General features: G+C 40.0%; 4 protein-coding genes and 2 long non-coding RNA genes across 9 annotated transcripts; 2 read left to right on the plus strand and 4 right to left on the minus strand.

The window, feature by feature from the left end:
* Positions 1 to 18,816: 18,816 nt before the first annotated feature.
* Positions 18,817 to 29,872, minus strand: RWDD3 (RWD domain containing 3). Its single transcript, XM_042030132.1, has 4 exons — positions 29,762 to 29,872; positions 23,907 to 24,385; positions 23,080 to 23,195; positions 18,817 to 22,981 (listed from the first exon to the last, which is right to left on the minus strand). Exons 1-4 carry the CDS (start codon positions 29,844 to 29,846, stop codon positions 22,867 to 22,869), a joined length of 795 nt encoding a protein of 264 aa, XP_041886066.1. The 5' UTR covers positions 29,847 to 29,872; the 3' UTR covers positions 18,817 to 22,866.
* A 4,514-nt stretch (positions 29,873 to 34,386) lies between these two features.
* On the plus strand, positions 34,387 to 38,408 carry LOC121665636. Its single transcript, XR_006016440.1, has 2 exons — positions 34,387 to 34,601; positions 38,268 to 38,408. It is a non-coding gene; the product is annotated as an uncharacterized LOC121665636 (long non-coding RNA).
* LOC121665633 (holocytochrome c-type synthase) lies at positions 35,766 to 42,469 on the minus strand. 3 transcript variants are annotated; one of them, XM_042030133.1, is made up of 7 exons: positions 42,364 to 42,469; positions 41,797 to 41,946; positions 40,955 to 41,103; positions 40,210 to 40,358; positions 38,957 to 39,076; positions 38,323 to 38,409; positions 35,766 to 38,080 (listed from the first exon to the last, which is right to left on the minus strand). In XM_042030133.1, the coding sequence occupies exons 2-7, from the start codon at positions 41,909 to 41,911 to the stop codon at positions 37,882 to 37,884; spliced, it is 819 nt and encodes a 272-aa protein (XP_041886067.1). In that variant the 5' UTR covers positions 41,912 to 41,946; positions 42,364 to 42,469; the 3' UTR covers positions 35,766 to 37,881. The 3 variants fall into 3 exon arrangements, with proteins under 3 accessions (XP_041886067.1, XP_041886068.1, XP_041886069.1); XM_042030134.1 differs by lacking the exon at positions 42,364 to 42,469 and adding an exon at positions 42,109 to 42,211; XM_042030135.1 differs by lacking the exon at positions 42,364 to 42,469 and having other exon boundaries at positions 41,797 to 41,948.
* A 3,596-nt stretch (positions 42,470 to 46,065) lies between these two features.
* On the minus strand, positions 46,066 to 72,706 carry LOC121665634 (TLC domain-containing protein 4-B-like). 2 transcript variants are annotated; one of them, XM_042030136.1, is made up of 7 exons: positions 72,506 to 72,706; positions 67,330 to 67,495; positions 62,744 to 62,833; positions 59,837 to 59,895; positions 57,897 to 57,991; positions 55,902 to 55,975; positions 46,066 to 52,636 (listed from the first exon to the last, which is right to left on the minus strand). In XM_042030136.1, exons 2-7 carry the CDS (start codon positions 67,482 to 67,484, stop codon positions 52,321 to 52,323), a joined length of 789 nt encoding a protein of 262 aa, XP_041886070.1. In that variant the 5' UTR covers positions 67,485 to 67,495; positions 72,506 to 72,706; the 3' UTR covers positions 46,066 to 52,320. The 2 variants fall into 2 exon arrangements, with proteins under 2 accessions (XP_041886070.1, XP_041886071.1); XM_042030137.1 differs by lacking the exon at positions 72,506 to 72,706 and adding an exon at positions 72,141 to 72,284.
* A 594-nt stretch (positions 72,707 to 73,300) lies between these two features.
* Positions 73,301 to 87,335, minus strand: LOC121665637. The gene is made up of 4 exons (XR_006016441.1): positions 87,006 to 87,335; positions 80,542 to 80,707; positions 77,745 to 77,958; positions 73,301 to 74,398 (listed from the first exon to the last, which is right to left on the minus strand). It is a non-coding gene; the product is annotated as an uncharacterized LOC121665637 (long non-coding RNA).
* An 11-nt stretch (positions 87,336 to 87,346) lies between these two features.
* On the plus strand, positions 87,347 to 107,956 carry ALG14 (ALG14 UDP-N-acetylglucosaminyltransferase subunit). The gene is made up of 4 exons (XM_042030138.1): positions 87,347 to 87,531; positions 89,814 to 89,965; positions 94,586 to 94,708; positions 107,575 to 107,956. The coding sequence occupies exons 1-4, from the start codon at positions 87,399 to 87,401 to the stop codon at positions 107,803 to 107,805; spliced, it is 639 nt and encodes a 212-aa protein (XP_041886072.1). The 5' UTR covers positions 87,347 to 87,398; the 3' UTR covers positions 107,806 to 107,956.
* Positions 107,957 to 121,923: the final 13,967 nt, after the last annotated feature.

Below are 121,923 nucleotides of genomic sequence, written 5' to 3' on the forward strand. Positions count from 1 at the left end.
GATACTGCCTCACGGAAGGGAGACGCGTGAGTTATCCCCCTGCGAACACATTCCTCTCTGATTATCGCTGGGGCTGAGCGACAGTCGGCCCTTCACAGCGTACCGGCGGGTCGGGACCCAGTTTAAATCGCCGCGCTCATGCCTTGGGGCAAAAAAAAAAAAAAAAAAAAAATCCCGTGCGGGGAATTAATTAATTACAGCCCGCATGGAGGGGCTGGCGGGGGGCGGCAGGGGAGCGCCCCGCACGCCGCAGGGAGCGGGGCGAGGGGAGCGCGCAGCGGGGCGGTCGGAGCGGGGCCCGGGCCGGCCCGGCCGCGGTGCTCGAGCAGCCCCTGGCGGAGCCGGGGAGGCGCTGCCGCCGCTCCGCCCGGCCAAGGGGCAGCGCCGGCCGCCGCTCCGCCCGCACCGGCCCGCGGGTCCGGCTCCCTCAGACACGTACCGCTCCCTTCGCCGTGTGCTTCCACACCGTCTGTCTCCTTCTGGCACTCGGGGAGAGGCAAAACCAGTGGGGAATGTTCAGAAACGTCGATTCGTCTCGTTAAAATGCCGTTATCTTCACACAGGTGATTTACCAGACAAGCTGGCAATTCTACAAAAATTTCCTCTCAAAAACTTCCTCCAGTCGCGGCCTTTGCTGAGTTTAAAAGGGCACATATGACATTTGGCGTTGCATACGGACCCCAGCTTTAGGAAACGAACCCTCGTATAACGAAGACCCCGGGAGGAGCCGCGGAGTGTCAAGGGTCACCCCCGCCAGCGGCCACCTCCCCATCCCGGCTCCCAGGGGAGGCGCAGCTGCCCCCGGCTCCCCACTCCTGTCCCGCAGCAGGACGTGCGGAAAGCTCAGACTGCTCCACAGCCCCGGCCCAAACTTGGCTCTAACAAAGACTGTTGAGTTCTGCAAGGCTGAACTGTTCCTTCAGTACGCAGGAAAATGAAAGGGGCAAGATCAGACAGTTTCTGGTTACAAAAATCAGTTTGATTATGAGTTAAAAAGATCAATGAAATCAAATAAATCACTGAAGGGGGGATAAAAAGCTCCACTGTAAGTTTCTACTAAATGTCACTTTATTTGAACAAGAAAGGGAGGAATGAATGTGAGGAAAGCAAACAGTGTGAATAATCTCAGCCCTAATGATTAATAATTGCTACTTACCTGACATCCGAAGGCCTCTCGAGAGCCCTGGGGACAGAGCTCTGCAGACACTGACGGGGCTGCTGTGCAGTGACTCGAGGGGTTCATGTTAAACCCCAAGCATGGGGGCATCAGGCTCCTGCACGTGGGGTCTCTACACAATCTCTTCTACATCTTTGTAATCCACTAAACGCAGCAGTCTGGACACACTGAGCATGAAGTACAGGAGCCACCACTCAGTTCTGGGTGCCTGCTCAGGAGCTCAGGCCACTTCACCATGACACCCTGGGCCGACATAATCTCACAATGACCTCTTCATGAGGACAAACCAAACCACACCACTACCATTTCTTCTCCTAATCCTGCCTCCTTTTTACAGGCAGAGCTGTGCAAGCACAAACCCATCCATGGGTTAGGACAGCACCAGCAGCTTGTGTGCTGCCACTGAGCTGTGGGAACTGACTGCAGGAACTGCCGTACCGGTTGGAAGTCTGAGATGAAGCACATCTGCCTAAATCATAAACTCTAGCACAATGCATGACTCATTCTTGCACCTAGAAAAGGAATTGCTTTTGCTCAAGTGGCACCAGCAGCTGAATTTTACAACCAGTTTTCCAGCTTTGTTTGCTTCCTCCTATATAAAAAAGTGGGGCCCTGCATTTTTCAGACAGCTCCTGAAAGTTGTCTACTTCACTGTGCCTGCATAGTACTTAAAACACACCCCATCCTAGACTACCAATTTTTCAAAAAATAAGTGGGCAAAATCAATCTCTTAATAAAAAAAAAATCACAAAATAAAATCCCAAAAAGAAAAAAAAAAAAGGGGGGGGGAAAGGAAAAAAATACCTACCTTTAAGAGCCCCATCTGAAGTTACAAATATCTCCAGGGTAATTCAAGCACTAGGACAAGTAAGTGGGCCCAGGCTGACCTGAATAAAAGCAGGTAAATCAGCTCACAGCATTATTTTCAAGTAATTATCCAACCAGAACAAATACGAATGATTAAATTTAATCTAAACAGACTGCACTAGGCAAACAGATTCTGGACTGAGGAGTCCACAGAAAACTAAGTGTTTAAGAGCCACAACATTAGGGTGTCTACCACTGAATTTTTGAGCAATATATTTTGATCAACTCTTCTTTCTTCCCACTTCCCCTCCCACCACTTTCTCCCCCTTTTTCATATTCAGTTGTCTGAATTATCAGACAACTCAAATTGGAAGGGAGGACAGGAGTCCATCCTATCCAGCCTGTGCTTAGGACAGGGTGAGCCAGGAGACCAGACCAAGTGACTCCAGGCTTTGTCAGGTTCTTGACAACCTCCAAGGGTGGAGGCTGCACAGCCTCCCTGGACCCTCGCTGCACTGCCTCCCACCCACAATGGGGAAAGTGTCTCCAGCAGGCTGCTGGTAGGTGACCCAATCCATCCATCCATGCCCTCCCCTGGCTGAGCAAGTCCCCTTCCCTCAGCCTCCGCTTACAGGGCTCCAGCCCCAGACCAAGTTGGTGGCCCTTCACTGAAATCCACTTTAAGGATGTCTTTACTGTATAGGAGCTACAAACTTGATGGATATCTAGACAAGATCTAGCAAGTCCTGAGGAGGAGATAATCACTTTCCTCAACTTCCTGGCTTCGCTCCTGCTAAGAGAGCCCAGGATGCTATTGGCCTTCGTTTCTGCTTCACTTTTCCACAGACTTGTCTTCAGCCCATCCCAGGGGAGCCCTGGGGGTTTCTCCTTCCCCAGGGCACAACTTTGCATTTGTTGCTATTGAATTTCATGAGGTCCCTGGCAGCTCACTTCTCCAGCCTGGCTAATATTCCCTAAAGAGCAGCCCGGCCCTGGAGTATGTTGAGCAGTATCCCTCCCCAAGCTGCAGCTGGGGACATCTGCACACTTCCAAGTCACCTCCCCAAGTCACTGACCGGGATGTCAAACAGGACAGGTCCCAGAATAGACCCCTGCTACCACACTTGTGACATGCAGAGCAAGACCCATGACCCACAGCATCTGAGACCCACCCTGGGTTGATATCCTCATAGCTGTCCACCCATCCAGGTTTTAGCATCCTAATCTGGGTGCCTGCCAGCCTCCTCCTATTTACAAGTGTTTTCTCTTGTACTGATGTAACACAAAAAGAAATGTCACTGCACAAACCTCCTCCACAGGCAGTAAGCAACCCAATCACTGGAAAAGACCATTACTCAAAGACCATTACAACAAAGATTGGAGAAGTAAGAAAACCACAGGAATGTCCTACACTCGACTTTAAAGACAAGCTTGTTTATGCAGCATTGCCTTATGCCGTAAGTGCCTGAGCAATTCAAGGAGTCATTACAGAGCATAACAGATGTTTCAATACTTTACAGATATAACAAGCAAGTAAAAGCCACTCCATGCTGCTGTCACCTGCTTCAGTGCAAGCAGGGAAAATGTGAACCCCAAGCCCATTTTTTTTTCACATCATTAACTTCTTTCTTCAGTACTGCCTCTCCTCCAAGTGCCCACTGCCTGTGCCTTTCTGTCTCCCTGTGCCAAGGCCCCCATCTCCCCACTGTCCCTAGAGCCCCTATCTCAGTTTCTTCTCTCCTTTCTACTTTCACTCCTGAAGGACACAGGCAGCCAAAGTTAGTCAGGCCAAAACAGACATTTTCCATGGTAAGAGAGACCCAGGTGAGCCTCTCCTGACTCTCACCTGTCTCCTGCTGGGGCTTTGCTGCAGGTTGCCTCCAACATTTCATGGCAAACATTTTCCATTCCATTTTCCATTTCCAGCTCTCAACCTTTCTATCATATGATTTCAGTTTAAAACAGCAGGAATTTTGTACAGCTTATCTAGTACAATATGATTTTTCTGTCAGCTGCTGAAAAAAGATTGTAGATGTTAAAGCCAAAAGCCAAAATCCAGCTGTGATTCATCTCCAACCTCACCCTAGAAACTTGACCTCATCCCAGAGTTTTTCTAACTGAAACCAAAGGCTTATACACATGAACCAACATCTGTAACCTTAACACTCACCACAACACACTTTCAGCTACCATAAACAGATTTTTCTCAGCTGTGTACGGTTTTTACTGATTAACATAATACAGCTAAAATAGAAAATACTATGTAGTTTCAGCTACTGAACCTGTATTTAACAGCTGCTTTCTGCCCTGTGGGACTGCCAACGCTGCTTTTGCTCTAGGCAGATAGAGTGTGAGAAGAGTCACGTTGGCTTAGACCACCAGTGCATCCAGGCAAGGACTCTCACCACGGCCAACAGGGAAAAGGAGGAGAACACATACACCTACAGGGATATTCCCTCTGGCTATCTCTGGTCTTAGAGATAATGCCTTTATATTAATAAGAAAATATACAGGGAAGAACACCTCACTGCTGTTTCCCATTGCATTCCTGAAAAAGGGGGAGAAAGCTTCTGAAAAAAACAGTTCTTCCCCAAACTGACAGTCTGCAGTGCTCCTGTTAGAACAGCTCTTCCAGGACACCCGGAGCAAGCTCATGCCCTAAACCTAATGCATAACAGCTCTATAATGCACATGATTTATATGAATTCTACTGGATTAGGAAAGAGACAAATTATATTTCTACCGTTTTAAAACTACTCCCATATTTAGACTTTTTATATAGTTTCACAGAAGGCTCCATACTCTCGTGTTAGCTGTCTCATCTGTAGCAGGTTTTCCCATATTTTCCATTTTCCTCATGTCAGAGCAGTGGTTCCTGAACTGTAGCCCACCAAAGCAACTGATCCCCAGGGAAAGGCACACAGATCTGCATTGCCTTTGTAATGTTCAATAAAGTTTAGTGAGGAGGACACTTCATTCCTCCATCAGCCACTGCTTGCAACTTCATAGTTGCCTGTGCCGGAAAGGCAAAAAAGCTTGGGAATCACTTTCTGCTCTCCGTTCCAAAGAATAATGGTTTTATAGTGGAATTTTCCAATGAAAAAATTCATCTGATCATATAACTGATTAGGATAACTAAGAAATTCACAAAAGTATGTCTCTGCAGCAAAAGACAAAGATTCCAGAATTTTGCAAATCCTACTCACTAACTGGCCTGATCTTCTAATTTACACTGACATGTTACAATGACCTGCCTACATCTGACATTAAGCATAATTTAATGCTTGTTAATCAACAATGAGGGGAAATGTAAGCCCTGTGTTCCTTATCTAATGCTTTCCCTTTCCTCTGCTGAGAGAGTTAGAGGATTTGCCTTGTTCTGTCTATCATCTTCTTTGGTAAATACCAATCGCTGCAGTAAATCTGGTAAGCAGGCTGACTTCTGACCTCTTTGTTCATATTTGTGCCATATATAAATATGTTGCTGGCAATATTTTCTGGTGGGTTTTTTTTAACACATTAAACAGAAATGCATTATAGAATAGAACAGAAGGGAATTTCAAAGTATTGTAAATATAGGATTAGGAAACTTGCCAGCAATATCTATTGCTGACAGCTGACTTTATTAAAGTTCATCAGCATTAATTGCCTCATTGTTGAATGACTTTTGCATGTAATTATCACCAGTCTAAACACAGATTGCCTCAGGTACAGTATCTAATGTGATCATGCATTCTGAATCCTATTAAAATAGCCAAGATGTAGCAGAAATTATTCTCTCCCTACCAGTAAGGAAGTGAAAGATGCAACAGAAACAGGGGGAATTTATTTTGTTCAGCCTAAACAGTGTTATTTCTCTGTTTCATTCCAATGTTTCCAGCAATACTTTGGTGCCATGGATGCTGAAGCAAGACTTAAGAGATGCCAATTCTATACCAGTGTCATTTATCTCAAGGACAAGTGAAAATTCCTGTGCCCCACTAGAAAGACAATGCCTGAGGCATGATTGCTAAAATGGGCTTTAAACGTCATGCTATATTTTAATAGACAGAAAGATGGATACATCAATGTCTAAAATAATAATTCTTAGATTATATTTATCAGAACAATGCAAGGCTGGAATTGTAATTTGTAGAAGTCTGAGCTCCAGTACCGTGAGCTAATATCCAAGGAGAGAGGACACACAGCTCCTTCTTTGAACTTCTGTGCTGTTTTAAGATGTTTTCAAGATCTAAAGGCTCAGCATCAAATACAAGATTTCATACTTTTTTTACACCACCCTAAAATCTTCATACCATATTACTATCCCATTCCCAAACCCTACTTTCTCAATAAAAAAATAAATAACTCAATTACTATTCCCTTTCCTCAATGTACCAGCTCTTTTGAGACTGAACAGAATACACTCTACTCTTTGGAATCATTACATGCAATAGACATATGAAGGATTTTTTAAAAAAATGAAATAGAATAAAATTTTGCAATTTAGCTTGTAGATTTATTTAAATTTTTCAAAAGGATCATCTTAAAAGCTTCAATATCATCTTAGAAATGAGTTGCTCATCATAGCCAATTTTGTCAATGTCAAATACCCACCATTCTACTGCATACACCTCCTTATATGCACATCTACCTATCACCTGCCTGGGTTCTGGAGTGACTTTTCAGAGAAATTCATATTCAAGATTTTGCTTCGGCCACAGATTTAACAGAAGAGGGGTTCAAAACTATTACACAGTATTTAGAAAAACAGCATGAAAACCTGTGTTGAATGTGGACTTTCAGCAAAGAAAAAAAGATTTGACTATGGTACACAGCTTCAGAAGTTCTACAGTCTCTTTAAACGCTACTAATCTGTTCTCCATTTGATGTTGTCTGTTGTCAAGGGCTTTTGCAGTTCTCTTGTAAGAAAAGTAGCTGCAGACATAAATGCTTGAATAAAGACAAAACTTGCCACATGCTACCTTCCCTTACGCCTCCTCACATTGCTTTTTCTCTCAAGTTTATTAACATTAATAACTGGAAGCACTGATGTAGCCTTTTAGGGTATTAGACCAAACCTGTAAATTAATGCATTGGTTCATCACAATTCATTAATCAAGCCTGTGCTGGATTTAACAGACAGCAGATTATTAAAGACACCAAATTACACAGACGAAAAAACCCAGTTCCCAGAGGGTCAGCTGTAATGTGAATGGTTTTGCATAAAACCATAAACCTGCTATTAAATTAAAAACAGGAAAAAATTATGTCCATTGCTTATCTAAAGTAATTTTTTTTAAAAGGGATGCTATGCTAATTTACTTCTTAACTGGTCCTGGTTACACAGCAAAGGACTAAAGGTTAACGGCAATGGCTCCTCTGATGCTTGGTTAAGCAACTTACACTAACATATCCTGACTGAGGTGAGGAAATTAATGAAATTACTACTGTAATTCATTACTAATGGAAAATTGTCAGTGTTTTCAGCCAGCAGTTCACACAAATTTTCTGCAGACATGAAGACCTAGTACAGTGACTCATGCTCTTAGACTTGCTACTCTTATTTCAAGTCCTGGCACCATTCATCACGGCCGAACTTTATGCCATGCAATCCAGCAAAGTTGAGCAACCTTTGATCTCAGTAGCTGAGGTCTTTCTGCTTCTGTGACACAGGTTTATGAAGGAAGAAAAAATAACATGCAATTTTCAGCATCAATCTAGGGAATGCTAAAACAGAGGAGAGAGGCAGAATCACTGCAACCAGAATCCAAAGTATAACAAACAGGAAAGGTTGTAATTTTCCAACTAATGATGCCAAAAACAAACAGTGTAAATTAGTGTAAAGTTTATATATCAATTACCAATTTAAAGGACAATATGTGTAACAAATAGTGAACATACAGTTAGTGAAGAGCCTAAACAAGATTGTCCTGTTGTGCTGCGTGGTCCTGGTTTCTCTTTATATTCTTCACTATACCAAAAAACAGAACATCAGACCAAGGATAGCAAAAGTTTCCATCCTGAAAGACAGATTCATCCGTGACTACTCTAGTAGTGGTCATATACAGAGAGCAAGAACATGTTATATTCAGTGACTTTGAAATAAATAAAGTATTTAATATTACTTGACTGCATATAACAGGAAAATCCTAACAGGAACATCCTTTTATGTTAATTTATAGAACAATGTTAGTTTATAGGACATAATTTTATGGTTGTGGAGTTATGCAGGGAGGAGGATAATGAAGATAATCTTTATGTTCTTCCCATTGATTTGCTTTTCATTTGTGAGCAAGAAAGACACTGTTTCTGATGGCCATAAATGCCCAAGAGATGAGAATTGTGCAGCATGCTTCCCAAAGGAGCAGCAGGGTTACATTTATGCAAAAAAAATTGAAGTTTGAATATCAGTATGGTTTTCCCCTATGAGGAAGAGCAGAATTAAAAGTAGTAAGGAAATCCCTACCCATATAGGAACTCAACAAAGCACATCCAAAACTGCTTTGACTCTTCTGCGCATCCCACCACGTAAAACGGAAAGATCTGGCACAACGGTAGTAACATCAGCATAAGGAGAGTTTTTAATGGAAGAAGATGGCAGATTTGCTGTCACATTCTTCCCCCGCTGTGGGGAGTGGGGCTCTGTGGGTAACATGGCCAGAAAGTCCCTGTACATCACCTATTTTAAGTGATAGATGGTCTCCTCAGGAGAAGCCAGTGCGAGTAAAAACCAAAACATGGACCAGGGAAGAGACTGCTGCCCATTCCTTGCTGTTGCTCTACAAGCATCCCATCAACTGCTCACAGGGAACAAATGCTGAGACAGACAGGACCTCAGTACACTCCAACTGGTATTTCTCAGGCTAAGCTGAGTTTAAAAAATTAGCATTTCTCATAACTCAGAGCAGGGTATTATAAGAGCTCTTACTCAAACTCCAGCTAACCCTGGCATCACAGTGCACACCGGGAGCAAAGCGCTGTGTGAGAAAGTGTCTGCCCGCTTCGCTTTGAGCTGTTACTCCTGCGGATTAATACAGCAGCAGAGTTCAGAAATGCAGCCTAGAAATCGCAGGAACAGTAATGTCTTCATGGAAAAAAGATGCTCAGAATGTATTCAGTGTAAAAGTTTCCAGTTATGTTATTTAATACATAAAAATTGCCTAGACTTCTAAGCTAATTCTCACTGAAATGAGAGGAGTATTGCCTTTGCATACACATCTATAATATACTGGGAGACTACAATGTACTGCATCAAGCACAGTCCTTTTGCCAGTACCACAGGCCAAATCTTCAAACATTGCACTCATAATATCTTACACTGCAAATCAGTAACCCTTCTATCAAATTTTAAAGCATTTTAAAGCATTGTTTTATTTTTATTCTATATTAATGTTTTATTACTATTATTATTATTTTAATTTTAAAACATTTCAAAGCATTATTTTGCAAACCCCAGTCTAGCATTCAGTGGGATGGTACAACATAGTCCCATCCTTTATGCCAAGCGTCCCAAATCCCTGGGGGATTAGGGAAACACTTAGCACACATACATAACACTGCTGCAATAGCTGGACTTCTCTATATTACAAGCAGGTGAAAACAACAACTGTTTTAAGAGCAACAACAAAGCACACCTTCTTAGCACTATGGAAATTACAAAACATTAATGTTGAATGTGTTCCTTAATTATACAAAACTCTGCAAAGAATAACATGATTTAAATTTATTATTCAAATGCTTTTAATTTATAACAGATTGCTACTTCACATACAAGTATTAAATCTCTATTAGATTCATTGAGGTAATGCACTAATATGCATGACTGAGATCTTAAATTCCTAAGCAGCAATAGTGTTGGCTAGATGCAATAAGGATTACCTTAATTAAAACACTCTCCTCAGCATCTCAGAAGATTTAATCCAAATCTTTATATAGGGCACATTCATTATCTATCTCCAGTTAATAAAAATATGACCTACTTTGGTTACATTTTAGAATTTAATCTTGATTACCATTTTGTTAATAGAAATAAGATACTAAAGACTTTAAAGACAAGCCAAAAGCAATTTTGCCAGCCTAATTAAAATACTATTTAATGGCCTCAGAAGGAGCTTTATATTTATTCATAACTGTGGATGTAGACTTTTTAGAAATGTTTTTAAAATATCAAATTAAACAACAGACTCCTAAAAATATACCTAAGAATAACAAGTGAGATTTATAACCAACAAGCTTAAAGTAGAGCCTGAAGAGATTCAGAGAAGAACTCCTAAACCCCACAGGGACACTTTGGAACACACGAGCTGTTCTGATAAGCTCAACAAGACACTGCACTTCTGTGGGAGGAGGCCCATACCATGTGTCTTTGCAGAAGCAAGGCTTAAATTAATCATAACACTCCAAATGTAGCATGAAGTTACTGCTAAGTAGTAGTTTCCAAGGAGACATGATGCTTATCAAAATACTCTGATGCACTGGAGGCTGCCAGATCTAAGACAGCATCTGAATGGTTTAGTGAACTTCTTAGCAAAATGCAGCTTATTCTGCTTTAAACCAGGGATGCAGCAGGCTCAGCGAGAAGGCAAAGTTTTGTGAGAGAAGGGGGAGGACACATCCACACCATCAACCTTCTCTTGTACATACTACTGCCATATTAAACAGGATATAAGGAGTAAAGAGAGATCACAGCCAGCCAAAGCATGTGATCAGAGCACCTATGGGGCCACCACTTCTTCAGAGCCACCCACTCACCTCCATGGATTTCTCAAGCTGAAATTGTCCTTTCAGAGCATTGCTCAGCAAAATGTAACCTCCCCGCACATATCATCTTCTCCATACAGAAAGGCTGGACAAACGCATGCATCCTATGGAAGCAGCATGTCCTTCAAACCCCTACAAAGGTGTCACTTACAATATCCTAAAGCAAAGTACTTATTTTTGAAGGTAAGAATGTCAAGTGATGGCTGAATCCAAAGCCTTGTCCATTTATCACCCAACAAAAAATTTTAGCATACAGAGTTCCGCTTGAGAAAATTAATTTAGATTGGACAGCTCTAGCTATTCCTGGGTTTCATTTGTTGAAAGGTTTTGAGAGATGAAAGAACCTTGCTGATTTCAAGAGACACAATGCTTATGGCTTTCTACTGAAAGTGATTATCAATTCCTACATTGAAAACATGAAAGCATTCTGGGTGAACAATGCCACAAACCTCTCACCAGGGTTCTCACCACAAGAGGCAATTCCCAGTTTAATTAAAGTCAGTACTCACTGTTTTCTCTTGAACTCCATCATGTAGAAGCCACCTGCTCCAACAAGGGATCCAAGCAGTCAGTGGCTACACTTGGAGTTTTCAGAGGCTGGGAGACCAAGTGACATGAGTGACACTGCTCAGAGGAGGCTGCAGGGAGACAGAGAAGCCTTGCTGCAGCCTGTGGTCTCCACTCACACTTTCTGCTCTAACACACTGTGCTCTGTCTGGCACGCTCTGCTCCCCTCCCTCACACTGGTTTTAGCATCAGTTTCTAGTCCAACATCTTTTCCCTTCTCCCTTGTTTAGTATTTTGATTCTATTGCTTCTCTATTTTGTAATTCTTTGCCAGTCCCTTGTCACTAAAAAATGATAAAAAAAGCCTCTTCCCAACTCTCAAATACAGTTTCAGAAAAAAACAAGGGTAATGATGCACTTTCATAGAATCATAGAATATCCTGAGTTGGAAAGGATCCACAAGGATCAAGTCCAACTCCTGTCCCTGCACACCACCATCCCCAAGAGTCTCACCATGTGCCTCAGAGCATTGTCCAAACTCTCCTTGAACTCAGTCAGGCTTGGTGCTGTGACCACTTCCGCAGGGAGCCTGTTCCAGTGTCTGACTACCCTCTGGGTGAAGAACCTTTTCCTGATATCCAACCAACAATTTTGGATGCTGTCACTGGTCACTACAGGGAAGAGATCAGGATCTGCCCCTCTTCTTCCCCCTGTGAGGAAGTTGTAGACTGCGATGAGGTCTCACCTTAGTCTCCTCCAGGATGAACATTGATTTTGCCACGTTCAGTCCAACAGCAGTAGCTGTTGCCCAGAGCCATCTTGACTGCTAAGTGCCCATGGCCAGCAGCATCTTGTCCTGTCTCTCTGTGGGTTCCCAGCTCCACAGCCCCCCAGTGCTCCCACTGGCACACACACCCGTGGGGCTGCTCTCCGCAGCTCCCAAAGGCTGATGGCCGAACATGAGGAGTTAATTTTATAAGAGAGGCAATTTTGTAAGCCTAAAAAAAACTGATGACATTAGAAAGCTCATCGTAAATTTTACATAAAGAGGTCTTGTCTCTTTATCATGTACATAAATGTCACCCACTGGAAGACTGTTGTCACAAATGCCTCCCATGAGTGCCAGATCTGTCTGTAATATGGCATATAAGATGCTTGTTCTTCTAGCATCTGCACTTTTCAGCAATTATTAATTCCTTAAACATTTAAAACAGACCTTTTCAATTGTGCTTTCACCTCTTGAGGTCAATGCAGCAAACTCAGCTTGTGTGGCTCATAGTCTCCCTTTTAACATTCATTTTCAAAGACATATAAAACACTCAGACAAACCAAGAGTCAAAAGCAGACTCCTGAGGCTAAGATCAGTTTTTCCCCGAAAACTCTTCCATATGTTAATATGGAACCCTTTTACTAGGCTTCATGCATGAGACAAGGGATTCTAAAATATTCCTTATCTCAGGGAAAGCACAATAGTCAGGATTTTTCCCCTTTCAACTCTCAGCTATTCCTCTCCATGAGACCATAGGCTGCAAAGATGATAAGGAGAATATTCTAGCAGATCTATCCCTCTCTCTTCCTCTATTATTAAGAAATGGAAAAAATAAAAAACCCATTACTTCCAAAATGGAGGTAGGCTTTTTGTAAGATAAGCCACTCCTCCACATCATGTATTCCACCAAAGGGATTCATATTGGGCTCAGTATCTTCTAATGGTTTCATCAGTTAATATTCAATTGGTTTCAGATAGGCAAAAAGAATTTTCCTTGCACTGCACTAAATAATTTGCCTTTATATAGACTGCATAAACTACATTTCTGAAGAGGAACAACAATTATTGTTCCATTTATATAAGTGACAGATTGACAGTCGACATCCCATACTGTCTGTAGTTTTGCTGTGTAGTTGACTTTCATCATTCAGTTATTTTCTTACTGCTTACAAATGGAAAGACATTTCATGGTAAAAAGACAAAAGGATGGTGTTCTATAGCACAAAGCTCTGGAATTAAGGTCTTCCCATCCTCATGACAGCAAGATAGTCCCTTTGTCAGGGTTAGAAATGCCCATATATACAAAACCACCCATGTAAGTTGGACAGTTGATGGGATAATGTGGCATATAATGTATGTGGGGTGACAGTCAGGTATCCCCGCAGGCACTCTCAGTACCAGTTCTCATGCAGCCTAAAACCAGCTTTGATACCCACCTAACCCCTTGTGCCTGTCACAAGGTGGCCAGGAACAGCCACTGCTGCAAACAGCCTCTGCCCCCTTTGCCTGGACAGAAAGGACACTGCTTTCCTGTTTGTTCCAGCCCCAGATGCCAAAGCCACTTTCTCAGCTCTGGGGGCAGCCAGAGTGAAATCCTGCCCATCTGGCACCCCTTCAGCCAGCAGCTGCACCAACACAAACTGCAGGAGAAAGCCAGGGAGAACGCTGCTCTCAGCACGTGCCTGCTCCTGGAACAAGCAGACCTTTACTCTCTTTACAATACTCAGGTCAGTATTGGCAAGTGGAGACACTGAAGTAACACCAGGCCTGTCCTGACCACAAGCACCCTCCATGGAAAGCAGTGGCTTTACCATGCCAGATACAGTTTTCCAGGGCAATGACCCTTCATCACTGAAAACATCATAAGCCAATCACTACACCTTTAATTATAATTAATAATTAAATTATTATTAATAATCATTAGCCCTTTAATTACCCTCCTGTCTGCTTTCACTACACAAGGGGTTGTGAAACAAAATGGACCAAAGAGCAACATTAACCCATTGCACATTCCTGATTTTTACCATATTGTGTAATGATCTTCCAGAATTGCCAAAGTTTCCTATTCTCTGAAGAACTTCAGTCTTCATTTTATCAGTGGAACATCCACCTTTCTTACTTTGGCTCCAAACATAACGAGTACCTGTTAAGGAAGTTTCCCTCTCTGGCCATCCAGGAGCCATTCCTGCAGTCCCTCTCGCACCACCGGAGCTGGGCCTGAGGCCCTTCCCAGCTGCACATCCCACACTCGGTCACACCATGCTTCCTTACCGGCTCGAGCCCAGGTGTCCCACGGCAGAGCCTCAGACGTCCTGTTCTGAAAATAATTCAATCGTCATGCAATAACTAAATAACAAAGTAACAGCTGGAGCTGGTGCCTCTGAGGAAGGACCCCGAACAAAGGAGCGACGGGGCTTTTATCCCCTCACAGCCCAAGGGCGGGAAAGTCTGGGTTCCTGCCGTATCCCCGAGTGTCCGGTCCCCAACTGTGCCACAGGTCAAGGGCCCTTTGTGCTGCCAAGTGTCGCCAGTTCAGGCCCTGGGGCTTGGGCTCACCCAGAGCTCACCCTGCAGCTGCTCTCAGAGCTCCCTGCACTGAATGTATTCCTCAGCATACCTTTGGAACAACTCTCATCATGTTTGACCTTGAGGGGCAACCTGAGGTTTACTGCAGATTATTTGTTCATATACTCGTTCTTGCTCAAATGTTTCAGCACATTCCAGCACGCCCTCTGGCTTTAACAGGAAAAAAAAAAAGGACAAAACAAAACCAAACCAAAAACCATCCCTCACCTGTGCAGACAACAATCTCTCAAATACATGTGCACAACCTAAGAGCTATCACTTCAGGTTGCCACAAGCTGTATTTTACCATGAAAGTAATCTTTTCCCAGACTGTTCTGGGGTTTGCTTGTGTTTGGTTTTGAAACTTACAAATGAGGCCTACAAATTTGTTAGAAGTTCTGTTACCCCTTCACGGTATTCCAGAAGTATATCCCTTTTCTTTCTGCTGTCAGAAAGTTGGCATAAATAGAAACTCTTGCTGCTGGCTAAGAATAAAAAATTAAATCCTTATTGCTATTTAGAAAATTCTGACCCCCCTTGCTGCTAATCCCAAGGGTCCCACAAAATACTGAATAACAGGACTTATATTCACAATTTTCTGCTGTAGTTTATTCCACAGCAGTTGGAATTTTCTAACACTTGTTGCATTGCTTTAATGATTTGCTGTTAATAAGAAATTTTTAGGGAGCTGTAAGCCATTCCTACTTCAGATCCATAAGAAACCTAACAGTTAAAACTTCTCTTAGAACTCTCTCACATTCTACCTAAAGCAGGAAAAATTTTGCTGATAAACAATTATCCACAACTCATTTGTTTCAACTTAGCAATTAATTTCTAGAAAAAAATCCATAATTAGATGAGCAAGAATCAATTTTTTCCCCTTTTTTTCATTCCAAGGATTAGCTTTTCATTGTCCCAGCTGCCAAAAACTATCCAGCTTTCAAAAACCAGTGTTCTCCAGTACTGAACAGCTTCACCCTCTACAGTCACCACCTCCCTTTGGGACTGATTACACAACTTCTATTTTGTTATCTTTTCCAATAGATTTGATCAGTTAAATAAGAGCCAGTACCAGAGCTCCTGTGGCTATTACTAACAGTGTTACACAGTGAGTAGCCCAGCTTTCATGGCTGTTGAAAAGCTGAGACCCTAAAAATTGTTAGCATGCTGCCTGTGCTTCCAAGCTTTACCTTTAGCTGTCCCCAGTCTTCCAGCACAAAAAGCTCTTTAGTGCCAGCATCAGGTACTACTGTGTGGAAATACCTGTTCTCCTCTGCTAAGCATTAACATCATCTTCTGCCAGAGCTCAGACAGATGGTAACTCTGGACCACTGAGGGGACATGTCTTTATTCCCACGCTGCTTTATGACTCTTCCTCGTCTGACAGATCTTTTTTTTCACAGCTCCAATATGTAAATTAACAGCTTCTCCTGAGATTTTATCTCTGTTCCTTTATTTGTTTTAAAAATTATTCCCCTGCTTCTTCAAAATTAGTCTGAAGGAAACCTGTAGCATCTTTTAGTAATTAGTATTGTAAGAAGTAAAGAACAGAATTCATAGCAAGCAACTGCTATCTCCTTTCCTGCAGCTGCTTTCAAAATAAAAATTAAAAAATAAAAGGGGAGGAAAAATAAAGAAATCTGGTGCAATGCTGGAACAGAAGATACACATACTGTGCCAAGCACTGTACAGCTCAGAAACTGTGACTGACACCCTCACATCCAGCTGAGTTTACAGCATTTGGCTCCTTGTCAATACAAAGGTAACCCTGAAGTTCTCCTTTGCCACATGAGTACCTCAGAAACATGATTTTCTGGATTTCTTGTAGTTATTCCAGTGGAGTGTTTTCTTTCCCTCCTGTTTTTGTTCTTATTAGATATGCCTTGTCTAATTCATACTTAAAAGCTGTTTCTTAATTGCATTGCAAATCCTTGATCCAGAATAGGTTTGCAGTACTTCAATCTTGTCATGCCACTGACCACCATTATCACCCAAAATGATCTTTGAAATTGATGTGGAACTGAAATAGATCAACTTCTCAAGACACTAGACGCTATTTTAGCAAGGACCATCTAACATCTCCATACCAGGTGTCTATAGTATCAATGCAGAAAAAGTCTTGTAAAAATTAAACACTTACCTGAATTCTCCGATTCCACAAATAAGCAGAATTTTTTTTCCCCAAAAGCGATTTGTCAACCCCCTTAGCCCTTGCTTTCCAGAATGCCCAAATTTTGTAGAAAATCTGGTCCTGGGAGCTGCTAGTCACCTCTTCCATCAATGTTCCCAATCGCTCGGAGCCATGACAGCCTGGTTTCCAAATGATGAGACTTTTGGAGTTTGTTGCCTCAACAAAGTCTCTGTCATTCCTGGGTCATCTGAGGACACTTTCTAAGAATTGCATTAATTCCTTCATGGACAGCCTACAGCTCTTGAGTAAGGTTTGTCATTCCTATACTCATGAAAACTTCCACTACTTGCTCTCAGTTCTACATGCCGCTTCTGCTAAAAAGAGAAATGACAATGAAGCTGCATATTTATTTCAGACATTTCTACTTGAAGCTTGGATACAGTAGCAACTTCTTTAGTAGCTCATACTCCCGAATTTCTTTCCAGAGAGAAATCAACGCAAACACCCCCTCCTTCTGGCTTCTCTGAGAGCCACATCACCAGTGTTTTTATTGCTGTCTGTCCCTTTCTAACACCTCCACTTCCACCAAATAAAAACCAGCCTCTGGCACAGCTCAATTCATACAGCTCAGCTTCTGTTCAGCATCTCACGTGGACAGTGTTCTCACAAGTAAGTCAGTTATTTTACTTCAAAAAAGAAGTGCATTTTATCGTATCTTGACTGAAAGGTAGTCGTAGCACCATCTCCTATAAAAATGTACCCTGCCTCTGTATACCACTACAGATGAGTGACTGACCAGAGACCAGCAAAATCATTTTCCGTTGGTCTTTTTCCAAAGTACAACTGAAAACCAGAATTTACCACCTTCAGTCTTAAAACTGTGGCACTGATTTTGCTGTGCAGTGTTCCCAGTGACTATCAAAAGTGTAAACTTCAGCATATTACCCTCCATGACATTAACATAAAAGGAGTACCAGAGAGCTTTCCTGATGTAAAGGTTGGATCAAGCAACAGCCAACCATTCACCTTCTGCATTGGTGGAATTCACTCCCTCGATTCTTTACACAAAGTTCAAGAAATATCCAGCTAATCCCTTCAGTGGAGCAGTTAGATGTTGTCAAAAGTGGTCCCATAAAGGCCTGGAGAGCACCCTGCCTCCACCCAGCTGGCATCAAGATCTGATATAACACACTGGCTTGACTTGTCAAGTTCAGCTCCAGAAAACTCTGATCATTTGACAGCTTCCCATAGCCGCAGGAATGTAAAAGGTGACAATAGGAAAAGCAGCAGAAAAGTAGAGTTATTGTTCTCATGCAGAGACCTTTTGTAACAAGTTTCATCCTAAAATAATGCTTTGCATTCAAGGTGTAATAGATAACAATGTATACATATAAAGAATCATAGATATTTACAATGGGAAATACTAATAAAATGTTGACCCAAATTCCACGATCAGCTATGTTCTAAAATAGGATACAAACAGATTACTGGTATCACATTATGAAACACAAAGAAAATTTAAAAGTGCAGCAGTTGCTACCTTATTAGCATAAAATTAAAGCATCTGAGTGCATAATTAACTCAAAACATTAAGGGATTCATTTTTAGAGTCCAAAGAATTCCTTAAATTAATGTATTTTAGGCAAATTTTTCTGTCACCCTGAAGAGTTCTCTTCACTGAAGGTTAATACTTTGAAGTTAGACAACATAAACTAATATAAAAGCCAATACATGAACATAGCACAGAACAACAGCTGCAAAATGCTATCAGCATATTTATATTCCAAGTTCCGTTTATGTCTATAATTAAGAATATAAGCAATCATAACTCTTGCATAAGATAACAAAAAATTAAGTATACATACAAAATACAAAACCGTAACAGAGTGCTGCATGTGTTACACACAAAAAGACAGGATGATAATGCTTAGTACTACTGTAAGATATATTAAAGTTGATTCCAGAAATTGCACTATTTCATAATATAAGCAATTTCAGTCTCAAACTCTGGCAGAAACACAGTGAGTGCAACATTTCATCATCTTATTTCAAATGTACTATAGCATGATTAGGTTCATATTTTCACAGATACAGCTGAAAAAATCAAGGGACACTAGGCTTTAAATCATCCATATGCAGGGTTTATTAAACTATTTTTAAAAGAAACAACATAAACAAAGTATTTTTTCCACTATGAAGTTTCTTAAGGCTCATTACAGTACTTCTGCATATAATTCATACTAATCTCAGTGGGTTTGGTGGGTCATTCACATCAGAAGTAAGAGACAAATGATCTTATTATAGGAAAATGAGATGTAACTACAAAACCACAAAAATCAGCCTTATTCACAAAACAACCAAATCTACTTTCAGTTATTTTTAATTTATTATGTCAAGGATTTTCATATATGACTTCCTACAGTGTCTTCTCCTCCCTCTAACACCAAATAACAAATTCGGGAGTAGAGGGGGAGGAATTAATGAGACTGAATAAGTATGAAAAACAGGTAAATCCCTAATACTGATGTCCCCCATTTTTTCCCTTCTCTGGATCTTTCTTGTTTCCTTAACCCATTTTTTCTTTTGTTCACACTTAATAAGCCAAGGTATTCAAAAAGACCAATCAAACCTCAGTTTTGTCCTAAAAAACTTGATTCTTCAAGTTGTCAGTCCTATGGCAACATCTTTCCTTTTAGCCTGATTTTTAAAGGAAACTATGGTTATACATCTGTGCTGTCCGTACAGAAGTAAGCGTTATTTACACTACAAAGTCTTCCTAGAACTTTTGAATTTAAGTCACTTCAATTAAAATGAGAGATTAACAAGCTGAAAGAAACCAAGTACCTACAACTTTGATGAAAAAGTTAACAGGTGGGAAAATGCTATTCATATTTTAAAGATTTATGCAAGCAATAATCAATTTACACACAATCAATACCAGGCACTGGGAAAGCCACCTGGGAGAACACCATCAGGAATGTATCTCTGGCAGGGAAGGCTTCATGTGTGCTATAGCTTAGAAACTAGCAAGGCCACAGGAAACAAGGCTTTACTAACCATGCTGTTTGAAGAACTATTTATAACACAATATCTACAAGAAAGCTAGCTTCTAATTTGTTAAATCATCTTTAATTTGTGGATTTCTTCTTCCTTTCAACTGAATTGTCAGATTCTGATAGTTACATACACTTCACTAACATTTTAGACACTGATATGCATTTTTTCTCCCTGCATCTTATTCTTCTGTATCTGTGCATTTTGTTCTTGTGTGTGCTTCGATTCCCTTGGAAGGCAGAACATGCACCACAGGACCCATTTTGATGACTTTTGTGCCCCAGAGGCTTGTAGGCTAGCTCATCTCTTTTTACAATGAATGCAAACAAACCATCAGTTAACAGACAGCTGCAACATCCTTCCAAAAGAACAGCCTTTAAAAATATTGTTTACTTGTCTGAACAGAAGATATCCTCCTACCCTTCAAAGTAAGTGACTGTTTGATAGGGAGGAAAAGCACTTGCTTTAACAGAATCAGATTGACATCAGTTTTCATGTACTCTGCTGTCTGAACAGTACCAAGGTGATCAGATTTGTAATTCTCCTGAAGCACATCAAACCGAGCTAAAAAACTGTAGTCCTTTCCTACATTGAACTTGTGGATTTGTCCACTGTAAGCTAGTGAATAACAAATCCAACTATGGTAAAAATCCATTGTATAAAATGCATTTTCCAACTCCTGAAACACAGAAATCATCTAGCTTCTTACAACAACTTCATTTTGGCAGGATGATGAGTAAATGATCAGGAGAGAGCTGCAACTTACCCAACTGGCACTTTTTCTTTTTAGTTGGCTGTTGCAGAATGCCAGCTCTGACCAAATAGTTGACTAAGAAGGCATCAGGCAATAAAACTCAAAAAAATATATGGGTTTATATTCAAGTGCAACTGGCAATCACTGATGGCCACAAATGGCTTTTCTAGTAGGCAGGAAAACTTTAGTAAGTCTGCATCTAATCTTGCAAGAAAGATGATCACAACAACTTACGCCTCAATTATTTTTGAAGTCACATGCAATTTGAGATCACATGAGTAGGTATGCCATTCAACCCGATTCCTAAAATCAGTGGATTTACAATGCATCTGGCAAAATCTGACAACATTTAGTTTTGCAGAGAGATACTGATTATGTTTTCTTATGCTGTACATGCATAGGCCTTTTCTTGAGTTTGATACTTGTCAGATCTGTCACACAGTATGAGGAGAGAGCCTCTGAAGCTTTTCAAAACTTTATACTGCACTGACACACAATTTTTCAACAGATATTTTACCTGAGAACAGTTTGATTCTGGAAACTGTAATTTAAAATACATGTTATTTTAATATTTTAAAGATACTTGTGTTTTGTTCTTCCTTATAAAAGCAAGAATTCATCTTCACATACACTTAAAATGATAGAAAATTAGATTTCCTGTCTCTCAGGAAGCCATTTCAAAATAATATAGAACAGATTTGTAAAACCTGTTCAACCCAGTCTGTTTTCTACTGTGCCTGAAGTATTGTACTGATAAACATGAAAGACTCATTAAGAAGAACTTTGCTACTATCTCATTAAATTAGCATCAGTCCCTAAAATAGCATGCAGCATACATATTTTAGACACTCTTTATTAGGAAAATTACCAAACTTCTGAAAAACTTCAGAAACTTTCAAACAATCTACAACCCTTTATGCATCTGTTATCTCAAACAGTGAAACATAAAATCTTCCCAGTCTGCTTTAGTTGCTTACCTAGAATATACAAAGAAAGAGGTATGATCTCATGGTCTGAGTATGAAACAGGAAATCAGATCCTACATAATGATTAGCCAAACTGCACTTTCGGAACTAAACAAATTGCACTGGTCTTCCCCCAGCAGAATGGAAATAAATTAGTTTATACTGAATTGATCAAATCTGTTTAATTAACACAGAATACATGAGACATTTGGCTTCTGGGATTGAGTTTTAGAGAGCAGTAAAGCACATGTTTAGCTACATGCTAAAACCAACTGAAGTAGCAAATGGCAGTGCTAAGTTACTAAGAAACTCATGACTGCAAGATTTTTATTGCTAGATAATTTATCTAGTCTTGCTACAGAATGGCTTCAGGTAAAATAAAAATCAAGGGATACACATTAATAATCCTAAGAAATAAGTATCCAATTCTCCCTAGGTAAACAGAACTTGCACAACTTGCACAATTTATAAAATTATGCATGTAATTGGTAACACTATACAGATGTAAAACACAGACTACTGATAAAAAAAGAATATGTAAGTTGGTCAAGGCCAGTGACCAATTCAAAAAACCCAAACAAACCTTGACAGAAGTCTTGAAAGACAGAAGACTGAAGTCTGCATATAAACTGCTCCAACAGTTTAATTGAATCAAGATATCTAAAGCTGCACAGACAGTAAAACCAGATAAAGTGTAAAAAGACATCTGTAAACTATCAAAGAAAATATTACAATTGGCTTTAACTCAGCTTTTAATCAATTTAAATCCTCCATGTGGGTGTTTTTATGCATTTTAAAATAAAAACTAATATTCAAAAAGACACTTCTAAGTTTTTTCAGGCCCCAAGTGACATGAGCTTTTTCTTCAAATCAACCATCTAGCATTTACAGTCAATTAAATGGAGAGAATGAAAAATTAGCAGATGAACTCTTAAGGGATATTAAGTGTATGCTGTCCTCACGTATTCAAATCTGTGTTTGCTATGTTTCTTTATAGAAATATCTTCATATAATCTTACAAAGCAAAATTAATCATGCTTTCCAGCAGGCCATTATCAATAAACTCTACCATGAGAAGGAACAAAACATTGAAAAACAGGGACTGCAAAACAGAGTCTGACTAGAAGACTATGTTTTTAACATTATTTCTTCCCAATCTCTCATGCTTGCCATGCAATTATCACAATCAACGTCACATTGGTTGGAAAAAGCTATTAATACATAAATGCCAAAAAATTATCAGTTCTTAATGTGCCCCCTTCTTGCAAAAGGATGACTACTACTGGTATTTTTTGCAGAAATGCTTCAACATTGTTTGCCACAAGTCCTTTCATCTTCCATCAGCATCTGCAGTCAACTACTGCTTTGGTCAAAGGTCCAGTGTTTTCTTTTAATTTTATTTAAAGAGAGGAGGGACAAACTCAGAGAAAAGAGTTTTAAGTCCTGCAGCTTCAAATTCCTTTTGTAGCTCCTCCAGTGCTGAATATTCTTTGATTTCGAATGTCTGAAACCTACATTGTGAAAGAGAAAGACATGAATATACCTAGATTTGTCAGAATGTAATTATCAATTCTGTTACTTTTCTATCCACAACAGTACTAAATTATACCTTTTATGCTGTGACTGTATTTCTGTCTCACACAGTACACTCATCATTTTCTCTTTGCATTTCTTTCCACCTGAGTCCACATCTACCTTAGAAGTTTTCTGAAGAATCAAGTACTCCTAAAAGACAAAAAAATCCCAAAATATTACATGCCACCTAGTATTTTCAAAGTTTAGTAAAATAAAAAAGCCCATTGAAAACGTAGACTTTTTTTCAGAACATAGCAATCAAACTTTGAAAGTGCCCATCCCAAAAAGTGGATGACTGCTTCTATTAATCAGTTTTAAGTTAAGTGCATGCCTAACTGATTTAGAGAACATGATTAGAAAAGCCAAAACATTCTCCTCCAACATCACCACCAAAACCAACCTAATGCAATGGGAGGTCAAATATACAGGCAAAAATTTCAAAGCCCAGGCATGCAGTAGCAGCACCATGTGGTTTTAAGTCAAGGAAAGAGACAGTTAGCAATGAGTTAGAAATATGTCTGTTATTAACTTCTCACCAAAAATTTTTCAACTTTCTGGGGCATTTGGGAAATACAGGAAACTGAATCTAGGCATATTAAGGTCAGGGAAAAAAGGGATACAGGGTATAATTACAGTGGGAAGCAATGCAATACAGGCCACAGGTGTACAGGTATCACTGTAGACAGAACAGAATACCTTCATTTTTTTAAATACAGAATAAAGTTGCTGGGCCTTCCTACTCTGATAATGATCAATTTGTTTCCAAAATAGTTAATCTTAGAAAAACACACACAAAATATTCAGACATGGAGGTTTTAGTGGTAAATCAATAGAACTAGTCAACATTCATTGCTCCTGCACCTTAATGCTGCTCCTGTCACCCTGAAGAAGAATCAATATTATCTTGCCCATGAACATCAGTCTTCCAGTCAGCCTTAGATTTGAAGCCCATTTTTCCACAGTTTTCACATATTTTGCCTTTGCTCTCATGTGATCTAAATGCAAAAGGAGCATCCAGATACCATCTTCTGTTCCTTTTGACAAAGCAGTTTTTTCATTGCAAACTGTTGCTGATTGCTTAATGACATCTTTAAGATGCTGCTGTACCCAAAGAATCAGATCATGCACCATGGGTTCAGAAAGATGCTTCTTTGCTTGTTCAAGTAATTTATCTTTCACGTCCATGCATTGGGCCCTTGTAAGCTGGTCTGAGTTAACAGAAATATCCGGTAGAGTTGATGGGTAATTGACTGGTAAATGAAATAACAGCTTTAAAACTACATCTGTATCCAACACTTCTTTCACACTGATTTGAATTCTAAATGAGATTCCATGTGTTTCTGGAAAATATTAAAAAAAAATAAACATTAATAGTTTGCTTGAAGTTGAAATACATATATATCACTAAATCATGTTATTTTCTTTAACAATTCAACACAAATAACTGCCATTTCCTCTAAAATAAAAGGAGGTGATTTTTTTTGCAGGGTGGGGGCTTGCAACCAATGGCTCAAGCTATACCTGCAGGGAATCCTGAAATGAAACACTTCCGTAGCATAGTAGAAAGAAAGTTATTAACACATTCTAAAAAGCATTCACACCTTTTGGTTCTTTCAAAGTCTAGACAAGCCAGTAATAAAGAATTGTCTCTCTCAAACACATAACTGAGCTTCTACAACTCAACAGCAAAAGCAAGGACAACTGAAAATAGAGACTCTGCTGGATGGACTCAGCACTGCTCTAAGTTTGCTCCTAAAGAAATCTGTAAGACTTCTAACACCAATACTAATGCAAGGCAAACAGACTTGCACGGGGTATTTTTTAAGACAATCATTCAAAAGCAGTTCCACACTTAGGAGAGACTTGGAAAGAAAAAAGTCAGATTCTTTGTCCCCTACAACTTGCAGAAAAAATATGCTTAAATCTTTTCTGCCAACTCCTCTACAACAGTTGCACTGACATAAGGAAAACATCTCTGTTAGACACCTGACCCTAGATACCACATATATAAATATGCATGTACTCATATTAATGTATGTTTATATATCTTCATATCTGCTCAAAATATGTTGCAGGTCTACTTAAGAAAAGAATTATTTTCAGAGTGAAAAGGATACACACAGTATGCAGCAGGAAAAGCTAAAGACAACATCATCCTGATAAATCATAAAATCAAAGGTGCTTAATATGAAAGTTATGTACAGTCATTCATGAAATAAAACCTTCTTAACTGAAAGTGTCACACAAAAACAATACAAAACTTGACAAAGTGAAAAGCGGGGACAAAGACCTAACCTACTTTTGCTCCTCTGCCATGAAGTAAGAGTGTATCAATCAGATAAAAGATGATCTTCTTCAGATGTTCTCTGCTTCACCACTTTGATGCATTCTAAACACTTCACCCCTTTTCTTTCAAAAATTGCTAAAATGTCAGGTTGATTCACTCTATGAGGGCAGGAGAAGCCAGATTTGAAAGGCAGATTAGAGCAGAGCTGAGTTTCAGAGCAGGTCTTTTGAAGTGACTTGTGCTCTTCCCCCCCGTACCTTACCTTACCTTCCTTTACACGGCAGTCAGTTGAATTATGTTTGATTAGTATTGCTGATCCCACTAACCAACCTCTCACAGTGCCCTCTATGATTTTATATTTCAAATCTACTAAAAAAGTGGAAGAACCTAAAAGTGACTTGGACAGACAGAAGTACTTTAGAGAGCTATCCACGGGCTTGTTTCCAAACCTCCTTCCTGGGTCATACAAAGAACTCTCAAGGTCAGAGAAGCCACAAAGTAAAATCAGAAAACCCTCCAAGCCCAATAATCAAATCTAGCAGTACCATGAAGACCACCACCTTCAAACATCTACATCACTACCTAAGACTCAAATCCAGTGGTGAAAGCAGTAGATGCAGATCCATTGAATCCAATGAAATCACACCCAACCATGCCTGTCCTTATGGGCACCATATGTTAAAAGAGTCGCTTCCTGTCAACAGGAGTTTGTCTTCAATCCTCCAAGACCCTATCAAAGGCTCCAGACTACTTTTAGGGCAAATGCATTCCTCAGAAAAACACCAGCCTTGGAAGAGACCCTTGCAAGTGGTCAGTAGCTACAGAGGAGGACCTCAAACCTTCCCATTTCAATCTCTGTCTTCTGCTGTCCTGACAAATGTCTCCTCCTGGGCCCCAGCAGCGGTAGCTCCTCTGCCATTACGCCAGGCTCAGCACACATAACCACAGACACGGGCAGAAAAGCCTGTCCTGTGCATCCCGGGGCTGCAGTCACCCCTCTGGCCACCACAGAGGTGTCTGCACACACAAGCATTGCACCAGACAAAGTGCTGCTACCCCATGCCCTTTCAGCTGCCCCCTCTCAGGGCAGCCCCACCAGGTACACAGCCAGCTGGCATCTGGCTGAACGGGATTAGCATTATTGTACTTCTCCCCATGAATCACTTTATTTTAAACTATGTCATCAAGAGATTTTAAAATGCACAGCCTATACAAATTGAAAAATACTACTCTATTGCCAGCTTAATTACAGTGACAGAAAAACATGTTACCTTTCTGATAATCCTCCTAAGATTTTTCCACTAGCTTGTCACAACAGATCTCACCACAGCTCAGAAGTAACAGAGGGATAGAGAGGCCAACCCTGCCCCTTTGACAAGAGCCTCCTGCTGCAGTGATCTTATCTTAAGCCTGCAAAAATCTCACACCTTTCCTTGTGATGAACTAATCTGAAGGAAGCAAAACAGCCTCGCATCCCAAGGTGTATCACCCTGAGCCATCGGGTAAAGCCCAGCCGTGCTCATTTACATCTGCTTCAGACTTACTTTTAAAAAGAAGAATCAGTTCAAAACCTTTGCAGGGCTACAGCATCTAAAGTTTATTTAAACCTTGCAGCATCCCTTTTCTGCACCAGCGCTGCAGACACTGGCAGAACAAAGAGCAAACCACCGGCGCCCTGCGCAACCTGGCTCCAAAGAAATATTTCCTTTGTTTGCACATGCTACAAGGGCCGAGTTGTCTTCACAGCAACACAGCAATTATTTCTGAAATAAAAGGTTGGGTATGACTGTTCCGCTGGCATTTAATGTGCTAATCAGACTAAACTCAATACATTTTAACTCGTTTTCCCCCATAGCTGCATGCTTATCAGTATATTTAGCTCTAGCATACTTCAGATTTTTTCTTATGTTCCATGTCAACCAGACAGATATCCCCCTCCTCTCCTGCCCAAAGGCATTTTATGCAACACATGCAGTCTATTTTTAAATTCAGAAAATGGCACCTACTAACGTACAAGCTTAGAATATCTAAATATACTTTTATAGCAAGCTTGGTGAACAGACCAAAAGAGAACAGATTAACAACTAAATTACGGATTTCTATCTGTAACACTAATCTTTGCAAATAGATATGTAAGGTAAAAAAGATATGCTATAATTAGTTTATTTAAATTCATCCACACATTGGTTTTGATAAAAACACATTTTGCATTCTGAATACTTCACTGCTGAATTCCAAAAAGCCAAAGTTTTTACCATACCAAGAGACCTGTAAAAGCATTCTCTTACATTCCTCAACACCATGAATCCCCAATGGCCTGCTTTTTGATCCCATGGATCTACACACAAATTACTCTTAATGTCTTAGAGATTGTATAACATAACAGTCTTCCTGGAAGTTATGTCTGTGCACCATTTGTCAATGACAATTTACATGGTTTGAAGAGATAAAGGAAATGTAAGCTAATGACTGAAGCGAAAGTTAATTGTATACTAGAGGATTCTGCAATTCCAACAAGTAAATTCCAAGAGGATGAAAAATACCAATAATCATTGTTGTAAAGAATCTTTTCAATTCCAGCAGAAAACTATGTAAATCAATCAAATATACCCGATCCTAACGTATCATGAACACAGCGTGGTTAAAGGCCCTCCAAGGTCACATAACATTAATATAAATAAAATAGCCTGTTCCTATTGTGCACTTGTGACACCTCATTTTATGTACAGAAAGGTTTCCAAACCTCTTACATTCTGGCAACTTATAAACACAAAATCATTTTTCCATATATGAAGCACAGAGAAGAATGTGCCTATATTTCTCAACAGATTTGGAGGAACAGACGTGTATATGCAATGTTCAGATACGCTCACATTTTTTAAAATTAACATCTGATAAGCCTGGATACTGTTTTTTTAAACTATGCCCAAAATTAACATTCTTGAACTTTTTCACTCAAAAATAAAGCTCAGTTGAAACATTTCATCAATCATATTTTAAAGATACAACCCTACATACCAATTTTTTTTAAAAAAAGGCAGAATAGCATGCCTGCACTGGAGCAGGCGGTGCATCATGCATATTGAGATACAAAACTCTGGTTTTAGATTACTGTGATTAATTGTGCTCCCTGCAGACACTAATGTCTTCATCCAACCTCTCCCCTCAAGCACAGTCACCTACAACAGGAACAACTGCCCAGGACAATATCCAGATATTCTGAATATCTCCAGTGAGGGAGACTGCACAGGCTCTCTTGGCAACCTCCAGCACTCAGTTACCTGCACAGTAAAAACGTGTTTCCTTATCAATCCCAGTTCTTTAGGGCTCGATACATACATGTGCAGACAAAATCTGACACCAGACCACTACATCCATCTTTAGCAGCATTCCCCAGGACTTCACTGCAGTCCAACCAGCAGGAAGCTCTCCCTGTCCATCACTCTGCTGGGGAGCAGCCCTCTGCAACAGCTCCCAGGACACTGGGGACCTGTGATACAGAATATAGGCATATTCTGTGTGCATATGTGCATGTGTATCTCTCCCCAACAAATACATAAGAGTTGTCACATCTGTGGTAGGCACTAAGCAAAATTTACTAATTGTCTGGATCTGAATAGGCACCAACACTTGCATATCCAGCCTGACAGCAGCTGCTATTATACACTGGAACTATTGAGATTCATTCTCCCTTGCTGAAGGGGCATCTTCACAGCAGTGTACAGTGCAGACTGATAAAAACCATCTCTTAATACTACGTTCTGATCAGTGGCCACCAAGACTGTTGCAAAAACCATGGAGGCGTCCAGGCTTCCAACATTCCTTGCCTACATCATCCAGCAGATGATGGGGGCAAGTACTACCAACCTGATCATTCCACCTACAGCAGACACATCAGCCTCGGTACCCCGTAAAAACTACAGCCGTACACATCTTGCTGAAGCAGGAGAACATCTGGCACGTCACAGTGCCCCGGTGGTCACCTTACCCCAGAAAAATACAGAGATGACCCAACGCTTCTCATGCACTGCAACAGCTGTACTCCTAGTCAGTCTTACCGGATAAATACCTCGTCTTCTTAACGCGTACAAGATTCACGTGCTTGTTTACCTAGAGGGCAGCCAGCCCATTCTCAGGCTGCCCCTCGCTTGCCCCCAGGGCGTGCAAGGGCCCTGAGAAGGTCCCTAACTATAACCGAGCAGGGCCCGCTGGGCTCCGTGTCCCAAGCGAGGCCGGCGGCACAGACACGCGGCGGGGCAGGGACACGCGACAAGCGGCAGCAGCGAGGGACCGAGCCCGTGCTGCCCCGGGGGCCGAGCCCCGCCGTGAGCGGCCACGGAGCGCTTCCTCCCGAGGCTCTGCCGGGCCGAGCCGCCGCGCGGGGTAGCGGGAGAGCCCGGGCTGCGGGCAGAGAGCGCGGCCGCGTCACCTGAGGCCGCCAGCACCTCGCAGGCGCCCGGCTCGCAGTAGATGGCGGCGAGCGCCGACAGCTCCTCCCGCGCCAGCTCCGACATGGCCGCCAGCGCGCCGCAGCGCCCCCTGCCGGCCGCGGGGCCCGCACCATGGCCGCCAGGGGGCGCCGCCGCGCCGGCCCGCGCCACAGGGAGGAGAACAAAATGGCTGCTCTACGGCGGCTGGGGCCCGCGCTCTGTCCCTCTGTCTGTCCCTGTCCCCAGGAGCCCGCGCCCTGTCCCTCCCTCCATCCGTCCGGCCCTGTCCCGAGGAGCCCGCGCCCTGTCTCTTTGTCCCTCCCTCCCTCCGCCCCTGTCCCGAGGAGCCCGCGCCCTGTCCCTCTGTCCCTGCCCCGGGGTGCGGAGCGTTGTGCGACGATCTGACCCATGGTGAGGAAGAGCCGGCTCGGCCTCGGGCTGCACACGACCCACGGAGTTGCATTCGCACACACCCCTGCACAAAGAGTTACTAGAATATAAAATTATGTTTCTTACAATCAACTACTGTGACTTCGCAATCCTGTTACAAGCGCTCATACCGAGGTTGTGCACTGCCAACAGTACAATTAACTCCCAGGCAAAATCATTCCGTATCTTCTGTTATTACAAAAATCACTTTAAAAAGCAAGGGCTGGGGGGTTACTACTTTTCAGGAGATTATATCCTGCTACTTTTAAGCCCCTAACTTGTGTTGAAATAACAAGAACTATGAGGGGGCTTAGCAGGGGAGGAGGGAGATGCTGGGAGAGAGCAGCACTACACTTGGCAGCTGTCAGAGAGAAGGCTGTGGTGGAAATTGGCCTTAGAAGTGTCTCCATTCTATTATTAAGAACTTCCTTGCCCCGGTCTTTCCTCCTTCTCCTCTGCTACTTTGCATATTCCATTTTACATGTTTAAATAAAAAAGTCGATGTAAATGTCTTGAATTGACACTATCACTAGACATGGAGGTCCCTATGAATAAGTTACTGCACTCTGACATTTGGAAGTCATCAAACGAGACAGTATAATGTCAGCTTGATATTTTTCACTCTATGAAAAGATCAGCTTCATGTCAAAGATCTAAATTCCATCTTAATGTAATAATTTTTCTTGTATTCACAGACAACTGAAAATGCTAAATATTTAAATTTGAAACGAACTTCTACAGTTACAATCTGGCCTTCAGAGTCTATTGTTATGAAATTGAAAGTCAAGATCTTATTTCCCCTCTTCCTTTTTTTTATTTCTTCAAGCATTGCAGTGTTTGATAGACTATTAGCCATATTCTCTAAATGGATAGTTTCCCATCAACATGTGGCAAATAAAGTTAAAAAAGAAAAGTCTCGCTTTTTAGAGTAAGCCTATATTAAACCAGCTCCAACATCCTGTCACAAAATGATTGTGCCACCACAATCTTCCACTTTGCCTGACAAGGCAAACAGAATGCAACCTTTCATACATAGGTAAGATTAGTCTTCCCAGTGTTATTTGCAAAAGCAGTATCCTTTGCCTTCCACTCACTATAATTACAGCCTTAATTAGGTGTTGTTTCAACAACCACCAGTGAATACATATAAAATGGTGCGTTTTGACCGGTTTTTCCCTAACCTAACAAGCAAATCAGAGGAGTAGACAGACATTTGGAAAAGAGTTAATTTGGAACATCCATCTTATTCCTTTTACCATCATTTCCATGCCAGCCCCTTTGCCATCTCATTGATCGCAGCTGCAGGCAGTCCTAAAAACACACATTCCAGAAGGCATTAAAGGACCACTAGGATGTCACTGCAGTTGCCCATTTTGCGCTCATGAGACAGACACTAATGAGGAACCCATAACCACAGCGAAGGTGATGGCGGACCAGTGCAACACAAACCACCTCCGCCTTTTGGCACTGCTGCAGGACAGCTGCAGTTCCCATATTTTCTGGTACAACAGTGCTGCCAGCTCTAATGCAGCCAAAATGGCATTCTTACCAGTCAGAACTGTTCTTACCTGAGTTAAATAGCACTGCTTTTTCAGAGGCCTGAGAAAGAAGCTACCATTTCTCTAATAACAACTGTAAGTGTTATTGCAGTGGTAGAAGTCTTAACCAAAGTGGCTTGTACAAAAATGGCAGAGAGAAACCAACAGGAAACCTGTAAAATCTCTCCAAATAAACTAAGAGGCAAAAGCTTGAAGAAAACAGAAGGATAAACAATCCCAGTAATTGTGTAAATACATGATAAAACATGGAATTATTTTTCCCCCAGTATTCTCAAGTACAGTTAGTGCAAAAGTTTTCTTTTTTCTTTTCTTATTTTCTTTTTCATTTTTCTCTGTCTTTTTTACAGTTGAAATAAACTCATTTAACAAAAAGTTTACATTGCGAATTAAAGCTGCCAAAAGTTGCATTGTTTGCTGTAAGGTTAAATTTTCATGAGATTTTGCTTTTCAATTCTTGAAAATGAGATAACAAATTCTCACTGATATATTAAAAAAAATCTCTAATTTGAGGAAAAAGCAAAGTGGAGGAAAAACCTTTTCTACTACTTTTCCATTACCTTTCTTTGTAAGTATTTTAGAAGCAAGTTTTTCATGGATTTGTGATCTAGCAGTGCTTTTTAAAGGCACTTGCATTTATCCTCCATGCATCAAACTGCTCTAAGTCAATTCCCTGAGACACTTAATCTTTTGGCAGATGGAAACTCATTTTGAAAGTGTACTAATGATCAATTAAAGCATTAGCTATCTCTGCAGACAGGAGGTTTATGGGGTCATAGTCTTCAGAAGCTGGAGGCAAGAACAGCAGCATGTTAGCAAAATAGCTAAAACTTTCTGTAGTTACCACAAAATTGGCAAAACATTGGAAAACAAAAAACATGACAGGTTGATTTTTTTTGCCATATTATGTAGAAAACAAATGTAATGGTTTCTATATTATGAGAGGCACAATGGTTCAAACTGAACATCAGCAAAAGAAATGACCTAATATTTTAAATTTTCTTAATGAAGCCTAATAACTATCCCAATATTTCCAATAAATTTACATAATCCTTTGAAAATTGGATTCATTCAGACTCCAGTCAAAAATATGTACCCACTCCACAAATATGCAGACACGTATTATGAGGAGCTGCCATCGGAATCTGTGGCTCCCTGGTAAATAATGTGTCATTTCACACATGCTCAAGGCTCCACAATTAGGTTTGAAGCCAAGTACTCTGCCCAGAAGTTTCTATGCAATGTGATGTGCAAGTATTAAGACCAAATAGCTGTAACTGTCACATTCATAAAAGAATATAAGATTCTTCTTCTAGGAGGTTGACAAGCCATTTTTCCTTGAAGGAGAAGCACCTAAAAGTGATTAGCCATCTAATGCAAAAATCTAATGCTTTTTATGACATGACATGTCTAGTATGACCCCAGATTCCTAATACTAACATTGGTGAGAGAATCAATACTTACTTGATTCACTGCATAAAGATCTTTGCATGCAATTTACCTTGTACAAACATAGACTAATAAAGAGAACATATTTTCTTTCAGTGAGAATAAAAATGCATGAAGTTGCCCACTAAAAATTTGTAAAAAGCTAGCAACCCTGTGCATTTTTAAAAAGAACATATGTAAAAATACTTGTGGGTAGGGAAGAGTATGATACTGAGGACATAAGCACATCTAGCATCAAGTAGTATAGCCTATCCTCAAAACGTTCAGCTTCCACATCAAGTACATTGACTTGTGGAACCTTACTACATGGATCCTCCTCCAGGTGTAAGCAAAGGGAGACAGAGAATTAGCATGCCATTCAATTTAGTAAGTGTTGGGAACAGATGTCTTTGAAATGTGATGATTCTGAAAAAGGCATTTCTACCCTCTATAAAAACCAAACTTCAGTAGGAGTCCAAATATTAGGCAGTGCTTCTTAGTCTACCAGTTCATTTTTAGCTGCTGAGCTACAGCAATGTGCCTGTGCCTCCATCTTTTGCGATTAGGCACATTAACTACTCTTCCCCCACACTTTGATACAGGAGTGGAACAAACACAATGGGAGTGCATAGGATGACAGACTATTTATGACTACTTTCAGAGCACTGAGAGGTCCTTTGCCACACTCACACCTTTTGAAAGTAGAACAGTATTCATCAGCGCATTTGAGACTTCAAATTTACAGAGCACATTAAAGTCCTGATGGTGAATACATTATGTAAACACTAGACAGCATTTCACACTAAACTAGCATGCCTCTTTCACCTCATAATTCAAAAGTGGTAATTCAGAACATTTTGCTTTGGGAGTAGAAAGTAGCAATAATCAAGAAGGGACACAACTATCTTCTTACACCAACACAGTCTCCTTCTTTTACAGCAAAGCAGGACAGAAAATTTTAAGGCTTAGCTTAAAATTCTTAGAGGAATTGAAGCTAGGACCATCAGCATAGTATGAAAGGAAGGAGCAAAGGTGTTTCTAGGGCACAGGGGAAAGAAAAATAAATGAACAGGAGAGCTACAGCTCCCCCTTCCAAACTGCCTGCAAAGGCAAAATGTTGCAGGCTCAACAGACGTCAGGAACTCCAGGCATCCCAGGAAGATAAGCCTCTGAATTACTCCCCAATTACAGAGCACTCGCGTTGGCCAGATCCTCACAGGACAAACTGCAGAAGAGCAGAGAGCTGGTCCATCGTGACTGAGCAGGGAGGGTGTTGGAGGCAGAGCACCCAGTCTGGTGCCCGTGTAGTGCAGCAGTGCCAGGCACCCCAGTGCAGGGGAGCCACTGCAGCCTGAAGCAATGCCAACAGCAAGTAGACAAAACCCATACCTGAACGCAGAATGGCTTCCTGCTCCAGGAAATAAAGGTCAGTACCATTCCTGACAGCATGTGACAGCATGTGCATGACCCAAGGCCTAATTACAGTTGGAAGTGTTATGCTGGAGTCCTTTTCCACCAGTCCCAGAGTGCAGTTTCTGGGCACTGCAACATCCTTCAGAACACGTCTCCAGGGCAGGCCAGGAGGGCACCCCTAACTTGTTTCGGCTACAAGAGTCAAACACCATAGGTCAAGCAGGGCTTTGGCAGAGTAAAGCAGAACACGGGTGAACTTTAGATATCTAAATACAGAACTAATTTTAGAAGCAGCCTTTTTTTAGCGACTGTCTGCATTTTCCCTTTGGAATGTGTACAAGGTTAACCTTGGTTTGAGATGTTGGGTTCCAAAATTCTGTTTCAGCCTGACCGGGACTGGGAACCTGATGTCACTGCAGAATTCCCTGAAAGGGCTGGATCAGGGTACTTCTTCACTTTCTTGGGCTCCATGAACTCTCCATACCTTCCTATACTTACAAAGAAAGGATATAAATGTATTTATTTACGCGTATACACAGATTTTTTTAATATAGCCTGAACAATAGCTTTTCAGTTAAAACATCCTTCCTAAGGATTAAAAAAAAAAATCAATTAAAATCACTGTTTTTCAAATTTACATTGGAATTATAATAATTCTGACATCCATACATCATGCATCAAGAAACCCAAGCCTAAAGAAGAAAACTCCATTCACTTCCTTAAGTCTTACTGCTTGTAGAAATTAGTTATTTTCATTTACTCTTTTTTTTAAATTTCCTTGCATTCCTCTCAAGTTAGCCAGACTCAGGATGAATGTATTTTTTGTCATAATATGTAATATTACATAATATGTAATATTACATAATATGTAATATTACATAATATGTAATAATATGTAATATGCTCTTATTCTCAGAACTGCTCTTTTAAGTTAGCAAACATCTGAATTTAGTTCCTTGGGTTTTGGTTCTATATTCACCTGAAAAATGAGTAAGTATATATTCAAAGATGTGACAATACTTAAGTTGTAGTAATATACAATAATACCTAGTAACGATATCAAATATATCCTCCATAGCAAGATTGTAGTTGCAACAGACTATAATCTCATATGACACATGCAGAAGCTCATCTTAATAATTCTTACAGCTAAAAGTATGATCACCAAATACCAAAGTTAAGAAAAGTATATTTATTTGATTCTCCTTTTAGTTGGATGACAAAGTAGTACATTTCATTAACAGTAGCACAGAAAAGAACAATTTTGAATCTGTGGAAGATGGAACGTAACAGGAGATAGTAAACACATGAAGTGGCTTGTGACAGTTTCCCCAGATTTGGCAGCAATTCCAATTTCCATAATGCTCTCCACATCATACTGCTGAAATCAACAAAGCAAACTCGTGCTTTTGAAGCTTCTGAAGTACTCCCTACAGTGGTGTAGCCTTTCCGTATTTAGTTATGAGAGATACAGAATCCTCAGTGTATCAAGCTGCCAAATGCATAAACCAACAGCTACAAAAAAAATCCCAAAAACAACCCACCACCCCAAAAAGAGTGCTCCTCAATCTTTACTGTTAGAACAGAGCAGTTCCTTCATTGTCAGATATGCTTCATACAAACTCACTTTTCATTTATATCATCCATACAGTGCCTACTCAGATGGAATTTTTTTCTTCTGTTTATCATGCATATATCTATATCTGAATCACTGAAGGTGAAAAAGGAATAAGCAAAGTGGATATGGGCAAGAGCATGGTTTTCCTCTTAGGATTCTGCATAATATTTATTTCTACCTTGCACAATAGTTGCCTCTGAAGTAGGAACTATTTGTGACCATTAGAATTCTGAAGTAGGAAAGCTTCCCTGACTAGTTTTTCCCTAAATGGGAAATGACTTTCCTGAAACATTGAGAGGAACTTCCCATTAAAAAAAAAAAAAAAAAAAAAAAAAAAAAAAAAGCTTCCAATGTCAGTTAAATATAGGCCACTTTCAGAAAATGAAATGTACAGCTAGTTCCCCGTTAAGGCTGGGGAGTTTCAAGAAGGCAGCTTCCCCTATCTGAGAAGCTACAATGTAATAATGTCTTACTCCTTTCCATTCTCAAGTGTTTTGCACAGCACCCGAAACTTAATGAGTTGTGCAAACTTAAAGCTATTACAGTGGAAGACTTAAAAGAGAAAAGTTAGTTTTCCTTACTAAGCACAAACAATAATCAAATCTTTACACGGTGCATCGCTCCTAGAAAACACTCCAATCAACCGTGGCACTTTTCATACCCTTTTAGCCCAGTTATATACACATCTGGAATATACCTCACTATACTCACATGTGTGACTGTGTAGTCACTCCCCCTTGTGCAATTCCTCATGATATAAAAACCCAAGCTGTAATATCATTAACACAGCCAGGATGCTGAATACAGATGCACTGCAGGAGGTTCTTTAAATAAGGCTTAGCTCTGTCCTGAATTCATTACATGACACACATTAAGGACATAAAAATACTAAAATAATGCATTTTCTTACATCAGAAAACCACCTTCAAATTCAATATTAAATATTCAAATAAATAGCCATTAAATATCAATTTTTTGTCCTTTTAAAAATGCTGTTTTAAAAGTAACACTCATTTCCTGCTTCTAACGTGTTCTTCTGCTCAAAGATAAATTGCAGATTAAGGCAGGAGTATATTCTCCTTTTCTACATAACATACCTTTAAAATACTCATACTACACTACACCTCCTTTAACTGATTAACTGAAGTTTTCTGAGGAAGTATGTATTTGAATAGGTAAAATGGGAAAACAAATACATGGTTCTACAGTGTAAATAAAACATGTAATTTGAAAGAGTCCAGATCTTTTACCCTTTATTCATCATGGAGGTATCCAAATACTTTAATTATGTGAAATAATTTATGAAATTTCCAGTTTTCACTAAGTAATACTCAGAACTCCAGTCAGAATCAGAATAGTAATGTATTTGGAGCAGCACTCAAGTCATTAAATGAAAAGAAGGCGAGCTTACGCAGAATCTGAGACAAAGTAAGAAAGGCTTCCCAGTTTTTAAGAAAATTAAGATACATGTTTTTGCCACTGTAACTTTATTATTCCATTTGAAACACCACATCACATTGGTGTACTTAACAAGAGATTTTCCCACCCCCAAAGAACAGTGGTGATGATGAAAGCAATGACAGCTGCAGTGAACTTCTCTCTCAAGTCCTGATATTCACATGTCCCTTGTCTAGGAGGAAAGTGGTTACTGTTTGAGTACACACCACAGGAGCAGTTAGGAAGTCCAGCGCCACCAGGCCACCTTCACTCTGTCCCAGACGGCCGAGAGCGAGTCCAGCGCAGGGCGCACATCCAGGATGGTGAACTGGTAGTTCTTGTCCACTGCCCCGCCATCATAGTAATCGATAACATAGCGCACTTCCTTCCCACAGCGGTCCACTATCCAGTCATGCCGATCAAAAGGCAGCTCGTACCTGGAAAGGACAGGTAACAAGCCATGGAGATATTTTAATGGATGTTATGAACCTGGGAGAAGGAGTGAAGCCCAATTCAAAGTTTATTTGTCTGTAAGATCCCATAAGTACTGCTATTTTCTGGCAATTCTAACTTGCAATACCAGTTCTGAAACATCTTTAAATTAATTCTACACCATGGTTTCAGACACACGTCTCTAGCCTCCCATCTCACTGGAAGACCTTCTTTCCTGCCCACGTACCCCATCCATGAACGTATTCTGGCTCTTGGTGAGTACTCCTTTGCTTTGCCTCCAAACCGCATCAGTGACGGCCCACATGGACATTCCCTGTGCACACAGTTAAAAAGGAAAATAGTTTTTACCTTTTAAAATAGTCTTATTTTCGGTGATTAAACCACTATGGTAATTTATTTTAGTAACATAGAAACTGAGCAGAAGAAAAAGCAACAGTAAAAAATTAATTACACATGATATAAACCAACTTTTTTTTCTTTCTTTAAAGGTTTGAAAAGCCACCCAGTTTCTGCCAGCACTTACTGCTGGTACAATAAAGTATCTCGGATATGCTCCACACCATTGTTCTAATTTGTCAACAAGGCAGTTCTCTGCAAATCTAATCCACAGATTTAATAGATTAAAGAACAGAAAATCATAATCCAAACTACTGTGTAACAATGATCATGAAATTTCAGAGAAAAATATATAATACCAAATGCTTAACTAGTCTGTGTCTTGTAGGAACAGGGACTATGCTGACCTAAACAAAAAGTGACAGTTTGCTTTACGACAGTCATGCTAATCTAAGTTTACAACTCATATCTTTGTCATAACATAATGACAAATATTCCATATGCAACATTTCATGTGTACGTACATAGCATGTAGAGCTTCCCACTTCAAAATCTCCTTCCAAGCTTGCTCATTATTTTGGTTATGAATCTTAATAATGTTGGTCATGTCTTCACTTGTTATGTCATCGTCTTTCCACCTCCACCTAAAAAATAAGAAGTTGAAAACAGTTTATAAACATTACAACGTAACTACTCCACCTTCCTCAGTTTATCTGAGGAACTTTTGAATTGAGATTTAAGGTTGTATGCCAGACACAAGACAAGTATGCAAACTTCTGGCTCATCTGCTTAAGCATCTTGAGAATCACTTCATTTTCTGTGCAGAAGCGTAGTTATCCAACTTATCATCAGAGAGATCCACAAATCCTACATAGCTAAATTAACAGCTTAACTGGATCAGAAAGTTATCAGAGTGTGCAAACATCACCACATCCACAGTTTTCATAAAAATACTTAGGAAAAATCCCACTTGTATTCCTAATGCACGGAAGTCCTGTATTCAATACATTTTGCAAACACTTAGAAACACTTTTCATCTCTCTTGACACTGCACTGTGACTGTATGTGTGCTTCCTTTACAACTGGCATAACATTTAACACACTTCAATGTTTACAGGACCAAAACCTGTATGTTCATACAGGCTGCTCACGTCATACTGTGTTATGAACCATATCAACACACAGAACAAAGAATTAACTTGCTCCTAAAGTAAACCACCTGTAAAGTTCACCTGTTCGAGAATGACAAACAAATCATTACAAAAGAATGAGGAAACACAGCACAGGAGGGTTTTTAGACCACAGGAGACATTAATCATTCAGTTATTTCTTGTCTACGCTAAATTCCTGTAAATACAGAAAATATCTACTTGCAAATTTCCCCATTTTCAGCAATTCTGCAAAGTTAGATGCTCTCACATAGAACTTCTGCTGTCATTTTATATGATTAGTGTGAAACCAACTGAGTTTGAAAGCTGACAATCATGGAAACTTTGTCTATGACTGTGCATGGACTTTAAAGATAATTTTCTGAGCCAGTAGCAGTTGCTTGACGTTCCTTACTATCTTCCTGATCACTAGAAGACACATGGCCTTTGAGACCAACTCACCCTTTAAAAGAAAGAGGTTTATAAAAATAGTATTTTTTAAAAGAGCTACTTTATTATTTACTGGCTAAAATCCACAAACTCTCAAAAAATAATGAACAATAACTAATGATACTAGTTCATGAATTCCAGGCTCATAGACACCATCTGATAATTCACAGTGTATTTACCCTTTTCTTAGCATAGCATTCCAGAACATTTGCTCTGAAGGGTAGACCCATTTCTTGTCAGAATGTGCTCTAGGAATAGAAGATTCTTCTCTAACAGTTGACAGTGGAAATGGTTGACCTGGGGATGGCTGCTGATTGGGAGGAGGCATCTAGAGAACAAGGAGAATCAACAACAAATTAGAGTATTAACATTTTTTTAAGTTACAGTGTTCAAGAAAAATCAAAGCATAATCAGTCAGCTCCTACAAAGATCAAGAAGTTCAGCCTTTATTTAAATCCACTGAAATTATCTTTTTTTGCAGCAGAAGTCTCTGCTCAAGTTTGTCATCAGAAGACTAAAGGAATGCTTTCTGCCTCAACTTCAACTTTCAAAAGAGCAATGCTTTTTGTAAATCAGAGGAAATCCTGGAGAGACACTAATCAGAACTCAACCATACTGCTATTACGCAGAACCTAAAATGCACTAATGTATCATAAAAAACATATATGGAACTAGTAAGTAGAGAGCAAGAGATATTTAAAAACTGGAAAACCACCAGCGATGCAAATTTTAATACAATGTTAAATAAGATGTAATTTGTTTTGAAATAAAAATTTTCACACAAAAGGAGAAAAAGCAGCATTTAAAAAAAAAAAGTTACTTCCCAGAGTTTCCAGCTTACATTGTAACACTATTTACATTTCCAGGTATAATACTTCAGAAGAAACAAGACTAAAGAAAACATGTGAAATAAGCAAAAGTTACCATATTGCTGGGATCTATGTCATCTTTCACTTGAGAAGCACCAGACTTCACAGGACATGCTACAAACTCATAAGCTCTTTCTTGATGTGCAGGAACATCATCTGTATTCTCAGTTCTATGATCAGCAGTCTTCATGTGCATTGGACAACCTTAAATACAAGAGTAGTATACATTCTGCTACCAGATGAAAACTCTAAGACGTGAAATGGAAAAGTTCACTGAAGGCTCACATAAATGCAAATGGCTATTTCACTCTTTCTTCTGAGCTTTTCAACAGTTTTAACTGTTCTCTTTCCTGCGTCTCAGGACCCAAAATCATTATAAGATCTGAGTTTCCTGTGTAGTCTTTGAATATTCATTTCCTACCCCATGCTGGCCCCAATACTGAATTGTTTGTACTTAAGATTTCCTCAGGGGAGCTAACCCAGTGCGTTGACTAAGTCAACGGGAAGAGCTGATGTCCTTCTCCAGGCATTCATCTCACCACCCTTCTGCAGCCCTTTTCCAGATGCACGGGTTTTAGTGACAACCAGTCAAGCAGTCACCATCTCTGTAGGGGTTCCCTGACCCTCTGTGGTGTACCGCACCACAGAACAGATTTATATGGCCCCTGTGAAATGGGACAACTGGGGGTAACCCACAGGTTCTATAGCAAGCACCTCCTGTCTCTCCAAACAAAGCAGCTTACACAGCATTCTGGTGAACAAGTGACTCTTCCTAAAGAAAGGTTACTTGAGAACGAAAAACTGAAGTTTATTTGAAGAATTTCTCCCCTACCCCCAAAATTTTTCAGTCTGGTTTCCATGTAGAGTTTAATTCATTTAGGTTTCAAGAATGATTACCGCTCATTTTTTCCTGATGCATGGGACATTCTGACGGCGGAGACGCCGTGTGATATTGCCTGGATGCATTCGGTGACTGCTCTGCAGCAGCCGGGGAGGATGCGGACAAACCCATGGCCTCTGCACACCGGGCCTTTTTAGATCAAGTTTCTGAAGAAAAAGAAAGCAAACATTCGTAACACAAATCTACACTGGTTATTTATTAAGATGAACGGCAAGTGCAGATACAGTGCTGCACCACAATTAAAAAATTAACTGAAAAATCGATTTAAGTAACAAGCTTCTAGCCCAAACAGAAACCCAAGCGCCTACCAGGGCTGCCCCGAGCTCCTCCCCAGCCGCTCCTCACGGTCACTGGCGGGGGCTGTGCCCGCACACCCCGTGAAGGGCAGCGGCTCCCGCCGGAGCGCCCCGGCCCCCGCCGTGACCGACCCGCAAGGTCAGGGCAGGCCCGCCCCTCTGCGCGGCCCGGCGGCGCCCCCGCCTCAGCGCCCGCCCCCAGCGCCGCGGCCCCCGGAGCTGCCGCTGCCCCATCGCACTCCGCATCCTCCTCCTCCTCCTCCTCACCTCGCCCGGCCCGGCCCGGCCCGCGCCTCCGCGGCGGCCCCAAGCTCCTCGCGAGAACGCGGCTCCGCTGCACGCCTGCGCCCGCCGGCGAGGGGCGGGCACGGGACCGGGCCCCGCCCGCCCCGGGGCTGCGGCCTCGCCCGGTGCGCAGGTGCCGAGGTCTCGCAGCGCGGGGGAGCCGGAGGGGAGCAGCGCCGGGGACAGGAGCTGGGGCTACGCTTGCCAGCGACAGCGAGCTGTGCGAACCGAGGCTCGCGGTAAGCCCGGGCAGCTGCGCTAGCGAGAGCTACGTGTGCTTGTACCTCGTGCTGTGGGCTTGTTTGCGAAATCGTTATCCCTTGTAAATAATTGTTTAAGTGTAGAAGGGACTCACAACGTACTAGCAGCACGCATCGTTACCGTAAAGGTGTATCCTTTTTAGTATTAAACTTGCAGAGATAGTAAGGTTCTTTAAGATTATTTTTGAACATCAACTAACCAAGAAAAGTATCACTTCTCTTTTAAGATGTCCTAAGAATATTGCCTTATTTCCAAGCCAGAAGATGCAGTTTAACTATATGTGTGAAATACCGTGCATGACGCACAGAAGATGGAGCTCACTGTGCATCAGAGCATGGAATACTGCCTTCATCCCATCCCTTTTTGACCAACAAGTGATAAGACCTGGCTACGTAGTAACCACTGTAACAGTAGGTACAAACCCCACCGGACTATTTCAATGTTCATCCCACCACATGGACTCTCAAGGGGCTGTCGAATACAAAAAGCAGGTGGGGAGACGAGGAACATTCATTATAAATGTATAACAGTTAGAATTGATCAAAAAACAACCATAGCTTTTTCCCCAAATATTCTATTTCATTGCAACAATTAAGAATAAAACTAAAGTAGACAGGAATTTAGTCTTCAAGTGATACAGTTACTACAGTAGCTTAGGATGAAGAAAAATCAAATTCAAATCTGAAAGAAGGGTGCACATAAATACAGAAATGAGTGATTCTCTCCCATTTCTTTCAAAAAAAAAATCACAAAGATTTAAAAAGACAAATTCTAAACCACACTGAAATAGTTCTAAGCAGCAGTATTTCAAAATATATAACTACCTGAATTTAAAAAACTTTTATATATTCCTCTCAAGAGTGCTTTTAAGATAATTTTCACATCCCATCTTTCAAAGTAGGATCTTTCTTATTAACAAGGACATTGCCATTCAGTGTGAACATGAAATAAAAATACAAGTATAAAGCAATATCAAATATTCATCCTTTCAGTCATTTTTGCCCTTTTATAGTCCTGATTACTTAAGAGGAAGTTGTTTTCTACCCTTTCTGCATGCAGAAATTATTACCATATTGAGAACCTTAAGACAGAAATGTAGCATCATGTCAGTAACTGAATCTCTACTATATGCCCTAGAAAACATTCTGATTGCCTCCATCATTTCCCAATTTAGGCATATTTGGCCTTTCTGTAGTATCTAAGACTACACTCACAGTAACTCCTGTGTAAGCAGCACTAAACAATCATTTTAAGTCTTCACTTGCTACACATACAGAACCACAGAACAGTTTGGGTTAGAGGAGACCTTAAAGATCCTCTTCTGCCAACCCCTCTGCCATAGGCAGGGACACCTTCCCCGACACCAGATAGCTCAAAGCCTCATCCAAGCTGGCCTTGAACAGGGGCATCTACAGCTCCTCTGGGCAACCTGTACCACAGGTATCACAGGGAAATATTTCTTCCTAACATCCAATCTAAACCTGTCCTCTTTCAGATTAAAGCCACTCCCTCTTATCCTATCACTACTTGCCTCTGTAAAAAGTCCTTCTCCAGCTCTCTTGTATCCCCTTTACATACTGGAAGGGGCTCTAAGGTGTCCCCAGACCCTTCTCTTCTCCAGGCTGAACAACCACAAGTCACCTATCCTATCTTCACTTAACAATACTGTTTAATAAGATCCTCCCACAGAGCAACTGAAATCTCTGCTTCTAAGTATTTCAAGTCAGTGGCAGAAGGACTCTACGGTAAAATAGATTTTCTCTCTCTGATGTTCTCAAATGGAAAATTGGTTCTCCTCTTTCCTCTCAAAGTACATAATACTGTAGATGTCAGTGTGCCATCTCCCTGCTTTCCGCCATCACGCTCCACCAGAAGCAACAACTGCACTGTGAGCCATTGTATACATAATCGTTTTCACCCTCTGCTAGATACGCCAAGTAGCAAATATTTTTTATGCAATATAAAGCACTTTTTACAAAGAAGACCAAGGTCCCAATCTCAATGAAGCACACGGTCTACCCTTAGGTATATTGCCCTGTGAACTCCAGAAAAGCAGAGCAAAAGATACCACAGTAGCCCACCATCTAAAAAATTACAGATATCCATTGCGAAGATTAAATAATTTTTTTCTTTAAATCTTAGTACAAAATTACCACACCAATACAAGGAGTGAAACAAAAGTTTTCAGCAAGAACATGAAGACTAATAAAAAAAATCCTGGGGAGAAAATGAAAAGCAACTTTGCACCTGAGTATGACAAAGAAGTGGATATACAAAATACTTCCTATATCCTACATCTTAGGGAGAGATAATGTTTCTCATGCTTTAAGCAAGACTTGTTGAATGCATCAGTTTAAGAATGGCTCACTGAAAGGCATCCCTTGCTCCCAGCCATGCTCAGCCCTTCCTTTCCACCACTCAGTGTTAAAAGCTGCCTAGTGCCAATACAAAAGCCTCTTACCAAGCCCCATTGTCCTTCCTCAAGCAGTTGGAAATCTGACCTATATAGCATCTGACCCCAAAGAATGTCTGTTTCCAGAAATTCCCACTCACTTTCTAGCAGACCAACTAGTTAATGAGTAGTTTACTACACTAGCAGTGTAAAATTAGTACCCTAAGTATATAATTTACAAATGCAACCAAATACCCTTCAAAAGATGAGAGGAAAAAAAGTAAAAACACTGGACTGCTTTATGTTTTCTTCTAGTAACTTAACCATTGCATAACACAAAAGAAAACACAAAGAAACATGAGTAATTCCTGTGCTTGGAAGCCAGTGGTTAAGATATAAAACAGCAGCAATCTCTAAGGATGCTCAAAGAAACCTCTGGGCTTTACCACACAATTCATGCTTCCATGCATACGTTGACTGCACATATAGAACCTAGGAACTGCCATACTGAGGAACTGAATTGCTCATCTTAGTGTTCAGTAAGGGAGTGTGTAGTGCATCACATTTATACTGCACTGACAATAGCAGCTCTTTATCCTTAGAGCCTTCAGACAACTGTCCAGCCTATGCCCTGACACATGTGGTATTACAAGAGAGTAATACATTATATATATATATATATATATATAAAATATATATATATAATATAATGATACTATCCAATCCAAAAGTTCTTCCCCAATACACAACAAAAACTTAAACTGTAAGTTACATTCCTGGCCCCACTGATGTCCTACACAGAATTTCAGCATTGAAAAGTTCACCCACCTGAGCAACAGTGTGGCTCAGACCTCATACATTCATCTTCACCTTCTTTAAAATAAATAAGATACAGCATGGAATCTCAAGATACCATGAAAGCCAGTTGTTTCAGAATTGAACCCCGCAAAAATTGTTCTTTCATGATGCACTCATTATAGGTACATAAGCTCTTGTCATATTAAGAAAGAAAAATTCACAAAATAAGAAACTGTGTTCCTTTTCTTTATTATGAAGTACCAATACCTTGCATACAACATGCAATTTATTGCTTATTGACATTATTGCATATATCAAAGGGAAAAAAATCAGCCAATATCATTTTATGCAAGCTCCTAAACTGTTCAAACAAAATACAGAAATGCTTTACAATATCACTGAAATGCTAACAAATAATTCAGATTTTTTTCTTATAATAAAAAGTATATTTAAACCTATAATACTTAATCATTCACCTTACTATGACAGATTACTTTTATCACCAATCTTCAGAATCGTTATATTGCATTTTTAAGTTCTTGCGCCATGATAAGGATTGCTACTACAATCAGGTCACGTTACTAGTTGAATTTAATAATGTGATCCTGACATTTTGTGACAGTATTAGAATTTACTGCAAACCAGATTGTCAAGATTTACCAGAAATCAGTCTAGCAGGATCTACAGTTTTCATCCTTGCTCTGCACATCAGTTAGATAAACTCATCAAGTTTCTTCTTAGACAGAAGATTATATAAACGTTTTTGAATTACAGGCTCCATTACTTATGCCTAACTTGTAACTCATTTGTTCCAAACAGGTTTTGTAATTTGATTTTATAACAGGTTAGCTGTGCTTATTCTACATATATAGGTGTCTGCCAATATTGAAGAAAACACTGGTAAATGCATGCTAGAAGCAAATCCAGGATATTTGGATGTGTGCATATTAAGTGTGCAAATTATATAGCCGAGCTCATGATTAGCCCTTTTCCTCCCTTCCCCCTATGATTTGATGGATTTTTCTTGTGAAACTGGAATAGGATTACTATAAACAAAACCACATTGCATTTAAAATTTTGTATTCGGTATTACAGCTTAGTATAAATATTTAAATGTTGCTTTCAAACTTAGCAAATTTTTAAAAATACCAAAATTTTAAAACTTAGAAGACAATTTACATGCAACGTGTTCCATCTGGGTGCAGATTCTCATATACTTAAATACTTCTAGGCTCGTAAAAGCATGTCCTGTCCACAAGACAAGTACAATGTTTGACATCCCACACATAGATTAAAAATAAAGATACAATACAGAATATTTTATTTGCTCTTATATTTTCAATTTCAGTAAGTAGGAAGTTATAAATAGCACACTGAATCATTATATGGTTGATACCAAGCCATGCTGAACTCTTCATACTTTACTCTCTTAAAGACACTTCTTTTACTTACAAGAAGGTTAAAAATGTATATACTTCATAATAAACAGATGCCCTCTCAGTGCAGGACATCACACAATGAAACTGTTCTCAGAAGAAATTTTGCCAAAATATTTCTTATACCAAACAATAAAATTTATTCTCCATAGCTACCTTCCATTCTTCACTGAACTATAAAGTGCTTGGTTATTATAAATAGAACAAGAATGTCAAAGGAGGTAGCTAGTAGAAATTTTTAATGGATAAGAAACCTTACCAAGTGTTACCATCTAAAAGTATGACTTGATGCTTAATCCCAGATCCCTAAACAACCCAGGCAGCACATATTTCATCTTCTCTGCCATAAAAACAACTTTCAGGTTGCTTTCAGAAAATCCTAAGACCTTCACCTGTCTAACAGAGATTTTATCCAGGTTTGGATTAATGTTAAAAGTTCATAAATATTATCACTATTTCCATTTGACTGCTATCAATCAGAATATCAGCAATGCTTGCTGATAGTACTGTTCTTTTTCTGGCTGTATTCCATAAGACAGAGAAATTTGACCAGGAGCAAACTTCCCCTCGTGAAGTTCCTTGTAGCTAGATAATGCTGTTGTACAGTAGGCTATTAAAAATATCAAAGGGGCTTGTGATACTTTTCAAAGTGTTCTACACTTGCACTTTTTCATCTGAAAATTCTAGTCCCTTTCTGTTTGCTTTACCGATGGTTTTCAGCAGCAGCCAACACCACACCAGACCCTAAACTGGAGTAATTGTAAAGCAGCCCTTTATTTTCCTCTGAATGGCTCAGCAGAAGCATCACAAAATTTTTCAAACTTCTCTATTAAATGGTCTTTTACAGAAAGCTTGTACGTACATATGCTTAAACACACACAAGGCCATGAGAAAAAGTCCTCTTCATACAGTAATCAACAACTGGTATTCCATTTTATACAGCTTGAAAATTTTAAAGAATAAAGTTTCATTTTCCATTGCCAACAGAGACACAGAAACACCTAAACCTTTCTGCTACGTATCAGTCTGCTGTTGTCCCAGCTACAGCAGTAGGAAGACATCTGGATCTCTGTGTGTGTACTCAAAACCTCCTCCTCCTCTCCTCTTTAAGCCTGCCTGAATGCATGTCTTGGGGTGACTTTATGATGTGTATCCCATGTCGCTGGCCTATGCCCAGGAATTAACTTTGTGCCTTTCTATGCCTCTAAACTGATGCATTTGCTCACTCATGTAAGCTTTTATCCTTAGGGTAACGTTAGTTCTGCAATATAAGTAATCTTCTCCCACAATATTTTAAGTAAAGTAATTCTCTTCCAAACACTGTAACTAATTTACCTTTTTAAAAACTTTAGTACAAAATTTGGAATTGTTAAGAATTTATATGTTGTCAGCTCTCCTCATTTTCCTGTGCATATATTTCATTATTAAATTGATTGTTTTTTATGCAATTAAGTTATTAAATTACTGAGCTCAGTCAAGATAGCAAGTACTTACAGAGGTAGAGTAGGCTTCAGAGATGTAATTCTTACCACTGAAGAATTCACACAAATAACCCATACAGCATCTCGTTTTGTGAGACTTTCCACTGAAATCCACTGAAACACTCACTGAGAAAATGAGTATTTGAAGTATAATTCCTCTCTGCAAGTACTGATTCCACAAATCAGTTACAGAAAGCCTGACCTACCCTTCTCCTGTAGAGTTCTGAATGTGGTATTTACTCATCTTTTGATGAAAAATTAAAGCCATAAAAAAGGGTTAACTTGCATTTCTACATACAGCCTAACGGGTACAAATAGTCTCTCCCGTGATCAGCGAGCTAATTTTATGTCACCTGGTATTGAAGAATGGAAAAGAAAAGATAAACAGCAGTTTTTACAAGAGTCACTCCTTCCATTTGATATGCCTACAGAAAAGACACCTTTTTGGTGACATGCCAAGAGTCTGCTTTTAGAATGCATCTGTTAAAAATAGAAGTTTTAAGCCACTAATAAGATATTACATTCAAAAGCATTTGTTACAATGCTAATTATCATGCATTTACTTTTTTGCATAAAAAAGCAAAGACACAAGCTTACAACATTAAATTTCATTATTTCACCACATTTTTAAAATTAATAAAGTGCAATTAAAAATGGGTTCCTCAGCTATCTAATTTGCTGTATTATAAGCTTTTAATGGCAGGTAAAAAGTGCCCTATATACTACTGTATTCAGTACATCACAACTTTGCTGCCTGTTTACTAAAGTCTTTGCTGAAACCACAACTGTTAATAGTTTTTTCATAAGAAAATTTTCTTCTGATGCATCAGGACATAACTGTAATAACTTTTTAAAAAATGATAAAATTTGAAGCTAATGCATTGCAAAATAAAATTTTAATTACACTAATTTTGTGCCGCAATCCAAAATACTAGGTGTTCTGAAAGAATTTGTCCTACTGCTCTTCAATTCTGGACTGTTGGCCAAAGTGTAGTATGCAGAGTTTTGGATTGTTTTTTGTTTCTAAATCTAGTTTTAACATTAATTTAACATTTTATTATAGCTTGACTTTTTTTTTTTTCCCCTATCAAACACAAGTCTATCTAGAAGTGGAAGAAGTAGACCATTTTAATGAATGGCCTCTACTGAGACCAAAATATTTAAAATACTGAAATATTAAAATCAATGCTAAGAAATTATAAATTTCAGATACTTTTCATGAGTTATCACCCCAAGAGTTTCTCCAAATCATCTCCTCAATTTTCTCATCCTACTTCCCTAAAAAGAAAAGCAGACTTCTGCTTTCAAGCATAATTCTCCAAAATGCTTGAATTTATTCAATTTATTTTAGAAAAGAACAAGCTATTACAAAATTATTAAATCGCAGGGATCTAGTGATTTAAAAAGCAAAGAAAAGAGTATTTCATATCCATCTTTAAATCATAAAGATGATAAAAACACAGCCTTTTCACAATTTTGCATTAGGTACACTGAAATCACATTTTAAAAGATACCAGGTTCTGCAAATTAGCATAAAAGAGAGTCTATTTCTTGGAGCAAAGCAAGTCACAGGATCAACTCTCACAGACTGTGGATTTACTGGTACCCAAACGAGGCACTGTGCTCACTCAGATCATACAGCTCAACAGATTAATTGCTAACTCTCCCAAGGCATAAGTAGATTTTTTTGTCTGTAGGCCTGTGAAGTACTAATAATCACAGGGTCCAAAAAACACAAGTACTAACAATCCTTGCTATCTCCCTTAAAAAGGCAGGATTGGGAAACTGTTTTAGAAAAAAAGCCTGCCCAGCTGAGCAATGGAGCTAGGCTGTTAAAAGTGCATCTTACACAAGTCCAAACAATACTCCCTGACAGCATTTTAACTGAGAAACTAAACTCATTGCAGCTGCCTTGGTAAAAAGGCATTTCAGCCTATGCATTCCTCTTGGGTCTTACATCCAGCTTCTGTAAGCGGGGAACGCTGAGTCCCTCACCAGGGAGGACAGCACGGGGCACTCACACCTCTGACTAGGGAGGGGAGAGCTCACATCACCCAGCTTTGTCAGCTGGAGCAGGACTAGTCACCCAACACAGGGCAAATATGCTATCTTTCTCTTTGAAAAGAAATTGCTTTAACAGATTGCTACAATAATTGGGATGTGCGCTAAAGTCTCAGTGAAAACAGACACTTTTAGCAAACCTACACCAAGGAAAAAAAACAGAAGTTAATCAGTCCCAATTCCAGTTAAAAGAAGTGAAACAAAACAAATTTACACTTAAATATAGCTCTCAAAATTATTTTAAATAAAACAGAACTCAGAATTTCCTCGAATTGTATTATAATTGAGATTTTAGACTATTCCTAGATGGCAGGATTCCTCTCTGATGACCTCCAAGCCTTCAAGTTCACAGAAGGAGGAACTGAGTACCTATTGACAAATGTGTGGTATAAAAAAAATATGTGTCTACAGAGGTCAACTGTTCCTTCTGCAGAATTACCATACAGCTTTAGAGGAGTTTGGCACAGTTGATACAAGAGCGTTTTTAGTCAACACCTCAGATTTCTGACTTGATTAACAAGGAAAATGTGACCAAAATTCTGAACACTTCGTATCAAATAGGTCATTTCTGTGATAAAAGAAAAAGGTATTACTGAAAGTTACACATCACATATACAGAAGATTTTTATTTCTTTGCTATTAAACTTTGAATCCAAATAGCCAATGGTTAAAAATACTCTGAGAAGAACTGCAGCCCTTCTCAAAGGTAGTAGCAGCAAAGGAAAAAGCGCTTCAGTAAGAATTATGCCATTTCCACGCATCATCTACCATATTAACTTACAAAAAAAGTTCCATGGGGAATTTAGATGTACTATTGCATGTAACCTAGCACAGCAAATGGTAATCCTTCCCATCAAAATGGGAAATCTAACAACTTTTAAGAAATCATATGATCTTATAATACAGCATTTTAGATAAAATTATTTCATAAATTTCCCAAAATGGTTTGCATTCATATAAGGCAGAAAAAAAAGCAGTAAAAGACTTCACAGAATCAAAGCCAAATTTTTAGCTTTTCTTGCAAAAATTAAAAAGTTGTCAAGAATGAAATCTTGATTGTTATTCCTAGAAGAAACCATAGAAATGTGCCTGGAAAATTGCACCATAATCAGGAGTTTGGGGAATTTTTCATTTTCTAAAAAAACAGATACGTCAGTATTCACTGGATTTATAAAACATTTTAATCAGAGAAACCTGAGAAAAACACTTTGAACACACTGGTGGACAATAAGCAAGTAATCAGTCTCCTCCTTTCTAATTTCTGATGCTTGCAACTGCTTAGATCAGGCATGTGGAACTCATCTGTGTGAGCTTTTGCTTCTATTCCTCACTGGACAGGATCCGCAAAGCGTGGCCCTGGGTGTGCAGGCAGTGTGGCTAGGGAAAGAGTAAGATCAGTACAGAGGTAATACCTTGTTTCCATAATAGGAGCATTCCATGGCAGAAATGTGCACTGTTTCAGTGAACCCAAAATATTTTCATAGCAGAAATTTCATTTTATGTATGATTTCTAGGCAGATTTTCCATTTCTATGAGTTTTCGCTTCGTCCTGTCCAATAAGACAAATGACCTTGTAGCATCCTTTTGCAATTTTGACCATCCACATCACATTCATAATATCCAAGACAACACTTGAGATAATCCAGGCGCTCTGGGCTGCAAATCCTAATCTCTGGAAACCTTCTGTTCCAAATGAAGAAATTACATGGCTGTAATATACAGGCATGACGGCAATCCTCACCACGAAGAACACAACTGTCATCAGCACACCATTGATGATGTTGGCCTTTGAAGATCTGGGATATCCCAGTACTTCAAAAAACCACCTGCAAAAGAAGTGTTCACAAATACCAGGCAGACTTGAAGCCATCTCATTAAAACTTATTCTATGTCATGTTTCTTTTTAATTCATCATTTATTAATTCTTTCTACCTTTATTATTTCTAAATTATTGCACTGTGTCTTGGCTTAGTTAAAAATTCTTCTGCTTAGCTGCACTTTTTACCCACCACTTAAGCTGTGTATGATATCCAGTATATTGCAGAATAACACACAGAATATCCTGATATGAATTGTAAACCAGTTGACAACCAATGTGCATTTCAGTGACTATTGTGTAATATACATTCATAAAATTATCTTTTAAAATCATAAAGACATATTTATTACTTGCTATTATAGTTCATACCAACAGCAGCTAAAATTCTCTTTGTTTCACTGAAAGCAATTCTAAAATTGCATTTCGATTTGGTAATCCAGGTGGAGCTCTAATTTCTCATAATTGGGATTTTCTGACTGCTTCTGTTCAGCCCAAAACCAGAACATTTTCAGAACCAGACATTGTAAGCTCTTGATCATATCACATCTTGGAATATTATGCAATTAAAAAGATAAATCTCCCTCTCCATCTACTACTGGGTCATAAATGGGTTTTAAAAAAGAATTCTTGCAAATTTATTCCTCAGTAGCCAGGCATAATTTATCTATTGCCTAGCACACAGAACCCGAGGGTTGAAAAAGGAACAACAGACTCCTCTAATCCTTTGTTATTCACACTTAAACCAGAATAAACACAAGTAAAATTTGTGCAGCAATGGCAGGCAGAACGAGAGCAAAACAACTTAATGAGGGATGGGGAAAAGAATGAAATAATCTGGTTTTTTCCAGTAAGATACAAGGCTAAAATTATTTAACAAAAAACAGTTCTAAAACTGGTTTTAAAAGTAATGTTTAATTTAATTACCTACAGATTACAACCCAGGTAATTATAAATACACTAAAAAGATTTGCCAGACATCCAGTTCTAACAGAAATATTCCAGAAATTCATTAAGCATGCAATTAGGACAACTAAAATACAGGCACTCGAGGTGGCAGTCCAGCTCAGAAGCAGGATGCCTCACCACAGAAACACTTACTGGCATGATGAAGAGAAAAACCTGATATGTTTGGTCAGACTTTTACAATCAAAGCCTTTGCTTTCAATGATATATACAATGCAGAAAAAAAGTAATGTAAAAAATGGTTTTCAAACATACTGCAATATGCCAGTATAGGTAATTGGACATCTAGCAACTTCCTTCTCCCAGCAAATTAAAAAAAAAAAAAAAAAAAAAAAAGTCTGTAAATAACAGTTACCATTACAGTTTTACCCACACAGTTCAGAATTAATTATATAAATGCTGATACTAACATTAAATGATCTAAATGCTTGGCATGGAGACAACCTCCAATTAGAGAACCCTAACAACACAGACAGGAAATACACAGACAGTTCTGAGATTAGAATATCTTTTTATATTTTAATAAGAGCTCTTTTGGTAGTACTAAGAATGCAAACAAGAAACATAACGTAAGTCGTTATCATTATCCACTTCTTACTGTCTTAAGGGTCTGATTCACTTCAAATGTAATGGAAAAAAAAATCATGCACTAATGAGATGACATCCCTTAGTGCAAGGGACTTTATTATCTCCTGCAGCAATTTCTGCTTTTCTGAGAGAGTGTTAAATGTCAGTATTCAAAGACCCATAATCTCACCATAGGCATTTTGAAAGTATAACATAAATTACTTTTAAGAGCCAGATGTACCACAATACCTCCTAACGCCACAGTCCAAAAGGTAAGCGTCAGTGTAGGAACCCACAGGAACCCAGCATGACATCCTATTTTGGTAGAAGCTGGGACAACAGCCAGTCACTAGGGCATGAGTATCAATATAAAACCTTTTTTCTTCATTAAGTCTGAAGGAGCGTTTATTTAGTCTTTAGTTTCTCTGCACACAGAGCACAGGCTACGACACTGTAATCTACTCCTCAGCTACACTGGGGCAGAGGAGAGCAGCCTTTGGAGAGCTCCATAATCTCACCCTCTCCTCCTGTATGTTTGAGTTTACCAAACTAATGTTCAAAAGGGATCTCAGCACAATCTTTTTTATTCGTAAGAGCTCTGAGGAATGCTACAGTGTCATAAAACACTTCAGAGATTACAATCACAATGCAGTAATGGGCAATAGCCTGTCTGCAGGAGGAATACAGTTTCTATTTGCCTTATCCTTTCTCTAACAGACATCTGGAAAAGAAAACAGATGCCACACATGCATCAGTAAAGCAGGAATGCACTCCAAAAAGCATGGGTAAGAAAAAGGCATCTGATACACTGAAAGTTCTCATCCTACATTGCAAAAAATTGGAGGAAGAGGAGAAGACTGCAGCACTGCTCTGTACCAAAGCCCCTCACCTGAGGTGAAGCCTTTCTGGGCAAATTCCTATCCCCAGCTGCGTCCTGGTGGCTACAGAGTAAAGAGAGAGGCCACCCTCCCCACAGCACCATGAAACTCCAATGACAGCCTTCCCCTTGCTGCAATGTGTGGCATTATCATCCTCCTTGTCTGATACAGCAGCAAATCAGGTAGAAACACTTGAACCAGCAGCCAGGGCAGGCTCTGACTCTGCAGGAAAAGCTTCTGCCCCTTTGTTCTCTAATCACAGGTGTGAAGACTTACTATTTAAGATATATTTAAGTGCTCAAAATACAGAAGTATTTTTGAAAGCAAATAAAGAATATACATTCATATTATTCTAGACATTCATATGCATATATTAATATTGATCCACATGTGTGGGATATTGGAAAATAGACTTCCAAGTTATACAGGGCAATGCAATTCCATTCTAGGATCCTGATGACAATATTATCTTGCTTCTTTTCCTGGTCCACGATACCAAGAAAAAACATCCATACTGAAGATGGCTTCATTATAAAAATTATATTAGTATACAAAAGTTAGTAAACAATATTTTATTTGTGAACTTTTTTGTTTGGCATTTTCATAAAAATCTGGCATTTCATAAAAAACCTGGCCTAACCTAAAAAGGAGGTCAGGGATGAATACATTAGTTACACTGTTGCAGCTATAGCAGCAAAATGTTTTCATAGCAAAAAAGACTTTCATATAGTAATCCTTAGTTCAATATATATAAATTCCCTCTCAGCAGACATACAACAACTATAAAAAGACTTCCTAAGTGACAGAAATAATAATGCAGATTGAATTTTAAAAGAACTATGGAAAAACTCCCTGACCACTTACCGCTGATTGACAAAAGGAGTGGAGAACTCTGCAAGCAGACGGAAGTTTCCAAAGTAAGCCAGGAGACCTTTGCTCTGGTTAGCAAAACAAAACAGACATACAAGAATCAACAATGTAGATGTGAAATTGTCATCGAGTCTCTAAGTGTACACAGAATGATACATTAACTTCTTCAATCAAACTGAGTTTGCCAGCTGAGGCCACCTTTCTTGCACTTTCAAAAGAAGGTTTATCACAAAAGCTGCAATTGTCCTTCAGGTATTTCCAATCAGTAGCTTCTTACTTCAAATAAATCTTTATAAGACCTACAGTTAAACGGCCATGGAAAGCTAACTAGAGAAGACCTGCACAAGTAGTCATAGATTATTAATTATCATCATAGTATTACTGTCTAAAAGAATTATAAGTATTTTTGACTTTTCGATGTTTAAACAAGCCCAAAGAGAAACACTGTATCCTGAAGAAAAATCTCCCTGCATTGTTTTAGGACCATATTTCGCGAAAGCGAAGACGAATTCTCAGCTCTTATATGACAGCAGGAAGGGCACGTGAAGCCCTTTCTTCCCTCCTGCAGAGGGCAGGGGCGGCCCTTTCCAGCAGCTCTGCCAGGTCCCTGCCGTGCCCGTGGGCCGGAAGCCGGGCACAGCTCCTCCCTGTGCCACATTCACACCACACCCCTCCAGCTGAGCCCTTTCCTCCAAGTGACACAGCACAGCCTTGGATCTGCCTTATCAGTTGGTTGTGCTGGAAACAGTATCCACTTACACAATGGCTGGGTAAACAGCAGTTTGCAGATGTAGAGATAAAAAGGTCGGGGGGTTTTAATTTCCATAGGTTTCCTGATCAACCTATGGAGTGTGTGTCATGATTCTTCCTTCCCCCATCAAGCAAGCAAATACCCACAACTTCAAGCTTCTCATGTCAGTTTGCACTACACCAAACAGAAAATCTGTGTGTTTAACCAAATTCTTTCCTATCCTCAAAAGTCAATTTGGAAATAACTTACTTAGGAATAACTTTCTCTGAAGACAACAGACTGGGAGCAACACACTGATATCCATGGGCAGAGCTATATCCACATAGTAATAAATGCTTCAGAAGAAGTTCACACTAACACTGTGCTTTCTGTTTCCTCCAGAAACAACTAATGAATTTTCTGTAACGGGGATTAGCCTTGGTAGTGGTATTTTCATTTATCTAATATTCAGCTCTAATTCACTTTCATCCATTATAATATTAATAGATGTAATTATCTTCAACCAGAAACAGAGTATTTACTTGTCAGTGTACTTCAGCCCCTTTAAACAATTACATGGGAAATCTGACAGTAATCTGGCATCTCAACACTTTTAATATTATAAGCCTGGGATTCACACAGTAGGCAGGGAAAACATCATTATGGTTGGAAAAGACCTTCAAGATTGAGTCCAATAATTAACTGTGCTCACCACTAAAGCATATCCCCAAGTGCCACATCCACACCCCTTTCAAACTTCCAGGATGGTGATTCCACCGCTTCCCTGGACACTTGCCTGACCACCCTTTCAGTGTAGAAATTCTCCTACTATCCAAACTAAACCTCCCTCGCACAACTGTGGCCATTTCCCCTCATCCTCTCACTTGTTACCTGGGAGACAGAAGCAGAACATAAGCACTTGAAACCATTTCCTTCTAACTTTCCAACTAAATATTCAAGCTTGTGGTTTTATTTAAAACCCTTTTCTATAACCACATGAAAAGCTCTTCTGTCAAAGTCTCTTTACAGCAAACACTGAGAAAAGTTTTTAAGTTCAATGAAGTTACACATTTTTGTTGGAGTGTAACATTGAAAAGGCATGCCCTTACCATAAATAACCGATAAAAATATTTAAAAATAATGATTCGAAGTATAAATATGCCTCTCATTAATTTTTTTTCAACATTAAGCAAATAAGGTCTATAAAAGCCATGTCTGTAATCTCATCTGCTTATGTTACAAGAAAATACAGCACTTACCAGTACAAAATAGTAAGCATACAGAGCTGCCAAGTGATGTATTACAAAAAATTTGTCACCAATTGCTTTCCAGTAGTAAATAATAAGCAACAGATCTACAAGAGAGCAGAAATAACTATAAAGAACAATTTATTATACAACCATTGACCTCAGAAGAGTTTTTCTAAGTTCTAGAGATATACCAAGATATGGCATCAGTAGAAACCCTCTGAATTAATGATCTCTGAAGAGAACATTTTTATCCTAAAGACTTTACTTCAGTCAAACCATTAAGCAGCAGTATTCTCCCAACAATTTCCACAAATGGTTACTTTCCACATCACTGGAACTACAGATGCAATAACCTTAGCCAAAGTATTTTGGAAGGAAAAGGTGGATCCTGAATCTCATAGTGACTTTTCACACTTATGACCCCAAAAATCTGGAACAAATGACAAAAAAAAAAGGCAGGAGGGTCTCCAGGGGGCATAGCAAGCATACAAATACGTGCAACAAATGCTACTATAGAGAACCTCTGAATCAAAAAGTAATTATACCAGTAAATAGGGAACCATTTACCAAAAATATTTTGCAAGAGGCATTTGGAGTAAGAATCATATTGGTTTTATTTAATCCAAATTTTCCAGTTACTTCAAAAATGACATGGCAGACCCAAGTTAGTGTTATAAAGAAAGCTTTAACATAAAACAAAGCAAGACGAACAACAACAACAAAAACTTTCTTCTCCCATGATGGTCTGAGAATTCAGAAGATTTTCTTTTCTGTACTGGAACAAGCAATTTCTGTCCCTACTTCCTGCAAATGAGTACTTTGGACTGGAATATTATTGACCAAGGTTCCAAATCGAAGACTTTACCCCTGTGCCTTGATCTCTTTTATATTCGCTATCCTCAGGCAGGGCTCTACATCATCTGACATAGCTGCTTCACTTCCTATTAATAATTAAACATCAACTATATAGGGAAGTGAGAGAGAATGAGTGGCCAGGTTGAGATGCCTGTTCAAAGGCATTCATTAATTCATAATGAAACTTTAATGTATAATTATTCAAAAATAGATACTGATTAATTTTAACATGGCAGATGAAGCTATGAAAAAAAACAGACACTTAAACTACTGCACAGTTTAACTGAGTATGCTGATCACCAGATTATCACTTCCACTGGGCTGAGAAATCTAGTGTGAGATAACCAAGTCCATGGCCCAGTCTCTAACCAGAGACTTCATCCTAACATGAGAAGTTTTCACTGAAAATAGTCCAAGTCACAAGTTTTTGCTTTGATAAGCCAGTATTATCCCCACACAACAAAAAAGAAAGCTCCAATCCATTTTTTGTAGCAACATTCCCATGCCAGTGTTAGTTGACAGCAAAACTAAGAACATAAAACATATGGAGGAATAAATAACATACCAAGTAAATAATATTAAATTACCATGTTTCATACATGAATAAATTTTGACTTAAATGAGACTAAAAGATGGGCAGGCAGGATCCTATGGTATCATTTGCCTCAGCTTGTATCGAGGGTTACTAAAATTCTTCTGCCAGCATTCTGAGGTCACAGGAAGAAACTCATGATAGAAGAGTTAGGAGTTGTAGGCACTGTGAAGAGAGTGAAGGGCACTGCTCTAACACCTTCTCAATTGGCCAAGGGACAAAACTGAGCTGGAGCTGGTGGTTGCACATCAAACCATCACAAAGCCACACAGTGGCATTTCCTCAGTGCTTGAGGAGATAGTCCATCTTTCATATCCACTAGCAAGATCCTGTGATTTCCCCACAACCCACAAATCCATTAGTGATTTGAAAAGCCACAGTAGAAATTGTATTGTGTGCACATATCACATCTTCACCATAGTGGCTCAGTATAAACATACAGGTATAGTGACTCAATAGAAATAAACAGGTTGTGCATGTTATATACATGTTGCATAATTACCAGAAATGAGGTAGCCTGTGGTAATAGCAATATTCAGCTTCACAATTGAAGGGTCACCCCTGCAAAGATACCAAAAATACATAGTTACAGCCTAATTTACAAAAGACATACACATCTCAAACACAATGCCCATCAGAACACATTATCCTTGGCTCATCAGTAAGGTATTATGCAATCTAGTTAAGAAGGGTTCTAATCATAAAAGTGGATTCCTTTCCCACCCAGATAAAAGATATCTACTAACCACCCTCATCACGATCAACCCCTGCCTTGGCATAGAGACTGCCCCAAGAGCCTTGCTAGAGACTTGAACTGACACCCAGCAAGCACTCTGAGCTGGCTTCTCAGGAAACTGAGGATAAAAAAGAACAGTGCAGTCAGTGCCTCTTAGCCCTTTAACTGACACTCTGTGTCTCCATTTTTGTCTTCTGCCAGTGCTAAAACTTTGGTAAGGATGATAAAAATATCTTGCTCAGCTGGTGCTTTTTATATTCATTTATAGGGATAAACAGAGCAGAAGGACACAGGAAAAGAATTATTTGCCAGTTCTTTGGAGCCAAAGAACCTTTGAGCAGAAATGCTTTTCAGAGTAGTTTCCACACCTTCTATCCCTTCCCTTTTGGTGCCAAATATTCAGCAGGCAAAGCTCTTGGTAGCACACACAACTTCAGTTTCTACAGAATGTTCAACAAACCCAAACTTGTGAATACAGCTCAAGAAAGGGAAGCATCCACATTACAGCAAGCAATGTTTGTTCTTCCCTCCACTGTCCTCTGTGCACTCCAACTTTGAGGAGTTTGGTAAGCAAGTCTTTTATCCTTGGCATAAGGATTGGAACTTAATTTTTTAATTAAATTGTGCAACTAATCTAGCTATGTTTTGTGTAAATATGAATTGAGCTTCAAGTGACAGGTCAACAGATTCATAAAATGTGGACTGCTCAAGACAAGCTGTGAAAGTAAGCCTTGCTCTAAACCTTTCCAGAAAAAAGGAACCTAACTGTGCTTACAGCCAACTCCAATACAAAATCTGCCTCAGCCAGAACACAGTAAAATGCTATTACTTAACTATTTTTTCTTAATCCTGTTGGAATTGAGCAGTGGAAGAGATTTCCTGTATTATTACAATCTGATCACTAAATTCTAAGGCTTTCTTAGTGTCTAAAACTAACTGTTTCCCTCAGTGAGAGGATAGTTTACAGGAAAATAGGACTCACGAAGCCAGAATTCTGCTGCTAGGTGAAGAAAAATCATTACCAGGAGAGTTTGGAGCTTACTCCATCTATTAAGACTGGCCACAGAGGCTCTTTTAACTACTGCTTGAAATAGGAACATTTTTCCATGGTTTCAAAACCTGATTTCATGAGCTACATAGGTTGTGGGCTGAGTGCTTCTTTAGGTTTAGACATAGAGCATAAACAGATGTGTTCTCATAACGTTAGCAGAAACTCTTTACATAGAGCCCTCATGTTAGAGCTCCCAGCTGCAGCAGCATCATAACTAAACTTTTAAGTGGTCCCAACACAGTTCAGCACATCACCACCAAGATTAAGCCTGTGCTCAAGAGCCTTCATATTCTCCAGAGAACATGCTAAGGACTGAGTATATGAAATTGATTCCGTGATAATGGTAGACATGACTTAACTGGATGGGACAGGGAATGGTTCACTTTCCTTCTTTTTTTCCCCCCAGAGAATGGTCACTTTGCAACAAACCTTCTCTAGGCTTTCTAAACCAACACTTCAACAGCATATATGGCTGCACTGTCCATCTGTCACACCCCTTCAAGAGGAGTCCATGTTAGAATCCCAAATTAACTTCAATAAATGGAAAACTCAGAATTTAGTCTAAAATCTTCCAGATTTCTTGATCTATCTCCTTGAATAGAAAGTGCAATGGAATTAATGGGCCCTGATGTTTGCAGGCCAGTTTTGATGCAAGCAAGAGTGTGGAATGACAAACAGGGAGTGACTTGAATAAGCAAATGGGAAGAGCTCTCTGGTGATTGCTAAGGAGGTATGTGTGGCAAACATGCACAAGCAGATAGAACAAATGAAAGCCCACATGACTGACTTTTTTCCAACTTCTTTGCAGATAGAGTCATATAAAATGCTAATCAAACACCAAACTTGAAAAACTGTAATGACTGTGAACAGTAATAAGAAAGAGCTTGTTCTCCTACGAAGCTACAACTTAATCCACTTATTTACATCTTCTCCCTCTCCTTATCTGATCTCTACCACCTCCACATTTTCTACCGTGTGATCCTCACCACCACAAAAACAATTTCTACACCATCTATGTTAGCTAGTCTCTAATACATACAGAAAAAAAGGAAAAGTTTTATGAGAAGTCCTAGACCATCAAAAAATGTATACATACACAACACTGATGCTTCTCTGGAGCTTACTGTCCAGCTTACTGCTCCAGTCTTTGTTATGGTCTACTGTATCTATTTTCAGGCATTACCTGACAGTAATACCACATTTTCTCTGCACTGAGCCCAAACCCTTTGCAGGGTTCAATGGAGAACTTTCACACAGATAGACACTATCCAGATCTGCTACAGCTTTTCAATTTCACTTTTAAATGATTACTGTAAATAGCAGAGTTTCAGTCATACTGACTTAGTTACAGTTTACTCTTTAGCAATTTTATATGCTATTTCAAATCAATTGCTTGTATTTTATCTATTCCACTTCACAGAGACACACTGAAGACATTAATACTCACAAAATAATTATCAAATTTTCACATAGTACAGACATAAAAATGAACACATCACAACTGCATATTTTAATGGAAAATGAAACAATCATTCAGTACTTAATACATTGCAGGATTTTTTTTTCTTCTCAATTATGTTATTTTTACTGTGTAAACACAACATATATGTAACATGCCTTACCAGATACGGTCAGCATTAACAGCATCATCGTACAATAAAATATATAGGCAAAACCCTCCAACCACCAAGGCGTGGAACGTGGACACTGTCCTGAAAAAGAGATCACAGTCACAAGGAGGTACTGCCATTCACAACTCCCCCTGCTTAAGGCAGGATGTTTCCAAAGGCATTCTCGACTGCACCCAGATACTTCTGTGGAAGACAATCATCTGTTCTCTATGCTACATCTGATCACTTACACAATGACAGGTGAGAAAAACAGTCAAAAAGAAGGACTCTTAAAATGGGGTGGGTCTCGTGATATTAGATACAAAATAGAGTCTATTATATCTTAATATAAAATATTAAGATATAATAAACTGAGATCCAAATTTTCCTCTAATTATTCCATATATTAATGAATCCTTAAATACAGTATGACATCTAGTTCTCTAACAAATGTTTTCTGTATTGTCCTATTTGCTGGAAAATTTGTATGCTTTTCATACTCAGATTAGCCCAAGAGTCCTGCAACAGCAGGTTTCTCCTTTCAGGCACCAAATTAAAAGACCCATAATAAATCTAGTTTGGGTTTGGAAAGTGGCATTAAATGAAAAACCCTAAATTTCAGATAGAATTTCTAGTGCATTTGAAGTAGATTCTGGTTTTCAAAGAGAAAACTTGTATAACAAAAGGTTGTAGCTGAGTATGTGAGGTATAAGAGCTACAGGTTTATATCAATTAGTAGCTCACAGCTTTGTATCGGACAAGAAAAGTATAAAATCAAACTCACAGTAATCAAGGTTGCCTTGTCCCTACCTGGGTATTGGACACTTTTTTCCCCTGAAGACAACAGTCTCCAGTATACAGGCTGCATGCACAGTGTAGATAGACTCTGCATGTTAACAAGCATTTACTTATAGAGAAATACCTATTTACAGAAGCCCCAGCAGGGTTTCTGCCAGCACACAGGCCAGGGCCACTCCTGCCCTATTGAGTCCACATGTATTCTTGGAAGGTAGAACAATGCAACAGGCATGAGTCCAAAATGTGTAACCTTCCTCCTCTAGCCATGGATTTAACACTGCTATAAGCTGCATCTAATACTGTGTAACTACTGTCTGCTTTCCCACTTTCCAAGTGTAACTAGAAAGAAAAAAAATGATGTGAAAAAATATCCATACTGAATCACGGATACTGTTTGAAAGATGAGAACTAAGTTCAATGCTGTGTGATTGGAAACACTTCACACCATATTCACAGCACCAACAATATGCACACAAATGTACAGATGCTGTATTCTTGTCTTTGTACATATTGAATACATGTATTTGGAAGTCATTAATAATTTAAATGTCCTTAAGACACTCTCAGGAGTCTAAGCTCTACCATGCAAGATTTGAAGAAAACATCTTACTTCCTACAGAAGACTTTGCAAAGAAAGAGAAAGTTATAATCCCTACTCCATTTATATTGTTATCTATTGGCAATATGGAAGATTCTGTAACTTTTCATAAAGGAGACTGTATTTACAATTTTTTTCAAGAGTGTCCCTCTGCTATTTTCAGCAGCATTTTCAACAGTGTTCTAGAAAATGAATGATTAGTATAATATGAGTAGTCAAAAGCTGGATGAGAAAAATTAATAACCATTATAGCACAGGCTGCCCTCCTGCTCTCTCTTCTTTTAACAAAGACAGAAAATTTAATTATCAGAATTTTAATGATAATTAATAGTTTAATTAAAAGGTCTACTCTCGCAACACAGGATTTAAAAGGATAGGAACTTTTCTTTCTTCTTGAAAACAAAGTACAGCATGCAGTACTAGTGTCTGAGAAATACCTGGAATTTTTGAACTTGAGGAGAAGATAATGCTGCAAGAAGGAAAATTTGTCCTAAAATACAGCTCATTAGTTTACAGTTGCAATTTGTCTCTGAAGAGGCTGTTTATCTGAACCTTAGTGTTTAGAATACAAGCTATACACAAGTAGAGCACTTGAAGGGAGTGAAATAAAAATTAAAAAAAAAAAGAAAAAGAAAAGAAAAAGCAACAGATTTCCTCCTTAACTCTGGACTTTGAAGCTTCTCCGTAGAAGACAAGGCAGAAGGGAAATAGTACAACAGTCCATTTTAATATGGAATCTAGGTCAAGCTATCAAGCTCTGTACATTTCCTTGAAATTTTTGTCAAAGTTTACATCCTTTAACCCCTCATTAAGCTGCAAACAAAAAAAGTTGCACTGCTAAGCTGCAGATTTGCTCCTTTATTATTGAGTATACATATTTTTTTAAAAACTAATTAATAGCAGCACAAGCATGTATTATAGGAGAGATGACAGGAATATATGCACAACAACTTGAAGAGTTGGGACAAAATATAGCTTTTAACTCACTTTGAGTGTCTGCATACTTTAGATGCCAGAAGCAATTACTTTATTGGTTCATAATTCTTGGAAGGTCAGAATGAACAAACTGACAGCATGGAAAATACAGTCAAGAGCTGCAGCTCAAATGCTTGATTACAAAGCCCTCCAAACTGTAACAATATATTTTCAATGCTACAGCTCATTTCAGGCAGATGCCCTCTTCCAGACCCAGCTGAGCTGATAAAAATGCATAACCATCCTCTGTGCCAGTTTCCTTAGCACTGCCAACAGAATCATTTGTGTGTGCACTCCCTGCACCAGTTCAATATAGGACAAAATAGCAACCATCTACTTTTAAATAATTTAAATTAAACCAAAGGATTTTACTGGGACATAGTAACTGTCTCCACCTGCAGAGGTCTGCAGAATAAATACATACTCGTCTACGTTCTCTGAACTTGCAAGATACTCCTTGAGGTATCTCTTCATTTTGGTGAAATACTGGAGTGACAGGGCAGTTTGACAGAGCACTGTGTTTGGTTAGCAGAGCTGAAGTAACACAAGCACAGCTAGCCTTTCTTTCCCTTCATGCCCTCCTCAGTTATAACATCCACAAGATGTTGATGAACCATGCTTTGTGTTTCATGCCTTCTAACTCCAGAACTGGATGAAGCCTGGGATCATGACCCATATGTGTCCTAACATCCACATCCTGCTATTAACCCCTAGGTAAAGAAAAATGTGCAAAGAGGAAAAAAAGGACATAGTCTGGGGTACTGTATCAAGTTGAGCAGTTAAACACCTTACTAGAAAGTAGCCCAGAGATTATGGAGCAGCTTATTTCCAGCACACTTGTGATGTGTAAAACAATTCATGTTATTATGCAAAGCACTACACCAGCATAGCGCTACCAGGCATGGGGTAAGTTCTCATAAAGCCTATTACGCAATTCAAGGGCCATTTGATGTGGCTTACAGACAATAGTTCAGCTTCAAATGGAAACAGTTTAGTTTACTTTCCCTGTCTGCCTCTATTGTTAATTGTAACAGAGAGATAAACCTAAGGTGCAGTGATACTGTGAACTGGCATCCTACACAGTTGTTCTGGCAGATAGGTAATTATTCGAAGATGGAACTGAAATCAAAATGGTGCCTTTAAGAACACTGCAAGTGGACATTTGCCAAATGGAAGGGCAAGGCTATTTGAGTTGTTAATGCTGCCTAGAACAATGGAAACCACTTTAGAAGTATCCACCAGATACTAAACAGCACTGAGGAAGAATCGCTTTAAATTAGGGGAACACCTGAAAAAATATTTTAAGGCTGTAATAGGCTACTCAAAGTCATACTGTACCAATTAATTCCAACTGGAGAACCTTGTGTACTATACAGACCCTTTCAGAGTAGTATGTTGCAAATAAAACCTCATTCATCATCCCATTTTCAATTACTATCTTAGGCTTCCTTTACGGCTTAAAAGATTGACTGGGCCAAACAAGTTTCTAAAAGTCCTGTATCTGAAGAGACAAGTGTAATGCAGGTAGATCCATCCCACTGATGGAAGTGCAGAAACACAAAGGGAGTGAGGAATGTTTTTGGACTGAGTTTCCACAACTCCTTCCTGCACGTGCACCCTGTGTCTGCTACAGCTTTCCCCTCCTCCTCCTCTTGCAGTCTCGTTCCCCAACACCACACACATGTACCTGACTCTCTTCAATACTGCACCAAAGCTTCATTAAATTCCTTGGAAAACATTAACTTATATAAAGCAGTTTATAGTGTAGTAACACCAAGAGAACAGAGAGCAAATTGTTTTGCTCCCAAAAGCATGACCAGAGATACACTGGGATTTAGAATAAATTGCAATAATTTTGATTTTCATATATGTTTGAAAAGGAATTTTATATGAATTTTATATCTCTTCTCTTTACTAGAAGCATCACAGAGCATCCCTTCAGCTTATTACCTCTCACCAGTCACTGTTTTCTTTTTTTACTCCCCTTCACTTGGGCATCACTGTCTAAAAAAGCATTTAATGTACGAGTGTTTGTAATGCTGTGTTTCCATGAAAGGGCCTCAACCTTTCACATGCATAATTTGTTCAGTGCCTGGAGCCAGCCATCTGATCTTAACAGATATTTAACTAATAGGGCTTTCTGCAGTCTTACACATACACACACAGATGGTTCAGGTGTCCATGATTTCAGGTAGGTCAGTAGCTGCTGTTGTTTTGAACATCCTACCTTGAATTCCATTCGATCTTCCTTTTTTGGCTGAGATTGTTAAAACCAGGTGTTATTCGTGTTGACACCCAAGAACTTAAAACATGGAACAGGAGCTGAAATACAGTAAAACTGGCCACAGTAATGCCAATAGTCGGGTTGCTGAAGTAAGCCATTGTTCTTCAGCCTGTGAAGAGAAGCAGAAGGTAGTTTCACTCTGTTCTCCATTTAACTATTTTAAGCAGACACAGAAAGTGTTTTTGACACCAAACTTGTCAACAGAAATATTATTCACTAAAAGTTTCTACCTGTTCAATATTTCTACTTAAGTATTAACAGTATGAAGTAGGCCCAAACATTTAAAATAAAAGTTGCATTTTGGTTTTGTTTTTAACATTTGCGTATTATACATTTTTGTGGCCTAAAATTGCATATGTTTTATCTACACAGAAAGGGCAGTGGAGACCACTGACCAGCGCAACCACCAGCTCTGAAGCCTTCACTCCTGTCCCAAGAAGCTCTAAAGTTAAAACTTGTTTCATTATTGCCAGATTGACTGCTGCCAACACAATTTTAAAGTGCAACAATGAAATCTGCTAAGCATAGAAGAGAGGTTTTTGGGTCAGCTCAGAAAAGCAATATCCTCACTGCAGCTCTGTTTGCACACTTCCAGAGGCAGTAGTTCCCAATTCACACTGTGTTCACAGTTGAGAGCTTGTCCTTGTGATAGTCTGCAGGCTCTCACATTTGAGCTTTTTTCCTTCACAAAACTCCAAACTTCGCACAATTTCACACACACTGAAAGGCTTCCTATCATCACAGCTGATTGGCTTTTCAGTTGCTGGTTGTTCAGCTATTTCATGAGGTCTAAATACCAAAACAATTCCAAACATAAGTGTCAGTCTCTAAATGCTTCAGCCATTTCTTCTGAGTCACCAGTATTTGCAACATTGAATGATATTTTCCCAGAAGCCACAAACTTCTGACATACATCTCCAATTTGACAGTGAAGTGGTTTATACTCCAAGACTGGCAAAAGTAACAAATTCAAAAAAATGTCAATTTATATTACATTGAACAGAAAAGGGGGAAAAAAGCCAAATGGCTTCATTTCAAATATTTAAATATTTTTTTTAATATCTGTAAAAACCTGCTGTCGCTTATTTTAGTTTTATTTAAGAAAATATCTAAAAATAAAATGAAGATTTATAGCATAGCATAATTTGATGTTACTACAGAAACCTAATGGTCAACAAAAGTGATCCATTATATAATACATTTATGTCCACCTTTATTTCACATGCATTACAGATTGACTGAACATGCCTTAGATTTTCGCAACTCTATCTGCATTGCTGATGGTAAGAAACTTGAACTTCAGGAGAAAAAAATTGAAAAAAAGTCCACCATAATAACAAAATAACAACTTTTTAAAAAATTAAGTACACTGTTCTCACTTTGGGGTGTAAATGGTGAGTATATTGAAATACATATATCAGAAAAAATATACTTTCATCTTCAAAGATTTAGAAACAGAAGGTTCAATGGTCTCAAATTTCTCCCCCTCAACCTCTTTCTTTTCTATTTATTCTCCCCAGAACTGAAGTTAATAAAACTTCCTCTGACTAGTACCCACAGAGCTACATGTATAAAAACAGAATGCAGGACAAGTAAGAGCAGAATTTACTGAGTGAAACCTGCCTCTATCATCTGGATTTCAAGTGCTTACTTCAGACCAGCTTTAATTCTGTCCTAGGGACTCCACAGCTCTTGGAACATATTGGATGTGCTCCTAGGGCCTATCTTCCTGCCCAGTTGAACCCAAAAGGAATCCAGCTTGCATGCTCTGGGACAGCTACGCAACACAAATCAAAGGGGGTGACCAGATGATACAGTTTGTAAGTGCATTTTTAATCCAAACTAAAATCTTCATGTACACACGCTGCAGTGCATTGTATCACAATTGATTCCAGTTGTTTTCTGATGACCTGTTCTAATGCAGCAGCATATAAACCCTGCATACTTTTTAATGTTACTCTATCAACACCTCCAATTTCAATTACTATCCTGAATATTCACTGTTCTTGATTCTCTACATATTTCTCCCTTTGCCTCCACTGACCAAGAAGATACAAAATACAAACCAAACTTTATACCTTTTTCACATAGTTTAAAGTACCAGAGACAATGGGTGTTAGGCTAAATTTTCTAAAAGCTTACCATTTAAAGAATAAAACAATCAATTTAGTATCTACCAATTTAAAGCCGCTGAGAAGCACTGCACAGTGTCCAATTCCAGATTCTACCCCCAGGGACAAAACTTTGTTATTACGTTATCTCATTTGTAGCAACCAAGTCTTCTCTTGGACCACGTAAGGAAAAAAAACTCGGTTTAATTAACGAAGGAAGCTGAAATCCAGGTTAAGTACAATTCTCTTCAGAAAAATGGCAAAACCACTGAGCATCAATCACACCTACTTCATCCTTTTGATAAAATACAGCAATTCTCATGATGCTACATTTTATTCATCTGCAGTGACTGCACTAATACCTCTGAGTTTCAAAGACATTGACATAATCTCTTGGACAAGAGAAAACCATGCTTTGTTTTGTTTCCTTAGTACCAGAAGATTTTATTAGATAAGTAATGCTTCAGCATTTGACAGGTGTTCATTTTAGTACAGATTATGGAATTAAACAAACCTTCCAACCATCCCTTGAAAGAAATGCATTAGAAGACTAATCTTTCTCTTAAGGAGCCTGTGGAGGGAATTAATTTTTAAAAAAGGTACTTGCATGGAAAGCGTATGATCTGACTTTCAGCAAATGCAGAACCATGAGGTCCACAAAGGAGAAACCAATGATAGTTTTAGAGATGAAGAGAGGCAGAGAAGAAATTAATCACTAAGCCTCTGTGGTTGGTGTCACAGACACTCAAGTTTTTGCAAGTCTGATTTCATATATGCTTATCAAGATGCTGTTTAAGTATATTAACTACCAAGTGCAGAATAATTTCATGTTTTACTTCAGCAATTAAGAGCGTCATATTTTAATTCAATTCAAGGACCAGCTGTAAATATAGCATTTCACATGTGACGGAAAAACAGTTCAGCTATAAACACTTTATCATATCTGTAGGTTATTTTCTCATATCTCTAGGTTGTTTTCAACTGTATCCTGTTTAACATGAAAATTAACTGTTGTTTACCAGATATTCTTTCCATTTACAAGAAAAATTATGTGCGTTGCTGAACCTAAACGGTTTGTTGCATTGTGCTTGTTGACTTAAAACAAGCACAATAAGCTTCTGATTACAAATTTCTTTGACAGAGGCCAAAGTCAGTAAGTCAGGCAGCTTCAAATACACTGTGGGGTTTTTTCCAAGTATCTTCTTGTAGCTGTACAGCAAAGTCTGATCAAGATACAGAACTTCGTGGATTATGCATGAGCAGACACTTTATCACCCAAACTGCATAGTCATTGATTACTGTTCTGTCAGCTGATACAGGGTTTGAGTTAATGGGAGGCTGGGTGGGGAGGAGGTTTAGTGTAACTACTTTGTAATTCAGGAAAAACAGTACTGTGTACAGGTTGGTTCTTCACCATTAGTATTTGCCTTGCTTACTCGAAATTACTGTCTTAACCATTAAGTTAACTACATACGATCAGAACTTCACTCTTGCAGCTTTTCAATGTAGTCTTTAGGTAAATAAATATTACCAAATATTTGAAACTAACATTTTTCAGCAAGGTATTGCTTACATGCCTAGTGTGATTTCAAACTACTCTATTGACCCAGTAACTCTGGAAAGGCTAATAACAAAGGGTTTTTCATCATACTCCACAAGAGCTAAAAATACGTTGGTTTTCATTTGCTATTAACAAATATGCAGTGGTTTTCCTGCAATTCTGTTTCTACTTGAAATTTAGAAGAAAAAACTCAACAATATTAAGATGCAACATCCATTCATCCCAATATGAAAACACTATGAACTCCTGATAGAAACAAGTTGGCACTTAATGAAAGAGTATAAAGGAGCAGAAGAGTTATCAAGTGTTGTACCATCAAAAGCATTTAGCATTTATGTTCTCCTCATCTTACTGTTTCCCCATCAATTTTTCACATCACAAAAATAAGAAATGTAGCAGTATAGCCACAAGACATGGTAAGAAGGTGCAGTGGAAGGTTTAAGGCCCACAGCCCTTACTTTGCTCGAGACCGGATTTCAAGATGAGTTGGATCAATTTCCAAACAAGATTACACCGTAAAGCTGATAGTGATACCAGGACATCGCATGAAGTACTGTGCTCTCCTGATCCGCTTAAAACTGAAAGCCAAATCCAATAGCTGTAAAACTTGTCACACCTATGTGCAGAGAGCAACATTGGACTACTGACTGTTTGCACATTTGATAATAAGCCCAGTAATAAAACATCTGCAGTGCTGGAGCTTTGCTGTGCACTTGGTTCTGAATGGTAGTTCCTATTATTGATATCTTACTCACCTCAGTAAGCAGCGTTAAGGAGAACCGCAACAAAATTCAAGCTACTCACACTTAAGCCATTCCCTTTTCTATTTAAGGCTATTCACACCCTAAACTCCACTCAGCTTTCTGCTCTTAGAACACCAAAGAAACCAGCAGATACGGTACGCTTTTCATAAAGACAGGGTAGCCAACGTGAGGTGCCCGCTGATACCATTTACCGAATTTCCTCAAACCCCGCAAGCAGTCTGGAGTTGCAAAGCCCTGAGAGGGAACCCGCAAGACTTGGTGGGCGCGGAGGGCCCCCAGGCTGACCCCGAGGGGCGCTGCCCCCGAGCCGGGCATTACCTCGCCGTCCCGGTCACTCGCGGCGCCCGCCGTTTGCACCGACCCGAGCGGCCGCCGGGCGGGCGGGCAGGAGCGCGGAGGCAGCGGGCAGGAGCGGGCAGAAACGCGCACCCGCCGCGCTCGTTCCGGCCGCGGGCAGGCGCTGCCGCGGCGGAGGGAGGAGGCGGCCCCGCGCAGCCCTGCGCTGTCAGCGCGCCCCGCGCCGCCGGCTGCGGCCCTCGGTCCCCGGGGACGGCCCCGCGCCGAGGGAGGGAACGGACCGCTCCGCGCAGCCCCGCGGGGCGGGGGAAAGCGGCCGCGCCGCCCCCGCCCCGCCAGCCCCGGCCTCTCAGCGCCCCACCGCCCTGATTCCCCACCCGCCGCACCTGGGAGCGGGGCTACGGGGGCTGCGGCGCCGCCTCCTCCTCCTCCATGCCTTCCCCGCGGTGTCGGGGACGGGACAGCCCTTCCTGGGCGCAGGATGCTCCGGCGGGGATCGGGTTACGGCAGCCGTAGCCTTAAAGGGGCCGAGCCGCCGCCGCCACCTGCCGCCGGGCTCCGCTCGCCGCCTCCGAGGGGACGCGGCTTCCCCGGACCCTCCCTCCCTCCCTCCCGCCCGCCCGCCCCGTGCTGGCGGCCGCCGCCCCCTCTCCGCCGCCGCCCCCTCTCCGCCGCCGCCCCCGCCAAGGGCCGCGCAGAGCGGGGCTCGCTAGCCCACGGAAATCGCCCGGGAGCATTCCGCAGCTCCTCAGCGCGACCCGGACTCAGCCGCGGTGACAGCGCACGGCCGGGACCGCCCGCGCGGGCAGCGAGCCCCGCCGGCCACCCCGGCTGCCACCGCCGCCCCTGCGAGCTGCCACCATGGGCTCACGGGGCCCTGAGCGCTGCTGACTGTACATGGTGTTCGTGTTGGGGCAGGAAAATGGCCAGTCAGGCATAGCACCTCACCTTCCAACAACATTTTAGTCAGTGTCTTTCAAATACACAGCCCGGTTGTCTGAAATGTGTCACGGGAAAAATGCTGATGTGACCACTCGTGCCTTAGGAATGCATTTATGCACTCCTTGGGAGCACTGTACAGCACAGAGTACTGCCAAAACATGCTCTTTTCTAAATTCAGTGCAGTGATTTATAACAAATTATTTTTTTATTTTACATTTTTGAGCTGTTGTGTTGAAAAACAGAAGCAAAATTACATTGACAAAATTAAATATGATAGACAGACATAGTCTTTCACCAACTAGAAAATTTAATGGTCATGACTGCTCCTCTTGGCATCCTTCTGCTATCACCCACATCTTATACCCCCTCAACTTTACATTTCCATTAATGATTTGTGATCTTTCAGATCAATATATTAAAAATTCTCCTCTAACAAAATAATGATGAAGGTATTAATATATATGCCACCCTATAGATTAAGGTGCAGCTGACGAGTCATCTACCCCACTAGGTACATTGATCTCTCTTGAGAGACATCTCCCATTGCAGGAATGCTCTGGCTTAAGCCTGAACAGAAACTGATGTTGGCTTGCCTTAATGTGCCAATCTGCAGAACGCAGAAACCCAGGTGCTGATTAAGGAGGCATTGAGCCACTCCTGATGCAGAAGTGGGAACCTGTGGGAGGTGGGCAGGGCATACCACCAGCATCTCTAACTGTTTCCAGCCAGTTTGGCTTAATCCATTGCTGGACATGAACCAACTACGAGGTGCTTGTGTAAACATCAGAACTACTGAAGTTTGATTTCGTGTGGACTTGTGTCTTATGATTGACTACCTTTTGCATTGATTTTTGTTAACAAAATCTCACATGACTTCCTCAGACAAGTGAAAGGGATCCCATTCCTGCTTCCAATCTCCTTCCATTTCAAAAACAGATGGACAAATAAAGACAGCAATACCATTTCAACACAATCTCTTAGTGAAATTAAGATTAAAACCTCGTATTTTAGTCTGATGTCATATCATTTTATTCCTGATATAAATGAATATTTCAACCTATTTTCTACTACATCTGCAATTTTTAGTGAATCAGAACAGCCACTAAATCCTAAGAAGTCCATGGTAACCACTTTCAAGATGACATAAACCATAAAAATTCCATGAGAATTTTTTCTTCATTAATTTACTTTCCAAAGAACAGCCCTCAATTTTGTTTAATACAATATCAGTGACTTTGAAGCTTCTTTACACATACTCCTTGCTCTTCTAAGTTGTAATAGCTGTGACACCACTACTCCATATGGACAAGCACTGGACTTCTGGGGTGACAGAGGACCTGCAGTGGCAGCAAAGGCAAGAATGGTTGTCCTCAGGCGTGCAGGCACTAGCAAGGACTCTTTCCACTCATGGCTAAGAAGCAAAGGCCAAAGGCTCTGAACAACAAGCTCTGGCACATTTACTTGCTGTGTTTTAAGATGTGATTTCTCTCAACTTCCTGAGGTTGTGATCATTCTAGGAGAGTACAACAATGAAAGTAGGTATTTTTTTAACAGAGTAAAAACAGACACTTGAGAGTGGTAATGTCTTAAACTGAACGGGTAACTCTGCCAAAGACCACTTATCAGAGCTCTAAGCCTCAAAACAACCCATCACCATTATGCACTTAGAGGTTAGGAAGCATCTAGGAGAAGACAAAAACCAGACTCTCCCCAAACCTTTGTATCAGGCCTGTGTAGCACACAGCCTACCAAACAATTGCTTTGGCCCAGTGTGCTGTGTGGGTGAAAGAAACAAGTTCGACCTGCCTCGCTGCTCTCCCCTTGGCCTGCGCTCAGCACGTTGCTGAGCACGCAGCAGATCGTGACCAGAGGCAATGCCCTCTTTCAACAGCCGCATAACATGTGCTGGTTCAGAGCTGCTGACTGTAAAGCTGAGAATGGTGATGCACTGGGGATTTCTGACTAGCAACTGCTCACCACATGAGCATACAGCAGGGCACCTCTCACACTTTTGACAAAGAAAATTTGCCGATAAGAAAGAACTGGCTATGGGAAGCATGAAGGCATTGCATTAGAAGGGAGACCTATAGACCTGGTTAGATATGGCTATCATATTCAGGCTGCCTTAGATTCGTTGTCTGTCCTCTTTTCCAACCAGAATTGTTCTCTAGGGAGATTTTGAGAACTGAGTGTGTCTGGGATTCTTGGTATCTAATAATCTCATCATGTTACTGCATACATGCAGCAGTCTCACCTTGGATGTCCCATGTCCAGCAATCCCAGAGACCCTCAGAGCAAACACCATAGGCCCATATTGCATAGGCAATGTAATGCCAACAAAACTAAGGGAGTGCTCTACCACTCCTACAAAGCGTTGCATGAACATACCACACAATTACTTTGAGCATTTCCAGCAAGTCCTAGAAGTATTAGGCTTACTGTACTTTCATGATGCAACTGGTGCACCTTTTTGTGCATCAGAAATAGAGTAGCCAAAGGGTGGGATCAAGAGGCACCAGAGCAGTATCACAGCCAACTGGTTGCTGTACAGTGACCACAGTTTGGCTTTCACAACTAATACACCTCTTCCTCCCTCCCTTGTGATACGCAGCCACCACCTTCCTTCCAGCTGCTGCAAAGCACAAGCTGCCATTGCTAAATGGCAATGGTCAAGAGCTGACCTCAGTAACAACTGCAACTTCTGAAGTCAAACTTCAGAACAGATGTACAGGCAATGGGCTTGTTGCTAAGGTGGGCTGCAGAACAGAGATTTAGCAACACAAGTGTAGTGGTTTTGGTCCAAAATACTCATTACTTACTTATTTACCTTCTGTATGGCATTGAGTGGGTGTACCATATCTGTTGCCATGCACCAGCTGCAGGCAAAGTGGAATGGTGCAATGGAATGTTCAGAAAGATGGAACAACACGTTGTGTACTGCAGGGAAATCTGATTGTTGGGTGAAAACCACCTGTAATGTGGAATACCCGTGTACCACTGCTTGCTGAGTGTCACTTCCATAGCTATGCTAACCCATGACAACAAGGCAAAAAAGAACATTATATTCCACATCAACACATATGTATAGGAAAGGTAGGGAGGACAGGGAGGTATCACAGTAGCACTTGCATGTAGCAGCATAATTCTGTTGGCTTCAGCTGAATCATTTACACTATGTAAGAGAAAAATGGGGCTGTGCTTTTCATCCTTTAATTACAATAAAACTTATTGATTATATTGATGATTTTCAGCTTCATGTCAATTAGACCCATTAATTCCATAAATGAAGAACAAATTTGTATAAAATGGATGGGATTTGTTACAACAGGGTAGTAACTGGAAGGCAGCCCACCATAAGTAAGTCAAAGTCTGCAGTAATCTATCCTCAGCTAAGCTGTACACACCTGTTCCATACCCTTCTCCTTCTGGAATTACTTTCAGAGTGGCACTTCAGGTATGGCAAAAATTTTTGTCAGATGACTGTTCCCACTAAAATCTGCAAGAGGGATGTGACCATGAAAGAAAAATACTCAGTAACCCTTCCAAAGTATGCCTGTAATTTCAGAATCATGCTTTCCCAGAACTGAGCCCCCTTCTGCCAAGAATGAAGCCTTTATCATGGTTGCTGTACTAAAAAGTGAGACATAGGTGAGAAAGAAAAATACTTTTAGAGCATTTGAAAATTATTTCAGTTGTGGTTTTAAATTTACACAGGATGTAACTAACCTTTCTGTCTGAATTTACCCATTGTAGTAAGAACAGATCTTAATGAATGTTTAAAGTCTGAGCAGTTTATGAAAGAGATTATATAACATAATATTGTAGAAGCAGTGGATTGAATTCAGTGACCCAAAAATGCTTACATTTATTTCTGTCTTAGGAAGTTCCTAGGTCTACCTGTCAGCAGCAGGAGATATTCTCAGAAAATCAATTATACATGTAAGCAAAAATATAATGGAGATTAAAGAACATAGGAAAGAGCAACCACAACTCTTCCTTCACAACACTGTGAATCAAGAGTAACTTCACTGAAGCCAATGAGTTACAGTGGTGTGAGTGAGAAAAGAACCAGCTCCATTGTCTGAAAATTACTCGGACCACCCATGGAGTCCAATCACAGGAACTGCAGGCAGCTAATATTGCAGCATTTAATTCAGAAAGCCCAAGATTGAAAAGAGAAGACTGAAAAGAAAGGATCTGAATTTGGTTTTAGTAAAAAAAAAATCCTGGAAAATGGTGAATGAAAAAGAAAAAAAAAAATACTCCATTTCTAAAAAATCCTCCCCCTCCAAAAAGAATTTGCATAGACAAAAGAACAAATCTGTGTGCTCTGGGCTTTTTTTTAACACCCTGCAGGTACCCAGTTAACAGTTGCCGAGCTGTATGGCTCCCTGAAGGGAAAGTGTTATCTTGGCTTTCCTAACAGCAGACCCATTTTGTGAGTTGATGCATACTGTGCTACACCTACTCAGATGAGTGCTACAGAACGTGTGTCACACCTTTCCAGCACAGGTCACTGTAACATATCCAACCACATTTTTAGGTAGTAATATGCCGTCACTTTCCCTGCTTTAGTTCACTCCCTGTAAACACATGCTCCATTTTTCATCTGGTCAGTGAGTTTAACTTTCCCAGCTCCTGTCACCTCCCACTTGAGAGAGCACTTCTGCCAGTAGTACTTACTGTCCATAAGAGAACAAAAGCTTGTTTCTGGAAAGCTGTCTGTTCATGAACCTCTTCCTGTCCCTTCTTCAGTTTTTTTCCAGTTTTTCTGTCTTCTCCATTTATGTCTTTCATCACAGGCTGTCTCTTCCATCTATTTACACCTCACCTGCAGCATTACCCCCTCCGCTGGTATTATTGTCCTGATTATAGCTGTTCAGAAGTTACTGAGGACCTGTAAAACAGCACATTGTGAGCTTACCATGCTGCACTACAAACCACTACACTGATGCACCACGTCACCATTATAACAAGACATCAAACCACATTAAGAGAGATGTGCTGAGCATGATCCACAGAACTCACAGGAATGCCATCTCTCTTTTTCTTTTCCAGGTCATTCTGTCTCCTCTTTTACCCCTCTTCCACTTTATAATCTATTTTCCTAGCACCTTTTCCTTTTCTGTCACTTTATTTTCTTCCTCCCCACAGTTACCGTCCCCTGGATTCCTTCACTGTCTACCTCACATTCCTCCATGCATTTTCTTCCCTCTGATGTGCCTGCACAAAGGAGTATAATGAAGGCAGTACTGCAGCTTTGTTAAATGTGTCTTTGGCTCTTTAGTAAACAAAGCTGTAACTGGGTGCATCTTTAGGATCTGTAAACCAGAAAGGTCTAGAGAAAGCATTTCATCCCCAAAGGCTTAAGCCAGAGAGCTCTGAGATTTAGAAAACTTCTTGGTTCCCTAATTTCTGACATGAAGCACATCACAAACAGCAGGAGGAATCTTAAATAATACCAGATTCTTTTCTTCACATGCACATATTTCCTTTTGCTTTGTGAGTCGAGGCTCTTAGCAACAAGAGCACTGTAGAATAGGGTAGTGACTAGAATTTGATGATGTCAGAACAGCAGAAAATGGAAGAAGATGTACTTTGTAATGGCACACAATTGCAAAGAATAAAATTGGTGCCAAACAGTGCTAAAACCAAACAAAATATTTCCCAACAATTCAGCATACAGAGGGTCAGAAAGCAATCTGGGTTTTAACATTCTTAACTGGTAATTAAAATCAGCATAATTCAAGTGGAGAACAAAACAGTGCTTGTTGAGAGGAGGTATTTTGTTTTATGTGATAGCATCAGATTTTCAGGTAAAAAGGCAGAGCACGTGCTTTGGATGATGCTAAAGACGGCTTCCAAGCCTTGCTCAGCTCAGCCTAAACTCTGGCACACGCCACAGCAGCTGCACTGCATGTCACTGTGCCTCCTTCAGCACACACCACAGCATGGAAAGAATGGTTTGCAAGGATATTTTAATGGCAGATGTGTTAGCCTGAACAGGTTAAACATCTTCTTCAGACAATATAATTCCCTCTGAGTGCTTTGTCAATTTTTACAATTTTTCCAAAAACTTTCTATCACATTTAGGGATTTTTTGATCCTCTGTTGATCTGTGAAAGCCTTGAGGAAACAAGGAAGGAAAATTGCTTGATGACACAGGGAAACAATAAGACCTGGTCCACACTCACTTCAAGTATGTCTAAGTACTGTTGAAATCCATTAAAAAAAACTGAATAAGAAAGCGAGAAATGTTTTCCACATAGTTCTCAAATGCAGTACTCAATAATACTTGTAATAATTATATATTTTTCAGAGAACATGATTTAAAAATTTCTATTTCTTAAATATTAAAACTTTTTCATTTCATATTTGGGGATAGATATGAAAGTGGTGTAATACATTGTTTCAAAAGTAAATATAATTTATGTCCTAATTTTGTCAGTTTAGGAGGTCCAGAATGTACTATTCATTTCTCCTTTCTTGCTAATAATGAACTCTAGCAAAGCCCCTGCTTTTAGCACTGCTACTTGTTAATATTGTAATTCTTTTCTCGTTTTGCATTGGCACTATTACAGATTCTGACCTAGGGTTTAATTGTTAGTCTTTCTCGATATCAGGAGGTCTAGTGCTTCCCCACGCCCCCAAGGCCTTGATCTGCATGTTAATTCATACAGACATATTTCTGTTCCTCTATACAATTCTAGTTACAGGAAGGATATCATACTCTATACTGCTAACTTTGAAATCTAAGATTTAAGACAGCAGTCCTGATAAGAACATACAAAAAGACAAGAAACTACATTAAATACAGCAGTGCTAGAATTCAGAAAGAAAGCTTGCCTTTCAAATCAAGTGAGGAATTTTGTTTAGGCTTCTACTTCCAGTGACACTATTCAATACCATACGTTACTGATTAGACAAATACTGGAAAAATACCGACTATAAAACCCAAGAATACCTAAAAATAAAGAAAATACAAAAATAATCCTAATTCTATATGTGAGATAGAGATAGATAGATAGATAGATAGATAGATAGATAGATAGAGATTAAAAATGCTAAGGTGGAAGAGTTTCACCATGAAAGTGTATCATGCAAACATTAGAAGTGGATTTGAAAAGTCGTTTTGTGAATTGCACCAAATGTATTGTCTAACTGAATAAATTGCAGAAAAATTGCATTGTGATATACACAAATTAGAATATCTTGGTTGTGGGTTCTTTTTAGTGTTGCAAATTTGCTTTTATTTTGTAGTAAACACACACATTTTTCTGTAATAACTCTACTGGGACTGCTTGAAGAGCCAACATTTCAGCACCTGCTCATCTGATTTGCTGAATAAGGGACATCACACATCTGGAGTGCCTCAGGCGATGTCCTCTTTTTCTGTGTGGAAATTTTGCCCCAGTGGAAACAGGAATCTCACCACTGAAAGTGGAATCTTTACAATTCAAGGTATGTTGGAAAACTGTACCTGCACATACACGGACCAAAACATTCCAGTCCAGTGCCACGTTCTGCAGTGCCAGGTCAGGTGAGTTCCGGCCACACTGTACACCACACATATCCACTCTTCATTTGGAACAAACTTGTTTTTTCTTTTGTGTGTACAGTACTCTTTAAAGGTGATTGCAGTATACCTTAAAAACAGTTCATCAATTAAATAATAATAATAATGATAATAATGATAATCATCATCAAGACTTATACAAGCTCTTGGCTTGACTATTAGCTACTTAACAATTGCTTGTATTTACAATTGTACCAGTCCTCAAACACAAAGGTAAAATCAAAAAGACAACATATTTTTCCTTCAAAGTATTCTAAAAAGAGTATGAAATCACATGTAAGGTTTCTTTTTGGAAATTATTTCTATTATTTCTTTGTTTTAGTCAGTATTAGTAAATTGGAAGCTGACATTGGAAGGTGACACAAAACTTGTGTTTCACATGTGTGAAGCTTTTTCTTTTCAGTAATATATTAATCACAAGTCAGCAAAATAATTAATACCATAACTTAACTCTAAGCAATTGTCTCATTATCACTGTTTAACTCACAGGCACTGGAGTCGACCAACTAACTCTCTTGACACCTTAACAATGCATTAAATTCACAGTAACTAACGCAAATGGTTTATAATTTCCTAGCATTCATTAAAACTGTAATAAAGGCAAGGACATTCTTTTCTTGTACTGTCAAACAGAGACAGAACAGTGTTACACATCACCTGTGGTTGATGAAAAAAATGTGAGGGGTATCTAGTTTTAAATCTTACATTATCACATAATTAAAGACTGTTAAAGTACAGTGCAGAAGGCAAATTATATTGGCAATAGCTGGACTTTACACTGTGACATCTTTTTCTTGATGGGGTTTGCTGTGCTTGCCATCTTACATATTTTTGACTAAACAGAAGGAAAAAAAAGAATTTCATATTTTGAAATTTTAATATTTTGTCTTGCAAGAATTATACACAAACATACAGAAATTAAAACACTGAGATACCTTTGGCAGCCCTTGCAAACTCTGCAAAGAATTCAATTTATCTCCATAAGAGAGAAACTCCACAAGAGCTGGTGGAGTCATTACATTCAATTGCCTTAAATACTACTTGATCAAATCCCCAAATCCACGGCCACACCTGGCAACATCCCTAAAACAGTAGTCAATAAATGACATATTTTTAAACACAACTGCTTAAAGAAAAGATGGGAGGAAAAGAAAATGAAAGACAGTGTAGAGCAAAACCAGAAGACATCTTCCCTTCTCCTTTAATATGACCAGTTATTTCCAGCTCCAGCATGGCATTAATTCAATGCTAGACCTTTAGAAACATAAACAGGTCAGAAAACCATCCTCACTTTCAACTGAGTAGCCTTTCCTTACAGAGTAGGGTCTCAGTTCTGCTGCATTTTGAATGCTCATAAGGAGAGGCGGGTGAGAATGCAGAAGGATGAGACGCCCGTTCCTCAAGCCTAAGATTGCTGAGAGCTGAGCTCTGAAATCCAGGGCCATGACAGCAGCAGCAGCCCCAGAACTGCCTGGGTTTCAGTCTGAGAGAGGAAAAGCTGTGCACCCAAAACGAGCTGATAGCCTGGTCTCATCTATCTCCCTGCCCCAGCAATGGCCAGTTTTCTGACAGCAGGAACCCAGGAAAGGCTAAACCAATGTGCATTTCTCCTCACCCTCCTTACAGGTGCTTACGTGGAGAGCTGGGGAAAACCCCAGTCAAAATGCAGCAGTGAATATGTAGAGAATCCTACATCCTAATCCCCAAGTATCCTGAAAATTTCATTTAACATTACAGATCAGAAGACACTTTTCCAGGAGATTAAGAACAGACTTCAAATCTCTTTTTAGGAGTGTTTTAAAAAAAGGCCCTATTTTCACTGGCCAGGTGGCCTGAGGCACCCAAGTGACCTCCAGGACACTCAGTACTTTTAAACAGCAGTCTCTTTCTCTTGGCCTTTTGAACAGATAGAAGAGCATTATTTTACATTATGTTACAGGGACTGCTCCCTCAACACACTACCCAGTCATTACAACAAATTGCATTATGTAATTTCGGTGCTGTCTACTACAAAAGTTCCTGCTTCATAAAAGCACACTGAGAATGCACCCAAATGGTTACCACGCCTTGTGTCATCAAAGCCACACATACCAGCCCTCCAGACATGCTCTCAGATGTAGCAGGTTAAAGAAACATCTGCTGGCAGTGTGGCTCATGCCTGTTAGAGAAAAACATTTTCCTTACAAATTTCTACGCTGATTCTAAATACGTACATGGTATTTAGACCCAAACAAATTTCTAAAAATAACCTCCTCTCCCACTTCCAAAGACTATTTTCAGAAAACTTGACATTGCCAACAAGGGGGAAATGTTCAAATAGTAGGAGTGAAGGATACCTTATTTATTGAGCTTTTGTAAACTCACATCCACTTTGCTGTCTGTCACTGAAAATTAAAGTGTAAAGAGAAGCAAATGTGAACGAAGGAAAAAATAAAAATTTTAAAAAGTTTTTAGTATGGAAAAAGTCTCACTATTTGGGGAATTTGGTTCCACTTTTTTGGCTATTTAGCACAAGCACTGTTTAAGTGTTTGCAAGTGCTGTATTTTTATATCTAAACAAATGAGACTCATCTTAAATGTATACGAGAAGTGCCCTAATACCAGGACGCACAGCACTAACTGTAACATTAACATAAATATTACAGCTGTTATTGATTGCAAATACAAATCAGGACTTCTAAGATTACATTCCTTTAATTCTAATGACTCATAAGAAAGTGAAACTGCACTTGGTCCAAAGTAATTGAAAGTAGCAGCTGTCTAAAGGGACAAATTTTGCCACAGACTGGCTCTGATAACATCCTAATTCTGCCTTCAAGTGAGATTGGCCAGTAGCTTGTCTCCAGCTGATCCCAAATGGTCTAGTCCACTGTTTAAACTAAAAACACCTTTCCTTCCCAACCACAGATCTTTTTACAATACTTAGGATGTTATTGTTCTTCTAGAGTATTCCAGATGCAGTTTGCATTTCTAATATTAAAGAAAAACTGTGAGAAACCCAGTTAGAAGCCTTCAGGTTTTGTCTAATCAAAAAGCATATCACTTCTCTTAGTGTTTCTAGAAACACCATAAGCACATAAAAAGAAATAATTGCTTCCTGCAAAAAAATTAAATTTATTTATGGACTGTATCTGTTTTTACAACTCCCTTCTATGAAAATATCATGCAGAAATTAAGAATAATATTGAGATATGTTTAAATAAATTACTGAGGTTTAACATGATAAATGGTTCCACATGACAACTTTTTCCAGTAGCAAAGCCTGACTAAGTGATTCCTGCCCTTTTCTCACTCAACTGCTTCTACCATTTTGCTAGTTTACTCAGCAGTAGTGCTGATGCAACTGTTTGTGGAGCTGCACTCTAAGCCAAAACAAGAAAAAATGACCTCATTTTAGAAAACAACAGTACACTCACTCTTGTTCATAGGCCTAATTTTAGAACCCGTAATTAGAAGGAAAAAAACCCAAACATTACAATTATTCAAAGTGCCATTTAAGAAATCATGAATATAAGGTGTATTTCAGTTGAATGCAAAGACTCTTGTTTAACAGTTAAGAGTCAGATCACTTACAGGTGGAAACTTAGAAAGGGAATTACTGATAGCCAAAGCTGTCTACATTTCATTTCAGGGGGGAAAAAAAAAAAATCTATTTCAAATGCAGCCTTTCCTATTGGAGACAAAAGAAACTGAAACACAAAGAGAGCGAGTTTTGCTCAGTTGCCTTTGGTACCCAGCAGCATAACTTTCAAAGAAGACATGCACCCCATGTACCAGTAGGCTTCCACAGAGAATATTCACATATAAAAAGGAGAGCAGCATGTCTTTCTTCGGAACATTGTCTCACAAGCAGTACATGGAAAAATCCTGTACCTATTTTTGCCTATTCAAGAGTTTCAGAGTTGCAAAACAGTGACAGATTATTTAGAACAAGTGTGGTTCATGTCTCTTTCAGTAAGAAGTTCAGAGCAAACTTCCTGCATCAGTAGCAGAGGTGTCAGAGGCAGCTTCTGCACCTGCATCACTTTCTGTCAAATGACTTTTCAGACCAAGTGCACTGCTTCTCCCAGACACACAGGTCACTCACTCACTTGCAGCATCAGTGATTTTGCAGACTGGAGGGCAGTATCCAGCACTAATCACTGCCCTCCTCATGGAAATCCTATACTTCACCTGCTTCACATACTTAGCTCACGTGTTGTGCTAAATTTTGGGAGAGTTCTTGCTTTTCATATTAGCTTTCATATGCACAGCTGATGCTGAGATGAAGAATTCTCAAGACACTTCCCACATTGGAATCATGGCCAAGCATTCAGCACACAGCTGGAGGAGTAGACAGCAACCTGCTTTCTTCAGGACTGTTACAGCTGTTGCACTGAAGTCTCCCAGGCCCAGAAGGTGGTATCAAGGAAGCAGGGAGTTGCCGTGATGAAAAAACACAAAGACACCTATGTCCTGCTGAGAAAAGGCATAATTAGCAGTGTTACACTGCAAGTAGGATCTTCATGAGCTCTGCTCAGTTTTCACAAAGGAAAAAAATATCCACAAAACTTTATTGCAACTAGGTAGCAGACTGTTGCTTCAGTCTTTAGTTATTCTAACCAACCTTAACAAACCCTGACTCCTCCCTGAAGCCTTGCAATCTTCTGCGGATTCTACTTGAAAGCTATATCCCTTACTCTTGCAAATTTAACAGTGAATTAGCAGACTTCAAGCACTAGCTGTAGGAGTTTATGAGGTAAACTCACTGGTTAGCTTTTTAGACTCCTTGGAAGTCAAAAACTTTGCTTTGCATCCAATAAACTCTCTGCTCCAAAGAACAGGTATTTCCCAGTCTGCATCACTCTTATCTTTTCCTCTTGTTTTTAAATGCCTTCCAACTTCCCTGGGTTTAGGTCAGTTTCTCATTAATTTCACCAAATACCTTTACAGAAGAATTCTGTATTAGAGGGGGAAGTATGTACGTACAGAATAAATAACATGAAAAGGAGAAAAGGAGTTGAAGCTTTTTATATCACCCTCTATTGCTGAGTTTCCAGGACTGTTTCTTGGAATAAAATGCCTAATAAAAAGCAGTTCTTCAACACTTATGGTACAAAAAAAATAAGAGCAAAGGAAAGATCTTGAAAACTCTTGGAAAAAACACACCTTAAATAAAATGACTGCTAGCTACACCCACTGTGGCAACCAGGATAAATTCTACATCAATGACATTATTTTCATTGAAGAGAATACAAGCGGGGAGAAGATGACCATAGACAAAATTAGTATTTAAATTGTCTATATAATTTACTGTCTTGTTTTGACTTAATAGTTAATGCCCTGAAAAGGTACTGTGGTACTTTCTTCTGTCATTGACTTGCATCTCTATTTTCCCTACTTATTAGTTTTATGTAGCTAATTAAGTGGAAATCAAAATGAATTTTTGAAATTCATGCATCATCAACAGAACTTTTAATTAAAACCTTGTTGCTTTCAAATGTCAACAATGATCAGTCAGTGAGATACTTTTTGTGAGGTTACTCATTTGGGTGGAAGACGAGCTTACCATGGTAATACTGTTTTTAATAGTCTCTGCTTAAAACAACTGCAGAATTATATGTTACACTGATGTAAAGAAAAAAACATAATCTGTAAAGCTGTGGAGCATGAATCAGAAAGATTCACTTCAGAGCCAAAGATGGCAAAGGATTGCTGGAGTGTGTATCTTTTACTTGTATGACATGCAATAACCATTGGAATCCACAACTGGCACTTTTTTGTTAAAAATGAGAAAGAAACATTCAGCTTCCACGGCTGGTAGGGATACAAAAAGTCCAATTTGTTCAGAATGAGTAAGAGGAAAAAAACAGCCGGAGAAACCATGGCAGACAGATGCAGAATTGCAATGTGTTTGATCTATTGTGTTTGTGCACTTGAGGTACAAGTGCACAGCTGTCACGTTTCATGTTTGACAACTCACCCCATAAAGCAGTAGCGTCAAACCTCTCCATAAAGCTCCAGAGTTCATCGCTCCTGATTCACTGGCCAAGAGGAGCGCCTTGCTCCCTGGCACATAATTTAAGGACAATGATGAACAAACTCTTTCCTAATCATAAAATGCAATATCTTACTCTTTCTAGCAAACACACGTCTCATCTGAGATTAGTCCGATGGCTGAATCATCGCCATCTCCCAACAAAGACCGGATGCTGACGGAGACAGAAAGAGTGCTGATCTGTTGCTCCACGCTTCTTACTGAAATAAAAAGCTTAAGTACTACCATGAATGAAAACAAGAACCACGACAAGGAGTGAAATGTTAATATTTTTTATTTTATGCATTCCTGCAGGCTGTGTAACCTTTCAGTCGCATGTGAGCAGACGTACCTGGGTCCGTACCTGTGCGCGGCAGCGGAGCCCCGCTGCGCTGTCCTACAGCAGGCAGGTCCCTCTCAGCTCCTGCAGCCCGCGCACAGCGGCAGCCTCGGCCCGCGGGCCCTGAAAGCGCCGGCTCTCGTTCCCCCCGTGCTTACAGGGGTATTTCGGAGCCCCGGGACGCGCGGGTGCCAGCGCTGCTCGGAGGTGCGGGGAACCCAGGGCGGGCACACGGGGAGCCCCTCACGCCGCATCCCCGCGCCCGCCGAGCCCCGCCCGCGGCCCCCACCGCCCCCGGCACCACCACCGCGCTCACAGCGCGCTTTGACGGGAGACTTGAACCGCGCCGGCCACCGTACGGGGAGGTGCCACTGTCGCTTCCGCGCGGGGTGGCCCTGGTGGCGGATGGAGGAGCTGCCTGTCGTCGTCGTCCTGGTCCTCCTCCTCTCCTTACTGCTTGTCCCCCTCGTGCTCCTGGATAAGAGGCGCCGCGGCCGGCGGACGCCTCCGTTCAGTCTCCTGGTGGTGGCCGGCTCTGGTGAGTGGGGGTTGGCGCCGACGGGAGCGGGTGGCGGCGCAGAGCTGCCACTCCAGGTGCCGGGAACTACGAGTCCCGGCATGCAGCGCGGCGCGCAGCCAGCGCGGTGCCGCCGCCGATGTGCCTTGGTGTGTGCCGGGAGTTGTAGTCGCGGCGGCACGTGTCAGCAGCCGGGCCGGGGCCCCGCCATGGTAGCTCCCGCGGTCCGGCCGGGCCGGGTGTCCTCGGGGCCGCCGCCTGTCTTTGCCTGTTTTGGTTCTCGATTGGAGTCATTGTTATGCGACATACTCGTCTTGGGCATTTTCGTCCGTGTTTATGTCCGGCAGTTCAGTTTCAGAACCTTTCCCTCCAACAGCACGTGCATTTCACAAAGTGACGCGCGAAGGCATCGATAAACTGGTGCAGGACTGACACGTGCAGCTTCTCGGTCTTCTGACTGAAAATCACTGATGGTGATGGATTACTGAGGGCACGGCTTTCCAAAGATTGGCACGTCCCTTACATACGTGGCATTTTGCAATTTACCCAAACCACCTTGCTGTGATTTACTTACAAGAGTCACACGTGAATCCATTAGAGGCAGGAATGTCACCCCACGCTCACAAGGGGGTACACTACTCCTTGTTACCCCTCCAGAGTTGAAGGGCAATTAATTTAGCCCAAAAAAATTTTTTTTTAAATTTGCAGTTGACAAATACAAGCCAGCTGTGATTTCAGCACCTCAGTATCCCTTTGGTTTTTGCACACCAATGAATTGAGTAATAATCCCAAAATCTTTCTGCAATCTGAGTTTGACTGGCAGTTTTATAATTCTTGAGGTCATCTTTACTTCCACTAGGGCTGGAAATGTGTGTGCTTTCCTTCAGTCCTTTGGAATCTAGTTTGTCTGTATTAAAAGAATACTTCCACTATATATAAGCTTACCAGGTCAAATAATGCATGTCAGTTAAGATTCGTGTAATGTTCAAGCTTATTCTGTGAGACTTTTAAGTAGAAATCTCCTGCTCTTCTGTGAGTGCTCAGATAATTGCATTAAAATTTGTGAAACCTTTAACAGACACCACTCCGGAGAAAATATCTCCAAATGAATTTGAAAAATACCGTCATGAAATTGTACAGAAAGGTGGCCAAGTCTGGTGCAATGCTGCAACATTGCTTGTCAGTTCTTCACCAGCTACAAGTGCTTAACCTGTGCAGCAAAGGTCTCTTGGGAGCCTAGAGATGCCGAACAGCAGGAGGTAGTAGGAATACATTTAGTTTACTGTTTTGATCTGCAACTTCCAGCAGAAAAGTAACACATCCAGTAAACACTTATGGGTGCGGTTTCATGTTGGTCTGATCTCTAACTGCTTTTCAGGAAACTCAAATGACCAAAAAAAAAAAAAATTAACCCAGCTCCCAAAAAGCACAGTAAGTACACCCTCCCTCCCCTTCTCTCTGGTTTAGTGCCAGTTTAGCTCCGGGACAGAGTGACCCTGCAGTAGAAGGTTGTGAAGGCCTGTTCAAGGGCAGTGGTCAGAGCAGCAGCTGGAGAAGGACAGCTTGTTCTGTCAGCACCCAGCGGCTGCACCGCTGTGGCTGCAGGGTGGCACTGCTGTGGCTGCACCGCTGTGGCTGCAGGGTGACACTGCTGTGGCTGCAGGGTGACACCGCTGTGGCTGCAGGGTGACACTGCTGTGGCTGCACCGCTGTGGCTGCAGGGTGACACTGCTGTGGTTGCAGGGTGACACCGCTGTGGCTGCAGGGTGACACTGCTGTGGCTGCACCGCTGTGGCTGCAGGGTGACACCGCTGTGGCTGCAGGGTGGTGCTGCTGCCTGGCTGGTTTGGTGTGATGAGCTGGGATAGTGCAGCCCCTGCTCTGGCAGGTCACAGCACAGGGCAGGGTCAGTGGCAGTTCTGCTTCCAAGGTGCAGCTCTGAGCCAGATCCCGTCCAGCTTCATTTTGACCATCGCACCATGGGGTGGCCTTTGAGTACAGATTACAGTGTCACTCTTTGCCCAGTGTTCTGCACTGTGTACAGGAGATTAAACACAAATGTCAGATGCCTGTGTGACCCTAATTCAATCCCATTTCACTGGAAAACATCCATCAATACCACTTCAGTGGGAGCTGAGTTCTTTCCATGTTACCGTTCTCTAACTGAAGCCTTTACTCTCAGAAGATACTCTCACTTGTAGTAGTAGTACCAATATGCTTTAAAATGAAAAGTGACTGATTCAGCTGAAGAAATGGAAAGCTACGAAATTTTTCACATACTAATTGCAGCTTTTGTTTAACAGGTGGGCACACAACAGAAATCCTGAGGTTACTTAGCTGTTTGTCAGAGTCATACTCTCCTAGACATTATGTTTTGGCGGACTCAGATAAGATGAGTGAAGCTAAAATACGTTCTTTTGAACAAAAAAGAGCTGAAACATACTCCAACTCCCAGGTAACTTGTTAAATATACTCATGTAAGAAAAATCTTAACATGACATTCTAATTCAAGGCAGTTTGGAAGTGGTTCTTTGGAAGGATATTTATATAATCAACAAGTGCGTTTGATTTTCTAGGTATTGATGATCACTTGCACTAAAGCTCAGCTAAGGGTGCCATTCTATGCAAACTGGTTCTAGAAATAAAATAAATAAACACTACTAATTAATGCTGTACTAAAGAGACACTGAAAATGCAAGGTAAATATACCTAAAAACAGCAAATGCCATTCTTGCTCCTAGTTTGCATTACCACCTTCCTTACTTTCTCTTAATAGCCTTTACCTCTTGTTTAACATGTTAATCCACTTAAAGTGATGAGAGAATGTAATTGTAGTGAAAGTGACTGTACAAGGAAGGCTCTCCCTTGCTCAAGAAAAACATGCTGAAAAGAAGTCTCATAATTTTGTAAATCAGCTAGCCATTAAAGTGTTACTTGTAGCTATAAGAGTACTGGGGGCAAAAATATGGCAGAGGGGATTTTTTTTAAATTTGGCATTTCCCTCAGTGACACATAGTTTTTTTTTTGAAAGAAATTATATATAAAAATATTTTATCTAAGAAAACCATAATTTAAATTGTATTGGCTTTGTGTGTTTCTAGACTGTGTCTTGGTTGTATTTCTAAAATAAATTATTAAACATGTGTTTAAAAGGGATGCAAGGCCTCTAAATGTCAGCTTTCTTACTGATAACCTGAGCAAATGCTGAACTCCTAAAAATCCTGAAAAAATCATTAAAATATCTTGTTTATCTTTTTCTCAGATGTTTGCTTGCTTTCAACTAGTTTGCTGTATGATTAACACACAGCAGCGTAACTGCTGACCTAAAGTGGGATCTGACATCCAGTGAGATTAGTAGAGAGTATTAGTGGAATAAGTACAGTGGAAATTAATGTTCTGACTACAGAAATCGTAAGTTCTTTTGAGCAAATAGTACAACACACAGTAAATTAATTATTTACATGGTGTTGATTTCACATGGTGCACTTCCATTGTCATCAGCAGCCCTATTGGGACAAAAGACTGTCGGACTCAGTACCAATGATTTTCAGAATAAACCCTTTTAATATAATATAAGGCAACTGCTGCTAAGGTGAAGAACAGGCTCACTTAGGAATGACATTTTTAAGTTTGTTCACCCCAGCTTTCACCTCTCATTGTGCACCAAGGATGGATGCTTAATAAAGTGACCAGAGGTATTTCCTGTTCAGAGAAATCTTGCTGGGTAAATAGCCATTCACGCAGTCATGTTTGCTTACCTGAAAAATTTCCAACCCTAAATTATTAGATTTCTTGAAGATACATATTTTCAATATTAAAAGGTTATGTGGTTTTCATAGTTCACTTGTTTTTGCTAAGCAGCTTCCCTTTTATAAACCCTCCAACTACTAACAGATCCTGTAGTTATATTTCCCCTCAGCGTTGAAAGCCAGAGGAACGCTTTTGGCTGCATGTGGGTTTGATGTCTGGATAACAGATGCTGATGATCCTTTGACCATTCTCTTTCTACTGAGAAAAACTTTTTAGAGTGAAAATGAAAGATAAATTTTGGAAAGTAAAGATCACATGCCTGTAACATATATTTGCTAACTTTCAGAGTGTGCTTTCACACACTCATACACCGTGTGTGTTTTGTTATTGGGGACACCGGAGATCACCAAACATTTAAAAATTATGTCTTAGCTTCTTACAGCTTCACATAAATGAAAGGGAGAAGTCTGAATTCTTCAACATATGGTCATTCTCTTCCTCATCTTGTTAAGGAAGTAAAATTTTTCAGAACTAAGGACCAGATGGAAGACAAATTGCAATGATGATGTAACAGAAAATCAGTGATGTAAGAGAAAATTAAACACACACACCTCCCCAAGTATTTTTCTTTTTCATCTGTGGTCTAGCTCCATTCTAACAGCTATTCAGGGAGAAGGAAAGAAAGCCAGAATGGGCATCTTGCTTACAAGAAGAAAAATGCTGCACCTTGACCCACTCAGTCTCTTGAAAAAGAAATCAAAAATGCCTCCTATGAAAAGTCTCTGGTTCTGCTATCACTGACCTTTTTGTTGCCCCCCACCTTTAACCACAGCTATTCCACATGGATGCCCCCAGAGCTGTTACTCAGGGAACCTTCTGTGCTCCTACAGAACCTGTTTTAGCTGCTGTCAACATCCTCTAGCAGCAGAGAGACAACTTAGATTTGTTGACTGAAGAACACGAATTCCTATACCCCCATTGCTCATGTCTGAGATGAGCAACCAGATTAACTAACCTTTACATAAACCTCTTCTGACCATATGTTCTTTTCCATTTTATGTTTCATGAGAGGTACTATGCTAAGAAATATTTTTTCTCAGCATAAAAAAGAACTAAGTAAACCCAGTTTCTTTGCAGTATATTCAGCTAAGCATATTATAATAATTCACAGCAGTTGCAGTTTCCCACCAGCTTTTCCTTGCATCCTTGCAAAACAACAATATTTACTAGGTAAAGGACTACATCACTGGTTTTGAAATTACATTATGGACTTGCCAGTTTGGAACATTTGTTTTCAAAGAAAAAAAAAAATTCATCACTTACAAAGATGTAAAGAAAAAAAATGCAACAATATGACACCATAATAGATAGAGGAGAAATCTTTTTCTGGTATCAGACATATTATGCAGTATTCCAGCAAAATAGACAGGATGTACCTTTGTCTGGAGCATTGACAGGACTTCATGAGGTGAGAGTCTGGGATTACAGAAGCATCTGGCAGTGGCTTTTAAACAAGCAAACAACAACAACCCCCCCCCCCCCCCCAGTTTTGTTTTTTCTTATTATTATTTAGGAGTTGTTTGATGTGTGGATTGAAGTCCTAACATGACATAAACACTGATGTGCAAAGTTTTCAGCATGTTTTTTGCAAAGTATAGATAAAATCGGCCTGATTTTTACTTGAATTCTACGAGTAAATTTCTACTTTGATACTGTTTGGAGTTCCTGCCAAGTTTTGCTGAAATTATTTGGGTTTTTTAATGATGGAGAAAATAATGTACAGTTTTTTTGTCAAATACTCTTTAACACCATTCTTACAGTGAAGGTTCATCTGAATAGTTCCACTGAGCTGTGAGCTGCCTAAAACCACCTTACCATACCCATATTTTTTGCAGGGCTGAGTACTACGCAAGGGTCTAAACTCCACTTACAGCATTTCTTTTTATTACCTGAACTCTTCCAAAGCTTTAAGAAACAGAGGCAGTGATAACCAGAAACCTGTTGAATAGGGAGCAGGGGGGATGTTTATTTTTCCATATTCTGTTGTCAGAGTAATGCAATCAGAGTTTCAACACCTACAAATAAAACATTAAAAAATCAGTTTGTAACACCTGTTAATGCCTTCCAGCTATTAAAGAAACATATCACAGTGGAACAGGATCATTTCTGTCAAGAAAATTAACATTCTGTATTTACAAGTGTTAGGAGTTTTTTTATTCTTTCCACCTTATATATTAAAAAAAAGTCCCAGTTATTGCTATTCAAAACAGATTTGTACTTACAGTTTGTACTTACTGTACAGCTTTTGTCATCTCTCAGGGGCACAAATCACCAGGACTAAGCTCTGACAATTAGCAATGTGCATTTGAAGTAACTGGGCAATTTTCAGTATTTAGAGTTTCTCACACCCAATGTAAGTTCTTCCTGAGTAGCAGTGATCTGGTGTCCCATGTGAACTGAGATTACAACTACTGTCCACATGTCAGCATCACTGAACACTGTACTGCAGCCACTACAGTTGTCTCATTTAATCTGTCAGCAGTGTCTGTCAGGAGGAGTGCCTTCTGACATAGCAGTAATTCCTAGGGGCAGCTCCTCTGCATCGAGGTAAAGCCACCTGCGAGGAGGGCAGGCAGCCCAACAACTGCTCCCTGCTCCCAGAGTTTCAAGACAAAAAGACAACATCCTCGCTTTCTTAATTTGGTACTTTTTACACACAGTGAATCATCTTCACTTAGGAAAAGAACAAAGAAAGTTACTGCTTTACCTCTTTTTTATTTAATGATAAGATGTTCTTTCCTGTTTCTTTAGGCAAATATTTTGCGTTTTGAACATGCATCATGCATATCTTTTGAATACTCACTGAGTACTCCTTTAAAGGATGGTGAGAGTTGCTTTTCCGTTTTTAATAGCGCTCCGCGGACATCGGCTGGGAAAAGCCGCTGCATTTCCCGCAGCGCAGCCCCCGGGAGTTTCAGGGGCCGGAGGCCGCAGTGCGGCTCCGAGCGCCGCTGGTGCCCACGAGGTGCCGCACTCGCCCAACACTCCCGGCACAACTGTGGGGACTTGCCAGTGGCTTGGAGTAACCTGAGACGGGACTAAACAATAGCTGCACAGTTCTGGTATTTCTCTTTTCATACTTTATTTTATATATATTATAAAATATATATATATTTTATACTTTACTGTATGCTTTTTATACACAAACGTCTCCAAACTAGAGTAAAAAAAAAATTAAGAAAAGGTTGCTACAGACAGATTTAGAAAGAAGGAGCCACAGCATTCTCAGAAAAGTAACAGCTCCTCTCCTCGTGCTCTTTTCCAGTTCACCCTTGATCGCATTCCCAGAAGCCGTGAGGTTAGACAGTCTTGGATCTCCTCTGTGGTAACAACACTATACTCCATACTTTACTCTCTTCCTCTGACCTACAAATGGAAACCAGATTTGGTAGGTAAAGAAAATTGTAATTTATTGAGAACTTGCTAATCCCCATCATAAAAACACTTGGAATATCAACAAACACATTGCAGACTGCATCTCATATGTATGCTTAGATTTGCAATTCACAGGAAAACTATTTTTAATGTTAAATTAAATAGTGCAGCAATACATCAAGAAAGAACAGGTTGCACTGCTGATGAATTAGAATAGCAAATACCAGTTTTCCCTCTTGAAGTTTGCAAGTAACATCAGAGAGTCACTCCCTTGTTATGCTGGTAGAGCTAGCAAAAACAAGATTGCTCCTTCCTGATAATATCTCTTCAGGATTGCAGCAGCACAAACTATGCCTGAAAGCCTGGTTATCCTGTTGGCTGGACTTGCTTCTAAAATGGTATGACCAGTCTGGCACAGACAGGTTCAGACCAGCACAAATATATACAGATTCAGTTCTTGTGCTTACATGGACTTTTGAGCTACAATGCATATTTATTTAGTCTTTGGCTGACTGACATTAATTATCTCATCTAATGACAAAAAGCATCACTGCTGAAGTAGCAACTCCTCAGCACTTTAATAGCTTTTTCAAGCTGTTCAGAAAACTGCACTCTCATGCTAATTACATTTATTTTAAAATATTCCACACATTTAAACAAGGCAGAAGCATTCAGGATTGTCAGATGGTAGAACTACAATGGAGATATTCAATCCATAAAGTTTTGTGTTAACATAAAAGGTAGTGCACTGGTCTCCTAGATTTAAGTCTTAAAATTCTGTAAGAAAAAATTTGGTTACAGCTGGCTTCTCACTAGAGTTGGTGTCATCTTAAGGAGTTAGTAATCTAAACTTGAAGGCTTTTTAAAAAGCATTATGTTAGCAGAACTTCAAATTCATACTTTATGAGTTTTAAAATATTATAATGAAGCATGTAAAAACTAGTGCAGTTACAAGGTATTTTTCATAGTTTAGTAGTCGCATCCATACATGCACAGAGGATACTTGTAAAGAGACTTCTTAAAAATCCCTCTGTGAACTGTGTAACTAATTCTAAAGAGGCTTTTTAATGTTTGTGATATTTTGAATGTTTAGAGAGGCTGCTGTGAGTAATTTGATCTCATTTGCTTCAATAGTACTGGTCAGTTCCTGTCAGATCAAAAGCTGCTTGCTTGCTGGACTTTTCAAAGCAGTTTAGTGTGCAGAACAACAAAAGTAGCTTTTTCTGCAGTTACTGTTTTTCAAGCCTATTTCGAAAACTGGAGATAAAATTGGGAGAGGGGAGAAGGTGGCATATTCTTTCTGCAGTGATTTTGATTGGGGCAGAGGTGATAGTCAAGTTTGTTTACATGAGCAAACAGAAGACTGTGAGTAACATAATAATCACTTTGCTACACCATTGTGTTAGGTTAATGTATATTTATTTTTTTACTTATTACAAAAGAAATTGACTGGAAAAATATCACTGTGTAGCTTATTATAGGAAGCAGGAAGTTACTAATCTAATTCTACATTTTCTCTGTTTACCAAAGGAATTTAAAGTGACAGTGAGATTTACACATAGAATTATTAGAAATGGTGTTGGAGTTGTGAACTGTGACAAGCTATCAGAAGACTAACGTTTTTGAAGAACACTTGCCCTTGTAAAATTAAGGATACATTTTAGCAAGGTCTTTAAGCCCTTTGCAGTGTTTAAAGTAACCCCTGTCTCAAAATGAGATCCAAAGAGTCTTCATCCGTAGTTAAAGAGCTGCAGGGGAAGGCAACCCCAACTACTTTTTGTCAGGTGCAATTATCAACCACAATAGCAGCTGGCAGAAGCATCTCTGGCATTGTGGCAAATCGTGTACCAGTTGAAAGCTGCTTACATACTACTACTTGTGTGCATATCTTAGTTTAAGAGTTCTGTAAAATATAATAACTCAGAGAGCTGCAAAGATTTTAAAACGCTCATTTGAGGAGACTGATTCAGGGATTAAAATGCCTCACATTGCCAGTGAAAAGACTGTATGGTATGTGAAGCAACTGGTAGTATTTAATTGCCTTTCAACAAAAATGTTTGCAGTGAATTGAAACTCACTCTACTCTTGGCAAAATGCAATGCTTAGTAATGTAAAGAACTAGAAAGGCTGGGACAAATGCTGGCATTCACAGGACTCATCTATAACTTTTGGCATGGAAATCAACAACCGAGTTTAGAAACAAGCACCATATTACATCATGCTGAGAGCTTTGTATTTTTAAACAGCAGAGCTTACAGAGGGTGCTGTACATTTTCAGTCTAGACACTGGTTTTATTTAACTGCAGGAGTGAAAGACAACTTTGAGTTGCTTCTTAGTCATTTGTATGTATGAGTGATGCCCAAATCCTTACCTGTGATTTCAGACTTGTCAGAAATATGTTTATAAAGGAATGACTGAAGTCTTCTCTAGGTACCCAAAATCTAGAGAAACACAGAAATGTTGCAGTTGTCAAGAAATGCAGGAAAAGAGAAGTACTGCAAAGGGAGCCCAAAACCATTAGGTGCACAAAGGCAAGATTTGGAACAGATATGCTAGTTATGCCAACCTAAGCCTATCTGTGGAGTGCAAATAGCTGCAAAAGGGAAACAGCAAACCCAGCTGCACAGGAGTTACTTGATGTATGCTTTACTTGATGAGCACTTTTGTATCTCACACTGATCTGGCAAAGCTTCTTGGTTTACTTTCCATGAGAAATCAGTTCCATCTAACCTTTCTTCAAGACAGTAAGTTCAGAAAGAACAGAACGACTTCCTGGAGATCTTTGCTTTCTTGCAGGACTTGACCCACACTTGAAGTGGGCCTCCAGAGAGTTTTAGAAATATAGAAGTTAGCTTAGTTGTTCAGCTTGAGATCATCTTCAGGAGGCCCATTTCTGAGTTACAAGCATCTGCGCTCTGCAAAGTTAAGTCCCTTTAGAGACATTAAGCCAAGTAACAATTAAGATGTCAGAAGTCATCTGACATGACTTGGCTTCTGTAGCCAAGAATTACAGAAATAATGTGTCAGAGTGTTTTGCAGGTGAATGTGTGGTGGGCAGTTTTTACATCATCTATCTGCCTTAGATAGGCTTCCTATACAGAGACCTAAAATTCCAGGGAAGGAAAGGCTTGTGCCAGCACACATTGCCTACACCTACCTTCCCCCAGAAAAGCTTTTAAAAGCATTTGTCAGCTGCAGCCAGACTTAACATGCAGTCTCAAAGATTGCAAATTCCTACCATGAAAACAGGCAGCTGGTCAGAGAAAAGAGACTTTTATTGTCTTCGTTGAGAGAAAGGCTAAGAAGAAACATAAAACCAGAACAAGATGTTATAAGATCTGTTATCTAGGAAAGGATGCAAATCCTTCGTATTTACAGAAAAATTAGACAAGCTGCACAGATATTTTTTCCAAAGATAAAGAAAATTACTGCATCTTACACAGATTGTTTGATATACAAGAAGGACAAAACTAAAGTTACATCTTTCCTATAATATGCTTGAGGTCAGTCAGTAGATACAAGTTCAAAGGAAGCTGGCCTTCTCTTCTCTTGCTGCTTACTGAACCATTGTCCTTGGGCTAGTTTGCCAACCCTGAAGCTAGGTTTTCAGGTGATCTAGCCTTTTGTCTGGGTCATGATTATCCTGGTCATTCTGGCATACCTGAAAGCCAAACTGAAAACAAAGGATGTGCACCTGCCACACAGCAGAAGCTGCAAAATATTCTATCCATAGCCATAGATGTATCCAAGCCATAGATGGGTTATGTAACTGGGTCAATGATTTGCTATCCTTTAATATAATTAAATTTCACCTAGAATTGTGCAGAAATGCTGCATAAAGTTCCATAGTAGATTGCACATTCTGGACCCTTAGGACCACACTTTTTTTCCTTTTCTGGGGACACTTCTCAACAGTTCCTACTGCCTCAGGGCAGTACAGAGCCTGAAATAAGTAGATATTTTCAGATGACTGCTACTTGGAAAAACCTGGGTTAAATCAGGCTAAGAAGACGGTCCTCCCACATTAGGGCCTCCTTCCTGTGGGAAGTCTGTAGTAAGTTTACTTTTGCACAGCAAGTACGTGCTCTGCTGTCGCTCCCTTCCCACCAGCTGTCAGTTGAATGAGTCTCTCCTTTTTAAACTTCTTTCTAGAAGACTGAAAGCTGCACAGCTCACCATGCTTGTAGCAGTCTACCTATTCTTTTATGACTGCACATCACACATGCCTGGTCCCCTGACTGGTTAAACTGACTGAGGCGGCTTCTGGTTACAGAAGTGTTCACACAGTAAGCTAAATGAAAGGAGATCATTATTTCATTGAGCTAAGATTTTCCATTCTTTGTGCCCTGCCCAAAATATCTTAAGTTCATAACACTCTCACAAATTACTGTGACAAATAGTAAGTTATTGTCCCTTATATCACGGTTCTAATTGGAACTTTGTGGAAAGCTACAAAATCTGGGTGGTGGCGTTTTTTTCTCTATTCATTTTTTAACAAGTGAACTTTGTATAATGCAATATTAGGACTAACTGCTGCATTCTTTTGTATGCTGAAGCTTTCCCCAGTGTTTATAATTCTTTTTGACCAGATTGACAGTATGTCTGATCTACTCTTGTGCTTCTAGGATCAAAACAGTCAAAATAAGCAAGAGTAAGAACACTGGATTAAGACCTCCAGTGATACAAATTGTTTCACCTAAAAAGAAACCAAAGTGAAAGCATCGAAATTTGTGTTTAACTTCTCAGTGCTGATGAAAATGAGTCTTATTCACCCCTCCTACCTTGTGTACAGCTACCCTGCAGCCACAATGCAGAATTACCCTGTGCTGAGCACAGATAAACATCTAAAGCTATTCCAATCAGCTGGTTCAAAGCCGAATTGTAGCTCTGCCCTTTCTGCCCTTTCTGTGACTGCTCATTAGACGTGCCTATAGACACTCCTTTTCAGAGGGAGGACAGAAGTAGCAGTAAAGATGAACTGAGATCTTAGCTTAGATTTAAGGAGGCATTTTTAGACCTAAAAGAGTCTTAACTCATCAGCTATCAGGCTCATTATGAACCTAATGAACACCCTGGTCACACTTCCACATATGTTATAAAGCATAACAGTCTTGCTAAATCTAACCACTGGTATGCAGATACAGACTGCCAACACCCCTAGGTTTTACACTTACTTAGAAGGTATTTCAGGCAGGTATTTGGTGCACATTCCTGCTATACCAGCTTCAGTGATTAGGCAGTAGCTCGGAGATGTTTTATGTACGTTTAAATGTCATGTGTAGTTAACCTAAAATACTGCTTTCAAATTGAAGTTAAACGAATGCCCGATTAATGAAAGACACACTGAGCTTTGCAATAAAAGGCTCATTTTAGGCTGCTATTAGTAACATACATGAGTATATTTGAAAGTCCTTGGATTTAATTTCTCCTTTCAAGTAGAAGCAGGCTACTAGAATAAGCAGTATGTAAAAATTATTTGTAAAGAGGCTCTAAAAGGGTGGATGGTATTTCTCATGGTGACCAAGATGATGTAGTCAGGTTCAGATTCAGCCAAGGTGATGTTGCTGAAGCCAGATAGTACCTAGTGTTGTAGCTAGAGATGTAGTTTAGTAGCTACCATTTAATTTACTTGGCAAAGGCCTTTTACTGAATTCTTTTATGACCAACTTTTTCATCTACACTAAGTCAAATTTCCTCTACTTCCTACTAATTTGTCAGCAGCAATAAACCACATACCCACTCCATAGTAACATAGGCAGGGAGTTAGTTTATTCTTCACCCTGTATCTGCTTTGGTAATCTTGTTCTTTCTTAACCAACCTTCTACCCATCTCCCACGGTTTCTCAAAAGACTCAGTAGTTGTTTTGTTGGTCCCACTGACAGCCTGGGTTTTCTTGTAATGTTTTGATAACCAACACTAACATTTTCACAGACTTGAGCCTTAGTACCAGTCTCACAGCTGTCATTTATTATTATTTTTAATTGAACATTCTGTGTTTCTCATTTTACGTTTGGCAGCTAGGCTGGGAAGTATGCTGATGGAAACTACCACTCCAAAGACCTTTTAATCCCAATGACAGACCTGTCACCTGGCATACAGGGGCAGTTAGGTAAGGTGCCTAAGGTTAGACTCCTTAGAAAAAATTAAAGCTTGCATGTTTCTTTAGACATCCAAATGAAGATTCTCAAACCTTCCTCACTAAGCCATTGCCTAACTTCTGACACTCCTAATGACCCCAGTCATATCTTTTATTTTCATCAGTAAAGCCCTTGGGCATACCCACAAGCAGACCTGAGCTGTTTTAAGTCTTTACAGTGTCAAATAGCCACATGCACAGCTAAGCTCCTGTGCTCTGCTGGAATCCAGGAGCTTCCCTCACTACTTTGTATGTGGATGCTGATGCAAATCACATCAGCTGAGCCTCTTCCCTTGTCTCTTGCCCCTGAGGACAATGGGTTGGTAACTCTGGGTCAGGCCTAGAAGGCAGAAGTGACAATGCCTAATGCTGTTATGATTAAATCCTTACATCTAGTTCCTAGTGCTTTTGCAGAAGCTCTCCTTTTCTCCTATAGAAAAATCCACTAGGTAGGATTTTCCTTTCTCTCTCTCCCCAAACCTTTAGAAAGTGAGAGCTGCATAAAAGATGATGCTTCCCAATCTATTTCATTCTGTGATGAAAGTAATACTCAGAAACAAATAGAACTCCAGCTGTGTAGTGTACTGATTTAAGTCCTTGCTCTTCCACTTCCCCACTCTGGCATTCACTAATGTTATTTATCCTGGTTAGGTAATCTGCCTGTAGGACCACACATGTCTCTGCTTGTTTTGAAGGGCACCTCATTTACTGGGTGTATTGTACAATAACAAGAGCTACTGTACCAGTGAGATCCAGAGGTGAAGAAGAAAGGTTTTCATGGCAGTGCTACAAGCTCAGCTGCTGACCAGCCCGAACACAAGCTGTTGCTGTAGGACACTGTAACTTCCTTCTTGCACCCCTGATGATTCAAGTGATTTAGACAGTAGAAGATAAAAGTGTAGTCAGGTATAATTCAGTTCTACCTTAATTGCCTGATTTACATCAAACTACACAGCTAGTTTTTTGGCATTTTTTTGTCCTACCTTGCATTCTGCAGGTAAGTTCAAACAGCAAATAGGGTGTGAAGTTTTAGCTGGTTTTATATGCAGGTGGTGGAGGAAAGTGAACTGGATAAGATCTTCACTCTTCAGAAAGAATAAACCAGTAGGTATTTAACAACCTTTCTATTGTTGAAACAGAACCTGAAATTCTTCTTTCTCCCCATCATTAGCAATAATAAGGAACTGTTGAAAAAGGTTCCTGCTTTTTTTAAACTGTAAAAAGTATTAACAGTTCTAAGTTAATTTTTCTTAAGGTTCAAAACTTGAATTTTCAGACATACTAAAGAGCAGGACTAGCAAAAGCTTCAATAACAACACTCCCTCTCAACATGCTTAAGTATTTGAGTGTGAAGTTTTTTAGACAGTAATATAGTATTAAAACCAAGCAAGTGCTGGTGAGCTCATGAGATGCTGTAATTTACACAGCAGAATACAAATCAATTCATTGCAGATTCTCTTCTTGTGCCACAGAAACAACCACCTCCCCCATCAAAACAAAAACCACACAAATGAAAACATTCATTATTCCTATAACATAGAAATACCTAATGGGGTTTTTTTCCTACATTGTTAAAAAGTAGGTATATTGCATAGCAGTTTAAAAAGTAGGACTTGCATAGATATATATATTTCTATATCATTCAGTTAACTCAGCTTTGGTCCGTTTTGTATCACTCCACTTGCCTTTGCCTCTCTTAGTAGTTGTCTATCAGCACCACCTCCTATTCCCTTAGTCCTGTCTCCAGTTGTTCAGCACTGTGGAGTAGGGAACAACGCCAGAATGAAGGAGGTCCAAGCAGTGTCCTAAAGGTCCTCCAGGAGGTCACTCCATGCCTGGTAAGCAGCACAGTCTTCAGTTCACACATGCACATCCCAGCAGCAAACAGCATTGCCACACTCCCACCAGCCCCAGGGAGCAGGGCAATTTTTCTGCTCTTGACCAGGTGACAAAAGGCCAATCTCTGCAGAAGACATTAAGGAGAACAGCAGGTGTTGCCAGTTTCCTATGCAAAGCAAAACACAAATTAGTTTTCCACTTTCTACTAAGTTTAGGGGGACTTATGTTGTGCTCCTTTTGATTGTTATAATTTGAGAACATAAGTAGTACTTAAACACTTGTTCTTTAAAAGATACACAGCAATTGTATGTTTATGTACTAACAAGAAGAACTGCAAAGCATTTTTGGTGTAACCAGTGACATTTAATCCCAGTGAAGCTGCAAGCTCTGCTTTCAGTGTTTTCACTGGTAAATGTCACTCTGCTACAGTGCTGCATTCACCAACTCTAAAGTAGCTTTTATCAGCAGTGGTGCCATGTGCCAGTGTTCCCAGCAGTTCCCAGACTGCTGGCTTAGCTTATTTTCTTTCAACAGCTGTGGAAAATATCTGAAACACAAAGGCAAGAACTATTCCATTTTTATATAGAAGTGATTAATAGGAAATTAGATTTATAGAGTTGCTGAAGGTAAATGTTGTATTCTGATCCTTTACTTCTAAACTTCCAGTAATATAGAGCTTGATTAGTTTATTGTCCTGTTTAAAGTTTGGTTTGATTGAATTGGAAGTGAATTTTAGTATGTAGGACTTAGGTTATAGACCTGACTGCGAGCCCAGGCAGCCAGTGAGCCAATTTAACAGTGAGCTGGGCATTTCTTTGCATTAGAGGTGCATATAAATGGTGTAGAGAGACCTGGAGCACTGGCTTCTGGGACAATCCCTTACAGCTTCTTGGCAACAAAGTTGGAACCCCCAGTGACCCGGAAAGACCTTGGACAATTGCAGCTCAAGAGGTCACAAAAGTGACACAGAAATTGTCTTTGCCGCCTCTTTCCCCCTTTCTGCTGCCTCATTAAGGAAGGCTGAACTCAGAGATTTTCAGAGATGTATATTCTACAGGCAGCCTTGTAGCTAAAGTAAGTAGATACTGAGGGAAGTAGATAATTGTAAATAGATATTTGAGGGAAACACCCTCAATAGCTGTTTGACCTTGTAGAGGCCCTGGTCCCCTCTGGTCCAATAGATTCCTGCCTCTTCCCACAGCATACTGATGATTGCCATGGGGTTCAGTAGGAGATACTGGTATTCTGCTGGTGGGGAAAAGCAAAAGCCTTGGTCTTTTTGAGGTGTAAGACATCAATCATTCTCCAAAATTTACTTTTGAATAGTGTTTTGAAATTCACTAGTAGGAGTGCTCATCTTCTCATCTTTAAGGAAGGCTGTAGATGATTCAGTTCCTTTCCATCATCCTTTCTGGTTTGTGTGCTGGCAGGAGCTGAACAGCAGCATTTCTAGTTTGCACATTCCCAAATGATTCCTCTTCTTTATAACGTACATATTTGTTTTCTCAGAAGTTTCCCCTGTATTCCTTGAAGAGTGTATGATGTTGGACTCCAAGCAGAAGGACCACTGGTCTCCCTTCCTGCTGGCAGTGTGAGAGGGAGTAAGTAGGACTGGTCAGACCAGATTTTTGGAGGGGAATTGCCGCTGCAATTGCAACTGCACCAGTTCTAGGTAGGACATGTCTGCAGACACGCACTGAAGATTAACTGAAGGTTAATCTTCAGTTCTGATTTACAGATCACAGGCCCCAGTTCAGATAGTGATCTATTTGTTTGTGGGCTTCAGCAGGTTTGTAACAGTCTCTTTCAGGGGCCAGTTTCTGAATCTAAGCATTTTGGGATAGGAACACCTATAGTCAGAGTATTATGAGGATTTTGCATACAGAAATCCTATAGAGCCACATCTGCTTTGTCTTGTTTGAATTCACATGTGTGAAAGGGGAAAGAGCAGAAGACATGAGTTAAGATCAGATCATGGTTTTTTTTAAAGATGCCAAGTCTATAATTTTCCTGGTCCTTTTTCCTGCATGCAAGTGCTTTTCCATGGATCAAAGGGCATCTGAGAAGCAGCTTACAAATGATAAACAGTCAGTAGAAGCTATAAACTGAGTACATCATATCAAAACCTGAATATAGGAGAGGTATTTTATTATGATTTTGATTGTTGCCTGTTTTGTACCTCAGCAAAGTAGTAACAGCAGCTCAGTGTGGCGTTTAGAGCTACATAGAGGTTCACAAATAGACCCATTTAGTGTTATTTCATTACATGATGTTTTGTGAGTACACTTAGTTTGGAATTCGTTGTGGCAATTACCTCTGTGTGTGCATCTAGACACAGAGATACCAAATACTGAAAGGACTGGAGCTGCTGGCCAGGCTTAATAAAGGGGAGAAGTACGATGAAGTGTATGGCTTGAGGGAGACCATGATTGTAAAAATTCAGCTTTTTATAAAACCTGTTATACAATTCTCAACTTCTGGGCTCAGTAGAATGTTAGGATGGCTACCTGATCTAAATCATATCCACAACTGGTGTTTTTTGTGTCAGACAGTGGAAAGTAAAGGACCATTGCTTGAGCTTTCATAGTAGATGGAGGCTAAAAGAATGCAGAGCCATTTAAGAAGGAAGACAGCTGGAAGGGTGCCTGAGAAGAGGGTTGCAAAGAGAGATGAACACCAGTGATCACAAAGAAAACTAGGGAAGAGGATGGGTGGGAGACATCTCGGAGGATTGGGTAGAGTGCAGACAGATTGATGGAAAACAATGGCAGTGAGGAAAGGACAGGAGAGAGGATGGCAATAGAACAGAAATGGCAATAGAACAGGTGGCAATAGAAGAGAAAGGGCTCAGGGAGCAGTGAAGATAAGACAGTATGTGTACTCCAGGTAGCTCTACTAAAGCAAAGGGGAAGTGGAGTTCCTGTTCAGCAGTGGTGCACATTTTTGTCTGTTCACTTAAAGCTGGATTTTGAATAGGAGATCAGTAGTTATACTGTACATTCAACTCACAAAAACAGTAAGTAGTAAATAATTTATTGGGGCTTTAGGTGCTTCTTATGCACTTGTCTGAAACAGCCCAGCTTCTGCAGGGATGCTGGTGGGTTTTGCCTGCAGACACAGGAGAACACATTGTTTCCTATGCCTTTATTTTCACTACAGTAACAAATGTTATTACAAATAGACATACCTAAACATGCCTTAAGTTACATGTCATGTAGTCGTGTACCAGTATTGCAGTCAACATTCCTGCAAATTAATTAAACTTTCCAGAAAATAAGACAAAATGCATCATTTAGTTCACAGATATGGAAAAGTTTCTTTGAAATGCAAAAAGGCAGCATGTGTGGTTGTTTTATGTCCTTACTCACCAAGTCAAACATATAAAAAACAGATCTTCATTCTCAGTAGATTGTAAAGTAGGATTTAAAGCCCCAGTGTGGATGTGCTTGAACTCAGGTTCAGCAGGAGGTTTGAAACCACAGTATATTGCTCTGATTTCAAAATTCAGGTATGCAAAGTTGATGCGTTCAGCTTCTGAGCTATAGAATACAAAAATAATACAAAATAAGTACACCATTGCAAGTTCCAAATTCAAGGATCTGTGAAGTTGATACCCTAAACTTTCAAGATTAAAACTGCATGCAGCATGTTACTTGTAAGGGACTTTGAGAAAACATCAGCAAAGTTGTGCATTAATAAATAGTTCAATTAAGATCAACAATAAAATCAGAACATTTTTAGAAACAGTATTACAGTCTGTTGATTGTGGTAAGAAAACACAGCATTGCAATTATCACATCCCCAAGCCTGATTTCTGGGGCTATGATCAAGGCAAAGCATGGGTGAGAGAATTTGGAACTCTGTAGCTCCAAAGCTGTTGCTTTTAAGTGAGGCTTCCCCTTTATCAGTGGGATCTTGCCATGAAGCAGGAAAGGAAATGTTCTGAACTGATTGTTATAGCCCTGAAGCAGAAACTCAGATTTTTTCCCTCACCAGTGTATCTTTTACAAGCTGGTGAACTTGGAACAAAAAAAAAAAAGGGGTATAGGGCCATGCTTTTATAAAAGAACTCTTTATTGCCATGTAACCCCAGCTGTGCAGAAAAGTACTGATTACATGGTAGTATTTAAGTTTAGTGAGAAATTTCTTGCCTGAAATTAATTTTGATACCAAGTGGAGTGCCTAATATACCCTGGTTTAAATCTTTTAAGCAGTCTGTTTTTCAGTTGAACAATGTCTAAAATTAAAAGAGTACATTGTTTTGTTGTTAACATTTATACATGAATTTGAGATCCTCTGCTCCAAGGACATGACATGTTTTTGCCAAAACACCTTCCTCCTGTATGCTTGTAACTGTCTCCTAGTGTTTATTAAAAATAAAAAATAAAACCCAGTCACACCTATCAGCTAATAGATTCTTGTGAAGGTCCTAATACATCAGCCCATTTTTGATCAACTCTGAAGTGTTTTGTTGACTTAAGCCAAGTTTTAAGAGGTTTATAAGTGGATCCCAGGTTTAATCCTAATTCAATTTCTTTGGCTTTATTATGTGCACAGATTTCATGACTGATACTGATACAACACAAAGCTGTGACTGAGAGTGGAAGCTGTTTTGGTTATATAACCATGAGTCAAGGAACTGTAAACTTTTCCTTCATAGAAATAACCATGCCATCTCAGAGCTCTTTTCCTCCTTCATGACATGTAAAGAAATATGGTATTTTTGACAGCTACTTTGAAATAATATCTTTTGTTTGCCCCCCCATTTTTTCAAATTCACCTGCCATTGCCGTTTTTGAAATATATTTTTTGTGTAATTTTAAATGAATATACACACTTCTAATTTTTTACTTTATGAAAATACTCATTATTTACTTTTGTAATGTGTTTCATTTCTTTCAGATATTGTGCAATGGACCGGGAACATGTGTTCCTGTCTGTTTATCTGCTTTTCTTCTTGGCCTTCTACGAATAAAGAGAACAATCATTGTGTATGTAGAGAGCATCTGCCGTGTGGAAACTTTATCCCTGTCTGGAAAGATTCTTTACTACTTTTCAGATTATTTCATTGTTCAGTGGCCTGATCTAAAGAAAAAATATCCCAAGTCAGTGTATCTTGGTAGAATAGTGTAACAACAGAAGAAAAGCTAAGCTTTACCTAAAATAGACTCTGTAAGCTCCTCACTCACATTCCTGTAGTAATTTATTTTCAAGAATTCCTGTTACAAAATTAGGCTGGTACTGAAAAATGAGACAATAAAGATTTCTCTGCATTTCAGTAAAATTTTTGTGTAGTTGTATTTATTGCTATCATGTAGGTGTGTTCACCAATAACCCATAGTGGCTCTAAGTCTATGCTGCCTCTGTTTTCATCTAGTTTTCCTGCTATATGAATGGTAATTTTTGTCTACAAATAAATATGGGAATTTGTATGAATGTAGCATTTCCTGTAAGGAAACTTTGTGTCATTTAAAAAATTGTAAGCAACAAAGTCTTTTCTAGCACAACAGGCTTTATTTCCTTTATGCTAGCAGTGAAGTCCCTTGTGAATCCTTCGAGTATAAAGGAAACAGTTATATTAAGTTGGCTTCATGACAGTTTGTACTTTGTAGTCTTCCAAAACCCGCAGAGCATTTAACTGGTATTATTTTTCCTCTGGTCTTGTCAAAGCTGTCCTTATGATCTGTTGTGCACCTTTTGAAAATTGTTGCTCACTTCTTAAGATAAATAAAAGAGTGGCAAGTGTCATGCTACAGGCACAATACTTAACCAATTTAAGAGGTAGTTTCTTCAAAGCTTATGTACAAAAAGCCATACCAAATCTACATCAGAGCAAAACTGTCAGCTGGGGAAATTGAACTGGTTCAAGCTCTAAAATAGAGAAAAAAAATCAGTAATAAGGGAAGGAACAGAGTTTCCCTCTTTTTCTGATACAGTGAATTTGACTTTCAGTATATCCTGTTTTCTCATTTCAAGGACCTTACTTTCAACAGTACAATATACACTTAAGACTTTGCCATGAAAAATGGTATCCTGTACATTGGAACAACTTTTAAAAGGTATTTTGTTGGCAGTAAGTGTGTGAAAGCATACTCCAGCATTTCACATTCATCTGGCAAAATGTAATTCTACAACTATCCCACCTATAAAGCAATATAAACACATCTGTCATCTGTACACACACAGAGCTATGTGGCTGGCTACAGAAACATAAACAAAGAAAAAAGCTCAAAGAGGAGTAGAAACGCCCTCGAGAGTGCACAGCCTGACTCTGGTGAAGCCAAGAGCAGCTCCTCACGCTGCCGCTGGAGGAGACTCTCGGAAGCCTTTTCCTCAGCGTCAGATGTCAAAACATTGCAGCAGCTATTCTGGTAGGGAATGGGGATGGAATTTAGCTCAGCAGAAACAATGGTTCCTGCTGTTAGGAAACAAGAGTCCAGAGGAATAGGCTGCTTTATGCAGAAAATCATTCTAAATCATCAGAAAACATTGTGCAGAAAACTACCGTCAAGATATTGCAAGGCCCTGTGTGGGCCTGTGGGGAAGCCAGATGTTATAACCTGTCCAACAGGCTTAATAATCCTCAGCATAAGCAGAGGCCCTTGATGTGGTCACATGTGAGTTCAGAACAGGGAGTTTTTGTGGGTTTTAACCAAGATTATGTCTGAAATTAGAGAGCCGTTAATAGGTTAAGGCTATGTGAGAAGGACTTTGTGCAGCACATACTGAGGTCCTTGAAAATGACTTGGTTGAAGTAAATCTGATGTGTCCAAGGGCTTTTTTTCCCCCTGAATCAGAGTGAGGACTATCTTATGACTTTCTGCACAGTTGCAGATAGCTTGATAAGTTGGAGATACACTGGACTTTATTATGGCGACTGGTAATTTGTTTTACATCAGTGCTTTCTCTCCTGAATCTTGCTTTCTGTTTTGCAAGGGAACTAGAGTAGAGGGGAAGAGGACAGAGGCAGCCTCTTGCTCTGCTGCGGGTGCGGGGTGACGGCGCAGGATCAGTGCCCCGCGGCCGGGAGAGGCAGGGAGGAGCAGGGCGGGGGATGCGCTCCCGCTCCTCCCGCAGCGCCCCCCGCGCTCAGCAGCCCGGCCCGGCACCCGCCCGCACCCTGCTCGGGATTCCTACCGCAGCGAAAGCATCTCTGGCTGCTCTGTTACTCCCTCAGAGCCCTGCCCAGGGCAGGATTTGGGGTTTTGGTGTGCTTTCCAACTGCGGGTTCATAAACTTTGTGAGTCTGCCTTTGAACGCTGTGGAGTTCCAGGAATTTTCTTTCACCTGTCACCTGCATGGCAATGACTACTGCTAAAAGAAAGAACTTGCCTGTTCAGACTTGTCACCTCCCATGTAAACACTCTGAAGGTAACAGTGGATTTCTTTACAAGAGGCTGTCCTGAAAATCTGAATTGCTCCAGGCCAACTGATGTAGAAGAGTCTCATTTTCAAGGATTTGGGAAGACTTTTCCCACTTCTCTTCACTGCCAGCCTTCTGGGAGAGCAAAGCTAAGAGTATCTCAGCCTGTGTTCCCCCAACAGCACATTCTTTGCTCTGGTCAACGTGGGAAACACAGGTTAAAATAGCACATACAAAGTGGTTTCAAATCCAGATTGTTGGCTATGAGAGTGTGGGACACTACCTATTCCCTGGTACTGCTATTTTCCTTACTGGCTCAAGTGCCTACTTGAGTTAAGGGCATTTACTTTTCAGCTGTTTATAATTAGTTCTAGCAAGTGAAAACTTGGATTAGAAGTGACCCAGAAGTCTGTAAAGTTGAAGCAGGTAGAACTGCTCTGGAGAGCTCAGAAATGGGAAGATCACAGCCTAACTCTGACCAAAGCCCTCAACAAAATACTGCATGACAGCCTTAGGAGACAGTTCAGAAAAAAGACTTCTGGCTCAAATTCTCTTAAAGGAAGTTTTGTTATCAACCAGAGCGACCTTTCCTTGAAGAGATTATCTCAAATAACTGCTAGTTCTCTCCAAAAGCACAGTGGAGCTGAAGTAAACTAGCATTTTGTTATTGAGAAGCTCTTTCTTATCTTTTGTTTTTAGAAGGTGGGTACGACCAAACAGTCTATTGTTTTAGGGGAAAACTGCATTCTTCCTCTCCCAGCACAGAACAGAAAACAGCCCTCCCAGGGTCTAGCAATCGACTTAAAGGTCGCTGACTGGATTCCTTAAGTTTAGATTCTTGGGGTTTGCTATGTCTCATTTTTTCTCTTAAATATTAATATTATGGCAAACATGTTTGCATTACATACAAGGAATGTTTGATATGAAATACATTACCTCTTTTTCTCCATTTCCAAAAGAGGAAACCATAATACCTTATATTTAAAGCAAAATGAAGAAGTATATTCTTAAAGAAAGCAAATATGACTTTATGGAAATACCATCATCAAAATTGGCAAAGATTTTCAAAGAGAACAGAAGGCATCCAGAAATTCTTTCCCTGAGTCCTAGCATGAAAGCCAAATTCTAAATGAGTTTTAGTTATCAGATTGTTTTATCTAGATATGCATTAGCTGACAAATATTAAATATTCAGAGTTCCTTCTCTTTGGACCTGGTTGTCTCCTAGTGGAGAGTATGTAATGTACATTAAAGACAGGTTAATTTTATTTCTGAAAAGGAGGAAGAGAAGGTAAAAGAGGAGCACCAGTTAGAAATAAAATAACTATGTAAGAAAAAGGTTGACTCTTGATAAAAACAGCTTAAGAGAGTATTTCTATGTTGTACCAGAAGAAAGCTAAACAGACTGATCTGAAAGCTTAACAGACTGATCTACTTTCAGCCAATGATTCAAGTTTCTACAACTCAGCCATGGCCATTCCAATAAAGTTATGCTGTTCTGTTTCATTTTGCAAGACATTAAGGATTTCTGGGAACAGTAGTCAAAGTCTCAGGAGCAACTTCTGAAGTTGTACTCACATAATTCTTTAGATACCCGTTTTTCCATGCAAAAACATCCTGTCGTAACAAAGGACAGTTAATACCTTGAAATAAAAGGCACATAGATAATTTTAAACATACAAATGCAAGTCATGTTTGTAAAGCAAAGAGATCCTCTTAAATCTGTGCAAGGGACTCTAGAGCATATCCAGACCCAAAGTGAACACCTTTTCCAACCTCATTTTCACCTCCAGATGAGCTTATCAGTGTGCCTTAGCCAATGTGCAATCACAGACTGCATCCAAGCAGCAGCCAGTTTCCCTGGGACAGGAGAGAAAGTAGGATGCCTACAGGGAAGAATAGCTCAGAGGGAGTTAGTGGCACTTGCACAAAAATCTTTACTTTGTTTAGTGCCAAGTGGCACCATCCAACTGAAGACATTTTTGCCCCACACTTCAGTCCTTGGCAAACAGCACAAAAGACTCACTGACACCATTTCTTTCTAGCTACTGTGCCTCTTACATCTTCTTAATGGAAATGAAGGCTTCTAACAGACCCTCAGGTTGCTCGCAGCACAAACTGAGCTCTAGACCTTTCTGAAACTTGAATTTGACTTTTTCCAATGACCATACTTCCTGATAGTGTAATGGTAGTCTCATGACCAGTATTGTTGAAATCAATAGGAAGTACTCAGAGGCAGAGGTCATCTTGCATAAGCTGCTTGGTAACAACCAGAATTTTGCACAAGAATTCAAGAAAACCAGTAGCTCTCACAGTAACAGCTTTGGACAACATTTTTCCTCTGCATTGCTGTTTCATGCTGCAATGGCAATGGAGAAGGAAATGAAAGTGGCATATGATACATGAAGATGGACCTTTGTTGACATACTGCTTTAAACTCAGGTCACTATTCTTCAGAGCATAACATTTCCTATTTAGAATTTCTTATATCTATTTTACTTCCTCACCCAAAAATTTTTAACATGTTTTATAATCCAATTCATTAACTAGTCAGACAGAAATATGCATGCAACAGAAATAAGCAATCTCACATTTAGCTGTGCCAGGGATAGGCTTTAACCATGCATGCATCTATAAAAAGATGTATTTGTTGATTGATAATGTGAGTTTTACACATAACTTGTGTTACCTTTGCATGTACCTGAGGAACAAAGCTGAACAAGATGTTTGATGTGTTTGTTATTCTCTAACAAGAGACAGAGTAGAAGTACCAATATTTAAGAGACAAAAATGGGGGAAATGAGGGTCTCTCTGAGGAATGTTTAATGTTTCAAAAAACTTAAAACACTTTATCAGTTATTATGCATATTAAACAAGTATATTGTAAATTGATGAATTAATGAACAGTAGCACAGACACTAGTCCACTATTCCACCCAGAATGTTTCATTTGCAGTTTGGAGTGCCTTTTTTTTCCCCCGAGGAAGTGTGTTGGGGGTGAGACAAGTGCTCAAAGAGATTTTGTATGAACTTCAGAGGAAGACAGTATTCTTAGATGGATTAAATTGTCCTTGCACTATGTAGCAAATAATTTTTAAAGGAGTCCATAACAAAGTTATAGTATTTTTTAATATTGAGATGAGCTTTAAGAAGTATTTTAGACCCTACAGTGAAGTTGCTGTGCATAATCCTACCTCTTCTATGCATCAGTGCACAGTAGGTTCTTAAAATCAAAAAAACCCTCTACTTGGTTTAAGAAAGAGTGGATATTTGTAATGCTATATCAACAGTCAGATCTGCTCAGTTAGCATTACTGTAAATTCTACTTTCAGCTGCCAGTAGCTTGGCAATTAGAGTTTCCTGCTTTATTGTTAAACACTGCAATTGAACTCTGCTGCTTTTCATTTGTGATCCAGCTTGGGATGTCAGCTGACACTGAAATGAATGTCCTAACCTCCAATTCAGTGGCTTAAAGGATATCTCCCCAGCATTCACTGCCAAGATGAAATCCAGAAATTATTATTCAGCAGCAGTAAACAGGGCCTGTTTTTGCAGGCACCCATTTGTAAAAAAGCAAGCATGACAGCTGGGAATTACAGTTAAATGTGCTTTTTATACCCACACTGAAAAGCAGAATATTAAAAGTAATGTAGCTGTATTTGTAAAGAAGCACTTAAGTGACATCTTAGCAGCTCTGCATTAATACTTGTAATAATTCCTTTAAAAAGTAACTTCATATCAGGGTACACTAAGTCACATTTTTCAGTGGAGTTAGAGGAAAAATAAATACCTTCAAAAGTTATTGGTGGAAGGATCTCCACTCTTCTGTCACTTCCAGATAGAAGATGACCACTGACAAGAAAATCTCAGAGCACATCCCAATTCTAAACATATTTTTCATTAAACTCCAGACTAGAAAGAATTCATTAAAATCTTCATCTAACTTTTTATTTGAGTAACACTAGGGGTAGAATAGGAAGGCTGAGGAAATACAGACAGAGCTGCTTCCATGTAAAGTGTTACTTTGGAAAGATTGAACAGGTAATTCTGAAAGAAATTGTTACTGCTGCCTTGCTGCCCTAACACAGCTCCCCCCCTCAAGTTCCTTCACGTTTATTGAAGAATCAGAATATATCACAAAGCAGTTACGATTTTATACTGGTTAGACTGAATTTACACAGTTCAGCACTGTGCCATGATGTAATGAACATTTCTATATGCTCGTTTGCCAAGCTTTTCCTCTGAAGGAAGTTTGTTACAGACTGCAGATACAACTTTATTTTGTATCTGTTTACTTACAGTTTTAACCTCCATGACCGGAATTTTCCTCTGTGTTTACAAGTAAACATTACCAGTACCTTCTACTCCATCCCACAACCCCTTTTGGAGCTGGGTCAACACATGCAGGAACTGCAGATACAGAACTGAACCATCCCCACACTGCATTTATTACTGGGCAAGCACACCTAGCACACACTAAGTACATCAGATTGATATCACCGAGTTTCAAAAACTAGGTGTTGCTTGCATTAAAACTTAAGCAAACAATTATTTTAAATATTAAATCTTTGTTTCAGTTTGGGAGGGAAAAAAAAGAAAAAGAAGGGGAAAAAATACTTCTCCACAGCACCAAAAAAACACAAAGCCAAAATAAACAAGCAAAAAAAAAAAAAATTGAAGCCATCAAAAAACCCCCACACTTAACATCATCTGGAAATTCTGAAGTTTTGTGGGATGCAATGTGAGCATAAAATGGACAAGATTAATGACCTGGGATAAAGTGGCTAAAAACCTCAGCATTCTGTATTCTGGTACAGTCTCAGTTATCTGAGCATCAGCTATTCCTAATTCCCTTCTCTCCCCCAAGTCTGAATCACATCCTCTGACATGTACTGAAGTACATTAACAGTGACATGGATTATTTGAAACCTCTCTTATTCAAACAGATTTGGGATCCAAACTATTGTAATAACTGAGTTTCCATGCCATGGTAGCCAGCGTCTGGCTAAATGCCACTGTATCTCAGCCAGTCATTCATGTGCAACACTCAGCAGTCTTTGCACCATTCCAGTCCCAAAAAACCCTATAAAGCACTCTGATGATCACTTGCTATTTTTTTGCAAATATTGTTTTGCTCTTGAAGTTATCTTAATTTCTAAGTATAGCTTTTTCATGAAATTTCACAGAAGGATAATGAACGAAAATTAACAGAGAGGCAAAAACCAGCACATTTTCTCAAGCTTGTAAGGATACCATGTCAGAGGTGGAAAATATTTATGACAAGGAATTAGTCTCATTTAGAAAGTACTGCCTAGATAATTAAAATTGGAAGAAGTCACGGAATTAGACAGCAAGGAGAAGGGTTTTATTCCTTTTTTTCTATGTAAAGATTTTGATTATTAAGACTGGATTAAGTTTATTATTACTGGATAATTAACCAACCTTTTAAAATATCAGCACTGCTCAAGAATAGTCTTGTTCCAATAAGTGAGCACAAAGACTTTAACCATCAAATAACTGATCTGGTTACAGGTCAATTGTTGTAATTATTTTGTGTTTGACATCCAAATAAATAAATTTGAATAATGCAGCATGAAGTTGCATGGAAAAAAGTTACCACATACTACTTTAAATCAATTATCTTGTGATGTTATTATTGGGGAACACAATGGAGAATGAAGAAAAAAATTGGTGTTAACACACCAGTCCTTGAAAGATGTGAATTTGTTCAGACCTGTTAAGAGCTGCACTGAAATAAAAGCAAGGAGAACATGCTCAAGTGGCATAAAAATCAATTTTAGAGGTTCAGAAAGGGAGATAAAGTGTTGAAATCAATCTCAGATCATGCTGAGCAGGCATCAGCCAAATAGTAAATGTAATAACTTCTTCTGCATCCTGGAGAGACAGAAATTGCTTCCTCAATATGTATACATGAAAACTTACATTTCATGTGTATAGATGGAAAGTTAAAGTGGTAGCCAGAAGCCAAGAATTACAGAAGCACAAAATACCACAAAGTTACAGTTTTCTCCCTTCCCCTGATTCCCTCACAGAGCTATCCCCTCCAAAAGAGAGGGGAAAACTGACTTACAAAGCTTCATTAAAAAATAAGGAATCTTTCAGGCTTTAAAGTCATTCTACATCAGAATTAATGTGTTATAATCATTAACTTTTGCATGCATTCAGAGTTTAAGAGTGGAACACCTCCTTAATATTCCATCTTTATAATTTTGAGGCAGTCAGGCAGCACCCCCTTCTCCTCAGGGCAAAGGTGCCTGTGCCTGGGGTGTTCCTTCGGCTCCCAGAGCAGCAATTCCCGTGAAGCTGCAAACAGCAGCAGCTCATGTGAAGACCACTTGGCCTTCCTCTCTGTCATTAGAGAATTACAGTTCAAAAACAGTTTTGGCAGTAGGTGTGTGTGTGCTCATCCTTTGTGGCTCATTCCTCTGCCACAGGGAGGACAAATTCTGGTGTGTGCTGGCTGGTTGGGCTCAGCCTTGGCTCATCCAGGGCTGCCAAGGAGGTGGCCTGGTGAACTTCAGGAGCTACAGTGTGACTGGTAGGAAGTTTTAAGAAGAGCCATCAGAAGCAAAATAATTAAGAAGGAAAAGGCCACCCTTTTAACAGGTCTAGTGTTTACAAGTAGCACAAAGAGACAGTGCCAAGTTATTTTCCTACCAAAGTCTGCCTTAAGTAGAGATACAAGAACTGAGTTGTTTTTTTCTTCACACACATGAAACAGAACAGCAAAGAAAGACACACCAAGTCTTGTCTTCCTTGCAAGGAGCAGTTCTGGTAGCACATGCTGTCCCTGCAGGTATTTCCTTTGTGTGTATTGCTATACTGCTGTTGTAGGCAAACATCGCTGTGAAATGAAACTGAGGGCTGTTAACACCGAGTCAAACACTTCGGCACCTCTGTGCTGGTGAGACAGTCTGGCTGCAAGTGTTTAGGTCCTACTGATGGAGAAGTGGAGCCATCAAGTAAGAGGGAGAAAGGGCCCTCTGATCCACCTGCTGCAAGCCAGCAGACTGCTGTTCCCGTGCTTGAGGAGCAGAATTGTAAAATATGTCAGGCATTTTGATTGCACAGCAAGCAATCTGAAGTCCTTTGTTGCCTTCTGCTTGTTTTAGCAAGTTAAAAACCAACACCAGCAGCAAGCCTTTCACCCAGTCAGGGAGGAGGCAGGGAGAGGCACATGACAACACAGGACCCCCAACAGTAATCAGGTTGCTGGTAAATTATTTTTAGATTTTTTTTTTCTATATTAGCACGGAATGTACTTCAGCATTCAACTGTTCTTCTAGCTATACCCCCACTGATAAGAATGCAGCTATCACAGCTTAAGAGACGGTCAGGAACCTCAAATAAAAATAAAAAAAGCAGAAAAGTCTCCTTAAGCTTATTTATGAACAGCTAGCACCACAAGGTAACGAAACCCCCTATTCTCATAAAAGTATGGGGGACAGAAGATGACATCAGTGCTAGAATGAGTGAAAAAGTAATAGACTAAGAAGCAAACATTTAGATATTTTAACAAACTGAATATATTGTTTTGGTTTAAGTACAGCTTAATCTCTAAAAATACAAACATGTAGATAAGTCTTTCTCTTCAGCAAGTTATTTTATCATAAACATGAGTAACATACATGTCCTTAAAAAATAGTCACAAAGTGGAATCTTTCCCAACGTTAAGACCTGGGCTCCCAGTACTGCAACTGTCAGAACTGATGCTTAAAATCTCTTCTCAAATGAGGGACTTCCACCACAACACACTTTGAAGAAAAGTCTGTGTTTGAATTTCCTTTTTTTTTTTTTTCTACTTCAGTATTTTAGGTTTGGTCCTATGCAATTCTCTGAGCATTTTGGCTTCATGTGCATCTCAGAAAACATCTCCATATAAGGGAATTTACTCAAGCAACATAGGGAAAACACAGAACACAGATATCAGATAATAATTCCATCAAGGCTGAATTTGGCCCCATGATTCAGTTTGTGGTATTTGAAAGAAGTCTCTGTACTTAGTTTTTCCAGATGTTGATTTTAAGACACTTGCAAGCTACTTTTAGGTAGAATTAATGACTGTCGAGAAAATGCTGTCTTCTGCAGTCTGGTACAGAGGAAAGGAGAGTGGGCTACGAACACCTCTTAGTGCCTGTAATTGTTCTACAAGGCAAGAGGATCTCTCATGGGATGATAATGGTCTGGTAAAGTAGTTGAGAGGCAATCCAGCACACATACAGCATGGCATGTTTAATCAAAGTACCAAGGGCAATGCTGCAAACCCCCAGAATGTTCCAAAGTAATTAGCAGTGTGAGCACAGCATTGTTGTAAAGTAGATATTTGAGGTAACATATGAATAAACATTATACCAGCTTACCTAGGACATGCATTATTTTGAAAAGGAATCCTAATAAATGAAAGATTAGGAACAGCTTCGGGTAGTACTAAAGCTCTTCTGTAGAGCTCTTATTTTGCAGTTTCAATGCTGTTGCTAATGCTAACCATCAGTAAGATTCAAGTCTTACTGGAGTCACAAGTTGTATTTATCCTACAGCAATTTTAATAACTTTAGTCACATAAGTTAATTAGGCTAAAACATTACTGAGCGTTGGTGTCACCACCACCCTGGGACGGGCCATTTCACAACTGGGAGCAGTTAACACGCTGACATGGCAGCCTGAGAAAAACTCCCCCAAATTCAAGAGAATTGCAAAAGGGCTTAGTTAGCTCCTTGCCTCTTCGCTGAGGCACATCAAAGGGGGCGTGAGCAGTACAGCCTTCCTTTGGCCTCACCAAGTCAGTACACTCACTCACTCAGGAGTATTCCTTTTTCTTAATCCTTAGGAGACAACACAGTTGTAACTCAGAAATCCTAGAGTATCCTTCCCCTTCCTGAAGCACCGGGCTCTTGGCCAGCGCTGTCTTTAGCCAGCTCCCCCCGGTTACCTGCAGGCCAGCGAGCTCCATCGACAGCAGAGCAGTGTGGGACCCCTCCTCCCCTGAGTCACCTCCTGCCTGTACCAAGGCAGCACAACTCCTGCTTTGATTTCTCCCTGCACTCTAGTACTTCCAAGCTCTGTAGCTCCCACTTCCCACCCAGGAACCTACTCCTCTGCTCCAGGCAAAAATCACACCCATGACCACAAACACACACAGTGGTGTATTTCTTCATCTGCTCCTACCCAGCCCCACGGCTGGTACCACCATTCTCCCCCGTTCAGAACCCTATTCCTCTTCCTCAGAACAGCCACACCACTCGGCAAAGCATTCCTCCTTCCCCTATAGATCACCCTTTACAGCTCATCCTAGCAAATTATCTTCCTGTACGGAGTTTAGCTCTCCCAAACTAACTCCTTTATCCTTTAGGGAAATCATCCCACTCCTCCTCAGCTGAGCCAGCTGCTTAAACCAAAGCCCTTTATCAGGATCAGATGGGTAAGAAGGAGATGATGCTGCACCTCTGAGATGGCTGGGCTCGACTCCACCAGTAGGAGTCAACAGTCTCCCTCCTGCACATCTTCAGCCATTGAGGAGAACACAGAAATCAAATGTGTTTCTGAAAGTTTGATTGAGCCACATTGATTCTATAGATTATGGTGGAATTACACATGGGATAATTTAAATTCAGGGAGTTTAACTGGACTACACATATGCTTATAATAATTCATGTGCAAGAATATTTGCAAGATTATGGTCCACGTTTCCAAGAAAACAGACTTAGTCTCTTCAGAGCTCTTTTTCTCTCATTTCCAACTGAAGTCATCAGCACGTGTTTATGATATTACTTGTGGTGGCTGAAGAAGTTATTACAATGTCACAAAGAGGATTATGATTTCAGGTGGGGAATAATTCTTGTACAAATCCTCTTTCCATACAAACAGCCTTAGTAGTAAGAAATGTGGAAAAATAGGGCAAAGATAAGAGATTTACCCATAATGAGCCAGATTGCCCAGTATGCTCCAGCTGCTTTGTAGTGCACTGATGGGCTTAAATTTGCTTTGTGTTGTCAGAGTGATGCAAAAGAGAACGTGTTTTTAACTACACTCAAATATTTATTGTACAACCTCTTCCCCCAGGTGTGAGCATATTACCGACCACAGAATAAAAGGCAACAATGACCCCAAAAGATTGGCAGTTTCCTAATCAGATGTTCAGTATCAGCATAAAAACAACAAATGGTATTTGTGCCCTGCTCAGATGAGGTAAAACCCCCACAAACTACAGGATTTATTTGAGGATAATTTAAACTTAATTGTACAGCAAGAAAATGGCAGGCCATATTTTTGCCTGCTACTAATCAGGACCATTTTATTCCAAAATTGATGAAATGTATAATTTATGGAGCTGAGAAAATCATACCAACTGTAAATGTCTCAAACTTCCCAAGCCACTGTGTATTGCAGCAAAAATGACTGAGAGCATTAACAAACAGTGTCCTGATCCAACATTACTTAAGTAAATGGAAACATTTCCAAGGACTTTGGAGGATGTTGAATCTAGCCCTAAATCACATGTTCTCTGAGGTCATGAAAGATGAGTTTATCCCAACATGAATGTCTAAAAACTAATGAACTTTCATTATGTTTATGTGAACTGCCATTTCCCTCACCCCATCCTTCAGCTTCCTGCCTCTCTTGCACAGTTTCCTTTTCCCAATGGGTTCTTTAGGCAGTTCTGCTTCCTTTAATTAGGAACAGCCCTGGCTGTTTTCCTTAGAGGCAGTGCAGTGGAGAAGCGGTTTGAGTTGAGCTGATCCACAGCACCACCGAATGAAACAACCTCTGGGCTGCCCTGCAAGTTCCTCAGGACTGTTACAGCCCCACCACAAGTCCTTTGAAAGAGGCGTGTTGGTTTCAGCTGGAGTTAGACCACTTAGCCCTGGTATTTTGCTATGAAATTGAAGCACAGACCTGTTCTCTCTGTGGGATACCAAGTAGGTGGCTAAGTGGGCCACAGCTCCAGCAGCCAGCCTTACAGCCTGCTGTGCCTTATCTGACTAGTCCTACCAGTGGATTATCTTAGGATATTTATTTTCAAATTTATTAAAATTTAACCGTATTCAAAAGGCTACTTTAACACTGAAGGAAACACACTGCTGTATTTTCGGGTCTTAACTCCATGGACCAAGTGTTCACTGTGTACTCGCTTTCCAGAGTGGTTTCAGTGCCGAAGCCAGGTCCATCGCTGGCTCGCAGGAACGAGCGCTCCCTGAGCTGGATCTGGTGTAATCCTGCTGGTATGCCCAGCACGTGTGTGCCCTGTGCCTTCCACAGAGGGACGGGACTCCCACGGCTCCCCAGCGGCCACTAACACAGCGCAGCGCTGTCTTTCCGTGCCTTAACGCCGTAGGGAAGGGGGTGACCCGCACCAAACTCCGGAGGTGCTGGCTCCCGCAGGATCCGTGCCCAGGAGCACATGGTGCAGAGGAACTATGAGATCGAGACGAGCATGAGCCCGTCGTCCTGCTACACTTCAATCTCACTTCGACGACTTGTGCACGTCTTTCCTCCGTCTTGCTCCGTCTCCCAGCGTTGTTCCAAGTTTCCTGATATTCTGTAACCCTTTCAAGGAATTTCACAAGTAGCTCAGGCCACGGCACAGCGCAAGACAGAGGTGTGCATGAGCGTTTCCCCGGCATCCAGCCCTGCCCGCGGCCGGTCCCACTCTGCCCGGGCTCCCCGACCCCTCCTCTCCGGCGGCGGTCCCGCACTGCCCGGGAAGGGCCCGAGGGCAAGCATCGCCCCGAACGCAGAGCCACCGCCGTCCTCCCGGCTTCCCTGTCCTCAGTGCCGTCATCCCGGTCCGGCGGGGGCTTCCCACTGCATGCGGCAGTTCGGAGGCCCCCGTGAGGGCCGGGCAGCGCCGGACCGCGGCCGCCGGTCCCTC

The sequence above is a fragment of the Corvus kubaryi genome, unplaced genomic scaffold, assembly GCF_017639235.1.
Source record: "Corvus kubaryi isolate FWS band 111438036 unplaced genomic scaffold, C.kubaryi_AGA036_p1.0 37334, whole genome shotgun sequence".
In the NCBI taxonomy this organism is placed as follows: domain Eukaryota; kingdom Metazoa; phylum Chordata; class Aves; order Passeriformes; family Corvidae; genus Corvus; species Corvus kubaryi.

Coding starts and splice junctions, on each gene's coding strand:
- RWDD3 (XM_042030132.1), bottom strand. CDS start 29,846: ATGTCGGAGCTGGCGCGGGAGGAGCTGTCGGCGCTCGCCGCCATCTAC. Junction 23,196..23,906: donor GTGACAGGAGCAGCATTAAG/GTGCAGGAGCAA, acceptor TTTGTCTTTTAG/GAGTACTTGATTCTTCAGAA. Junction 22,982..23,079: donor ATACAGTCACAGCATAAAAG/GTATAATTTAGT, acceptor TTCACAATGTAG/GTTTCAGACATTCGAAATCA.
- LOC121665633 (XM_042030133.1), bottom strand. CDS start 41,911: ATGGGTTTGTCCGCATCCTCCCCGGCTGCTGCAGAGCAGTCACCGAAT. Junction 39,077..40,209: donor AATGCTATGCTAAGAAAAGG/GTAAATACACTG, acceptor CTTATTTTTTAG/GTGGAGGTGGAAAGACGATG. Junction 38,081..38,322: donor AGAATACGTTCATGGATGGG/GTACGTGGGCAG, acceptor TGTCCTTTCCAG/GTACGAGCTGCCTTTTGATC.
- LOC121665634 (XM_042030136.1), bottom strand. CDS start 67,484: ATGGCTTACTTCAGCAACCCGACTATTGGCATTACTGTGGCCAGTTTT. Junction 55,976..57,896: donor ATGCTTACTATTTTGTACTG/GTAAGTGCTGTA, acceptor TTTGCTAACCAG/AGCAAAGGTCTCCTGGCTTA. Junction 52,637..55,901: donor ACTCCTTTTGTCAATCAGCG/GTAAGTGGTCAG, acceptor CTTCTTTTGCAG/GTGGTTTTTTGAAGTACTGG.
- ALG14 (XM_042030138.1), top strand. CDS start 87,399: ATGGAGGAGCTGCCTGTCGTCGTCGTCCTGGTCCTCCTCCTCTCCTTA. Junction 87,532..89,813: donor CCTGGTGGTGGCCGGCTCTG/GTGAGTGGGGGT, acceptor TTTGTTTAACAG/GTGGGCACACAACAGAAATC. Junction 94,709..107,574: donor ACAAATGGAAACCAGATTTG/GTAGGTAAAGAA, acceptor CATTTCTTTCAG/ATATTGTGCAATGGACCGGG.